Below are 144,179 nucleotides of genomic sequence, written 5' to 3'. Positions count from 1 at the left end.
GCGGTAATCCACTCTTGCTATCCAGCGACGGACGGTCATCTCTCCAGCGATGTCTCAACTCACCCAGCGCAGCGAATCCATCCTTCTTCTGTCTCCATGGAGGAGACACTGCAAGGATTCCGGCGGCCTGACGTTTCTTATATACGGAGGGCGGGGCCACCCGTCACCTGACCCCGCCCCCCTCTGACGCAAGGGGAAACCCGGGGTTCCCCGTGACGTATGGGGGCCCCCCCCTCTGATGTAACGGAAACCTGCCTGTGTTACATCAGAGGGGTGCGGGGTCACCCATACGTCACAGGGAACCCCGGGTTTCCCCTTGCGTCAGAGGGGGGCGGGGTCAGGTGACGGGTGGCCCCGCCCTTCGTATATAAGAAACGTCAGGCAGGCAATCCTTGCAGTGTCTCCTCCACGAAGACAGAAGAAGGATGGATTCGCTGTGCTGGATGAGATGAGACATCGCTGGAGAGATGATCGTCCGTCGCTGGATAGCAAGAGTGGATTACCACCGCTGGAATCTTTTTTTTATTTTTTTATTTTTAATAAAGGAATTTTTCAAAAGTGTGTTTGTTTTATTTAACCATTTTTTACACTTTTTTTGTGAAATGGTAGGGGTACTTTTGTACCCCCTTACCATTTCAAACAGGGGGGGGCCGGGATCTGGGGGTCCCCTTGTTAAAGGGGGCTTCCAGATTCTGATAAGCCCCCCGCCCGCAGACCCCCACAACCACCGGCCACGGTTGTGGGGATGAGGCCCTTGTCCTCATCAACATAGGGACAAGGTGCTTTGAGGGGTCACAGACCCCCAAAGCATCCTCCCAATGTTGAGGGCATGTGGCCTGGTACGGTTCAGGAGGGAGGGGGGGCGCTCTCTCGTCCCCCCCTCTTTTCCTGCGGCCTGCCAGGTTGCGTGCTCGGATAAAGGGTCTGGTATGGATTTTTAGGGGGACCCCACGTCAAATTTTTTTTTTAAATTTGACGCGGGGTTCCCCTTAATATCCATACCAGACCTGAAGGGTCTGGTTATGGATATTTAGGGGGAACCCCACGTCAAATTTTTTCTTAAATTTGAGGCAGGGTTCCCCTTAATATCCATACCAGACCTGAAGGGCCTGGTAATTGAATTTGGGGGACCCCCACGCTTTTTTATTTATTTATTTATTTATTTTTTTATCAATGACTTTCAATGAGTGTTCTCTGTATTACGGAGCCGACAATTCATAATAGCTGCGAGTAATTTTAAAAGACTTTTTTTCCTGCATAAATGACACTTTGTGCAGGGACTGTTCTAAGCACGGGAAACATGCGCCCCTTCACAGGCATACTATAGACAACCCCCCCCCTACGAAATTTAAAGGAATATTACACTTTTATTGTTTCACTTTAATCATTATTAAAATCACTGCTCCCGAAAAAACGGCCGTTTTTAAAACTTTTTTTTGCATTGATACATGTCCCCTGGGGCAGGACCCGGGTCCCCAAACACTTTTTAGGACAGTAACTTGCAGAATCTTTTCTCTCTGTCAAATCTTTTTTCTCTGTCGAATATTTTCTCTATATAATCTTGGACTAATAGAGGTAAGGTTAGGCACATTCGACCACAGGTTCTATAGACACAGATTGTTGTCAGAGTCATGTCGAATCTCCTATTCTATATCGAACTGTTGTAACAATGAAAACGAAAATAAAGCATTTATTTATGTCGGATCTTTCGTTTTTCGGATTTTGTGCTTTCGTTATCGTTTGTTAAAACGAAAACGAAAATAGCTGAAATTCGGACAAAAATGCATTCGGATGAAAACGAATGCACATGTCTAGTATTTTATGTGATGGACCAACACAGAGTGTCACATAATTGTGAAGTGGAAGGAAAATGATAAATGATACAAATAAATATGTGAAAAGTGTGGGGGAGGGGCATTTGTATGGCGCCCCCCGGAGTCAATACTTTGTAGAACCCCCTTTCTCTACAAGTCTTTTTGGGGGTCTCTCTACCAGCTTTGCACATCTAGAGAGGACATTTCTGCCCATTCTTCTTTGCTGATCACAGACGCTCTCCATCCAATCTGATAGAGCTTGAGATATTTTACAATTTTCGCAGTAATGAATGGTCACAAACAATAAACAATCAATAAATAATAAATAAATGTGCGGTGATGGTGCACCAAATAAAATCCAAATAATGTGAAAACAAATCAGTCCTTGGTGATATAGCTTCCTCTAATAACTATTATTCATTCCGTGCCTTCACACAACTGTTACGTGTTCTCAGAAACTCTCACCTCTAAACGGTGAAAATCAAAGAGTAATTGATTGAAGCCAAATGGATTCTTATATTAAAACAACATTAAAAGTGCAATTTGATAAAAAAAAAAAAAAAGCAGCGTCTGAACGCCTTCTCACGTCACTTCCGGTCCTTGACTCCCTCCGGCTACACCAACCTGGTTCCCTCCGATGAAGTCACGTGTCGTAACGTAACACGTAGGGTGTGGCCGGAGAGAGTCGCGGACCGGAAGTGACATGAGAAGGCATTCAAACGCCGTGGTTTTTTATCTATTTTTTTATTTTAATGTAAGTATCCATTTGGCTTCAATAAATTACTCTTTGGTAATCTACGTCACAGCACGTGACTTCATCAGGGGAACTGGATCGGCTGTTGGATGATCATATTTATACGCTAGAGAAAGGAAGTGATTCGATGGCCATTTTCTTGTAGCCCATGTCTGAATCAGACTTCGTGATCAAGAGTAATTTATTGAAGCCCAATGGATTCTTACATAAAAGCAACATTAAAAGTGCAATTTTATAAAAACCCGCCTTCTCACGTCAGTTCCGGTAAGCGACTCTCTCTGGCCACGCCCTACGCACTACGTAACAACACGTGACTTCATCAGAGGGAAAACTGGATTGGCTGTTGGATGATCATATTTATACACTAGTAACAGGAAGTGGTTTGGTGGCCATTTTCTTGTAGCTGATGTCTGAATCAGACATTTCCTAAGTGATTCTGCAAAGGTTTTGAAATAGAAGACCCTGAACACAAAAAGACAGCAAAGCAATTTTTTTGTGTTGTGTATTAAATTAATCGGCCATTTTAAAAAAAAATGTAGTAAGGCCAGTGTTAAAGGGATACTGTGCCCATTTTCCAAGAGATACATGAATAGATAAACGCAATGGGAAAACACAATATGGCCATTTTCTTGTAGTTTCTGTTAAATACGTCGGCCATTTTCTTGGAGATCAATGATGGATATACCAAAGTATTCCGCATCATAAGTATGTTGAAAATATATGAAATAAATCACCTCTTCAAACTCATATTCCACAGGGATCATGCTTAACTCGATATATAAAATATGAATTAATTAATGGAAATTAAGGGCAAGGCATGACAAATATAATATCAACAAAAAATGTGTAGCGCTGAGGCTTATATTAGCCATGAAGAAATAAATAAAGAACACAAAGTGAACAGTACAGTGCAGTGTGCAAGTTAAAGTCCAATGACTAATATAAAACTGGAAAATATAAGTCAATGTGAGGAATTAATACCAGATGTGAATCAACCGTGGTGTCTCAGAGGTGATGACTGCACAAGGGAGTGGTGCTTGTGACATGGAGAACATCAATAATATGGATACTCAATGAGGTACTCTTACCAGCAGAGGTGGACCCACATACCATCTGGCAGTGGGTCAAATGCGCATAAATGGTGGTCTTTTGCATGTGATACCAAGGTGCCGGATAGTTGTCTTTAAGTAAGATGACACAGTCCCGATCCCAGGGATACGTTCACGGCCACAGATGGTCTCTACACATGTCCAAAGCTTCAGAATCCAACCCGTCAGCTCTCACCAGTACCGAAAATATCATGAAAAAGGAGCACAAAAAGTGCTCCATATAGTGCAGATCAGCCAATAATGTTTTATTGGAAAATATCTCGCAGTCAAGGAGACATAAAAAAAGAACACAAAAGTATAATAAAAATAGCATAAAATCGTAAAAAAAAAAGAAAGCAGTATGGGACTCTCAGATAGCCATCCCTACGCGTTTCAACCCAAACGGTCATCAACAGGGGCCTCATGACAAATATAATATAACAAATCCAGTTAATAAAATTAATAGAACATAGGTGAATAAATTAAAAGTTATTTAAAAAAACAATTAAGGTCTAACTCTACGTTAGGTGTGAAAGTTCTCAATGTATGTATCCGTTTAGACCATCTCTGGCTGATGGTTCTCACCTTGTGGCTCCCTCTCAATTTGATTCTGTATTAATGTTGCTAATCGGGACCAGATTCAAGGATAAAGGGTACGCTCAATCATTAATACAAATTCAAATTGATTAGGGATTTTATTTGTTGTAATACTGAGGGAGAGGTCTATGTTCTCCAATGTAGCCGTCATTTACAGTATGTTGGAAGAACCAAAAGAACGTTAAAAACGGAACATATCCAAAACATATTAAATGGTTTACCTAAACACAATGTATCAAGACATTTTTCATTAGCTCATAATAAAGATCCCACACATTTCCAGTTCTGGGGCATAGAAAAGTACAATAGGTCATGGTGAGGGATCCACAAGGTGAGAACCATCAGCCAGAAAGAGTCTAAATGGATATATACATTGAGAACATTCACACCTGAAGGTTTGAATGTAGAGTTCGACCTTAATTGTTTTTTAAGTAACTTTTAATTTATTCACCTATGTAATATTAATCTTATTAACTGGATTTGTCATATTATATTTGTCTTGCACTTCGCACTTCATTTCCGGTGTATGATATTTTATATATAAACATGTCATGTGCAATATCAGTTTGATGTGATTTATTTGATATATTTTAAAAATACTTATGATGTGGAATACTTTGGTATATCCATCATTGATCTCCAAGAAAATGGCCGACTATCATGTACCTGGTGGAGACTGGAATGTGGTAGAGGCCTCTCTTACTCCCGAAGGTGGGAACAGAAAGTGTAAAGGCAAGGAGTGGCACGAGTGTCGGTTAGCTGGCTTGTGATGTCCCCTCTGAAGGTGGGTAGAGCTGGCAGTTACGGTCCTTGGAGCAGGAAGTAGAAGCAGCTGGGAACCAGAGCGTGGACAGAAGCGAAACCAGAAGAAGAGCAGTAGTCAGCAACAACCGGGCAGCAGGGTACCGAATCAGCAGGCAAAAGCAAGTCCAGAGGGCAGGCCAAGGTCGGGTAACAGCCGGGCAATGTGGTACCAAGTCAGCAGGCAGATCAAGTCCAATAAACAGGCCGAAAGTCAGGATACCAGGTAACAGAGTAAAGGAGCAAGCAGAGGGGAAGTCCAAAGGCGAGCCGGGTCATACACGAACAAACAGGAGCAACGGATCAGGACTTGGTGGGTCAGGAAGGATCTGAAGACCATCCAGCACTTGTTTGCAGTGACAGAGCAGTTTAAATAGGCCACTGGGGCGGCAAGTGCTAATTGTTGTGTGCACGCGCGCACGCGTGCACACATGCACACTCGTTCGCGCACCAACGTGCGCATATCCGTGCGCGATGAACTGGCATTGCGGGCATTATGTTGGTCCTTTGCTTATGAATATTAGCACGTGTGCAATGTGTACGAGCATGAGCGGGTATCCGCACTGGCCTTTTAGTGGTGGAGGTCCGGTTCACCTTACACTGACGTATTTAACCGAAACTACAAGAAAATGGCCATATTGTCTTTTCAGGTTGAGCTTATCTATTCATGTATCTCTTGGAAAATGGACGTAATAGCTCATTAACACTGGCGTTACTAAAAAAAATTTCAAAATGGCCGTTTAATTTAATACATTATATTATATTTGTCATGCCTTGCACTTAATTTCCATTAATTAATTAATATTTTATATATCGAGTTAAGCATGATCCCTGTGCAAAATCAGTTTGAAGAGGTGATTTTATTTTATATATTTTCAACATACTTATGATGTGGAATACTTTGGTATATCCATCATTGATCTCCAAGAAAATGGCCGACGTATTTAACTGAAACTACAAGAAAATGGCCATATTGTCTTTTCACGTTGAACTTATCTATTCATGTATCTCTTGGAAAATGGCCGCAATATCCCTTTAACACTGGCCTCACAAAATTTTTAAAAAATGGCCGATTAATTTAATACATTATATTATATTTGTCATGCCTTGCACTTCCATTAATTAATTCATATTTTATATATCGAGTTAAGCATGATCCCGATGCAATATCAGTTTGAAGAGGTGAATTATTTTATATATTTTCAAACATACATATGATGTGGAATACTTTGGTATATGCATCATTGATCTCCAAGAAAATGGCCGACGTATTTAATCGAAACTACAAGAAAATGGCCATATTGTCTTTTCAAGTTGAGCTTATCTATTCATGTATCTCTTGGAAAATGGCCGCAATATCCCTTTAACACTGGCCTCACATAATTTTAAAAAAATGGCCGATTAATTTAATACACAACACAAAAAAATAGCTTTGCTGTCTTTTTGTGTTCAGGGTCTTCTATTTCAAAACCTTGCCGAATCACTTAGAAAATGGCCGCAATGTCTGATTCAGACATCAGCTACAAGAAAATGGCCACCGAACCACTTCCTGTTACTAGTGTATAAATATGATCATCCAACAGCCAATACAGTTTTTTCCCCCCTGATGAAGTCACGTGTTGTGACGTAATGCGTAGGGCATGGCCAGAGAGAGTCGCTTACCGGAATTGATGTGAGAAAGGCGTCAAAACGCTGCAGGTTTTTTTTTTTATCAAATTGCACTTTTATTGTTGCTTTTATGTAAGAATCCATTTGGCTTCAATAAATTACTCTTTGGTTTTACCTTACTACACTACGGAGGGCATTTTTTTTTTTTCTATTTGATTCCTATGCAAACTGGAGCCCATAGCGTTATATTGGAAGCTTGAAGCCTTTAGTTTGGAGCTTGGATATCGGTATCCCCTTGAGTGTCTGAGAAGCCGTTCACACATCATGTAGAGGAGCCTGGGGCGAAGCATCATATCCTGTGGCTTGGAGCCTGAAGGCTGGATATTCCTATATCTTTGAGACTTGATATTCACCGTTTAGAGGTGAGAGTTTGCATAGGAATCAAATAGAAAAATGCCCTCCATAGCATAGTAAGTTAAAACCAAAGAGTAATTTATTGAAGCCAAATGGATTCTTACATAAAAGCAACATTAAAAGTGCAATTTGATTTAAAAAAAAACGCAGCGTTTTAACGCCTTTCTCACGTCAATTCCGGTAAGCGACTCTCTCCGGCCACGCCCTACGCATTACGTCACAACACGTGACTTCATCAGGGGGGAAAAACTCTCTGAGAGTCGTGTGATGGCACGGAGTGAATAATAATTATTAGAGGAAGCTATATATTTATTTGTATTTCTTCATTATTTACTGGTTGTGACCATTCATTAATGCGCAAGATCACCCCCCCCCCCTTATTTCCATTGATTATTATGTGTGTTGTGAACGCTTTCAATTTTGCAGCCAGTTCTAGTTATTGAGGGTCACTTGTTTTCGCATTACGTATTCACTTTGGTCCATTAGGTATCGCGAGGGATCCTCGCATTCAATTTTCAAGTCTTGCCACAGATTCTCGATGGGATTTAGGTCTGGGCTGTGACTGGGCCATTCTAACACATGAATATGCTTTGATGTAAACCATTCCATTGTAGCTCTGGCTGGATGTTTCGGGTCGTTGTCCTGCTGGAAGGTGAACCTCCGCCCCGGTCTCAACTCTTTTGGAGACTCTAACAGGTTTTCTTCTAAGATTGTCCTGTATTTGTCTCCATCCATCTTCCCATCAACTCTGACCAGCTTCCCTGTCCCTGCTGAAGAAAACCATCCCCACCACATGATGCTGCCACCACCATGTCTCACGGTGGGGATGGTGTGTATAGGGGGATGGGCAGTGTTAGTTTTCCCCCACACATAGCGTTTTTGCTTTTAGGCCATAAAGTAGAATTTTGGTCTCCTCTGACCAGATCACCTTCTTCCACATGTTTGCTGCCCCCTCCCCCACATGGCTTCTCACAAACTACAAACAGGACTTCTTATGACTTTCTTTCTCCAATGTCTTTCTTCTTGTCACTCTTCCATAAAGGGCAGATTTGTGGAGAGACGACTAATAGTTGTCCTGTGGACAGATTCTCCCCCCTGAGCTGTGGATCTCTGCAGCTCCTCCAGAGTTACCATGGCTTACCTCTTGGCTGCTTCTCTGATGAATGCTCTCCTTGCCCGGCCCGGTCAGTTTAGGTGGACGGCCATGTCTTGGTAGGTTTGCAGTATGGCACAACTGCAAACCTACCAAGACATGGCCACCCACCTAAACTGACCGGGCCGGGCAAGGAGAGCATTCATGAGAGAAGCAGCCAAGAGGTCCATGGTAACTCTTTCGATTTTCCGATGATGGATTGAACAGAGCTCCGTGAGATGTTCAAAGCTTGGGAGATTATTTTTTTTTTATATCCTAACCCTGCTTTATACTTCTCTACAACTTTATCCCTGACCTGTCTGGTGTGTTCCTTGGCCTTCGTGATGATGTTTGTTCACTAAGGTCCTCTAACAAACCTCTAAGGACTTCACAGAACAGCTGTATTTATACCGAGATCAAATGACACACATGTGGGCTCTATTTACTAATTAGGTGAGTTGTGAAGGCATTTGGTTGCTCTAGATTTTGGTTATGGGTATCAGAGTAAAGGGGGCGCCATAAAAATGCCCCCCCCCCCCCACCACACTTTTCACATATTTATTTGTATCATTTTCCTTCCACTTCACAATTATGTGACACTTTGTGTTGGCCTATCACATAAAATCCCAGTAAAATAAGTTTTTGGATGTAACATGACAACATGAGGGAAATTTCAAGGGGTATGAATACTTTTTCAAGGCACCGTAAAGTGTGAGTAGAGGGGGAGGGGTGTGGGTAAAGCTCACCCAAGCTCAACTGATGTATTAAGAGATATGAGAAGAGAAAGCCGGAGCTCAGACTGGTGCGTTCACTTTATGCGGTGATGTATGCACCTACTAGTTTTTAATAATACTTCTATAAATTTTTTCGATACATATTTTGATTTCTTTATCAAGTTGCCTCAAAAAGTCCCATATTTTTTGGGGGGTAATTTATCTTTGTATAAAGATATTAGCCAGCGACTCTTTGTATACATTCTTTAAAGGTTACAAAACAGTTGATTCACACCATCCCAGCGCGTTTCGGCTGCAGCCTTCCTGATAGCATACCATAGACGGAAGGGTGTGTCTTCTGGTGCTCCTCGGGGGCGGTACTATTTGCTTTGTCTGTAATGTAAGGGTGTATAACTTACCTGACATTCCAGCTTGTTTTACCCTCAGTGGGGGTATGGTGCTTCTGGGTGAGGGGCCTTTTGTGTGAGACGCTGTAAATGCCAAACAATAAAAAAAAAGAAATAAATAAATCATGTAGAGAATTTCATGCAACCTCTGTACTTTATTAACCACTTGACCTCCAGAAGATTTACCCCCCTTCATAGCCAGGCCATTTTTGCTATTCACCACTGCGCTACTTTAACTGGCGATTGCGCGGTCGTGCGACGCTGTACCCAAACAAAATTTATATTGTTTTTCTTCCCCACACAAGCAGAGCTTTCTTTTGGTGGCATAAACCGAACGCACCGACAGAAACGCACTGCTTCATTCCCATAGTGCACATCCGGCACATCTGCATAAGAACTTACCCATTTCACATTTTGTAAGGGTTCTACGCATAATGACAGAAACTAACAATTCGAGATAATGTATCAGACGTTTTTTTTTTTTGGAAGGTAGGTACCCTACTTGGGTGCTCAATCGTGCCCTTGCCAAAGCCTTATCTGATCGGCCTTGGTCCTCCAGGCCCTGTTGTTCGTCCGCTGTTAAATTGGGTGCTGAAAATGACCAACGGCTGGAAGCGACTGCAATCATGAGAAGGAAGGAAGCACACCAGGATCTCCAAAACTGGGTCCAAAATTTTAATCGGATAGTATCAAAAAATAAAAAGAAGCCACGTTTCGGTGCCACTCAGGACCCCTTCATCAGGCATGTGACCACAAGCATGTCACATGCCTGATGAAGGGGTCCTGCGTGGCTCCGAAACGTGGCTTCCATTTATTTTTTCTGATACTATGCGATTAAAATTTTGGACCCAGTTTTGCCACTCCTTGTCCTGCTGGAAGGTGAACCTCCGTCCCGGTCTCAAGTCTTTTGCAGACTCTAAACAGGTTTTTTTCTAAGATTGTTCTGTATTTGTCTCCATCCATTTTCCCATCAACTCTGACCAGCTTCCCTGTCCCTGCTGAAGAAAAGCATCCCCACCACATGATGCTGCCCCCACCATGTCTCACGGTGGGGATGGTGTGTTCAGGGCGATGGGCAGTGTTAGTTTCCCCCACACATAGCGTATTGTTTTTAAGCCGGACCCCTTCATCAGGCATGTGACATGCTTGTGGTCACATGCCTGATGAAGGGGCCCTGAGTGGCTCCGAAACGTGGCTTCCATTTATTTTTTTGATACTATGTGATTAAAATTTTGGACCCAGTTTTGGAGATCCTGGTGTGCTGGTGACACTCTTCCACCCACCTTCTTCCCCATGTTTGCTGTGTCCCCCACATGGCTTCTCACAAACTACAAACAGGACTTCTTATGACTTTCTTTCCTCAATGTCTTTCTTCTTGTCACTCTTCCATAAAGGGCAGATTTGTGGAGAGACGACTAATAGTTGTCTTGTGGACAGATTCTCCCCCCTGAGCTGTGGATCTCTGCAGCTCCTCCAGAGTTACCATGGACCTCTTGGCTGCTTCTCTGGTGAATGCTCTCCTTGCCCGGCCAGTTTAGGTGGACGGCCATGTCTTGGTAGGTTTGCGGTTGTGCCCTACTCTGTCCATTTTCCGATGATGGAATGAACAGAGCTGCAGAGTGTCACCAGCACACCAGGATCTCCAAAACTGGGTCCAAAATTTTAATCACATAGTATCAAAAAAATAAATGGAAGCCACGTTTCGGAGCCACTCAGGGCCCCTTCATCAGGCATGTGACCATAAGCAGGTCACATGCCTGATGAAGGGGTCTGGCTTAAAAACAAAACGCTATGTGTGGGGAAAACTAACACTGCCCATCCCCCTGAACACACCATCCCCACCGTGAGACATGGTGGGGGCAGCATCATGTGGTGGGGATGGTTTTCTTCAGCAGGGACAGGGAAGCTGGTCAGAGTTGATGGGAAAATGGATGGAGACAAATACAGGACAATCTTAGAAAAAAACCTGTTTAGAGTCTGCAAAAGACTTGAGACCGGGGCGGAGGTTCACCTTCCAGCAGGACAAGGAGTGGCAAAACTGGGTCCAAAATTTTAATCACATAGTATCAAAAAAAAAAGAAAGCCACATTTCGGAGCCACTCAGGGCCCCTTCATCAGGCATGTGACCACAAGCATGTCACATACCTGATGAAGGCGTCCTGCGTGGCTCCGAAACGTGGCTTCCATTTATTTTTTTGATACTATGCCATTAAAATTTTGGACTCAGTTTTGGAGATCCTGGTGTGCTGGTGACACTTCCTTCCCATGACAGCAGTCGCTTCCAGCCGTTGGTCATTTTCAGCACCCAATTAAAGATGCAGCCGCTTTGTGCAGGATCGGGTGCGTTGGGAACATTGCATTGGCTGCTGCCTGTTTAATTGCACCTGATTGTATGTGTGAATGAACAGTAGATGAACAACAGGACCGGAGGACCCGGGCCGATCAGATAAGGCTTTGGCAAGGGCACGATTGCACACCCAAGTAGGGTACCTACCTTCCAAAAAAAAAAAAAAACGTCTGATACATTATTTCGAATTGTTTGTTTCTGTCATTTTCGTCTGAACAGATACGTAGAACCCTTACAAATTGTGAAATGGGAATGTCAGGTAGAGAACGTAACTTAATAGGTAGGTCATTAGGACCTACCGTAAGGACCAAACCCACGATAGCTCATAAACGTGGTAGGACAATGCGTGGCCATCTGGTACAGGCAGATCCCAGACATAAATACGCCAAAGCTCCACCCAAGATATCCCAAAAAATAGGTTGTTGCAAATGTTATGTAAGACCCGGATGTGTAGGCAGGGTTGCTGCTAAATTTACCTGCCAGGTGTAGTTACCTTGGCTCATTGTTAAGGATCAATTGAGTTCAACCTAAGTCTGGAATTGCTGCACTTCTCTCTTCTGCCACTGGGTGGCCGGGTACCTTGTGACATTATATAAGAGAAGGGCAAAGCAAGGACGGGTTAGGAGTATATGGGCTATCTCTGACGTGGAGATTTCGCTATACGCTATGCGCAAATCATGTCTCATGTGCTACTAAGTGCCCTTTCAGCCTTTTGGTATAACGCATCTCACTAAACCCGTGTCTCCCGCATTTCCCCATGTAGACAGACATAGTCACCGTCCTTAAGTTCTTAGCTCCATCACTTGACTCCCTCTCCTGAGCACAGCCACTTGGCTTTTATTCATGGACAACAAAAGGAAAAGACAAACAGGAAGTCATGGCCCTAACAGCCAATCGCTTCCTCCATGCAAAATGACATCACAGGAAATGACTACACAGGAAATGACTACACTAAAGGGGAGGGCATCCACCATCCACCATCCACCATCTTGGTCAGCGTGGAGCCCACTCAATACTGCTCAGAGTAACTGGTATCTAGTAAGATCATTCTACTTGTTCTGCTGGGAGAACCTATATATTTAGGTGGAGTCAGTTGATCTGTCTTCTGTGCCAGCTGGACAACTGTCTGGGTGGGCGTGTGTTGTACTGCCCAGGCTGCTAGACCAGAGATTGGGCCTATCCTGGGCACATCTGGTTGTTAGGCTGTCTGAGGGCCTATCCAGAAGCAAGAGAGCAGCTGAGGGTTGGGATTGCAGTCCAACCAGAAGTGACAGTTCGGCTGGCCGGAGAACCTGTCGTGGTCGGAGGTAGAGGAGAAGCTGTTGCCAGTAAGGGACCGACTACCTTGTTACCGGGGACCACAGTGAGTAGCTGAAGCAAGTACCGGAGCAGAATTCTCACCAACCGGGGACTTCAGCAAGTACCAAGCCAGGTACCCAACCAGCGGAGGTGACCCTTGCAGAGTAGTCAAGCCAGGGGCCGAGCAAGCCAGTGGGGTGAAGCTTGAGAAGTATCTGGAGTGCTGAGCTAGGGACCCAGCAGAGACACTTGTGGAAGATACTTAAATGAATAAGAGACAAAAGACAAACCCCCCCCCCCTTGCAAGGTATGCCGAGGGCCTTTTCCCCACATTTTATGTATGAAGAGAAGGCGGAGGAGTGAAGACCATGTCCAGGAGGTATGAAAAAATGAAGGTCTGGGATGACCTTCCACACACCTCCATCCCTAAAATACATAAAAAAAAAAACACAGAATAGCCCCGGGGAAAGAGAAAGAGAAGGTAGAGATGTGAAGACCATGTCCAGGAGGAAGGGTCATAAGATCATTTACAGGAGGCAGGATGATGTTAACGGGGTTGTCATTTACAAAGAAAAGGCTGAGGAGAGAAGACCATGTCCAAGAGGAAGGGTGATGTGACTGGGGTTGTTATGTACAAAGAGAAGGCAGAGGTGTGAAGATCATTTCCAGGAGAAAGGTTGATGTGGCTGCAGTTGTTATATACAAAGTGAAGTTGGAGGAAAGTAGATGATATCCAGGAAGAATGATGATACTGGGGTTGTTATGTACAAAGAGAAGGCAGAGGAGAGAAAACCATGTCCAGGAGGAAGAGTGATGTGGATGAGATTGTTATATACAAAGAGAAGGTAGAGATGTGAAGACCATGTCCAGGAGGAAGGGTCATAAGACCATGTCCAGGGGGAAGGGTCATAAGATCATGTCCAGGGGGAAGGGTCATAAGATCATGTCCAGGGGGAAGGGTCATAAGATCATGTACAGGAGGCAGGATGATGTGACTGGGGTTGTCATTTACAAAGAGAAGGCGGAGGAGAGAAGACCATGTCCAGGAGGAAGGGTGATGTGACTGGGGTTGTTATGTACAAAGAGAAGGCGGAGGTATGAAGACTAGGGATGAGCTTCGTGTTCGAGTCAAACGTACGTTCGACTCGAACATTGCCTGTTCGTGCGTTCGGCGAATTCCGAACGTTTTGGCCGTTCGCGTCAAAATTCGAGTGACGCGCGCGCGGACCACAATGTACTGCGTTGGCGCAGTGCATTGCTGTCTGATGATTGGCCAAGCATGCACTGTGACCCCGCATGCTTGGCCAATCGCAGCGCCGGCAGCGAGGAGAGCCATGATTGGCCACAGGCATCCTGCCTGTGGCCAATCATAGCTCAGGCTGTGTAGTGCACGCCCCACACTATATAAGGCCGCCTTTAAGGCAGCCTCCTGTAGTGTGTTACTTAGCATCTGAAGCAGTGGGTGTTCTGTGTACCTTCAACACAGTACACACCAATCGTTTTTGGCTGATTTCCTATCTTGCTGCTGTGTAGTGGTTGTTGTCTGTGCCCTGACTGCAGTATACACCACTATATTCACCTCACCTGTATAGCTAGTGATCTAGCTTTAACCACTTAACAACTGCCCATTGCCGATTAACGGCTTCAGGGCGGTTGTTTAACTCAGAGAGGCCGTTAATTAACGGCCTCCCAGAATTCTGCTCTCGCGTGCCCCGAGGTGTGCGCACTCGAGAGCATCCGTGACCGCCGGGTCCACAGGACCCGGCGCATCACGGATCACGGTAAACGGCCGCTCATAGCGGCCGTTTACCACGTGATTGCTCCGTCAAATGATGGAGTGATCACTTGGAAACAAACCGGCGTCATGTTATGACGCCGGTTCCTCCCTCCCCTTTCTGTACCGATCGGTACAGCGGAGGGGAAGAGATCGGTGTCAGCAGCGATGTGGGCTGCATCTGCAGTGCCCACATCGCTGCTCACCGAATTTAACCCCTCAATTCCCTGCCAATACTCTGCAATACCAGTGCATACTCTGCAGTACCCTGCCATTACTCTGCAGTACCCCGCCATTACTCTGCAGTACCCCGCCATTACTCTGCAGTACCCTGCCATTACTCTGCAGTGCAGTACCCTGCCATTACTCTGCAGTGCAGTACCCTGCCATTACTCTGCAGTGCAGTACCCTGCCATTACTCTGCAGTACCCTGCCATTACTCTGCAGTAACCCCCATTACTCTGCAGTACCCCCCAATACTCTGCAGTACCCGCCATTACTCTGCAGTACCCACAATACTCTGCAGTACCCTGCCATTACTCTGTAGTACCCCCCAGTACTCTGCAGTACCCTGCTATTACTCTGTAGTACCCCGCCAATACCCCGCCAATACTCTGTAATACCCTGCCATAAATTGCCATACCCAGCCATACTCAGAGATACCCAGCCATACTCGGTGATACCCTGAAATACCCAGCCATAGACGCCCCCCACCCCTCACCGCCCTCCGGTGCTTCTACCAACTCGCCAGTACGATCAAAGCCATAATCTTTTTTTTATTTTTTATTTCAGGCTTCCCAGCCTAGAGGTGAGATGTGGGGTCATATTGACCCCCAGATTTCACTGTAAAGAGGACCTGTCACCCCATATTCCTATTACAAGGGATGTTTACATTTCTTGTAATAGGAATAAAAGTGATCAAAAATATATTTTTGGGGAAAAAAATGTCAAACTAACATAAATAAAGTAAAATGAACAATAAAAAAATAAAATAAAAATTAAAGCGCCCATGTCCCCATGTGCTCGCATGTGCCACACATGTGAGGTATCGCCGAGAATGTTAGAGCGAGAGCAATAATTCTAGTCCTAGACCTCCTCTCCAACTCAAAACATGTAACCAGTAAAAAAAAAAATTAAAGCGTCGCCTATGGGGATTTTTTAAGTAGCGACGTTTGGCGCCATTCCACGGGCATGTGCAATTTTGAAGAGTGACATGTTTGATATCTATTTACTCAGCATAACTTCATCTTTCACTTTATGCAAACATTGGGCTAACAAGTGGTTAATAATAGAGCTTGCAGTCAGTAGTGTTAGGAGATAGTGCGTGCTGTCTGCGTGCTCTGTACCCAGTACATACCGCTATAATATAGGGCAGGCCCCTACTTTCAAATATCCAACTTACAAACATCTCCTACTTGCAAACGCAAGGAGACAACAGCAAGTGAGATGAAAAAAGATGGACGACAAAACAAATTATACAGGGGTGATAACCCTTCCCTATGTTTTCCAAAAAGCTTAAAAATAGTTTTTTTGACTGGAGCTACACTTTAAAAATGTACCAGTTGAAAATGACAAACAGATTCAACTTAACACAACAAACCTACACAGTGCCTGTCTTGTTTGCACCGCCTGTATACTGCTGTTCTGAGTATATAGGGCCTGGGGGCCACACGCATTTCCTTTTTTTAATATGGGTACGGGGTTCCCCTTAATATGTGTACAAGACCCAAATAGGCTGGTAATGGGCAGGGAGGGCTACCCATGCCATTTTTCTCAATGATTTTCAACCATATTGCAGGAACCAGATATAACATTAAAACCACAAGCAGTTTTAAATGGTGTTATTTCCGTTTAATGTCATTTTGTGCAGGGACTGTTCTAAACACGGGAAACACGTGGCACTTCACAGGCATACTATAGACACCCCCCAGGCACCATATTTAAAGGAATATTTCACTTTTTTTTTTTCACTTTAATCGTCATTAAAATCAGTGCTCCCGCCAAAACGGTAGTTTTTAAAACTTTTTTTTGCAGTGACCCATGTCCCCTGAGGCAGGAGCCAGGTCCCCAAACCCTTTTTAGGACACTATCTTGCATATTAGCCGTTAAAATTAGCACTTTCCAATTCGAACGTTCGAGTCCCATAGACTTCAATGGGGTTCTAACGTTCGTACCGAACGCGGGGGTCGTTCGCAAGTTCTGGTGCGAACCGAACCGGGGGGTGTTCGGCTCATCCCTAATGAAGACCATGTCCAGGAGGAAGGGTGAGGGGACAAGCGTTTTTTGGTACCTGGATAATTAATAAAAGATGGGAACATATACAAGGGGAAGTGTGATATGTAGTTGGTATTGTCATGTACATAAAGAAGGTGTAGGAGAGAAGAACATGTAGAGGAGGAAGGATTGTTGTGTCCTTGGAAAAGTTGGAGAAAAGAAGAACATGAGTGAAAGGGTGACGTGATTGAAGATGATGTGTACATACAGAAGGTAGACAATAGAAGAACATGTACAAGAGGTAGGATGATGTGCCCGAGGTTGTCATGTACATAGGGAAGGTTAGGGAGAGAGGAACATGTATGAGAAGAAGAGTGATGTTTTCAGGGTTGTTCTGTACATGGAGAATATGAGATAGAGGAGAGCATGCAGAGGAGAAATGGTAATGTGACTGGGGTTGATGTGTACATACACAGACATGTCCACCAAAGATACTGGTACCTAGTGGGCTACTTAAACCTAGCCTCTGCATGACACCATTGCTGAATGGTCTTTTAGCTTGAGTTTGTGTTACCCCTGATTCTGAACCTGCTTGATCCTTTTATTGACCTGCTTCTGGACTGTGCTTGCCCGTCTATGTTTGCTGACGATCTTTGTCACCAACCTTGGCCTTTACTTCTGACCAAGATTTCGCCTATCGATTCTGTACTTTGCCGCCTGCATGTTGCCAACCTCGGTTTGTCCCTGAATTGATCCTGCACACAATTTGGTACCTTCCTACTTGACTATTCCCGAACTTGGATTGTGACCTGGCTCTGCTCCCTACTGAACTTGGTGTATTCTGGGTGCCCCCACTCTTGCACCTACTTGTTTTCAGTGATCCCAAGTTCAAGTCTTCGGTTCCAGCTTCCAGGCGCCTGTGGCCTTCCATTGCCCTGGCATCCCTGTCCCAAATTTCAAGGACTCTCGGATGGGAATTGTACATGAGCCCATCCTCATCATATCGGGTTTCCCATACAGGTACGTGACACCGGGTTAGTTGCGTTCATAGAGAGCTTAAGAGGGGCGATGAACATGTAGGGTAGGAAGGGTGATGTGTCCAGGATTCTTGTGTTCATTGAGAATGTGGAGGAGAGAAGACCATGTATGGTAGGAAGGGTGATGTGTCCAGGATTGTTGTGTTCATTGAGAAGATGGAGGAGAGAAGACCATGTATGGTAGGAAGGGTGATGTGTCCAGGATTGTTGTGTTCATTGAGAAGATGCAGGAGAGAAGACCATGTATGGTAGGAAGGGTGATGTTATTTGGATTGTTGTGTTAATTGAGAAGATGGAGGAGAGAAGACCATGTATGGTAGGAAGGGTGATGTGTCCAGGATTGTTGTGTTCATTGAGAAGGTGGAGGAGAGGAGACCATGTATGGTTGGAAGGGTGATGTGTCCAGGATTGTTGTGTTCATTGAGAAGTAGACATGTGCATTCGTTTTCGTCCGAATGCATTTTCGTCTGAATTCCAGCTATTTTCGTTTTCGTCTTGACAAACGATAACGAAAGCAAAAATCCGAAAAACGAAAGATCCGACATAAATAAATGCTTTATTTTCGTTTTCATTGTTACAACAGTTCGATATAGAATAGGAGATTCGACATGACTCTGACAATAACAATCTGTCTATAGAACCTGTGGTCGAATGTGCCTAACCTTACCTCTATTAGTCCAAGATTATATAGAGAAAATATTCGACAGAGAAAAAAGATTTGACAGAGAGAAAAGATTCTGCAAGTTACTGTCCTAAAAAGTGTTTGGGGACCCGGGTCCTGCCCCAGGGGACATGTATCAATGCAAAAAAAAGTTTTAAAAACGGCCGTTTTTTCGGGAGCAGTGATTTTAATAATGATTAAAGTGAAACAATAAAAGTGTAATATTCCTTTAAATTTCGTAGGGGGGGGGTTGTCTATAGTATGCCTGTGAAGGGGCGCATGTTTCCCGTGCTTAGAATTGTCCCTGCACAAAGTGTCATTTATGCAGGAAAAAAAGTCCTTTAAAATCACTCGCAGCTATTATGAATTGTCGGCTCCGTAATACAGAGAACACTCATTGAAAGTCATTGATAAAAAAATAAATAAATAAATAAAAAAAAAAGCGTGGGGGTCCCCCAAATTCAATTTCCAGGCCCTTCAGGTCTGGTATGGATATTAAGGGGAACCCCGCATCAAATTTAAAAAAAAATTGACATGGGGTTCCCCCTAAAAATCCATACCAGACCCTTTATCCGAGCACGCAACCTGGCAGGCCGCAGGAAAAGAGGGGGGGGCGAGAGAGCGGCCCCCCCTCCCTCCTGAACCGTACCAGGCCACATGCCCTCAACATTGGGAGGATGCTTTGGGGGTCCGTGACCCCTCAAAGCACCTTGTCCCCATGTTGATGAGGACAAGGGCCTCATCCCCACAACCCTGGCCGGTGGTTGTGGAGGTCTGCGGGCGGGGGGCTTATCAGAATCTGGAAGCCCCCTTTAACAAGGGGACCCCCAGATCCCGGCCCCCCCTGTTTGAAATGGTAAGGGGGTACAAAAGTACCCCTACCATTTCACAAAGAAAGTGTAAAAAATGTTTAAATAAAACAAACACACTTTTTAAAAATTCCTTTATTAAAAATAAAAAAAAGATTCCAGCGGCGGTAATCCACTCTTGCTATCCAGCGACGGACGGTCAGCTCTCCATCGATGTCTAATGTCATCCAGCGCAGCGCAGCATCCTTCTTCTGTCTCCTCCACGGAGACACTGGAGGCATTCCGGCGCTGACGTTTCTTATATACGGAGGGCGGGGCCACCCGTCACCTGACCCCGCCCCCCTCTGACGCAAGGGGAAACCCGGGGTTCCCTGTGACGTAGGGGTGACCCGCACCCCTCTGATGTAACACAGGCAGGTTTCCGTTACATCAGAGGGGGGCGGGGTCACCCATACGTCACGGGGAACCCCGGGTTTCCCCTTGCGTCAGAGGGGGGCGGGGTCAGGTGACGGGTGGCCCCGCCCTCCGTATATAAGAAACGTCAGCGCCGGAATGCCTCCAGTGTCTCCGTGGAGGAGACAGAAGAAGGATGCTGCGCTGCGCTGGATGACATTAGACATCGATGGAGAGATGATCGTCCGTCGCTGGATAGCAAGAGTGGATTACCGCCGCTGGAATCTTTTTTTTATTTTTAATAAAGGAATTTTTAAAAAGTGTGTTTGTTTTATTTAAACATTTTTTACACTTTCTTTGTGAAATGGTAGGGGTACTTTTGTACCCCCTTACCATTTCAAACAGGGGGGGGGCCGGGATCTGGGGGTCCCCTTGTTAAAGGGGGCTTCCAGATTCTGATAAGCCCCCCGCCCGCAGACCTCCACAACCACCGGCCAGGGTTGTGGGGATGAGGCCCTTGTCCTCATCAACATGGGGACAAGGTGCTTTGAGGGGTCACGGACCCCCAAAGCATCCTCCCAATGTTGAGGGCATGTGGCCTGGTACGGTTCAGGAGGGAGGGGGGGCCGCTCTCTCGTCCCCCCCTCTTTTCCTGCGGCCTGCCAGGTTGCGTGCTCGGATAAAGGGTCTGGTATGGATTTTTAGGGGGAACCCCACATCAATTTTTTTTTTAATTTGACGCGGGGTTCCCCTTAATATCCATACCAGACCTGAAGGGTCTGGTTATGGATATTTAGGGGGAACCCCACGTCAAATTTTTTCTTAAATTTGAGGCAGGGTTCTCCTTAATATCCATACCAGACCTGAAGGGCCTGGTAATTGAATTTGGGGGACCCCCACGCTTTTTTTTTTATTTATTTATTTTTTTATCAATGACTTTCAATGAGTGTTCTCTGTATTACGGGAGCCGACAATTCATTATAGCGGCGAGTGATTTTAAAGGACTTTTTTTCCTGCATAAATGACACTTTGTGCAGGGACAGTTCTAAGCACGGGAAACATGCGCCCCTTCACAGGCATACTATAGACAACCCCCCCCCCCCCCCCCCCTACGAAATTTAAAGGAATATTACACTTTTATTGTTTCACTTTAATCATTATTAAAATCACTGCTCCCGAAAAAACGGCCGTTTTTAAAACTTTTTTTTGCATTGATACATGTCCCCTGGGGCAGGACCCGGGTCCCCAAACACTTTTTAGGACAGTAACTTGCAAATTAGCCTTTAAAATTAGCACTTTAGATTTTGAACGTTGGAGTCCCATAGACTTTAATAGGGTTCTAAAGTATGCTATATACTAGCTCCGTCGAATCTTCTTTATACATTCGACAGACACCATAAGCCTTCAAAGACAGATTCGACTGTAATTCATGTGGATTTTCGGACGAATGCAATTTTTGAACGAAAAACGAAATAAATAAAAACGAATTTCGGGAGTAACTAAATAAATTAAGTTTTCAGACGAAAACGAAATTCCGAAACGAAATATTTTACTCTGCACATGTCTATTGAGAAGGTGGAGGAGAGGAGACCATGTATGGTAGGAAGGGTGATGTGTCCAGGATTGTTGTGTTCATTGAGAAGGTGGAGGAGAGGAGACCATGTATTGTAGGAAGGGTGATGTTACTTGGGTTGTTTGCGTAAAAAAGAGAAGGTGGAAGAGAGAAGACCATGTATAGGAGGAAGATGATGTGTTTCGGGATTGTTGTGTACATAGGGAAGGAGTGTCCACAGTCGGATTTTGGGTTGTTTCCCACTGTGTTCTCTGGGGGGGGGGGGGGGGATTATTTCTTTTGTTTATAGAATGTACAACTTACTTGTCACACTGCTGTTTGGTGGACCCATGCTGCTGGTGGATGTGAGTTTGACTTTCTCATCTGTGAAAACAGAACCATGAAAAAAAAAAAAATGAAACGCGGTGTTACAAATGACCTATCCTCCTAAACAATGGCAGACAATGGACTGGTGTTGGCTGTTGCTTTAGCAGTGTGACATTTTACCACTAGAATTTAAAATGCGAAGAGCCCCGAACTGCAGGAAGAGTGGCGTGATATGAAGAGGTGGAGGAGAAGAGCGGATAGGTTGAAGATTGATGTGATCTGGGTTCTTACATACATAGGGAAGGTGAATATGGCCGGGAAGGAAGGTGACGTGACTCATATTTCTATAGGTTTTCATGAGCCGCTGAATTATAAGATAGACCTGATGTACGATGGGCACCTTGTGGTGTCTTATCTGCACTGCCTGTGATGGTTCACATGAGTTCTTCCTTACTTTAGGTCTGTGTTGAACATCACAAATTGTAATGCAAAATGACGTTATACAAATAGGAGTGAATGGTTCATGAACAGTTGGCAACCACTTGGGCTCTGAATGGACAGTTGGATAAATGGTTCTATATTTAGGATGTATCCGGTCTATAAACCAGAGGTTCTGGATGGACAGTTGGATAAATGGTTCTATATTTAGGATGTATCCGGTCTATAAACCAGAGGCTCTGGATGGACAGTTGGATAAATGGTTCTATATTTAGGATGTATCCAGTCTATAAACCAGAGGCTCTGGATGGACAGTTGGATAAATGGTTCTATATTTAGGATGTATCCGGTCTATAAACCAGAGGCTCTGGATGGACAGTTGGATAAATGGTTCTATATTTAGGATGTATCTGGTCTATAAACCAGAGGCTCTGGATGGACATTTGGATAAATGGTTCTATATTTAGGATGTATCCGGTCTATAAACCAGAGGCTCTGGATGGACAGTTGGATAAATGGTTCTATATCTAGGATGTGTCTGGTCTATAAACCAGAGGCTCTGGATGGACAGTTGGATAAATGGTTCTATATTTAGGATGTATCTGGTCTATAAACCAGAGGCTCTGGATGGACAGTTGGATAAATGGTTCTATATTTAGGATGTATCCAGTCTATGAATTAGAGGCTCTGGATGGACAGTTGGATAAATGGCTCTATATTTAGGATGTATCCGGTCTATAAACCAGAGGCTCTGGGTGGATAGTTGGATAAATGGCTCTATATTTAGGATGTATCTGGTCTATAAACCAGAGGCTCTGGATGGACAGTTGGATAAATGGTTCTATATTTAGGATGCATCCGGTCTATAAACCAGAGGCTCTGGATGGACATTTAGATAAATGGCTCTATATTTAGGATGTATCCGGTCTATAAACCAGAGGCTCTGGATGGACATTTAGATAAATGGCTCTATATTTAGGATGTATCCGGTCTATAAACCAGAGGCTCTGGATGGACAGTTGGATAAATGGTTCTATATTTAGGATGTACCCAGTCTATAAACCAGAGGCTCTGGATGGACATTTAGATAAATGGCTCTATATTTAGGATGTATCCGGTCTATAAACCAGAGGTTCTGGATGGACAGTTGGATAAATGGTTCTATATTTAGGATGTATCCAGTCTATAAACCAGAGGCTCTGGATGGACAGTTGGATAAATGGTTCTATATTTAGGATGTATCTGGTCTATAAACCAGAGGCTCTGGATGGAGGAGGAGAGGAGACCATGTATGGTTGGAAGGGTGATGTGTTCAGGATTGTTGTGTTCATTGAGAAGGTGGAGGAGAGGAGACCATGTATGGTTGGAAGGGTGATGTTACTTGGGTTGTTTGTGTAAAAAAGAGAAGGTGGAAGAGAGAAGAAGGTGTACAGAAGGAAGATGATGTGTTTCGGGATTGTTGTGTACATAGGGAAGGGGTGTCCACAGTCGGATTTTGGGTTGTTTCCCACTGTGTTCTCTGGGGGGGGGGATTATTTCTTTTGTTTATAGAATGTACAACTTACTTGTCACACTGCTGTTTGGTGGACCCATGCTGCTGGTGGATGTGAGTTTGACTTTCTCATCTGTGAAAACAAAACCATGAAAAAAAATGAATGAAACGCGGTGTTACAAATGACCTATCCTCCTAAACAATGGCAGGCAATGGACTGGTGTTGGCTGTTGCTTTAGCAGTGTGACATTTTACCACTAGAATTTAAAATGCGAAGAGCCCCGAACTGCAGGAAGAGTGGCGTGATATGAGGAGGTGGAGGAGAAGAGCGCATAGGTTGAAGATTGATGTGATCTGGGTTCTTCCATACATAGGGAAGGTGAATATGGCCGGGAAGGAAGGTGACGTGACTCATATTTCTATAGGTTTTCATGAGCCGCTGAATTATAAGATAGACCTGATGTACAATGGGCACCTTGTGGTGTCTTATCTGCACTGCCTGTGATGGTTCACATGAGTTCTTCCTTACTTTAGGTCTGTGTTGAACATCACAAATTGTAATGCAAAATGACGTTATACAAATAGGGGTGAATGGTTCATGAACAGTTGGCAACCACTTGGGCTCTGGATGGACAGTTGGATAAATGGTTCTATATTTAGGATGTATCCAATCTATAAACCAGAGGCTCTGGATGGACAGTTGGATAAATGGTTCTATATTTAGGATGTATCCGATCTATAAACCAGAGGCTCTGGATGGACAGTTGTATAAATGGTTCTATATTTAGGATGTATCCGATCTATAAACCAGAGGCTCTCTCATAGCTGTCTGATTCATGACGGGGTTTCTTTAGACACACTTACCCCGAACAATGAGATTTATTTCTCTTCCTAGAATAACATTATTCACCAGCGCCTCCGCCTTGTAGAGCCCGGAGTCCCCTACAGTCAGGTCCTTTATGGTCAGCCTTCCATCGGTAGGACTGATAGTCGCTCTGTCCTGAAGATGGTAAAAAAAAATATCCAGCCGGGGCTTCAGCTCCATGTCCACCAGCTTGTTACCATTTATCTTCCAGTTTATCTCTGAGGGATCTCCGCTATATTGTGGCTCCAGAGTGACTTCTTCTCCCACCTCTGTATGCATTGTGAGAGGAACTGCAGAGAGATCAGAGAAAAGACGTCAATGAAATCCAGTGCAGAACACGAGGAATGGTCTTCACCCCACAGCACTGAGCAGAACCATACCGGAGAACCGAGGGGAGACATCTGAGAGATGGTCGGGTCAGAAAGTGGACTCCCCTCAATTCTGTGGTAGAGACCGTGATTGATCAGCAACGGTGAAGGAAGAAAGAGAAGAAGAGAATAGAGCTGCATCAAAATTCCCCTCCAAGAAAACCTGATCAATAAGAGTTCCTCCAAGAATTATTATGGCTACATTGTCCACTGTAATGGAGCCCCACACTGCTACCTCCCAGAGGCAAAGGCCAACATTATTGTTCCAGGAAAAACAGAGAGCACTCCACCCAACACCACTCTAAAGTTCCCGTCTACATCACAACCCCCCCCACTTTACACCCCCCCCCTTCACAGCATAGTGTCCCACTTTACACCCCCCCCTTCACAGCATAGTGTCCCACTTTACACCCCCCCCCCCTTCACAGCATAGTGTCTCACTTTACACCCCCCCTTCACAGCATAGTGTCCCTCTTTATATCCCCCCCCTTCACAGCGTAGTGTCCCACTTTACACCCCCCCTTCACAGCATAGTGTCCCACTTTACATCACATCCCCCCCCCTTCACAGCAAAGTGTATCACTTTACATCCCCCCCTTCACAGCATAGTGTCCCACTTTACATCACATCCCCCCCTTCACAGTATAGTGTCCCACTTTACATCACATCCCCCCCCCTTCACAGCAAAGTGTATCACTTTACATCCCCCCCCTTCACAGCATAGTGTCCCCCTTTACATCCCCCCCCTTCACAGTATAGTGTCCCACTGTACATCACATCCTCCCCTTCACAACATAGGGCCCCACTTTGCATCCCCCCCCCCTTCACAGCATAGTGTCCCACTTTACATTTCCCCCCCCCGGTCACAGCATAGTGTCCCACTTTACATCGCATCCCCCACTTCACAGTATAGTGTCCCACTTTACATCGCATCCACCCCCCTTCACAGCAAAGTGTATCACTTTACATCCCCCCCTTCACAGCATAGTGTGCCCCTTTACATCCCCCCCTTCACAGTATAGTGTCCCACTGTACATCACATCCTCCCCTTCACAGTACAGTGTCCCACTTTACATCACATCCCCCCCCCCCTTCACAGCATAGTGTCCCACTTTACATCGCCCCCTCCGTCACAGTATAGTGTCCCACTTTACATCACATCCCCCCCTTCACAGTATAGTGTCCCACTTTACATCACATCCCCCCTCCCTTCACAGCAAAGTGTATCACTTTACATCCCCCCCTTCACAGCATAGTGTCCCCCTTTACATCCCCCCTTCACAGTATAGTGTCCCACTGTACATCACATCCTCCCCTTCACAACATAGGGCCCCACTTTGCATCCCCCCCCTTCACAGCATAGTGTCCCACTTTACATACCCCCCGTCACAGCATATTGTCCCACTTTACATCACATCCCCCCATATCACAGCATAGTGTCCCACTTTACATCGCATCCCCCCCTTCACAGTATAGTGTCCCACTTTACATCGCATCCACCCCCCTTCACAGCAAAGTGTATCACTTTACATCCCCCCCTTCACAGCATAGTGTGCCCCTTTACATTCCCCCTTCACAGTATAGTGTCCCACTGTACATCACATCCTCCCCTTCACAACATAGGGCCCCACTTTGCATCCCCCCCCTTCACAGCATAGTGTCCCACTTTATATCCCCCCCCCCGGTTACAGCATATTGTCCCACTTTACATCACATCCCCCCCTTCACAGCATAGTGTCCCATTTCACATCGCCCCCCTATCACAGCATAGTGTCCCACTTTACATCGCATCCCCCCTTCACAGTATAGTGTCCCACTTTACATCGCATCCCCCCTTCACAGCATAGTGTCCCACTTTATATCCCCCCCCCCCCCCGGTTACAGCATATTGTCCCACTTTACATCAAATCCCCCCCTTCACAGCATAGTGTCCCATTTCACATCGCCCCCCTATCACAGCATAGTGTCCCACTTTACATCGCATCCCCCCTTCACAGTATAGTGTCCCACTTTACATCGCATCCCCCCTTCACAGTATAGTGTCCCACTGCACATCACATCCTCCCCTGTACAACATAGTGCCCCACTTTACATCCCCCCCTTCACAGTATAGTGTCCCACTTTACATCCCCTCCCCCAGTCACAGCATAGTGTCCCACTTTACATTCCCCCCCCTTCACAGCATAGTGTCCCACTTTACGGGAAAACCGTTCGTCTGTGTGCTGGTCCGCGGACCAAATACGAGGCAAGGGCAGCCATTGGCTACTGGCTATTGAACTTCCTTTTCTAGTGCCGTCGTACGTCATCACGTTCAAAACGAACTGACTTTCGAAAGGACTTCAGTCTGTTTGTGTGTGGGCAAGTCCGTTCGCTCGGAAGTCCGTCATAACTCCGTCGAAAGTCCATCGGGAAGACCGTCAGACCTTTTCTGCCGGAAAGTCCGGTCGTGTGTACGCGGCATTAGTGATACAGATAAACAATAAGGAATTATGCCCCGTACACACGAGAGGGATTAGGTCTGACAAACCTCCGACGGAGTTCCGCTGGAGTTCCGACGGAGTTCTGGCGGATTTTTCGACCGAACGGACTTGGACACACACCATCACACTAAACTCCGACGGAGTCGAATGTGATGACGTACGACTGGATTCGACGTAGGAAGTTCATAGACAGTAGCCAATAGCTGCCCTAGCGTCGGTTTTAGTCCGTCGGAGTAGCACACACACGAGCGAATTTTTCGAAGGGACCGGGTCCGACGGAGTTCCGTCGGGAAAATTTAAAGCATGCTTCATTTCTAAAGTCCGTTAGACTTTAGCGGAGCTAAAGTCCGTTGCAGCCCACACACGATCGAATAGTCTGACGGACTCAGTCCGTCAGACTTTGGATGTCGAAAAGTCCGCTCGTGTGTACGGGGCTTTAGGAATTCTAATGGTTGTAGGAGATAAAAAAAGGAAAAAGGACAGAATTAGACGAGGTGAGGATGTGGCACTAAGAGAGATAATCATGCGAAAATGATGAATAGGACCTCTCCAGGAATATGATGAGACATCAATAAAATATCACATAGAAGATATGTGTATCAGTAAAGTCTCCACTGGAGTTATAGAAGACCCTATCCATGCCGCCCCCCAGTCATGGAAATCTCCAATGGAGATGTAAGATGCTATTAAAAGGGTAAAACAAAGGGTTCCGGCCTTCCCTCACCGGGATAAATAAATTACCAGTGTCTACTGTTGGAGAGATTTCTCCAACAATTTCTGTCCCCATGACAAGATAAGATAATAAGACAAAAAGACATAAACTGCATCAAGTATGAGGACACTAAAATCCAACAGGGGATTCAATCTCCATCCAAATCTTAAAAAAAAATGTTTGGCTGTTGTCGGAAGAATATGTTGATGAAACCATCAAGAAAAGAATATCAAGCCAATTTAAAATAGTGCCACTCGTTAAATAAAAAAAAACAAAAATGCAAATTACAAACTTAAGAATACCATAGACCAGTGATGGCTAACCTTGGCACCCCAGATGTTTTGGAACTACATTTCCCATGATGCTCAAGTATACTGCTGCATGGATGAGCATCATGGGAAATGTAGTTTCAAAACATCTGGGGTGCCAAGGTTTGCCATCACTGCCGTAGACCCTACTCGTCTATGGAGGGTGGTGGAGGACAACATAGGCACTCTCACTGGAGGTTGTGGGAGGAGGAAGACATGGATCCTTTGAATTTGAATGGATGGTGGGGCAGGAGGACATTGACTCTCCATGGAAGGCCAGGGAGGAGAACATGGCCCTCTCAGTAAATGGAAGTGAGGCCACTGGCCCTTTCAGTGGAATATAAGGAAGGACATCGGTCCAATTAGTGGAGGGTGCTGGAGTAGGACATCGGTCCTCTCAGTGGAGTATTAGGAAGAAGAGCATTGGTCCTCCCAAGGTAGGGTGGAGGAGTAGGACAGTGCTTTCCACCAAAGGAAAGGATGATATGGACCTTCTCAGTGGGGGGTAGGGGAGGAGAACCTATGCTCTCTCAGTGGATGGTGTGGAAGAAGGACATGGCTCCATCCTTTTAAGGAATATGGAAGAGGATATTAATCCTCCCAGGAGAGGACCAGAGAGAAAGACAGGGTTTATCCCAGTGGAGGATTGAAGAGGAGGACATGGGTCCCTTGAGTAAAGGGGGGGCAGTTATATAGACTCTCTTCATGGAGGGCAGGGGAGGAAGACATGGGCCTCTCAGTGAATGGTGAGTGGGGACAATGGCCTTCTTAGTGAAGTATAAGGAAGAAAGACATCTGCCCTCTCAGTGGAGGGTGGAGGAGTAGGACAAGGCTTTCTCAGTGGGGAAGGAGGATATGAACCTTCACAGTGGAGGGTGGTGGAAGGCAATATATGCACTCTAACTGGATGGTGTGGAAGGAGGACATGGATCCACCCTTTCAAGGATTGTGGAAGAGGATATAAATCCTCCCAGGAGAGGATCAGAGAGAAAGACAGGGTGTATCCCAGTCGAGGATTGAAGAGGAGGACATGGGTCACTTGAGTGAAAGGCAGAGCGAGGATATAGACCAGTGATGGCGAACCTCGGCACCCCAGATGTTTTGGAACTACATTTCCCATGATGCCCAACTACACTGCAGAGTGCATGACCATCATGGGAAATGTAGTTCCAAAACATCTGGGGTGCCGAGGTTCGCCATCACTGGTATAGACTCTCTTCATGAAGGGCAGGGGAGGAAGACATGGCCCTCAAAGTGAATGGTGGGTGAGGACACTGACCTTCTTAGTGAAGTATAAGGAAGAAGGACATTGGCGCTCTCAGTGGATTGAGGAGGAGTAGGACTAGGCTTTCTTAATTGGGAAGGAGAATATGGCCCTTCACAGTGGAGGGTGGTGGAAGGGAGCATATGCACTCTGGCTGGATAGTGTGGAAGAAGGACATAGATCCACCCTTTGAAGGGTTGGGGATGAGGACATAAATTCTCCCAGCAAGGGACACGAGAGGAAGGCGTGTTTTTTCCCAGTAGAGGATAGAGTAGGAGGACATGGCTCCTTTGCATGGAGGGCAAGGTAGGAAGACATGGCATTCTCAGTGAATAGTAGGACTAGATATAGATGATAATTTAAAAGTAATGAGTAAACACGGGGTAATGGTGTGTGTAGACAGAAGGTTTGGATCTCATGCTCACAAGGGGAGACTGAGAAGGGATGACACTAGGAAGTATAAAAGATTGTATAACTTTATCAAAGTACTCACTAAGTGGGATTGCACTTTCCTTTTTACATCCCCCCTTGCATTCTCCTCCTCGACATGAACTATAGAGGGAGAAGCAGGGATTATTTCTGCTCAACGTCAGGGAATTCAAATGTTAATTTTGAGCCCCCAGGTTTTATTCTTTTTTCGCTCTTCTTTTTTCTTTTTCCGCATTTCCTAGAGTTATGCAGTCTAGAGTTTTGAATATTGGCTCTTGGAATGTCCGAGGGCTGGGAGCCTCTGTAAAAAGAGCAGTAGTGTTTGACACCCTGGAAAAGTGTAGGGTAGGATTGATCTGCCTACAGGAGACACACCTAATTAAAGAAACCATATTAAAAAGTCAGAGTAGGAAATTTCAAGTCCAGTACCATTCAGTCCACACCTCCTATTCGAGGGGAGTGGCTGTGCTGGTAAGGAGAGAGGTGGCGTTCTCCTGTCGGCAGATCAATATAGACAAAGAAGGGCGGTTTATTTTTCTACACTGTGTAATTGAAAATCAGAAGTATGTTTTTGCAAATGTTTATATTCCTCCCCCATTTAAAATGGAAGTTTTATATTGTTTGATGGAATTTATAGCGGATAAATCGGGGATTCCTCTTATAGTAATGGGAGACTTTAATGAGGTTATAAATAAAAGCCAGGATAGGTTTCCGCCAGGAATATATATGCAAACGGAGGCTGAGATCCGGCTGTCTCGATTTTTGCTGGAGGGGGGCCTGTCTGATATATGGAGAATGCGTAACCCGGACCAGTTGCAATACTCATGTTTCTCAAGCTCATACTCCTCACTCTCAAGGATAGATTTAGTCCTTGGGAATAAGGAGGCAAGCCGTGTAGTAAGGGAAATAGTTTATCAACCTAGAGGGGTGTCAGATCACTCGCTAGTGACAGTATCGGTAAATCTAGGGGGGATAAAGCCCCCAAGAGTATGGAATATGAATCCAGTGTGGTTTGAGTTAATTGGAGACCACGAGAGGGTGCTGTGTAGAGTGGCAGAGTTCATGGAGTTTAACAGTGGGTTTGCAGAAGTAGGAGTAATATGGGACGCATTGAAGGCCTATCTTAGGGGTATTCTTATTCAACAGGTAGCGAATGTTAAGAAAACATCTAATGAATGGGAGAATAGGGTTAAAAGGGATCTAGTAATAGCAGAGAGAGCATATATAGAAAACCCCACCCCAGAGAAAAAAAAATATGGTTAGAGAAACAACTGGAACACAAGGTAGTGGTTACTAGGAAAATAGAGAATAAAAGATTGTTCCAGAAACAAGTGGAATATGGGGAAGGGGAAAAAGTAGGAAAGATGCTGGCACAGATTGTAAGAAGTAACTCCTCGCCATCCACTGTCCCAGTGATAAGGACTGAGAAAGGAGAAATATCAGCACAGAGCTCAGTGATTACTGATACCTTTAGGGTATGCCAAACTGTATTCCTCACGGGGGACAGAGGTTGGCGAGGATATGGATAGGTTCTTTTCGAATATCAAAATGCCTTCCCTAACAAAGGAGGAGAGTGAGATAATGGAAGCCCCATTAACAATTGAGGAAATCCAGTGCGCAGTAGCAGAAATGGCCAATAAGAAATCCCCAGGGCCAGATGATCTTCCTGTGGAAACCTATAAATATTACAGTAAAATATTGCTTCCAGAGCTCCTTAAAGTAATTATTTGGGCAAAAAAGGAGGGGAGATTGCCGACTTCAATTACTGAGGCAACAATAATAGTCTTACACAAGGAGGGGAAGGACCCATTGGAAACACAATCCTATTGACCCATTTCCCTTCTCTGTGCGGATGCTAAAATATTAGCCAAAGTATTAGCCATTAGATTGAATAAAATTATTTCCAGGCTGATACACCCCGACCAAACAGGTTTTATCCCAGGCAGAACTACAAGCACGAACATAAGAAGATTATATCTTAATATGCAGGTACCTATAGAGAATGATGGCGATAAGGCGGTAATGGCTTTGGATGTAATCAAAGCCTTCGATAGTTTAGAATGGCCCTATAACTGGCGGGTACTGAGGGAATTTGGGTTTGGCCCTAATCTTATTGCATGGGTAAAAACCCTGTATAACAGCCCTAGTGCTAGAATTAGGGTTAATAATGAATATTCAGGTAGGATTTTCCTAGAGAGGGGGACAAGACAGGGGTGCCCTTTGTCACCCCTGATCTTTGCCCTGGCAATAGAACCATTAGCTATTGCAATTAGATCTAGTAGGAATATGGTCGGTTTCCAAAGGAGGACGAGGGAAGAGAGGATAGCGCTATATGCGGACCATATTCTCCTCTTTCTGGGGGACACAGAGCAGTCCCTCAGACAAGGGATGAAACTTATTACAGATTTCGGGAGGTTCTCAGGCCTGGAGATAAACTGGGAAAAATCAGCTCTTATGCCATTGGATAAAAGTAGGGCCCAAAGCCCAGGGACAGGTGCGCAGCTGGAAGTAGTGGAGCGCATGAAATACCTGGGGATACACATACAAAGAGATCCTAATAAATACATAAGTGATAATTTGGCTCAATTAATAGCTAAATTTAAAAAGAAAATCGAAATCTGGAAAAGACTCCCATTATTGAATGCAGGGAGATGCAATTTGATTAAAATGGTATGGATGCCTCAGTTATTGTATGTGTTACATAATTCCCCGATTTGGGTAGATATAATGTGGTTTAGGAAAATAGAGGTATTATTTCGAGAACTTATATGGAAAGGGGGAGTATCTAGGATTGCTCTACAAACTTTGCAATCACCCACAAGAAAAGGAGGAATGGCAGTTCCACATCCAAGGAGCTACTTTTTAGCTGCTCAATTACAACACTTTGAAATGAGTGAAGAGATGGGTGGAGGAACTAACAGGGCCCTAATATTAATGGAGACACCCCATAAGAATATGGTAGAAGCTCTGGAGGCAAATTCATTTCCTAAAAAAAAAATACCTACAATAAAATTAGTAGTAAAGTTGTGGAAGGCAGTCAAGGCGATTAAAGGCCTGGGAGGCTTAACTCAGTACACCCCATTGTGGGATAACCGGAACCTGCAGGAAATGGAAGAAATAGGGGTATATAAAGAATGGGAAGTTAAAGGGATAGATAAGTTGGCCCAGTTATACACAGGGAAAATATTAAAAACATTTAGCGCTTTAAGATCAGAGTTTGATATATCAAAACAATCATTTTATAAATATCTTCAAATTAGACACGCTCTAGGGAAACAATTTAATAGGCAAGGTCCTGTGTGGAATAACCCCCCTATTTTTAGCAGATTAAATGCCCCAGTAAGGACAAAAGGATTTATAGCGGATGTATATCCAGTCATATGTGAAGGAAGTATAGGAAGCCCAGAAAGGTTTAAATGTAGAAGGAAATGGGAGGAGGAGTTGGGAATATTTACGGACGAACAATGGAGGAAAATACTGGAGGATGGTTATTCAGTCTCAGTCTCGCCTGCCCAGAAGATGCCACACTTAATGTTGCTACATAGAGCCTATTATACACCAAAAAGACTGTTTAGTTTTGGATGCAGAGCAGATGACAAATGCCCTAGATGTCAAGAGTCCGGAGACCTGGCTCACATGTTCTGGCGATGCCCAAAATTGTTTCGCTACTGGTCAGAGATTGTTATCACCTTGAATGAAACATTTGGTGTAGCGATCAGAGGGGATCCCAGGATATGTGTGCTGGGCCTGGGTGAAGCAATAGGAAGATCGCGACATACAAATAAAGTAATACTGAGATGTCTGTTTCAGGCAAGAAAATTGTTAGCTCAAAGGTGGCAAGCAAAAAATGCCCCCTCAGTAGCAGACTGGCAGTTAGTAATCACGGAGACAATATGGAAGGAGAGGGTGATATATTTGAGGAGAGGAAATTTTAAAGAATTTAAAAAGATGTGGAAACCCCGGCTGGATAGAATGAGATATCCAGAATGAGGCCATGGGAGAGGAGGAAGTCGGGTAGAGAGAGAGGAAGTAGGAGGGGAAGGAGGAATATCTGAGCAATGAGTGAAAAGAGGGGTTAGATAGACGAATTATTGACACATCATGGATAGGAACGTTTTCCAAAGGTTTTATTATTCACAATAGTATTACTGTATTTGTAAAGATGTAATAAGTGTTACACGTGCTATAGAGAATGTTGCTCTTGCTTTTATTATGTAAAAGAATGTTGAAAATGAATAAAGATTATGAAATTAAAAAAGAATAGTAGGACTAGGCTTTCTTAATTGGGAAGGAGAATATGGACCTTCACAGTGGAGGGTGGCGGAATGGAACACATATGCACTCTAACTGGATGGTGTGGAAGAAGGACATAGATCCACCCTTTGAAGGGTTGGGGATGAGGACATGAATTCTCCCAGCAAGGGACCAGAGAGGAAGACGTGCTTTTTCCCAGTAGAGGATGGAGTAGGAGGACATGGCTCCTTTGCATGGGGGGCAGGGCAGGAAGACATGGCCCTCTTAGTGAATGGTAGGTGAGGACATTGACCCTCTCAGTGGAGTGTGACAGACCTAGACAGGACAGAGGCTATTGGAGGGGACTGAATGCCAGCCACTTGCCTTGTGATTATGGGCCCTGGCATTTGGGGAACTGTGCTCTTTGTGAGCTGTATGCCTGGGGACCCCTGAGGTAGTTTTACTTGGATTCAGGTCCATGCCGCCCCCCAAGACAGACAGACTCTGGATATGTAAATGCCATGTTAGCAATAGACTGAATCACACTATTGGGACACAAACTCTTAGATGCTAATATCATCACCTCCAGCCACCTGTCTGTTGTCTTGTATAATGTAAATGAGTCTAGTCTGGCTTGACACAGATTCCAAAGAGTATTTCACCTATTGTTGTTTTGTTGTTTGTACTAATTACCCCTGCAATTGAATGAAGGAGTCCAGTGCTGATTAGATAATTAGCTCATGCTAATTAGGTTAGGTTTTAGTCACTCCGCTGTATATATTTTGTGTGAGATCTCAAATAAAGGTGATTCCTGATGTACTCCAAGACTGCTGTTGTCTAGTTCTTGGGGGTTCCTATAGCCAGAGCCATTGGACTTGTGTTCCAGGACTTAGGATGCGGTATTACTGATGGAAAAACTCAAGCGGAGTGTGGGGGACATTCCGTCACATGGAGTATAAGGAAGAAGGACATTGGCCCTCTCAGTGGAGTGTAAGGAAGAAGGACATTGGCCCTCTCAGTGGGGGTGGAGGAGTAGGACTAGGCTTTATCAGTGGGGAAGGAGGCTATGGACCTTCACAGTGGAGGGTGGTGGAAGGGAACATATGCACTCTGGCTGGATGGTGTGGAAGAAGGACATGGATCCACCCTTCAAAAGGTTGCAGATGGGGACATGAATCCTCACAGCAAGGGACCAGAGAGGAAGACGTGTTTTTTTCCCAGTAGAGGATAGAGTAGGAGGACATGGCTCATTTGCATGGAGGGAAGGGCAGGAAGACATTGCCCTCTCAGTGAATGGTGGGTGAGGACACTGACCCTCTCAGTGGACTATAAGGAAGAAGGACATCTGCCCTCTCAGTGGAGGGTGGAGGAGTAGGACTAGGCTTTCTCAGTGGGGAAGGAGAATATGGACCTTCACAGTGGAGGGTGGCAGAATGGAACATATGCACTCTAACTGGATGGTGTGGAAGAAGGACATAGATCCACCCTTTAAAAGGTTGAGGATGAGGACATGAATCCTCACAGCAAGGGACCTAAGAGGAAGACGTGCTTTTTCCCAGTAGAGGATGGAGTAGGAGGACATGGCTCCTTGGCATGGAGGGCAGGGCACTGACCTTCTTAGTGAAGTATAAGGAAGGACATTGGCCCTCTCAGTGGAGTGTAAGGAAGAAGGACATTGGCCCTCTCAGTGGGGGTGGAGGAGTAGGACTAGGCTTTCTCAGTGGGGAAGGAGGCTATGGACCTTCACAGTGGAGGGTGGTGGAATGGAACATATGCACTTTGGCTGGATGGTGTGGAAGGAGGACATAGATCCACCCTTTAAAAGGTTGAGGATGAGGACATGAATCCTCACACCAAGGGACCTGAGAGGAAGACGTGTTTTTTTCCCAGTAGAGGATGGAGTAGGAGGACATGGCTCCTTTGCATGGAGGGTAGGTGAGGAAGACATGGGCCCTTTTAATGAATAGAGAGGGACAGGGAAGTGGAGTTTCAGAGGAGAGGGGGGTTGGAGGACATTCTGTTGTGTAGAGATGGATATTTTTCATGATTCCCTCTTCTATACGCCATTCACCCCATTTATTTATTTTGTGTACTTTTGCCCTGCTGTTATGCACTTATCTTGGGATTGCTGGTGGCGTGTTTATACACAATGTGCAGAATATGCTATTTTGTTGCTTTTCAGCATTTCCTGATCTGCTTTCCTTTCTTTTTATTAAACAAGACTGTTGAACACTTCCCCATCCGTCTGTCCTCCTCTGCCCCTCATTGCTTCACCACCCCCGCCATCCCCGCCCTCCCCGCTCAGTTATTTTATCATCGATTCCCATAATGCACTTATATTATAGAATGTTTGGTGGCTTCTGTTGCGGTTTCCTGTTTTCACATTACACTTCCCCTTTATTGATGGCACTCAGCAGTCTTCTCTACCATCGTAGTGTATATGAAGGGCTCATAGCGCTGCCAGTCAATGTACATACATAATAAATTATACACAGTACAGTCACCCAGTACAGGGTCGGGACAGAAGGGGGGGGGGGGGCAGGTGTAGGGCTGCCACCTGTCCGGGATTCCCCCGGACAGTTCGGTTTTTGAAACTCTTGTCCGGGTTTCAGGCAGACTGGAACCCTGGACACGTTATTCAGACCGGCTCTGGCTCTCCTATATATATAGCTATATTGGGTCTGTTGCACTCTATATATGTACGCTGTGTATATACAGTTATATATTCCTCTATATATATGTACGCTGTGTATACAGTTATATATTCCTCTATATATATGTACGCTGTGTATATACAGCTATATATTCCTCTCTATATATGTACTCAGTGTATATACAGTTATATATTCCTCTATATATATATATATATGTACGCTGTGTATACAGTTATATATTCCTCTCTATATATGTACGCTGTGTATATACAGTTATATATTCCTCTCTATATATGTACGCTGTGTATATACAGTTATATATTCCTCTATATATATATATATATATATATATATATATATATATATATGTACGCTGTGTATACAGTTATATATTCCTCTCTATATATGTACACTGTGTATATACAGTTATATATTCCTCTCTATATATGTACGCTGTGTATATACAGTTATATATTCCTCTCTATATATGTACGCTGTGTATACAGTTATATATTCCTCTCTATATATGTACGCTGTGTATACAGTTATATATTCCTCTCTATATATGTACGCTGTGTATATACAGCTATATATTCCTCTCTATATATGTACGCTGTGTATACAGTTATATATTCCTCTGTATATATGTACGCTGTGTATACAGTTATATATTCCTCTCTATATATGTACGCTGTGTATACAGTTATATATTCCTCTATATATATGTACGCTGTGTATATACAGCTATATATTCCTCTCTATATATGTACGCTGTGTATATATAGTTATATATTCCTCTCTATATATGTACGCTGTGTATATACAGTTATATATTCCTCTATATATATATGTACGCTGTGTATATACAGTTATATATTCCTCTATATATATATGTACGCTGTGTATATATAGTTATATATTCCTCTGTATATATGTACACTGTGTATATACAGCTATATATTCCTCTCTATATATGTACGCTGTGTATATACAGTTATATATTCCTCTGTATATATGTACGCTGTGTATATACAGTTATATATTCCTCTCTATATATGTACGCTGTGTATACAATTATATATTCCTCTGTATATATGTACGCTGTGTATATACAGCTATATATTCCTCTCTATATATGTACGCTGTGTATATACAATTATATATTCCTCTGTATATATGTACACTGTGTATATACAGTTATATATTCCTCTCTATATATGTACGCTGTGTATATACAATTATATATTCCTCTGTATATATGTACACTGTGTATATACAGTTATATATTCCTCTCTATATATGTACGCTGTGTATATTCCCTATTCCTGTCTGTCATGCAATGCCTGTTGTTGTACCGTCTTCCTATATATAAAGAGGAAGTGTACAATATACAGTATACGGTGTGGCTGGTGGTGGCGTATAGAGAAGTTCTTCATCACTCCCCCCCCCCCCCCCCCCCCCCAGGACACTCACCTGGGCACACCCAGCTCCAGAGTCCGCAGAGCAGCAGGAGGACACAGGACATGGAGCGCTCCATCTCTACTCAACAACGACTAGTTAAATGCGCGCCCCCCCACCCCCACCCTTCCTGTGTTGCTCTCTTACGAAAGCGAAAGAGCAGAGCCAACAGAAAAATCACAGGCAATATATTTTCTGATGTTTCATAGTTAAAAAAAAAAAAAAAGGAAGCACGTTTGACACTATTTTGGGACCAGTGACATTTATACAGCGATCAGTGCTATAAAAATGTACTGATTACTGTGTAAATGACACTGGCAGTGAAGGGGTTAACACTATGTGGGCGAGGAAAGGGTGAAGTGTGTCCTAGGGAGTGATACTAACTGTGGGGGGGGGGCTACCGCTAACATGACAGCGATCTCTGCTCCTGATGACAGGGGGCGCTGATCTCTGTCATGTCACAAGGCAGAACGGGGAACTGCCTTGCTTACATTTCCCCGTTCTGCTGCTCCGATTGCGGGCACCCGCCGGTCGTTCAGTCCGCGTGACCCGCGGTCACGGAGCACACGGTGGGCGTTGCTTGCGCACAATGCCGCATCTTAAAGGGGACATACCCGTACGCCCATTTGCCCAGCCGTGCCATTGTGCTGGCGTATATCGCCGTGCGCTGGTCGGCAAGGGGTTGATGTCCTTTTGCATTACATAACAGAACATCTTCCTAAATGCTGGTAGCTCCCTCAGATGCCGGGCCCATAGTCCACAGGCAGGAGGCCGGCATTCGGTCCTCTCCAAAGGCCTCCGTCCCGGGTGAGTCTGTCACAAGAGGCAGTTGTGTGGAGGAAAATGCCTTGTTGAGGTCAGAGGAGAATGGGCAGACTGGTTCCAGATGATAGAAAGACAACAGGAACGCCAATAACCTCTCGTTGCACCCAAGGTATGCAGAATACCGTCACACATCCAACCTTGAAGCAGATGGGCTACAGCAGCAGAAGACCACATCAGGCGCCACTCCCATCAGATAAGAACAGGAATCTGAGGCTACAATTGGCACAGATCACCAAAACTGGACAATAGAAGATTGGAAAAACGTTGCCCGGTCTGAGGAGTCTGCATTTCATCTCTGACATTCAGATGGTGGGATCAGAATTTGGCGCATGGATCCATCCTGCCTTGTATCACCGGTTCAGGCTGGTGGTGGGGGTGTAATGGTGTGGGGGATGGGGTATCACCGGTTCAGGCTGGTGGTGGGGGTGTAATGGTGTGGGGGATGGGGTATCACAGGTTCAGGCTGGTGGTGGGGGTGTAATGGTGTTGGGGATGGGGTATCACCGGTTCAGGCTGGTGGTGGGGGTGTAATGGTGTGGGGGGTGGGATATCACCGGTTCAGGCTGGTGGTGGGGTGTAATGATGTGGATGATGGGGTATCACCGATTCAGGCTGGTGGTGGAGGTGTAATGATGTGGAGGATGGGATATGACCGGTTCAGGCTGGTGGTGGGGGTGTAATGGTGTGGGGGATGGGGTATCACCGGTTCAGGCTGGTGGTGGGGGTGTAATGGTGTGGGGGATGGGATATCACCGGTTCAGGCTGGTGGTGGGGGTGTAATGGTGTGGGGGATGGGATATCACCGGTTCAGGCTGGTGGTGGGGGTGTAATGGTGTGGGGGATGGGATATCACCGGTTCAGGCTGGTGGTGGGGGTGTAATGGTGTGGGGGATGGGGTATCACCGGTTCAGGCTGGTGGCCAGTGACGTGGCATGTGACAATCCGCATCTGGTGGCAGGCGACATGGCAAGTGACAATCCACATCTGGTGGCCGGTGACAATCCGCATCTGGTGGCCGGCAACGGGGCAAGTGACAATCCACATCTGGTGGCCAGTGACGTGGCAAGTGACAATCCACATCTGGTGGCCGGTGATGTGGCAAGTGACAATCCACATCTGGTGGCCAGTGACGTGGCAAGTGACAATCCACATCTGGTGGCCGGTGACGTGGCAATCCACATCTGGTGGCCAGTGACGTGACAATCCACATCTGGTGGCCAGTGACATGGCATGTGACAATCCACATCTGGTGGCCGGTGACGTGGCAAGTGACAATCCGCATCTGGTGGCAGGCGACATGGCAAGTGACAATCCACATCTGGTGGCCGGTGACAATCCACATCTGGTGGCCGGTGACAATCCACATCTGGTGGCCGGCAACGGGGCAAGTGACAATCCACATCTGGTGGCCAGTGACGTGGCAAGTGACAATCCACATCTGGTGGCCAGTGACGTGGCAAGTGACAATCCGCATCTGGTGGCAGGCAACATGGCAAGTGACAATCCGCATCTGGTCACAGGCGACATGGCAAGTGACAATCCACATCTGGTGGCCGGTGACAATCCGCATCTGGTGGCCGGGAACGGGGCAAGTGACAATCCACATCTGGTGGCCAGTGACGTGGCAAGTGACAATCCACATCTGGTGGCCGGTGACGTGGCAATCCACATCTGGTGGCCGGTGACGTGGCAATCCACATCTGGTGGCCGGTGACGTGGCAAGTGACAATCCGCATCTGGTGGCCGGTGACGTGGCAAGTGACAATCCACATCTGGTGGCCGGTGACGGGGCAAGTGACAATCCACATCTGGTGGCCGGTGACGTGGCAAGTGACAATCCGCATCTGGTGGCCGGTGACGTGGCAAGTGACAATCCGCATCTGGTGACCGGCGACGGGGCAAGTGACAATCCACATCTGGTGGCCGGTGACGTGGCAATCCACATCTGGTGGCCGGTGACGTGGCAAGTGACAATCCACATCTGGTGGCCGGTGACGTGGCAAGTGACAATCCACATCTGGTGGCCAGTGATGTGACAATCCACATCTGGTGGCAGGCGACGTGGCAAGTGACAATCCACATCTGCTGGCCGTTGACATGACAATCCACATCTGCTGGCCGGTGACGTGACAATCCACATCTGCTGGCCGGTGACGTGACAATCCACATCTGCTGGCCGGTGATGTGACAATCCACATCTGCTAGCCGATGACGTGGCAAGTGATCCGCTGCATCCGGTGGCAAGTGACTGACTCTGCAGTATGGTGAGTTGAACCACTTCATTATATATTAGAATGTAACAATAGAAATAATGCACTAAAAATCACCCCGACACCATATTAACCACTATGCCATGATGATTGAAGCGCCAACACAAGCCATGGCCCGTGAAAAATTGCTTACCACCGCCCCCCCCCCGTGGGCATGCAAAAAGGTTGGTAACCACTGCCATGGGCTCCAGCCCCAGATCTTTCGCAGACCTAGCAATGCTCCTGGATGACAGTAATTCCCAACAACCAATTATATTTTATTCTACTGTAAGACCAGTAGGGGGAGCTCTAGCTGTCTGCAATTGAGTATTGCACTCTGTATTGCCCCCTAGGACAGTGATGGAGAACCTCGGCACCCCCCAGATGTTTTGGAACTACATTTCCCAAGATGCTCCACTACACTGCAGAGTGCAGGAGGATCATGGGAAATGTAGTTCCAAAACCTCCTGGGTGCCGAGGTTCTCGGTCCCTGCCCTGGGATCTTGTGTGGATGGGGTGGACGGGTTTCCATCTCAGATCTGTCTGTATTGTATGTCAGATCCGGTATTAGTCTGATAAGTGAGCGAATCCATCGCACATCCTGTGCAGCAGCCGCAGCGTTTCCTGTGACACTCCCGGGGGAGGGGGGAGGGGAGGCGGAGGCGACAATGCTCAGAGAAAAGTTACATTTTTGCCTTTACAGCAAAAAAACATTTATAAAATGTAACAACCTATCAGAATTCTTCCTGGAAGTCTTCCAGTTATTTGGCTTCATTATAATCAGATGTGATTGGCTGCCGTGCACTTCCTTATCATTTGTTATATTTTTATTGTCTGTTATTCTGTAGGAAGTGGAGGGTCAGCCTGCAGAGCACTGAGCATGGAGCATTTCTCAGTCACTTACCGTCTCAGCTTCCACCAGCAGGGTGTGCTACATGCAAATGAAAACTTTTACCCACTCCGTGCCATAAACCGATTCCTCCATCCCAATCCGATTCCTCCATCCCAATCCGATTCCTCCATCCCAATCCGATTCCTCCATCTCAATCCAATTCCTCCATCCCAATCCGAATCCTCTATCGCAATCCGATTCCTCCATCCCAAACCGATTCCTCCATCCCAATCCGATTCCTCCATCCCAATCCGATTCCTCCATCCCAAACCGATTCCTCCATCCCAAACCGATTCCTCCATCCCAATCCGATTCCTCCATCCCAAACCAATTCCTCTATCCCAATCCGATTCCTCCATCCCAAACCGATTCCTCCATCCCAATCCGATTCCTCCATCCCAAACCAATTCCTCTATCCCAAACCAATTCCTCCATCCCAAACCAATTCCTCCATCCCAAACCAATTCCTCTATCCCAAACCAATTCCTCCATCCCAAAACTGATTCCTCCATCCCAATCCGATTCCTCCATCCCAATCCAGTTCCTTCATCCCAATCCAATTCCTCTATCCCAAACCAATTCCTCCATCCCAAACCAATTCCTGTATCCCAAACCAATTCCTGTATCCCAAACCAATTCCTGTATCCCAAACCAATTCCTCCATCCCAAACTAATTCCTGTATCCCAAACCAATTCCTCTATCAAAAACCTCCTCCTCGTGCCCAAAGCCCGGTATAAATCCAAGGGTGATCGGAGATTCGCTGTCCAAGGGCCTCAGCTATGGAATGCTCTACCAATCAACATCCGCCTGGAAGAAAATCACCTGGCTTTTAGGAAAAAACTCAAGACCTTCCTCTTTTAGCAGATGATCAAAGCTCGCCACAGCGCCTAGAGGCAATTCAGTTCGCATTGTGCGCTATACAAGTATTTCATTCATTCATTCATTCATCCCAAACTAATTCCTGTATCCCAAACCAATTCCTCCATCCCAAACCAATTCCTCCATCCCAAACCAATTCCTCCATCCCAAACCAATTCCTCCATCCCAAACCAATTCCTCCATCCCAAACCAATTCCTCCATCCCAAACCAATTCCTGTATCCCAAACCAATTCCTCCATCCCAAACCAGTTCCTCCATCCCAATCCGATTCCTCTATCCCAATCCGATTCCTCCATCCCAAACCGATTCCTCCATCCCAAACCAGTTCCTCCATCTCAATTCGATTCCTCCATCCCAATCCGATTCCTCCATCCCAATCCGATTCCTCCATCCCAAACCAGTTCCTCCATCCCAATCTGATTCCTCCATCCCAATCCAATTCCTCCATCCCAATCCAATTCCTCCATCCCAATCCGATTCCTCCATCCCAATCCGATTCCTCCATCCCAATCCGATTCCTCCATCCCAAACCAATTCCTCTATCCCAAACCAATTCCTCCATCCCAAACCAATTCCTGTATCCCAAACCAATTCCTCTATCCCAAACCAATTCCTCCATCCCAAAACTGATTCCTCCATCCCAAAACTGATTCCTCCATCCCAATCCGATTCCTCCATCCCAATCCGATTCCTTCATCCCAATCCAATTCCTCTATCCCAAACCAATTCCTCCATCCCAAACCAATTCCTGTATCCCAAACCAATTCCTCTATCCCAAACCAATTCCTGTATCCCAAACCAATTCCTGTATCCCAAACTGATTCCTCCATCCCAATCCGATTCCTCTATCGCAATCCGATTCCTCCATCCCAAACCAATTCCTCTATCCCAAATCGATTCCTCTAACCTAATCAGATTCCTCTATCCCAAACCAATCCCTCTATCCCAATCCCATTCCTCCATCCCAAACCAATCCCTCTATCCCAATCCAATCCCTCTATCCCAATCCAATTCCTCTACCCCAATCCAATTCCTCTATCCCAAATCAATTCCTCTATCCCAATCCAATCCTCCATCCCAAACCGATTCCTCTATCCCAAACCGATTATTTTATCCCAAACCAATTCCTCCATTCCAATCAAATTCCTTTATCCCAAACCAAATCATCCATCCCAAACCAATTCCTCTATCCAAAACCAATTCCTTTATCACAAATGTGCGGATAATCACACCAAAACATGGTGCTAATAATAAATGGTCAGCTGGTGTGCGTAAAGTAGAACTATAGTCAAAAGGTTTTTCATTTTGGGTAGAGTAAGGGAGGCTTATAACCCCTGAAAGGTTTATTTTTTTACATCTCTGTCCCATTGGGGAGATTTACCTTCACTTCCTGTCCCCATAGGCAAACAGGAAGTGAGAGAAAATCTCTGTAAAATAACCACTTGCCTCCCAAGCCAATTCTGACACTTCTCTCCTACATGTATGACCCCTCCCATGATCAGCCAAAAAATTATGACCCCTCCCATGATCAGCCAAAACATTATGACCCCCATGATCAGCCAAAACATTATGACCCCCCCATGATCAGACAAAATATTATGACCCCCATGTTCAGCCAAAATATTATGACCCCCCCCATGATCAGACAAAACATTATGACCCCCCCATGATCAGCCAAAATATTATGACCCCCCCATGATCAGCCAAAATATTATGACCCCCATGTTCAGCCAAAACATTATGACCGCCCCCCCCATGATCAGCCAAAATATTATGACCCCCATGTTCAGCCAAAACATTATGTCCACCCCATGATCAGCCAAAACATTATGACCCCCCCCCCCCCGCTCCCCCATGATCAGCCAAAATATTATGATCCCCATGTTCAGCCAAAACATTATGACTCCCCATGATCAGTCAAAAAATTATGTCTACAACATGATCAGCCAAATAATTTATGACCCTCCTCCCCATGAACAGCCAAAACTTTATGACCACCCTATGAACAAAAAAAAAAAATAATATTTGAAAAAAAAAACATTTTTGAAAAAAATGTTCAGCTCTTTCAGCTAATGATGGGACTTCTTCAACTTTTTTACTACTATTTATACTTTAAATTTAAAATATTAAGCTTTTAACACTTTTCACAATTACTCCAGCCACTCCAACCACACAACAGTTACTCAAGCCACTCCACCCACTTACTCCGCCCACTCCAGTAGGTTGAAGCAGGAACACTTCACACAATTTCCCCAGAAATTGTCGACTTTTCTAGTTATTATTATTTTTACTGGTAATGGCGGTGATCCGCGATTTTTATCGGGACTGAGACCTTGCGGCGGACAGATCGGACACTTTTCACACTTTTTTGTGACCAGTGACATTTATACAGCAATCAGTGCTATATAAAAATGCATTGATTACTGTATAAATGACACTGACAGTGAAGGGGTTATCACTAGGGAGGCAATTAAGGGGCTAATTGTGTTCCCTGGGAGGTGTTTCTAACTGGGGGGGGGGGGACGCTTGCCTGAGAGGGGAGAGATGACTGTCTGCTGTCTATGAAATCCCATGCAGGGAGGGGAACAGCTGAGCAAGTGAACAGAAAGGTAATGAGCTCACCCAGCAGCTCCAAAGGGAGTCGTGCGCTACATGGAGGTGCCACCGAGGTTTATCTTTCTGTTAACCCGTTACCCCTAGCAACACACAGACAGACCCCTGCTACATGTGTAATAATAATAAAATAATAATAAAAACCAGTGATGATAAAATACCATAAAAAACAAAACAAAACAAAAGAAGCTCTGTGTGTGGGGAATTGATTTTTTTTTTATAAATGTCATTTGGGTAGAGCGTGGCATGACAGCGCAATTACAGGATAAAATAGCACAATGCTGAATGGCAAAAAAATGGCCTGGTCGTGAAGGGGGGTAAAACCTTTCCGGAGGTCAAGTGGTTAAAATTTGCTTAACCGTACTGCACATGCGCGTCGCCACCGGTCATTATAGCGTTGCCATAGCAAGTAAAGAGTCAGCGAGGGTGCATAATTGGTACAAAGCGGAAATCTTGAATGCCCACATAGTGAAGATCACTGAATTGGGGGTGGGGAGCAGGTAGCACTCCGGGGGGAGGGAAGGTGGGGGGGTAATTAAAGAAGAAGTAGAGTTCTCCTTCATACATCATATGGGGGGGGGAGATTTACTAAAACTGGCGAATATAAAATCTTGTGCAGGTGTTCATGGGAGCCAATCAGCTTCCAGGTTTTATTGCCAAAGCTTCACTGAAGAGAAGCTGAAGCTAGAAGCTGATTGGCTGCCATGCCCAGTTTTAGTATGGGGTGAATATAAACTGTACACAGAGGGGCCCATTTTATGGGTGTTTTCACACAACATTCACTTTTTTCTTGGGGGGGGGGGGGTGAATAATGTGTGAATGTTCAGTGAATGAATCTCAGGCCGTGATTGGTGAGTATTGGGAGGATGGTGATTCTTATCCCCGCACTCCAGTCACAGAGCCGTTCATTCACTGGAAAGAATGAAAAACCAGGGCTAATCCACAGAGAAGAACAACTGTGACGCCATTTTGTCGTAGTCCCGCAGTCTCGGACTCCGAGGAAAATCAGAAGGCGCGCGCGCGCTGCATCTACCCTGCGGGGAGACAAATATGTAAGGTGTGATCGCGCTCTATGCCAATCTGTAAAGTCAGTCCTCGGACAGACTGTGTGTGGTGGGCTATTCCTTCTTCCATTGGCTGGAGTCGTCTGCGATCTGTTATTGGTCAGTAGTGATTCGGACGCTCCGCCCTCTACATCTGACAGGTTCGCTTTTTGAAAACAGTGACGAGGGTGTGTGCGGGTCTGTGATAGGCTGATGGGGGGCGTGACGTAGAAGGATAGGAGATTTTACGGCCTCTTATTGGTGGAGAAGTTTTTAGCTGACGGTGGTCAGGAGTAGGTGAGTGAGGGGACAGGGAATGAGGGGGTCCGGGGAGACAGAGAAGAGAGGATAATCAGGGGGGGGGAGAGGAGAGCCCCGGGGGAGAGCACGGGGGAAGAGAGAGAGGAGAGCCCCGGGGGAGAGCACGGGGGAAGAGAGAGAGGAGAGCCCCGGGGGAGAGGGGATCATCGGGGGGAGCACCGGGGGGAGAGGAGAGCACAGGGGGAAGAGAGAGGGGAGAGCCCCGGGGGAGAGCACGGGGGAATAGAGGGGCCCACCGGGAGAGCCGAGTCCATGTTGTGTCCCAGTGAGGATATCCTATCCCCCAACTGATATCATCGGTCATACATTGTACAATCTCCATTATATGAGGACAGACCATCCAATAGAAGTTCAGGCTGGAAGGAGATTGTACAACCAGATTGTACGATCAATGATCTCAGTGTACAATCTGTGTGAGCAACCAACCAGAGTACGAGCATCAAATCTGACAGTTAAATGATGTCATTGTGGTGAACTCAAGGGCGGGGCTTGGGGGCTCCACAGTAAGTCATGTGACCCAACGCAGTCCCTCCCCCTCTCCGACTTCCCGGACGTTCCCCTCTCCGACTTCCCGGACGTTCCCCCTCTCCGACTTCCCGGACGTTCCCCCTCTCCGACTTCCCGGACGTTCCCCCTCTCCGACTTCCCGGACGTTCCCCTCTCCGACTTCCGGGACGTTCCCCCCCCTCTCCGACTTCCGGGACGTTCCCCCCCCTCTCCGACTTCCGGGACGTTCCCCCCCCCCCCCTCTCCGACTTCTGGGACGTTCCCCCCCCCCCCCTCTCCGACTTCCGGGACGTTCCCCCCCCCCCCCCCGACTTCCGGCACGTTCCCCCCCCTCTCCAACTTCCGGGACGTTCCCCCCCTCCCCGACTTCCGGGACGTTCCCCCCCCCTCTCCGACTTCCGGGACGTTCCCCCCCCCCCTCCGACTTCCGGGACGTTCCCCCCCCCCTCTCCCGACTTCCGGGACGTTCCCCCCCCCTCTCTGACTTCCGGGACGTTCCCCCCCCTCCGACTTCTGGGACGTTCCCCCCCCCTCCGACTTCCGGGACGTTCCCCCCCCCCCCTCCGACTTCCGGGACGTTCCCCCCCCCCCTCCGACTTCCGGGACGTTCCCCCCCCCCCTCTCCGACTTCCGGGACTTCGGGACCTTCCCCCCCCCTCCGACTTCCGGGACCTTCCCCCCCCTCTCCGACTTCCGGACCTTCCCCCCCCCCCTCCGACGTCCGGGACCTCCCCCCCCTCTCCGACTTCCGGGACCTTCCCCCCCCCCTCTCCGACTTCCGGGACCTTCCCCCCCCTCTCCGACTTCCGGGACCTTCCCCCCCCTCTCCGACTTCCGGATCCGACTTCCGGGACGTCCCCCGGACGTTCCCCCCCCCCCCTCCGACTCCGTGAGTTCCCCCTCTCCGACTTCCGGGACGTTCCCCCCCTCTCCGACTTCCGGGACCTTCCCCCCCTCTCCGACTTCCGGGACGCTCCCCCCTCTCCGACTTCGGGACCTTCCCCCCCCCCCCTCTCCGACTTCCGGGACGTCCCCCCCTCTCCGACTTCGGGACGTCCCCCCCCTCCCTCCGACTTCGGGACCAGCCTCCTCGTCTGTGACTTGCGGGACGTTCTCCCTCCTCGTCTGTGACTTGCGGGACGTTCTCCTGGTGAATGATATTTGTACAAAACACGAATGATCGATAACGGAGTTCTGTGATCTTGTCTCCTGCAGGGTGTCTATTCCGTATACCTCTAGCCGTATCTGAGCCCTTCCCCCGCCCCCCACACAATGGAGAAGGTGCGCTGCCCAGACCATGGTGAGTAGGACCCGAGTCTCCTCTACAGACACCGATTACATCATGGAAACTGTCCAATGGAGACGTCACATCCACCTTCTGATCTCCTTCCTTTCTCCTCATAGGCTGCCTGTGCTTCCTGAAAACCGGAACCCGGGATGGACCCAGCAAGGGCAAAAGCTTTTATATTTGCTCAGCCAATCGCACCACACCCTGCGCGTTCACCCTGCCCGCCGAGTACGTATTGCATCTCCGCTAATACATTTCTTCATTGTACGTTTTAAGGGACACAGGGCAGATCTAGTAATCCTTACCATCTGGTTATACGCCACCTACAGGTGATTGGACACTGGCAAGAAAAGACAGGAAGTCCTCTCGCAGGCATAACCCCTCCCATACGGGAAGTCCTCTCGCAGGCATAACCCCTCCCATACAGGAAGTCCTCTCGCAGGCATAACCCCTCCCATACAGGAAGTCCTCTCGCAGGCATAACCCCTCCCATACAGGAAGTCCTCTCGCAGGCATAACCCCTCCCATACAGGAAGTCCTCTCGCAGGCATAACCCCTCCCATACAGGAAGTCCTCTCGCAGGCATAACCCCTCCCATACAGGAAGTCCTCTCGCAGGCATAACCCCTCCCATACAGAAGTCCTCTCGCAGGCATAACCCCTCCCATACAGGAAGTCCTCTCGCAGGCATAACCCCTCCCATACAGGAAGTCCTCTCGCAGGCATAACCCCTCCCATACAGGAAGTCCTCTCGCAGGCATAACCCCTCCCATACAGGAAGTCCTCTCGCAGGCATAACCCCTCCCATACAGGAAGTCCTCTCGCAGGCATAACCCCTCCCATACAGGAAGTCCTCTCGCAGGCATAACCCCTTCCCATACAGGAAGTCCTCTCGCAGGCATAACCCCTCCCATACAGGAAGTCCTCTCGCAGGCATAACCCCTCCCATACAGGAAGTCCTCTTGCAGGCATAACCCCTCCCATACAGGAAGTCCTCTTGCAGGCATAACCCCTCCCATACAGGAAGTCCTCTCGCAGGCATAACCCCTCCCATACAGGAAGTCCTCTCGCAGGCATAACCCCTCTCCCATGCAGGAAGTCTCCTGCTGTATGACCCCCCCCCCCCTCCCATGCAGGAAGTCTCCTGCTGTATGACCCCCCCCCCCCCCTCCCATGCAGGAAGTCTCCTGCTGTATGACCCCCCCCCCCCCCTCCCATGCAGGAAGTCTCCTGCTGTATGACCCCCCCCCCCTCCCATGCAGGAAGTCTCCTGCTGTATGACCCCCCCAGGAAGTCTCCTGCTGTATGACCCTCCCCCTCCCATGCAGGAAGTCTCCTGCTGTATGACCCCCCCCCCCTCTCCCATGCAGGAAGTCTCCTGCTGTATGACCCCCCCCCAGGAAGTCTCCTGCTGTATGACCCTCCCCCTCCCATGCAGGAAGTCTCCTGCTGTATGACCCCCCCTCCCATGCAGGAAGTCTCCTGCTGTATGACCCCCCCTCCCATGCAGGAAGTCTCCTGCTGTATGACGACCCCCACCCTCCCACGCAGGAAGCCCTCTGCTGTATGACCCCCCCCCCCCCCTCCTCCCATGCAGGAAGCCCTCTGCTGTATGACCCCCCCCCCCCCCTCCTCCCATGCAGGAAGTCCCCTGCTGTATGACCCCCCCCCCTCCCATGCAGGAAGTCCCCTGCTGTATGACCCCCCCCCCTCCCATGCAGGAAGTCCCCCCCCCCCCCCCCCCAACTCTGTCTTTTTGTTGGTCACCTGTAGATGGCGCATGACCTACTAGTAAGGATTCTAAAGCTGCTCTGTGTCCTGTGATGTACTCCAAGAAATAGATTTCAGAGAGAAGACAACAATCCCGTTACTTGAGGTCATCTCTGAGTAAAAGATGTGTTGTGCCGCAGAAGGAACCCTCTTGCATTTCAGTGCGTCTACCATCCAGGGCTGACCGGCTCCGTCTGAGAGCTTGAAGAAAAATCATCCAGTGGGGACACCTGTAACAGGGACAAGTGCCTTAGAGGGATATTTTCTTGGGGTCACACCAGCCCTTCCATGTGTTGCTGACTCTGGCTGGATGAGGAAGGCTCTGATCCCTTGCTGGTGACTTACATTGAGCAGGGGGAGTGGCGCTGTTCTCAGCCAGCGAGGGGGTGGCGCTGTTCTCAGCCAGCGAGGGGGTGGCGCTGTTTTCAGCCAGCGAGGGGGTGGCGCTGTTTTCAGCCAGCGAGGGGGTGGCGCTGTTTTCAGCCAGCGAGGGGGTGGCGCTGTTTTCAGCCAGCGAGGGGGTGGCGCTGTTTTCAGCCAGCGAGGGGGTGGCGCTGTTTTCAGCCAGCGAGGGGGTGGCGCTGTTTTCAGCCAGCGAGGGGGTGGCGCTGTTTTCAGCCAGCGAGGGGGTGGCGCTGTTTTCAGCCAGCGAGGGGGTGGCGCTGTTTTCAGCCAGCGAGGGAGTGGCACATGGAAGCGGGGGAGTATTGTCTCTGTAGGCTTTATGGATCCTGACATTGGCACAAGGATTGGTGTCCTGCACTGGGATCCATATCCCCTGTGACATGGACAGTCCAAGTCCTTGCAGGAAAGTACTAGAGGTTGTGTGAAGACTCGGGTGTCACAGGGGCGCACTTGGAGACACCGCAGCTCTGAGAGCACTGGGGCACCCTTAGAGACGTAGGGGTGTTGTGGGGCGTGTGTGGAGACACAAGGAAGGGTGCTCTGGGGTGCAATTGAAGATGCACAGGTACACTTTGAGTGCACCTGGAGACACAGGGATGCACTGGGACACACTTGGAGACTCAAGAATTGGTTTTCTGGGGTTGCAGTTGGGGGCACACGGCTGCATTTGGAGACGCAGGGATTATCTGGGGCACACTTGCAGAGACACACGGGTGCATTTGGAGACACAGGTTCTCTGGGGCACAATTCAAGATGTGGGGGTGTTCTGGAGCATACTTGGAGATACAGGGGAATAATTGGAAAGACAAAGGTGTTTTGTGCTGCACCTGGAAACGTAGGGGTGCTCTGGAAGGGCACTACATAGGGGGGCGATGCCTTTGGGTGAAATTGGAGGCACAGGGGTAAATTGGGCACACTTAGAGACTAAAGGTGGTTCTGGGGCGCACTAGAGGACACAAGGAAGTTCACATATATTTTATTTTTTGGGTGCAGTGGGAGACAGAGGTCAACTTGAGGCACACTTAGGTACTTAGAGGTGTTTTAAGGCACACTTGGAGACACAAGAAATGTTTTTCTGGGTGCATTTGGTGAGACGGGTTCTCTGGGGAACAGTTGGAGATTTAGGGGTGTTCTGGGGCACACTTGGAGACTCACACGTTTGCACTTGGAGACATAAGGGTTTTCTGGGGCAGCTTGAAGACACTGGGTTTTTCTGGGGCACATTTGGAGATACAGAGGAATACTTGGAAAGACTTGGGTGCTTTGGAGTACACCTAGAGACACAGGGGTGCTCTGGCAGTGCACTTGGAGACACACGGGCATACTTGTAGACACGAGAGGGTTTTTTTTGGGGTGCAATTGGAGACACATGAGTACACTGATTTTCTGGGGTGGAGTTGGGCATACATGGCTGCATTTGGAGACAAAGAGGATCTCTGGGGCACAATTAGTCTTAGGGGTGTTCTGGGGTACACTTGGGGACACACACGGGTGTACTTGGAAACACTGGGGTCTTACTGGGGCACATCTAGGCATATGGGGGCACACGGGGTCACATCTAGAGACATGGGGGCGCGCTTGGGCACATCTAGGGACATGGGGGCGCGCTTGGGCACATCTAGGGACATGGGGGTGCGCTTGGGCACATCTAGGGACATGGGGGTGCACTTGGGCACATCTAGAGAGATGGGGGCGCACTGGGGCACATCTAGGGACATGGGGGCACATCTAGAGAGATGGGGGGACATGGGGGCGCACTTGGGCACATCTAGAGAGATGGGTGCACACTGGGGCACATCTAGGGACATGGGGGGGGGGGGGGGGGGGAATGGGCACATCTAGAGAGATGGGGACGCACTGGGGCACATCTAGGGACATGGGGGAGTACTGGGGCACATCTAAGGACATGGGGGCACATCTAGAGAGATGGGGGAGCACTTGGGCACATCTAGAGAGATGGGGGCACACTGGGGAAAATCTAGGGACATGGGGGCGCACTTGGGCACATCTAGAGAGATGGGGGCACATCTAGTGACATGGGGGTGCACTGGGGCACATCTAGAGAGATGGGGGGGCACATCTAGGGACATGGGGGCATACTGAGGCACATCTAGAGACATGGGGGAGCACTTGGTGACACACGCAGTGTATTTGGATGCACCTAGAGACACGGGGGTGCACTGGCAGTGCACTTGGAGACATGGGGAGAATTGGAGACACATGGGCATACTTGTAGACATGGGGGGTGCACTGGGGTAGAGACTTGGGGTTGATCTGGGGCACACTTGGAGACACAAGGAAGGTTTTTTTGGGGGGGTGCAACTTTGAGGCACATGAGTACACTGATTTTCTGGGGTGCAGTTTGGGGCACATGCCTGCATTTGGAGACATCGGGGTTCTCTAGGGCACAATTAGTCTTGCGGTTGTTCTGGGGCACACTTGGAGACACACACTACAAGTGTATTTGGAGACCTAGGAGTGCACTGGGGCACAATTTGAGACACAGGGGTGTTCTGGGGCACAATTAGAGTCTTAGGGTGTTCTGGGGCAGACTCGGCAGGCGCAGGGCTCGTCCTCGCAACGCTGGCTGGCAGTGGTAGTGTTGTGGTGGGCGGAGGAGGAGTCCTACGTCACGACTCCGCCCACCGAGCGCCAAAAAAAAATGCCCACAGATTAGAGGATGCTGAGGGAGTAACTTTTAGAATAGAAGGATACACGCAGGAGGCATGTGTAGCATTATTGATTTTAATTGTGTTATTGGTTTAAATTTGATGACTGTGGGTTTACATCCACTCTAAGCTGACACCAATAAGAGGTCCTGATTGGCCGTGGCGCAGATCAGGAGGACCGTCTCCTGATTGGCCTGTGGTATCTCCAGGACAAGTAATTGCAGAAAATCTGTCCGATGGGATTAATACGGGAAAATAACCTTCCGAATTCAAAATAAACATTTGGCTTTCGATGCACTTTGAGTTTAGTATTTAAGCTTTGATAAAGGTGTTTTATGTTTTTATGTTTTATTTCTTTTCTTGGTGATGACTTGTATAACGTTCCTCTGTTGTCTCTGTATTCAGCCTTCCGCCTTCTCACTGTCTGCTGCATGAAGAACATCAGGTGGAGCTGCAGACGATGGTAAAGCAGGACTCCGGAGGTTACAGGTCAGACCCCCGTTTTGCCTCTGCTGGTTGTAAAAGATATTTATTTTCCCTTTTAGTAAAAGCCCCACAGAGTACACACTTTACACATTACTGGGCACACGGCTCACTACTTGCCGCCAAATTACGTACCCGGTACGTCATTCTGCTTCAAGGGGTTGTAGCGGGATGATCTGCAGCTGCAGACGTCACCCCGGCACCGTTATTTAGAGCCGATTGGTCGGCCCTCTTCTAATAATAACCAATGTGGCTAATCATCCGATTGGCTGTTATTACAAGCAGCTGGAGGGCACTTCCCAACCAGCGAGCCTGTCCCACCCTGGAGGCCCTAAGCGTCCAACTGGCATGTCCGCCGGCTGGCCGGAGACCCGAACAAAGCCAAAAGCGGCTCTCGGATCTAGTAACCCGGAAGCGATGACGTGACATCACTTCTGATTTACCACATGACCTCACTTCCCAGATTACCACGTGACCTCCCTTCCCAGATTACCACGTGACCTCCCTTCCCAGATTACCACGTGACCTCCCTTCCCAGATTACCACGTGACCTCCCTTCCCAGATTACCACGTGACCTCCCTTCCCAGATTACCACGTGACCTCCCTTCCCAGATTACCACGTGACCTCCCTTCCCAGATTACCACGTGACCTCCCTTCCCAGATTACCACGTGACCTCCCTTCCCAGATTACCACGTGACCTCCCTTCCCAGATTACCACGTGACCTCCCTTCCCAGATTACCACGTGACCTCCCTTCCCAGATTACCACGTGACCTCCCTTCCCAGATTACCACGTGACCTCCCTTCCCAGATTACCACGTGACCTCCCTTCCCAGATTACCACGTGACCTCCCTTCCCAGATTACCACGTGACCTCCCTTCCCAGATTACCACGTGACCTCGCTTCCCAGATTACCACGTGACCTCGCTTCCCAGATTACCACGTGACCTCGCTTCCCAGATTACCACGTGACCTCGCTTCCCAGATTACTGGAGCCTTAAGACCCCTTTCACACCAGGGCGTTTTGCAGGCGCTATAGCGTTAGAAATAGCGTCTGCAATCCACCTTAAAACTGCTGCACCATTGTCTGTAGTGTGAAAGCCCGAGGGCTTTCACACTGCAGCGGTGCGCTGTCAGGAAAAGTCCTGCCAGCAGTTTCTTTGGAGCAGTGTGTTTACCACTCCTCCGCCGCTGCTCCCCATTGAAATCAATGGGCAGCGCTGCAATGCCGCTGGCAAAATGCTGCTATTGCCGGCGGTTTGAACCCTTTCTCGGCCGCTAGCGAGGGCTAAAAGCGCCCCGCTAGCGGGCGAAATGTGCCGCAAATCCGGCGGTAACACGCCGCTAAAAATGGCGGTGTTTTACTGCCGACGCTATGGGCAGTGTGGTGTGAAAGGGGTCTGAAGGCGCCATATTTACAAAAAAAAAAAAAAAAAGGTCAGTACTCAAAACAGCCAAACTTGGCAATTTTAATGCTTTTAAGTGCAGAGGAGGGGTTTGGGGGTCTTCTAGAACCCTCTATAAAGAGGAAGAGGACCTGTCACCACCCCTAGTGCTGTCACATGGGACGATTACATTCCTTCTGACAGCAATAAAAGTGACTCAAACATTTTAAAGTAACTGTAAAAAAATTAAAATAAGAAAAACATTTTTAAAGAGCCTCCGAGCTCGTGTGCAGAAGCGAAGCCATACGCAAGAAGACAAAACTGTGTTCAAATCCCAACATGTGAGGTATCGCCACAATTGGAGAGAGTGCGATAATTCTATCGCCAGACCTCCTCTGTAACGCTAAACTGGTAACCTGGAAACATTTTTAACTTCTTGAGATCCGCGCTATAGCCGAATGACGGCTACAGCGCGGACCTGCTATGCCGGGACTACGTCTATTGACGTCATCCTGTGTACGAGCGGCCTGAGGGGCGCGCTCTGTGATCAGCGAGTCTATGAGACTCGCCTGATCACAGATCGGAGCAAGGGATCGATCCCGACCCTCTTACCACGTGATCAGCTGTCAGCCAATGACAGCTGATCATGTGATCACAACACAGCCGGTAATCGGCTATTTTTCCTCCTCACGCTGACAGCGCGAGGAGAAAAAAAAAAAGCCGATCACCGGCGGCCGTGAGAGGGACATCAGTCCCGATCACGGTGAGCTGGGGACAGCTCATCAGTGCCCACCTGCCCCCTGCCAGTGCCACCTAAAATATGCCAAAAAGTGCCACCCATCAGTGCCCACAATCTGCCTCACACACACAGTGCTGCACCTCAGTGCTACATATCTGTGCCCATCAGTCCCATCTATCAGTGGTACCTATCTTTGCCCATCAGTGCCGCCTTATCTGTGCCTATTAGTGCCCACCAGCGCTGCCTCATCAGCGCATTTCAATGAAGGAGAAAAATTATCTGTTTGCAAAATTTTATAACAAACTATTAAACATGATTTTTTTTTATTTTTTTTTATTTAACATTTTTTTTGTTTAGCAAAAAATAAAACTCCGAGCTGTAATTAAATACCACCAAAAGAAAGCTCTATTTGTGGGGAAAAAATGATAAAAATGTCATTTGGGTACAGTGTTGTATGACCGCGTAATTGTCATTCAAAGTGCGACATCGCTGAAAATTGGTCTGGGCAGGAGGGGGGTTTAAGTGCCCAGTAAGCAAGTGGTTAAATCGTCGCCTATGGAGATTTTTAAGTACCGTAGTTTTTGTTGCCATTCCACGAGTGTGCGCAATTTTAAAGCGTGACATGTTGGGTATCTATTTACTTAGTGTAACATCATCTTTCAAATTATACAAAAAAAATTGGGCTAACTTTTTACTGCGTGGTGTTTTTTTTTTAATTCATGAAAGTGTATGTCTTAAAAAAATAAAAAGAAACAAAATTTGCATTTGAAAGACCACTGCACAAATACCATGTGACATAAAATATTGCAACAATCTCCAGATATATATTATTATATTCAAAGTAATTTTCTAGCAAACAATATTGATTGTAACTTGAAAACATCGAGTGTCAGAAAAAGTTTTAGGCATGAAGGACTTGAATTTGAAAAACCACAGCATATATATATATATAATATAAAGAAAAATGTATATAATTCATTCGTTTGTTACCCTTTTGAACATTTACCACAATCTTTTTGTAAAATTCAGATAGTTCTCCTCCTTTTTTGTTTTTATTCAAAACCATAAACAAATTTTGAAAAGGAATTTGAAAAACAACTGCACAATTACGGTGTGACATTAACCACTTCAGCCCCGGGAGGGATTTGCCCCCTTAATGACCGGGCCATTGTTTAGCGATTCGGCGCTGCTTTAACTGACAATTGCGCGGTCGTGCGACGCTGTACCCAAAAAAATTGACATCCATTTTCTTTTCCCCACAAATAAAACTTTTTTTTTTTCTTTTCACCTTTCAGTTCTGTCGCACTTTGACAATTACGCGGTCAGACAACACTGAACTCAAACTACATTTTTACCATTTGCTTCCCACAAATAGAGCTTTCTTTTGGTGGTATTTGATCACCTCTGTGGGGTTTATATTTTTTGCTAAACAAACTAAATAAGACTGAAATTAAAAAAAAAAAATATATATATATATATATATATATATATGTTTTTTTTCAAAAATTTGTCCAGGGCAGGAAGGGGGTAAAGTGCCTGGTACTGAAGGGGTTAATCAGTGCTCTGAAGGGGTTATAAAATTGCACTGATCAATGTAGGAATGACACTGACAGGGAAGGGGATAACACTAGGGGGCGATCAAGGGGTTAAGTGTTCCCTCAGCGTGTTCCAACTGTAGTGGGGGGGGGGTGGGTGGGTTTCCAGGAGCATAATACAGATCACTGGGAACAGGTCTCCGACATGTCACTGGGCAGAACAGGGAATCTCCTTATTTACATAGGCAGCTCCCCGTTCTGCCTGTGTACAAGGCGTTCGTGGGCCGCCGGCGGACATCGGGCCTGTGGCACCCGTGGGCACGCTCCCAGGGCGCCCGCTATCCTCCTTTTTGTACGGACTGACGTACAGGTATGTCAGTTCGCGCATTAGAGATGACCTGCCTCAGTATAAACTGGCGGCCCTCCAGCTGTAGCGGAACTATAAGGTCCCATGAGGCACTGGAGGGCTGATCGTTACAAGTATGACGTGTGTGTGTATATATATATATATAATTATTTTTTTTATCAGGTCGGCAAGTGGTTAAAAAAAAAAAATATTAAAATGGTCGCTATTTTATTCTCTAGGGTCTTTGCTATAAATAAAAATAATTTTTTTATATATTATATAAATTTTATTTATTTTTATAGCAGAGACCCTAGAGAATAAAATGGCTATCATTTTAATCTTCCTTTTTTTTTTTTTTTCCTTTTTATATATGAGAGAAGTGTCAGAATTCGGCTGGTATTGAAGGGGTTAATGTATACTTTGGGAGGGGTGTCTTTGGGAGGGGTGTCTTTGGGAGGGGTGTCTTTGGGAGGGGTGTCTTTGGGAGGGGTGTCTTTGGGAGGGGTGTCTTTGGGAGGGGTGTCTGTGGGTAGGGTGTCTTTGGGGTAAAGCGTTTATAAAGATGCTCTCGGGGGCTCCAAGCAGAGTTCTGCGATGTTATCGGCTGTATTGTAGGATGACGTTCTCCTCACTGGTGTAATCGATCGCTCTCTCTGCAGGTTGTATTATCGCTGCACCAAGAGTAAGAATGACGGCAAGAAGTATTGTGGGAATATTCCATGGCAGGTAATGTAGATATCGCTGGGGGGGGATGGGCGCTGTAACTGACCCTGTATATGACTATTACTGAGGCTGGACATGCATATATACTTAGTCCGGGTTCACACACTGAACGCGTCTTTTGAAATTGTGCGACTTTACTTGAAATCGCACATTTTCAAAGCCACATGGTGGAGTGACCGATATCTATGCAAGTCGCACCTGAAAAGCAGTGCAGGAGCTTTTGTCAAATCCATGCGGCACCACAAAGTCTGTCGCACCGATTATTTTTGCCGATAATAGGGTGTGACTTCTCATGCGATTTTATTTATTTGGACCTGTCAAATCACATGAGAAGTCTGACAAATGTGAACGGGGGGGCTTAGCTTGTCTCTATATAATCTATTGATTGCCCCATCCATGCTCCTGTCAGGGGTTTCACACTCCTTTCACACTGGTTTTTTTTTTTTTTTAGGAGTTTTAGCATTACAAATAGCGCCTGAAAACGGCCTCCCCTGCAGCCCCAGTGTGAGGTCAACTTTCAAACCGGAGCGGTGCGCTTGCAGGACAGGGGGGGAAAAAAAAAACCTCCTGCAAGCAGCGTCTTTGGGGGCGGTGAGGGAGCCGTGTGTACACCGCTTCTAAACCACCCCTGCCCATTGAAATGAATGGGCAGCGATTCGGAAGCGCCGCACCACGGGCGTTTTTTAAAGCTGATTTCGGATGGGAAATGACATTTAAAATAAGGATACTTATTTTGTCCAGGGTGCCCACGATGTCCTCGCCTGAAGCCAACCTGTCCCTTGGTTCCCGGGTGGAGGTGCCGGCGTCTTCAGGAAGTGAAGCCTTTGCGGCTTCGCTGGCTGGTTCCCTACTGCGGGGGTCACGCTGCGCATTCTGAATGGGCCATGCTGTCTTCTGGGACCTGTGTGTCTCCCAGAAGATGGGGGGGGGGAGGGGGGTTTAGGAGGGGCCGGACATGGCGTAGTTCGCCGCAGATTCTGGGAAGTGGGAGCAAATGCCTGTATTATACAGGTATCCAAAGCCCCCCCCCCCCCCCCCCTCCGAAAGGTGCCAAATGTGACACCGGAGGGGGGGAACAGGATCAGCGGAAGTTCTATTTGTGGGTGGAACTCCGCTTTAATCCCCTCTTGGGGGTTAAAAACGTCCAATTGGCGACCAAAAAGCACTGCTATAACAGCGGTAAAGCAACACTAGCTTTACCGCTGTTATAGCAGTGCTACACCATGTCCGGCCCCTCCTAAACCCCCCCCCCCATCTTCTGGGAGACACACAGGTCTCAGAAGACAGCAGGGCCTATTCAGAATACGCAGCGTGACCCCCGCGGTAGGGAACCAGCCAGCGAAGCCACAAGGCTTCACTTCCTGAAGACGCCGGCACATCCGCCCGCACCGCCCCAGTGTGAAAGGGTTTTTGTTGTATTTTGACAGCCGGGTCTAGTGGCTGTCGGAATACGCGAAGAGTAGCTGCTTGTGATTGGCTGCAGTCATTGTTGGCGATTTTTTTTTATTTTTATTTTTTTTTATGGCTGGATTTTTCCGATTGGGTCTCGGTTCACACTGATGCGGTGCGATTCTAATGCGATTTCACAGGTGTGATTCTAATGAGTGGATTTGGTATAGTTGGAGATAAAATTCACACCGAACCCGCACTAAAACTCGCACAGCACCCTTTTTCGACAGGTTCAGAATCGCATAGCCTACGATGACTGACCTGCGAATCTATGGTTTTCAGATCGCATCTGATCCACATAGATTTGGCGTAAGTGTGAACCGGCACTAAAGAAAGTTGGGCGAGTATGGTGACAGCAGGGCAGTCCCACGGCGTGAATTTTGGATTCCTCATATTTGCTCTGTGTATGGCCAGTCCAAAGACTTGGTCCTTTTTGTAAATGACCCGGCACTGGGGCTTGCTCGCCTTCAGAAAAAGATTCAATAGGTAAAGTGTTTCCACTCCGTACCGTCGCTATGGCGTGCGTTCCAAGCCTTCAGACCGACAACCAGGTAACCGGATATGGCGTCGGGACAAAAAAAAAAAACGTGACCCGGTACCGCTTCGACGTACGTTTCGTCCATTGACGTCTTCAGGAAGCGTGATATAGTATATATTTTTTTTAATTAATCAGAGCGCCCCAAAATTATTATCATTTCATCACTGAGGAGTTCACACTTCACTTGTATAGGGTGCAGCTTTTTTCTATTAAGTGTACAGAAAGTGTTGCGCTAAAGAAAAATGTGTTAAATAATGACTAAATATCACACTCATTTACATATAAAGATAACCAACATCCAAAACAAAATGAAATATGAAAAAATACAAAGAAAAAATGTGAAAAACTCCTTTTGTTAAAAGGTCATAATAATTGTGCTCGCCCTTGGTGCAGACAAAAGAATATTGAAATGTTCATTTTATCCGTGGTATATTTGATCCAAAGAAGAACACCCTGGTGCTGACACCACACACAAAAGAAGGATGTAAGCTTACCGACTCCCAATGACCCTTATAAGCATACGCTCCAGGGGTCGGAAACGCTTTTCAATTGTATCTATAGAAGATCATCCAATCAGGGAAGATGAGCTTTAGATATTGATGCTAACTCTTCTCTCGTTCAAGCTGAGTTGGACACGGAAGCAATACTCCCAGAAAGATCGCACCCTCGTTCATGGGATCATATTGGACAAGAAAAAAATGGGGCCACATAGCATAATTCCATATAATGAAAAAATTTAATAAAGTAAAATCACACTTACATTAGAGAAGTGAGAAAAGCGCTTTACAGATAATAAGCAGCAGTAGAGTCCTCCCGACGCGTTTCGTCTCATTTAGACGTCGTTTGGGGTGTCACTCCATTGCTGCACAACTTACTTTTATAGTTATGATGATTTGAAATCCCCTCCCGGTGTCACTACAGGCCACTTCCGGTTTCAGTCCCAAAATGGCCGCCCCGCGTGCGTTCCAAGCCTCTTATTCGAACCCAGGAAGTGAATAACCCGATTGGTGACAGAATCTAATTGTAGGCTTGAACGCAAGAAAAGGAGAAATATAAAAAGGGGGGCCGTTGGTGGCTAAGTGACCTATATTTTGGAGAAGCCACATTCGTAATCTAGCTAACATATTGAACTTGCTGCACACAGTAAAGAGCAGCTTTTTTCTATTAACAATTTTTTATTATATAACTTTTTTACATGTTTTTTGCATGGCGCGGAGTTTGTACAATTGGTTTTTAATTGGTTTTTCCCAAAAAGTAGACATGGCCAAGAGTAATTTTCTAATATATAATGAAATGTTGTCTCTGCCCCTTCCTCCTCCATCTCATATCTTGTTTTCTCTCTCTCTCTGTTCTCCTACAGGAAGTGAGGCAGAAGCCGGTTCTCAGGCCTGAGCTCCTGTTGGAATATTCAGATAAACCTCAGAGGAATCCCTTTAGAGTCCTCAATGAGGGACCCAAACATACAATGTGGAAAGAGATCAGTGAGGACAAAAATCACAAGAGGGAGGAAGTGAGACCTCAAGATCAGGACAGGAGGCCGAGTGATGATCGGAGGAGGAAGAATGAAGATGGGAGAGCAGATCAGGAGGAGAAGCCGCATGGCGATAACAAGGATCGGGACAAAGGTCATAGCGATCGAAAGTCTGAGAAGGAAAAGAACAGAGAGGGCAAGAGACAGGATGAGAACAAAGATGGTCCAGAGAGGAGGACCAGCGATGGTCAGGAGAAGGTCAACAGGGGTGGGGAAGAGAGACCGAGAGGTGAGAGCAAATCTGATCAGGAGAAGATCGGTGCCAATAGAAAGTCTGATCAGAAGCATAACGCCAATATTGATCAGAAGATTGGTACTGATAGGAAATCTGATCAGAAGAGTCACATCGAGAGGACGTCCGAGCAGAAGATCATCGATACTGATCAAAAGATTAGTACTGATAGGAAGTCTGATCAGAAGAGTCACGTCGAGAGGAAGTCCGAGCAGAAGATTATCAATACTGATCAAAAGGGTCATACCGAGAGGAAGTCTGAGCAGAAGATTATCACCAATATTGATCAGAAGATTGGTACTGATAGGAATTCTGATCAGAAGGGTCATACCGAGAGGAAGTCTGATCAGAAGAAGGCTTGTTCCAATAAGAAGCCAGATCCAGGGAGGCAGACGAATAAATTCCAGGCTCTACCCATGTGGCAGAACTCCAATCCTGAAGGAAATCCCGAGACTTTGGTGAACGGGAGCCTGGATGAGGAACCGGCCTGCTTTCAGGGATGGAGGGAGAAGGCGCTACCATCTGGCCTCAAAATCAAGAAATCGCCTTCAGACGTGAGAGGGACTGACCTTCAGGACAGACCAGAAGGGGCCCATCGGCCAGAGTCTGGAAATAAAGTACAGAAGCCTACACCGGGTGATGACACGAAGAAACCGGATGGCCAGAGGAAGCCCGGCCACCAGGAACCCGTGTTTGGTAAAGACCGGGGTTCTCTGCCTCGTGATGAAAAGGAGCGGTCACCGGGTGATGGTAACGCTGAGCCGCCCAGGTTGGGTTCCAGTGACGGGAAGGGCGGTGAGGAACAGAAGGTCGGTACGGGGAACGATGAGGATGATCTGGTCTTTGTGAGCTCTCAGCCTGGAAAGACTAAAGCTACAATCCAGAAGACAATCACTTCCTTCCCGGGATTCCTCCCGCAGAGCGAGACTCAGAACTCCGCCGGCCTCCGCTCGCTCTTCACAGCTCAGCTCCAGCAGAAGAAGGTGAGAGACACCCTCACTGGAAGCCCCTTTTCTAGAGGATGGGGTGGGAGGGGTGGATCTTCCAAAACTGGAAAGTACAAAGTGGTGCAGCTGTGCATGGGAGCCAATCGGCTTCTTACTTCAGCTGTTCAATTAAACTTTTACCTAAACATCCTGAGAGCTGATTGGTTTCTATGCAGAGCTGCACCAGATTTTGCACTCTCCAGTTTTGGAAGTTCCACCCCCATAGTGTTGTCCCTTCTTAAAGATGAACTTTTATTTTTTAATTATTGAATAGTTGTTGGTCTAGCTTGGCCCAATGTAAGCATGCATATCTCACATCTGAGCGATCGATGCTGAGGCTGTAAATCGCTGTAGTAGTTGGTGCTACTACAATCATGGTGGCAATTGTTCTACCTAAAGGTAGTTCGCTCGCTGGAGCTCCCACCACTCACAGGACACTTTTTAAAGAGAAGCTCTGTATTGCCACAGCGTTTTTGACCAATACTTCTCTTGTGGGTCGTAGGAATGCACTTACGTCTGTTCTCCTGTGACCCAGAGCCAGCTAATAGTGGGGTACTGCCTGCTATCTGCTGATGTCACAGAGCCGCTCCAAGGATTCTGACAGTAATGTCGGGATACACCCAGCTGCCTGATTGACACCTGGCTCTCAGAGCCGTAGGCAGCTGCATCGGCGAACACTTTTTTTACTTTTTTGCTATAATATCCCCCCCAAAAAATATATATAAAAAAAAAAGCAAATTTCTTCATCGGATCGCCTCCATTTTACTAGTAATGGAGGCGATCTGTCATTTTTAGTGGGACTGCGGCATTGCGGCGGAGGGACCGGACACTTTTGAGACCATTGACATTTATACAGAGAGATATAGATATACAGATAGATTATATATAATATAATAATATAAATATATTATATCTCTCGCTGTATAAATGTCAATGGTCTCAAAAGTGTCCGGTCCCGTCCGCCGCAATGACGCAGTCCCACTAAAAATGACAGATCGCCTCCATTACTAGTAAAAAAATAAAAATTTATGTATGTGTGTATATATATATATATATATATATATATAAATTACCGGAATATCCTCATTTCTCCTCGCCCTTCCCTAATTTCAGGCTGTTTTGGCGTCTGTAAATCTGAAGGCGCTCCCGGACAAGGGGGAGAGGCTGAAGAAACAGGTCCAGGAGCTGGAGGACGCTCTGGAGTCTCTGTCCTTGTCTGCTCTGACCACACAGGAACCACCAGGTAAGGCTCTTTATTGGGTTTTGGTGGGATCGGTAGAGGCCCATTGGTGAGATCGGTAGGCCAGCGGTGTAATCGGTAGGCCCGTTGAGGGGCTCAGTAAGCCTATTGGTGGGCTTGGTAGGCCTGTATGCATTAGGTCTCTGCCAGCAATGCCTGTGATATGGGGCATCTGGCATTCCATGTAGACAGTGACCTCAGACCAGAACATGTGACTAGTCGCATGACCTCATAGTATGTGAAGTCCTCTATGGCCCCACAACCTTTTAAAGGAAAAGGTTGAGGTTTTATGTTTCAGCTTATGAGGTTTATCTGGTGTATAGTAGGCTTGGTGTGGAGTTGCACTTTAAGCTCGCTTCTAAATCATAAAGATCCCGGGTCAGAGGCCTGCCTAGAGGTTGGGTATAATCCGGTAGGTTGGGTATATATACTGGTAGAGCATTATTGGTCACTTTGCTCGCTCCTTGTCATTTTTTTATTTTATTTTTTTCAGGCGTCATCCAAGAGACCAGACCCCAGATTCAGTCAGATCCTGGAAACCCATTTAGCAGACCGGGCCCTGTGGAGGTGACAGGGGGTGTGAAGCCGCTGTCTTTCCATGACCTGCCCCCGAGTTCCCTGGGTGTGCACGCCTCAGGACCAAGCTCCAGTCAGAGCTACAAGAGTTTGTATGGGGGTGAGTGCCGGGGGCCCATATAACTGTATGGGTGTGAATGCCGGGGCCCATATAACTGTATGGGTGTGAGTGCCGGGGGCCCATATAACTGTATGGGTGTGAATGCCGGGGGCCCATATAACTGTATGGGGGTGAGTGCCGGGGGCCCATATAACTGTATGGGGGTGAGTGCCGGGGGCCCATATAACTGTATGGGGGTGATCTGATTGGATAATTAACTATTGGAATACTCCTATGAGAGCTCACACGTCATTCATTCTTGTATTTCCTCCTCTGGCCTCTCTCCACAGACCCTCAGTGGCAGAGTCTGTACGGGGGCCGTATGACCGAAGATCGTCTCTTTGCTATTCGAAACGCCACAAGTGAGACCATCGACCATCTACACAAGAGTCTGGAGTCCTGTCCTGGCCCCGAGACTGCCTCCGAGGATCCACGAGGTCTGAAGGTATCGGATGAGAGTGCCGTGTCCTGTGCTGCCTACTGGTCCCCTCCATTATACTCTGCCTACTGCTCCCCCCCCCCCCCCCCCAATTATACTCTGCCTACCGGTCGTCCCCCCAATTATACTCTGCCTACCGGTCCCCCCCTCCCCCAATTATACTCTGCCTACCGGTCGTCCCCGCCATTTATACTCTGCCTACCGGTCGTCCCCGCCATTTATACTCTGCCTACCGGTCGTCCCCGCCATTTATACTCTGCCTACCGGTCGTCCCCGCCATTTATACTCTGCCTACCGGTCGTCCCCGCCATTTATACTCTGCCTACCGGTCGTCCCCGCCATTTATACTCTGCCTACCGGTCGTCCCCGCCATTATACTCTGCCTACCGGTCGTCCCCGCCATTATACTCTGCCTACCGGTCGTCGTCCCCCCCGCGCCATTATACTCTGCCTACCGGTCCCCCTCATTTATACTTTGCCTACCGGTACCTCTCATTATCCACTTCAGCCCCGGACCATTTTGCTGGTCAAAGACCAGACCACTTTTTGTGATTCGGCACTGCGTCGCTTTAACTGACAATTGCGCGGTCGTGCGACGTGACTCCCAAACAAAATTGACGTCCTTTTTTTCCCCACAAATAGAACTTTCTTTTGGTGGTATTTGATCACCTCCGCGGTTTTTTATTTTTTGTGCTATAAACAAAAATAGAACGACAATTTTGAAAGAAACGCATTTTTTTTAACTTTTTGTTATAATAAATATCCCCCGAAAATTTATAAAAAAACATTTTTTCCCCTCAGTTTAGGCCGATGCGTATTCTACATATTTTTGATAAAAAAATCCCAATAAGCGATTGATTGGTTTGCGCAAAAGTTATAGCGTTTACAAAATAGGGGATAGTTTTATGGCATTTTTATTAATAATTTTTTTTTTTTACTAGTAATGGCGGCGATCAGCGATTTTTATTGTGACTGCGACATTGTGGCGGACACATCGCACATTTTTGACACATTTTTGGGACCATTGTCATTTATACAGCAATCAGTGCTATATAAATGCAGTGATTCCTGTGTAAATGACACTGGCAGTGAAGGGGTTAACCAGGGGGTGGCAGTGTAGGGGTTAAGTGTTCCTAGGGGTGTGTTACTAACTGTTGGGGGCTGGGATTTAATTTAGTGAACACTGATCTCTGCTCCAATCACATGGAGCAGAGATCAGCGTCGCTAGTTGCTAGGTAGAACGGAGAAATGTTGTTTACAGCGGCATTTCCTCGTTCAGCCGCCCCGTGAGACGATCGCGAGTATGCCCGCGGCGATAGAGTCCGAGACCCGTGACTGGACTCACGGGGGTCCCAACCAGCACGCAAGCGTGCCTGCGCACTCGCAATGGCATGGCGGCATTAAAGATTGGACGTACCTGTACACCAATATGCCTGCCCGTGCCATTCTGCCGACGTACATCGGCGTGCGCCGGTCGGGAACCGGTTATACTCTGCCTACTGGCCCCCCTCATTCTACTCTGCCTACCGGTCCCCCCTTATACTATGCCTATTCCCCCCCATTATACTCTGCATTCTGCCCCCCCCCCCAATTATACTCTGCCTACTGGTCCCCCATTATAATCTGCCCCCCCTTATACTATGCCTATTGGTTTCCCCTCCCCCCCCCCCCCCCCCCCATTATACTCTGCCTACTGGTCCCCCATTATACTCTGCCTACTGGTCCCCCATTATACTCTGCCTACTGGTCCCCATTACATTATACATAGCAGTGTTTCTCTGTCCTCTGTAATGATTTATACCCTCTTCTGTGTCTCCCAGGTTCCTCTGCTCCCACACCAGAAACATGCCCTCGCCTGGCTGCTATGGCGGGAGAACCAGAAACCGCAGGGGGGAATTCTGGGTAAGTATCAGGATCTGTCAGCTGCCTGTGATCTGTGCCATTGTTATTTGTTGTTGGAAATTAAAATGCAGCAATGTTTAAACTGCTACATGTACAGGTCACCATCCGCCAGTTCCTGGCCTGTGCCTGGCTTTAAACTTCTCCTCTGCAGCCAGTTCTTACCCTGTGCCTGACATTGGACTCCCCCCCCACATCCAGTGCTTGACATCAAACGTCTCCCCTGCAGCCAGTTCCTGCCATGTGCCTGGCATCAGATTTCTCCATTGCAGCCAGTTCCTGCCTTGTGCCTGGCATCAGACTTTTTTTCCTTGTAGGCAGTTCCTGCCCTGTGCCTGGCATCAGACTTCTCCCGTGCAGCCAGCTCCTGCCCTGTGCCTGGCATCAGACTTCTCCCCTGCAGCCAGCTCCTGCCCTGTGCCTGGCATCAGACTTCTCCCCTGCAGCCAGTTGCTGCCCTGTGCCTGGCATCAGACTTCTCCCCTGCAGCTAGTCCTTGCTCTGTGCCTGGCATCAGACTTCTCCCATGCAGCCAGTTTCTGGCTCATGTTCTTGGAAGTATTCACAATTAAAAACAGATGACAGCAGTGATTTCACAGTAACAACTGAAGTGTTACGTTTAGTCACAGGAACCAAGCTTTGGCCCTAGGGGGTGCAAATAATGGGGGGGGGGGGGGCACACTGCCCTAGTTATACATGCCTACATATATATTTGGGGATGTTTCCTGAGTAGATGTGTAGAAGGCTCAGCGTGTTCCTGATATGGACAGTGCAGTCACCGGTATGGTTGTGTGTTGGCAGCGGATGACATGGGTCTGGGGAAGACGCTGACTATGATCGCCCTCATCTTGGCCCAGAAGAGGAAACAAAAGTTGGAGAAGAGCGAGGAGAAGAAACTGGAGACCTGGATTTCCAAAACAGGTAGAGATGGAGGAGGGGGCGGGGCGGTGTGACACGCCATGGAGGGGGGAGTGGCCTTGAAAAGGGATATAAAAAGGATTGGTGTATTTATATTGACCTTTTCTGCAGAACATACAGTCTGACTGCATGCTGAAAAATTCATGAGTTCACACTCCCAGCAAAGCACCCGATGGAGGCCAGAGACTCTGAATCCGTCTCCGGGATTTGTATGCAGCACACGGCCCGGATCTCCGAGCTCCTGGGTTACATGGAGCACATGGACCGGATCTCCGAGCTCCTGGGTTACATGGAACACACGGCTTGGATTTCCGAGCTCCTGGGTTACATGGAGCACATGGACCGGATCTCGGAGCTCCTGGGTTACATGGAACACACGGCTTGGATTTCCGAGCTCCTGGGTTACATGGAGCACATGGACCGGATCTCGGAGCTCCTGGGTTACATGGAGCACATGGACCGGATCTCGGAGCTCCTGGGTTACATGGAGCACATGGACCGGATCTCGGAGCTCCTGGGTTACATGGAACACATGGCTCGGAGCTCCTGGGTTACATGGAGCACATGGACCGGATCTCGGAGCTCCTGGGTTACATGGAACACACGGCCCGGATCTCGGAGCTCCTGGGTTACATGGAACACACGGCCCGGATCTCGGAGCTCCTGGGTTACATGGAACACACGGCCCGGATCTCCGAGCTCCTGGGTTACATGGAACACACGGCCCGGATCTCCGAGCTCCTGGGTTACATGGAACACACGGCCCGGATCTCGGAGCTCCTGGGTTACATGGAGCACATGGACCGGATCTCCGAGCTCCTGGGTTACATGGAGCACATGGACCGAATCTCCGAGCTCCTGGGTTACATGGAGCACATGGACCGGATCTCCGAGCTCCTGGGTTACATGTAGCACATGGACCGGATCTCGGAGCTCCTGGGTTACATGGAACACACGGCTTGGATCTCAGAGCTCCTGGGTTACATTGAGCACACGGCCCGGATCTCCGAGCTCCTGGGTTACATGGAACACACGGCTTGGATTTCCGAGCTCCTGGGTTACATGGAGCACATGGACCGGATCTCGGAGCTCCTGGGTTACATGGAACACACGGCTTGGATTTCCGAGCTCCTGGGTTACATGGAGCACATGGACCGGATCTCGGAGCTCCTGGGTTACATGGAGCACATGGACCGGATCTCGGAGCTCCTGGGTTACATGGAGCACATGGACCGGATCTCGGAGCTCCTGGGTTACATGGAACACACGGCTCGGAGCTCCTGGGTTACATGGAGCACATGGACCGGATCTCGGAGCTCCTGGGTTACATGGAACACACGGCCCGGATCTCGGAGCTCCTGGGTTACATGGAACACACGGCTTGGATCTCCGAGCTCCTGGGTTACATGGAGCACATGGACCGGATCTCCGAGCTCCTGGGTTACATGGAGCACATGGACCGGATCTCGGAGCTCCTGGGTTACATGGAACACACGGCTTGGATCTCAGAGCTCCTGGGTTACATGGAGCACACGGCTTGGATCTCCGAGCTCCTGGGTTACATGGAGCACACGGCCCGGATCTCGGAGCTCCTGGGTTACATGGAACACACGGCTTGGATCTCAGAGCTCCTGGGTTACATGGAACACACGGCTCGGAGCTCCTGGGTTACATGGAGCACATGGACCGGATCTCGGAGCTCCTGGGTTACATGGAACACACGGCCCGGATCTCGGAGCTCCTGGGTTACATGGAACACACGGCTTGGATCTCCGAGCTCCTGGGTTACATGGAGCACATGGACCGGATCTCCGAGCTCCTGGGTTACATGGAGCACATGGACCGGATCTCGGAGCTCCTGGGTTACATGGAACACACGGCTTGGATCTCAGAGCTCCTGGGTTACATGGAGCACACGGCCCGGATCTCCGAGCTCCTGGGTTACATGGAGCACACGGCCCGGATCTCCGAGCTCCTGGGTTACATGGAGCACACGGCCCGGATCTCCGAGCTCCTGGGTTACATGGAGCACACGGCTTGGATCTCCGAGCTCCTGGGTTACATGGAGCACACGGCCCGGATCTCCGAGCTCCTGGGTTACATGGAACACACGGCTTGGATTTCCGAGCTCCTGGGTTACATGTAGCACAGGGACCGGATCTCGGAGCTCCTGGGTTACATGGAACACACGGCTTGGATCTCAGAGCTCCTGGGTTACATGTAGCACATGGACCGGATCTCGGAGCTCCTGGGTTACATGGAGCACACGGCCCGGATCTCGGAGCTCCTGGGTTACATGGAGCACACGGCCCGGATCTCGGAGCTCCTGGGTTACATGGAGCACACGGCCCGGATCTCGGAGCTCCTGGGTTACATGGAGCACACGGCCCGGATCTCGGAGCTCCTGGGTTACATGGAGCACACGGCCCGGATCTCGGAGCTCCTGGGTTACATGGAGCACATGGACCGGATCTCCGAGCTCCTGGGTTACAGGGAGCACATGGACCGGATCTCGGAGCTCCTGGGTTACATGGAACACACGGCCCGGATCTCGGAGCTCCTGGGTTACATGGAGCACACGGCCCGGATCTCGGAGCTCCTGGGTTACATGGAGCACACGGCCCGGATCTCGGAGCTCCTGGGTTACATGGAGCACACGGACCGGATCTCGGAGCTCCTGGGTTACATGGAGCACACGGACCGGATCTCGAAGCTCCTGGGTTACATGGAACACACGGACCGGATCTCGGAGCTCCTGGGTTACATGGAGCACACGGACCGGATCTCAGAGCTCCTGGGTTACATGGAACACACGGCTCGGATCTCCGAGCTCCTGGGTTACATGTAGCACACATGTATCCTCACTTTACGGCGCTTCATGTCACCCAGTTTCTGCCACTCAGACAGGTTCTCTTAAAGAAAATAAGAATTCTGCAGACGTGTGGGCAAAATTCCTCACTGATATCTTATTTCTCCTCTGTTCTCAGACTCCACCCTGACAGTCTCCCGTGGTACTCTGATCATCTGTCCGGCCTCCCTCATCCACCATTGGAAGAAGGAAGTGGAGAGGAGAGTATCGGATGGTAAAATACGGGTTTACTTGTACCACGGCCCCAACCGGGAAAGTGACACCAGACTGTGAGTACCTCAGAAGACCTCCCCCTGGTATCTCTATATATCGGAGCCGTGCCATGGCTGCTCCTCTCCATCCCACAGTCCAGTGCAGGCGCCTCCATGTAGGGTGGCGATATGCTGCCAGTCCATTGTAAGACATCAGAGCGCACCGCAGTGTAATTTCTTCAGTGTTGTCACATGAAAAGATTTACACAAATGTGAGGGGTGTACTTACTTTTATCAGATACTGTATATAAAAATGTCCTGCTCTGAGTGTTAATCCTTCACATACCTATACTGTATATAACCAATGGATGTGTTTATTGTTGTCAGGTTGGCGCAGTATGACATTGTTGTCACCACCTACTCTCTGGTGTCCAAAGAGATTCCTGCCAAGAAGGAGGAGGGGGAGAGTCCGGCCCAGGATCAGGATCTGGAGGTGAGTTCTGCCGCATGTCACCTGACGTAATGGGGAGTACAAGAATGTCCTCAATCAGGGACTATGGGTTGGAGGACCATGAAATAGAGGACCATGGAGTAGAGAGCGATGGTAAACTTACCATACACTGACACTGAAACGTGCCACAGGATTGATGGGTTCACACTATACTATAAGATTGACATCATCCACCCTCTATTCCACCGTCTTCAATTCCATGGGCCTCCATCCCATGGCGCTCCATTCCATAGTCCCGCGTCCCGTATTCCGTTCCATGGTCCTGCGTCCCGTATTCCGTTCCATGGTCCCGCGTCCCGTATTCCGTTCCATGGTCCCGCGTCCCGTATTCCGTTCCATGGTCCCGCGTCCCGTATTCCGTTCCATGGTCCCGCGTCCCGTATTCCGTTCCATGGTCCCGCGTCCCGTATTCCGTTCCATGGTCCCGCGTCCCGTATTCCGTTCCATGGTCCCGCGTCCCGTATTCCGTTCCATGGTCCCGCGTCCCGTATTCCGTTCCATGGTCCCGCGTCCCGTATTCCGTTCCATGGTCCCGCGTCCCGTATTCCGTTCCATGGTCCCGCGTCCCGTATTCCGTTCCATGGTCCCGCGTCCCGTATTCCGTTCCATGGTCCCGCGTCCCGTATTCCGTTCCATGGTCCCGCGTCCCGTATTCCGTTCCATGGTCCCGCGTCCCGTATTCCGTTCCATGGTCCCGCGTCCCGTATTCCGTTCCATGGTCCCGCGTCCCGTATTCCGTTCCATGGTCCCGCGTCCCGTAGCGCTCCGTTTCATGGTCCCGCGTCCCGTATTCCGTTCCATGGTCCCGCTCCCCGTAGCGCTCCGTTTCATGGTCCTGCGTCCCGTATTCCGTTCCATGGTCCCGCGTCCCGTATTCCGTTCCATGGTCCCGCGTCCCGTATTCCGTTCCATGGTCCCGCGTCCCGTATTCCGTTCCATGGTCCCGCGTCCCGTATTCCGTTCCATGGTCCCGCGTCCCGTATTCCGTTCCATGGTCCCGCGTCCCGTATTCCGTTCCATGGTCCCGCGTCCCGTATTCCGTTCCATGGTCCCGCGTCCCGTATTCCGTTCCATGGTCCCGCGTCCCGTATTCCGTTCCATGGTCCCGCGTCCCGTAGCGCTCCGTTTCATGGTCCCGTAGCGTTCCGTTTCATGGTCCCGTAGCGTTCCGTTTCATGGTCCCGCGTCCCGTAGCGCTCCGTTTCATGGTCCCGCGTCCCGTAGCGCTCCGTTTCATGGTCCCGCGTCCCGTAGCGCTCCGTTTCATGGTCCCGCGTCCCGTAGCGCTCCGTTTCATGGTAGCGCTCCGTTTCATGGCCCCGCGTCCCGTAGCGGTCACATTGCAGACATCGGCCACAATCTCCTTAGGTTGGAATATTTAGGCATTTGGCACGTTTCAGCACTGGAATGGCCAGTCTCAGAATCTACAGGAGAGGAGCGGGTGAGAGTCCACAATAAATGTGGAGCTATACTGGAGGCGATTGTTGGGAGTAGTAGTTGGCGTATAATCAGCTCATGTCCTCCACTCTGTGATGCACAATTCCCCTTCCCACAATCCATCTCTCTCTCTTTTCCCTCTTATCAGGACAAGATGGCCTCCTCTCCTCTCCTCCGCATTGCCTGGGCGCGGATCATCCTGGATGAGGCTCACAACATCAAAAACCCCAAAGTCCAAACCTCCATAGCGGTGTGCAAGCTGAGATCCGGGGCCCGCTGGGCGGTAACTGGGACCCCCATACAGAATAATCTGCTGGACCTCTACTCATTGCTACGGTGAGGGGTGTGGCCTCTTCTGTACTGCTGTGTGATAGTGGGTGTGGCCTGTTCTGTACTGCTGTATGATGGTGGGTGTGGCCTGTTCTGCACTGCTGTGATAGTGGGTGTGGCCTGGTGTGTAATGTGTGTTCTGTGATACTGGGGGAGGGGTGTGGCCTGCAGTGTTTATACTGGAGAGGGGTGTGGCCTGCAGTGTTTATACTCAAGAGGGGTGTGGCCTGCTGTGTGCTCTGTAATATTGGGGAAGCGTTTAGTCTGTTCTGTGAAGCTGCATGATAATGGGGGAGAGGTGTGGCCTGCTGTTTATGCTGGAGTTGGATGTGGCCTGCTTTGTTTATACTGAAGAGGGGTGTGGCCTGTTGTGTAATGCTGTGTGCTCTGTAATATGGAGCGTGGTGTGGCATGTTCTGTAAAACTGCATGATACTGGAGAGTGGTGTGGCCTTCTGTGTTTGTACTGGGGAGGGGTGTGGCCTTCTGTGTTTGTGCTGGGGAGGGGCGTGGCCTTCTGTGTTTGTGCTGGAGTGGGGCGTGGCCTGCTGTTTGTGCTGGAGAGGGGCGTGGCCTGTTTGTGCTGTAGAGGGGCGTGGCCTGCTGTTTGTACAGGGGGTGGGCGTAGCCTGCTGTGTTTATACTTGGGAGGGGAGTGGCCTGCTGTTTTTACACAAGGGAGGGGTGTGGCCTGCTGTTACACAGGGGAGGGGTGTGGCCTGCTGTGTTACACAGGGGGAGGGGTGTGGCCTGCTGTGTAATGTGTTGCATTATTATTGGGTCCAGGTTCCTGCGTTGCTCGCCGTTCGATGAATACAAGCTGTGGAAGAATCAGGTGGATAACGGCAGCAGGAAGGGAGGAGAGAGACTGAATATCCTCACCAAGAGTCTTCTTCTCCGGAGGACCAAAGACCAGCTGGACCACACCGGGAAGCCCCTGGTGACTGGAGGGGGAAGGGGTGGGGCCTAGCCAGATCTATTTCCATTGGGTCTTGATGATTTATTCTGCCTGGGGTGCTAACACATGGGGGGGAACCTTTCCTTGAGGTTGGCCCATTGTCTTTGCTTTAGGTAAACACTTTAGGATTTATTTTAATTTCTTTGCCCACCCTGTCCGGGTGTACCTAAACATCCGGGTGAGAGACGTGTTTGCCCACACAGGATGCTCCAGTATATACCGTATACAGGAGCACAGGGGTGTACACACACACACACACAGTATATACCGTATACAGGAGCACAGGGGTGTACACACACAGTATATACTGTATACAGGAGCACAGGGGTGTACACACACAGTATATACCATATACAGGAGCACAGGGGGGGTGTACACACACACAGTATATACAGGAGCACAGGGGTGTACACACGCACAGTATATACTGTATACAGAAGCACAGGGGTGTACACACACAGTATATACTGTATACAGGAGCACGGGGTGTACACACACACAGTATAATACCGTATACAGGAGCACAGGGGCCGTGTACACACGCACAGTATATACCGTATACAGGAGCACAGGGGTGTACACACATTATATACCGTATACAGGAGCACAGGGGTGTACACACACACAGTATATACCGTATACAGGAGCACGGGGGGGTGTACACACACACACACAGTATATACTGTATACAGAAGCACGGGGGGGTGTACACACACACAAGTATATACCGTATACAGGAGCACAGGGGTGTATATACTGTATACAGGAGCACAGGGGGTGAACACACACAGTATATACCGTATACAGGAGCACAGGGGTGTATATACTGTATACAGGAGCACAGGGGTGTACACACACACACAGTATATACTGTATACAGGAGCACAGGGGTGTACACACACACACAGTATATACTGTATACAGGAGCACAGGGGTGTACACATGCACAGTATATACCGTACGGGGGGGTGTACACACAGTATATACCGTATACAGGAGCACGGGGGGGTGTACACACACACACATTGTATAACATTGCCGCTTCCATACTGACAGGTGGATCTCCCCCAGAGGACATGCCGGGTGCACCAGCTGAAGCTGTCGGACGAGGAGCAGGCCGTGTATGACGTCATCTTCACCAGATCCAGGTGTGGGGGTGGAGTCTGCTCTCTGTATGGTCAGAATTACTGTGGGAGGGGCTCCAGGAAATCTTTGCATTGGGCGGCTGTCTAATGAGTCAGAGGGCGGATCCAGTGCCAGAGTTTTAGTTCTCGGAGTTGGTGCGCTGGGTGTGGGAACTGGTGAATGAGTGACAGATGGCGGCGTTGGGGGGGGGGGGGGGATACAGAAGCTGGTGATTGGCAGATTGTAGTCTTCATGTTCATTGATGGAAATTGAAGGGGGGGAGGGGTTATTAGCATGTTATAGAGTCGTTGAATGTTATCATAGTGGAGGGTTTTGGGCATCAGTGGTTGGCAGATGGGTGTGGTGGGTAAGGGAGCCAGTTATTGACAGACAGTGGTGTGGTGGGTACAGGAAGTGATGGTTGGAAGACGGTGTGGTGGGTAAAGGAGTCGGGTATTGTGAGACGGTGGTGTGGTAGGTAAAGGGTCTAGTTCTTGTCACCCAGTGGTGGGGTGGGTAGAGGAGTTGGGTATTGTGAGACGGTGGTGTGGTAGGTAAAGGGTCTAGTTCTCGTCACCCAGTGGTGGGGTGGGTAGAGGAGTCAGTTATTGTCAGACGGTGGTGTGGTGGGTACAGGAAGTGAGGGTTGGAAGATAGTGGGGTGGGTAGAGGAGTCGGTATTGTGAGACGGTGGTGTGGTGGGTACAGGAGGTGAGGGTTGGAAGGTGGTGTGGTGGGTAAAGTGATGGGACGAACAGTTCAGAAGTTTCCGGCTCTAACGTCCCCCCCCCCCCCCCCCCCTTCTATAGATCTACTCTGCAGAATTACTTGAAGAGACATGAAGGGGGGTCACAGACCCCACCAAAAGGGGCAGATAATCCCTTCGAGAGAGGTAAGTCTGGAATCTCCCCCACCCCGGCTCTCAGCGCCTCCTTCACACCCGTATTCTGGGTGTGTCTGGTTGTGTTTGGGGCGCCGTCTCTCTCACCGCCTCTCCTCTCCTTCCTTACAGTTGCTCGGGAATTTGGCTCCACCCAGAATGCCTTCTCCTCGGCTCCGCCCTCTCAGGGGTCCAGCACAGTGCACATTCTGTCCCTCCTCCTCCGCCTGCGTCAGTGCTGCTGCCACCCGTCCCTGCTGAAGACGGTAAGTGCCCCCTGTATGCAGCACCCAGGACCCTTCCCCCTCCCAAAATGTATGAGCAATGTGTGTCAGCAAAAATCCCCCCCCCCCCCCCCCCCAAAAAAATACTCCTCTTAACAGCCCCCGAGCATAAATTCTCTTTGCAATCTAAAATTCCTCCTTTGTAACAGCAAAAATCTATCTCCAAGTACTAATTCCCCCCCCTCAAAGTTCCCCACCTAGCACATGTTGTCATAGTTTCTTCCCCCCCCACCCAATCATCCCAACTAGCACAAATTACCCCCACCTCAAAGTTCCCCACCTAGCACATGTAACAAGCCTCCCCCCCCCCAAAAAAAATCCTCCTTCGTAACAAAAAATTTAGATCTCCAAACTCGAATCCACCCCCAAAGTTCCCCACCTAGCACATAGCACCCCCCCCCCCCAAATCCTCCTTCGTAACAAAAAATTAGATCTCCAAGCCCTAATCCACCCCCAAAGTTTCCCACCTAGCACATGTAACAACCCCCCCCAAAAAATTACTCCTTCGTAACAAAAAATTGAATCTCCAAGCTCTAATCACCCCCCCCCCAAAAAAAATCCTCCTTCGTAACAAAAAATTATATCTCCAAGCTCTAATCCATCCCCCAAAGTTACCCACCCAGCACATAGCACCCCCCCCCCCCCCCACCAAATCCTTTGTAACAGAAATTCTATCTCCAAGCTCTAATACTCCCCACCCCCCCCTCCAAAGTTCCCCACCTAGCACATGTTGTCGTTTCTTCCCCCCAATCATCCCAACTAGCACAAATTACCCCCCACCCCAAAGTTCCCCACCTAGCACATGTAACACCCCCCCAAATCCTTTGTGACAGAAATTCTATCTCCAAGCTCTAATGCACCTCATCCCCCCCGCAAAGATCCCCTCCTAGCACAACTCCCCCAATCATCCCTACTAGCACAAATACCCCCCCCCCCCCCCCGTAATGTGCTAGTATGCAATTTACCATGCAGGGTAAGAAAGGCCAGCTGTATACACCCGCTTTTAAAGCTGGAGTTCGGCTTTGAAGGGTCCGGCTTTATATTGCTGATTAGGTATATGGGGGGGGGGTTGTTTATAGGGGGTTAGGTTGTCATAGGATAGTCATTCTCTGCGCTCTTACCCTCCGAGCCCTCGTCCTCTCCAGCAATTCTCTAACCTGCCATTTATTGGTTGTATATCTTCTCTGTCCGGATTTCTCCTGCAGACTTTGGACCAGATGGAGATGAAGAGTGAAGGACTCAACCTGACCCTGGAGGAGCAACTCAGCGCCCTGACCCTGTGTGACCTCCAGACCCCGGACCCCAAATCCATCGTCTCCCTGAACGGAACCAACTTCAGCGCCAAGCTGTTCGAGAGCGACTGCAAAAGCACAAAGGTGGTGGGAATGAGCTGCGTGATGTGTGGGATCCCCCTGCCAGACATAACACACAGGGCGCCTTTTCATCATCAGGAATGGGGGATTCCAGGGGCTGCAGTGTAACCACCTCCTGCCCAGCCTATTGCCACATGACGGCCTGGGTGGGACATTCATCGTTCCGGGTGGATGTCATATGATGTCTTGCACATGCCCCACGGGCCACGCTGCGTTGTGATCTGCCATGACTGATCTGGGTACTGGCCTGCTGCCGGTACCATGTGATTGCTGTGACCAATCACGGCAGATCACATGACAATTGTAAACATTGTATGGCTTCCTTCCATGCCTATTCATTGTGTAAAATTGTGTTGCTAGCTGTGATTGGTCACAGTGATCACATGGTATAGACAGGGCCAATCGCAGCCCATCTGTACCATGTGACTACTTCTTGCCAATCGCCACTAATCACAACAAAACACACCAAGTCAGTGTAATTCGGTAAAAAATGGTTGCTTATACCAATGAAATTCACTAGTATAATCAATCGTATAAAAAAAAAAAAAAGTGTTACTATGGTGTCACTGTGTGTGTGTGTGTGTGTGTGTGTGTGTGTGTGTGTATATATATATATATATATATTATTATTATATATATTTTTTTTTTTTTTACATACGGTCAGTGTCCCCGATCACTGACGCACCATTTCTTATCATGGTTAGGCACTCTCGGCCCTCCAGTTGTGGTGACACTACAAGTCCCATGAGACATTGCAGGGCCTTGACCATCACAGGCAATGATGCCTTGGGGCAGAGGCATGATGGGATTTGTAGTTTCACCGCAGCTGGAGGGCCGAAGTTGCCTTCCCCTGATTTACATGATAGCCCTATACTGCACTGGTGCGAGAATTTTTAAAATTTTTTATTTCTTAATTTTCCAAATAATTGTGACAAAGTTTCAACCTCAAAAAAAAACTCGCCATGCCTCTTACTAAATACCTTGGACTGTCAGGAGAGGGGAGCCGGTAACTGGCTTGTGTGAAAGGAATCTGATAATTGGCCCTGATCTTCAGTATCCTGATTATCAGTGCCTACAAGTCCTGCCTCATCACTGCCCATCAGTGCTGCCAATCAGTGCCCATCAGAAAAATCACCTGTTTGCAAAATTTTATAAAAAAAAACTATTATTAAACACTTTGTTTTTTGTTTTGTTTTCTACATTTTTGGCCTTTTTCTTGTTTAGCAAAGTATTAAAAAAAAAAAAAAAAAAACCCCAGAGGTGATTAAATACCACCAAAAGAAAGCTGTGTTTTTGTGAACAAACTGATAACAATTTTATTTGGGTACAGTGTAGCACGACCGTGCAATTGTCATTCAAAGTGCGACAGAGCTGAAAATTGTCCTGGGCAGGAAGGGGGGGAAAGTCCCCAGTAGGCAAAGTGGTTAAGACCTCCTCCCCCCAGCATGTCCCCTCCGGAGTATGACCCATGTCTTGCGCCCAGCTGAATGGAGAGCTCTGGCTGTGAATCAGTAGGGGGCGTGTCATACCATTGATTTCAGTTACTTTCCAAGGTGGTGGCTCAGCATTACATGTGGTCGTTGCCTAGGGTGGTCTGCATGCAAATACACGCCCACTCCTCCTGACTGACACCCACCCAAAGACAACTCCTCCCAAGATCCCTCCCACTGCTTACATCAGAGCTGGGGGCTCCTCAGATGAGTACTGTGAAGTTTTCATTAAGCTATGTGCAGCACTCTGCCGGCCCCTCCCACCAGACAGGCATTGTATGGAGAAGTATAGAGGCCCAGTGATGACATCACAGAGTCTAAAATAGAAATATCACTAGTGACACAATCTGCTTTTTGTACACAATGTCTGACCCCCTCCTTCTTCTCTCCTCCTTCTTCTTCTCTCCTTTCTTCCTTCTTCTTTCTTCCTCTTCCATCTTCTTCTTTCTTCCTCTTCCATCTTCTTCCTCTTCCATCTTCTTCTTTTTTCCTCTTCCATCTTCTTCTTTCTTCCACTTTCATCTTCCTCTTCCATCTTCTTCTTTTTTCCTCTTCCATCTTCTTCTTTTTTCCTCTTCCATCTTCTTCTTTCTTCCACTTTCATCTTCCATCTTCCTCCTTCCATCTTCCTCTTCCATCTTCTTCTTCTTTCATCTTCCTCTTCCATCTTCTTCTTTTTTCCTCTTCCATCTTCCATCTTCCTCTTCCATCTTCTTCTTCTTTGTTCCTCTTCCATCTTCTTCTTCTTTGTTCCTCTTCCATCTTCTTCTTCTTTGTTCCTCTTCCATCTTCTTCTTCTTTCTTCCTCTTCCATCTTCTTCTTTCTTCCTCTTCCATCTTCCTCTTCCATCTTCTTCTTCTTTCTTCCTCTTCCATCTTCTTCTTTCTTCCTCTTCCATCTTCTTCTTTCTTCCTCTTCCATCTTCCTCTTCCATCTTCTTCTTCTTCTTTCTTCCTCTTCCATCTTCTTCTTTCTTCCTCTTCCATCTTCTTCTTTCTTCCTCTTCCATCTTCTTCTTTCTTCCTCTTCCATATTCTTCTTTCTTCCACTTTCTTCTTCTTTCTTCCATCTTCTTCTTTTTTCCATCTTCTTCTTCTTCTTCTTTCTTCCTCTTCCATCTTCTTCTTTCTTCTTTCTTCTTCTTTCTTCCTCTTCCATCTTCTTCTTCTTCTTCTTCTTCTTCTTCTTCTTCTTCTTCTTTCTTCCTCTTCCATCTTCTTCTTTCTTCCTCTTCCATCTTCTTCTTCTTCTTCTTCTTCTTCTTCTTCTTTCTTCCTCTTCCATCTTCCTCTTCCATCTTCTTTTTTCCTCTTCCATATTCTTCTTTCTTCTTCCATATTCTTCTTTCTTCCACTTTCTTCTTCTTCTTTCTTCCATCTTCTTCTTTTTTCCACTTTCATGTTCCATCTTCTTCTTCTTTCTTCCTCTTCCATCTTCTTCTTCTTTCTTCCTCTTCCATCTTCTTCTTCTTTCTTCCTCTTCCATCTTCTTCTTCTTTCTTCCTCTTCCATCTTCTTCTTCTTTCTTCCTCTTCCATCTTCTTCTTCTTTCTTCCTCTTCCATCTTCTTCTTCTTTCTTCCTCTTCCACTTTCTTCTTCTTTCTTCCATCTTCTTCTTTCTTCCACTTTCATCTTCCATCTTCTTCTTTTTTCCTCTTCCATCTTCTTCTTCTTCCTCTTCCATCTTTATCTTCTCTCCTCCAGATCGGTTCTCTGATGTCACAGCTGAAATCGATAAGCTCCAGCGCTGAGCCCCAGAAGAGGTGAGAGGAGCTCCATGGTGTTTATCACAGAGGATTCTGGGTAATGTGTGAGCGGTGTTCCCAGCTGTTGGACTCGGTGTCTGATTCTCACCGCTGGGGGGATATAATGGTGAATATTGGTGTCTGTCCTCTGTCACCCCCCTCACCTTGTTGCCCCTCTCCCCTCCCCCCCAGCGTCATCGTGTCTCAGTGGACCAGCATGCTGAGGATCGTGGCCGTTCACTTGAAGCGGATCGGACTTTCTTACGCCACTATTGACGGTTCTGTCAACCCCAAACAGCGCATGGATGTGGTGGAGGAGTTCAATGTAAACCCCCGGGGGCCCCAGGTATGAGATTACTTCCGGGACACCGACCTCCCTTCATCCACTGTCCTACTGGACACGTCTCTCCTGTATGTGGAAATCTCTGGGGTCTTACTAGAAAATTACTTACAACCCCCCAAATAGTATATATGTGTGTCTATATATAGATTAGATAGAGAGATATTATTATTGTGTATAATAAATATATATATATATATATATATATATATATATATAATATTTGAACCTCCGATTGCGTGTAACGCGGTTAACCAGCGTTTCACGATGCAAGCGCTGTATTTCTAAAACTCGTAACTTGGTTTGCGAGTGTTGTCTTGCAAAACGAGTATGATTCAGGCCAAAGCAGTGTGCAGTACCACGTTTTGGCCTGAGGTGGGGGGGGGGGGGGGCGCCAGCACTGATTGCCGCCGTTTGGAAAGGCCTGAGGTCAGCTCGGCTGATCTTGCCAAACCTTGGGAATGGAGTCTTTCCGAGGTTTTCAGAGGTGTCCTTGGGCCTTTCTGGCCGTTTACAAGGCTCTCCGGTGCCCCCCCGCCCACTCTGGCTGCATGCGGTATTGCATGCCATTGAAGTCAATGCGGAACTTCATGAAGTCCCTCTGCTGGCCAGCAGGGCGGAGCATTCATCCAGACATGAGGGAGAATGGTGTACAGACACCTCCATTCCTTCTCTAAGGGGATGTATTTATGGTCTGTCTTTCTCCTGTGTAGGTGATGTTGGTGTCTCTGTGTGCTGGAGGAGTCGGATTAAACCTGATTGGTGGGAACCACCTCTTCCTATTGGACATGCACTGGTAACGCCCCATTTCCTCTGATCCCCCCCAACTGCACCACCTACTGGTGCTGACCGCAGTCTCCTCCTATTCCATCCCCCTACTGACCGCACTCTCCTCCTATTCCATCCCCCTACTGACCGCACTCTCCTCCTATTCCATCCCCCTACTGACCGCACTCTCCTCCTATTCCATCCCCCTACTGACCGCACTCTCCTCCTATTCCCTCCCTCTACTGACCGCACTCTCCTCCTATTCCATCCCCCTACTGACCGCACTCTCCTCCTATTCCATCCCCCTACTGACCGCACTCTCCTCCTATTCCCTCCCTCTACTGACCGCACTCTCCTCCTATTCCATCCCCCTACTGACCGCACTCTCCTCCTATTCCATCCCTCTACTGACCGCACTCTCCTCCTATTCCATCCCCCTACTGACCGCACTCTCCTCCTATTCCATCCCCCTACTGACCGCACTCTCCTCCTATTCCATCCCTCTACTGACCGCACTCTCCTCCTACTCCCTCCCTCTACTGACCGCACTCTCCTCCTATTCCATCCCCCTACTGACCGCAGTCTCCTCCTATTCCATCCCCCTACTGACCGCAGTCTCCTCCTATTCCATCCCCCTACTGACCGCACTCTCCTCCTATTCCATCCCTCTACTGACCGCACTCTCCTCCTATTCCATCCCTCTACTGACCGCACTCTCCTCCTATTCCATCCCTCTACTGACAGCAGTCTCCTCCTATTCCATCCCTCTACTGACCGCACTCTCCTCCTATTCCATCCCCCTACTGACAGCAGTCTCCTCCTATTCCCTCCCTCTACTGACCGCACTCTCCTCCTATTCCATCCCTCTACTGACCGCAGTCTCCTCCTATTCCATCCCCCTACTGACCGCACTCTCCTCCTATTCCCTCCCTCTACTGACCGCACTCTCCTCCTATTCCATCCCTCTACTGACCGCACTCTCCTCCTATTCCATCCCTCTACTGACCGCACTCTCCTCCTATTCCCTCCCTCTACTGACCGCACTCTCCTCCTATTCCCTCCCTCTACTGACCGCACTCTCCTCCTATTCCATCCCCCTACTGACCGCACTCTCCTCCTATTCCATCCCCCTACTGACCGCACTCTCCTCCTATTCCCTCCCTCTACTGACCGCACTCTCCTCCTATTCTCTCCCTCTACTGACCGCACTCTCCTCCTATTCCATCCCTCTACTGACCGCACTCTCTTCCTATTCCATCCCCCTACTGACCGCACTCTCCTCCTATTCCATCCCCCTACTGACCGCACTCTCCTCCTATTCCATCCCCCTACTGACCGCACTCTCCTCCTATTCCATCCCTCTACCGACCGCACTCTCCTCCTATTCCATCCCCCTACTGACCGCACTCTCCTCCTATTCCCTCCCTCTACTGACCGCACTCTCCTCCTATTCCATCCCTCTACTGACCGCACTCTCCTCCTATTCCATCCCCCTACCGACCGCACTCTCCTCCTATTCCATCCCCCTACTGACCGCAGTCTCCTCCTATTCCATCCCTCTACTGACCGCACTCTCCTCCTATTCCATCCCCCTACCGACCGCACTCTCCTCCTATTCCATCCCCCTACCGACCGCAGTCTCCTCCTATTTCATCCCCCTACTGACCGCAGTCTCCTCCTATTCCATCCCTCTACTGACCGCACTCTCCTCCTATTCCATCCCTCTACTGACCGCAGTCTCCTCCTATTCCATCCCTCTACTGACCGCACTCTCCTCCTATTCCATCCCCCTACTGACCGCACTCTCCTCCTATTCCATCCCTCTACTGACCGCACTCTCCTCCTATTCCCTCCCTCTACTGACCGCACTCTCCTCCTATTCCATCCCCCTACTGACCGCACTCTCCTCCTATTCCACCCCCCTACTGACCGCACTCTCCTCCTATTCCACCCCCCTAATCTGTCTCTCCCTCCCCCTCAGGAATCCGGCGCTGGAGGACCAGGCGTGTGACCGCATATACCGTGTAGGACAACGCAAGGACGTGGTGATACACAGGTCAGAGGAGTCCTCCACTGCGATCATCGCAAAGGAATCGCACAGACCATGCATGACTGACATACACAGGGGCCACATCCTATTATCATAGCTCCACCCCCCATTAACATCCTATTATAGCTCCACCCCTCCCTCCACATCCACTTATCATAGCTTCACCCCTCAATTCACATCCTATTATAGCTCCACCCCTCCTTCCACATCCTATTATCATAGCCCCACCCCTCCTTCCACATCCTATTATAGCTCCACCCCTCCCTCCACATCCTATTATAGCTCCACCCCTCAAATCACATCCTATTATAGCTCCACCCCTCCCTCTACATCCTATTATTATAGCTCCACCCCTCAATTCACATCCTATCATAGCTCCACCCCTCCGTCCACATCTACTTATCATAGCTCCACCCCTTAATTCACATGCTATATAACTCCACCCCTCCCTCCACATCCTATTATCATAGCTCCACCCTCCCTCCACATCCTATTATCATAGCTCCACCCCTCCCTCCACATCCTATTATCATAGCTCCACCCCTCCCTCCACATCCTATTATAGCTCCACCCCTTCCTCAACATCCTATTATCATAGCTCCACCCCTCCCTCCACATCCTATTATCATAGCTCCACCCCTCCCTCCACATCCTATTATCATAGCTCCACCCCTCCCTCCACATCCTATTATCATAGCTCCACCCCTCCCTCCACATCCTATTATCATAGCTCCACCCCTCCCTCCACATCCTATTATCATAGCTCCACCCCTCCCTCCACATCCTATTATCATAGCTCCACCCCTCCCCCCACATCCTATTATCATAGCTCCACCCCTCCCTCCACATCCTATTATCATAGCTCCACCCCTCCCCCCACATCCTATTATCATAGCTCCACCCCTCCCCCCACATCCTATTATCATAGCTCCACCCCTCCCTCCACATCCTATCACCATAGTGCCACCCCTCCTCCGTGTCCTATCCTAGTGCCCCTCATGCACTCATCATTTCCACGGCCAGAAGCCTGCAGAGTTTGAAATCAAATGACAGACATCCCCTGAAGTGCCCTTGGACCCCTTTCACACTGAGACAGTTTTCAGGCACGTTGGCGCTGGAAATGGCCCCTGCTAAGCTCCTCCCGATCATCCCAGTGTGCCTTTTCACACGGGGGCGGTGCGATTTTGGGACGGGAATATAAGTCCTGCAAGCAGCATCTTTTGGGGTGGTTTTGGAGCGCTGAATACACCCCTCCTTCACCGCTCCTCCCCCGCCCTGACCATTGACATGAATGGGCAGCTCTTTCAAAGCGAAGCAGAACGGGAGTTTTTAACCCCTTTTTTTGTGGGTTTAAAAGCACCCTACTAGTGGCTGAAAAGCAGCGCTTAAACAGCGGAAAAACGAGCAGCACTTTAGGATTCAGGGAGTCCTTTGGCTTTGCCTATCACAATATCTACAGAACAGAAGCCGGTAAGAACCTGCATTAAAGCTGACAGTTATCCCCCGCAGTGTATAGAGCCGACCTGCAGGAGATTGTTCTATTCTGGAAGCTCTCTCTGCATTTGTAGATGTAGCGCTTCTTCCTGTCTGGTGTCACCTGTAATCGCTCTGTGCTGCCCCCTGCAGGTTTGTGTGCGAGGGGACGGTGGAGGAGAAGATCTCCCAACTTCAGGAGAAGAAGAAGGAATTGGCAAAGAAAGTCCTGACCGGAAACGGCACCACCTTCACCAAACTCACCCTGGCCGATCTGCGGCTGCTGTTTGGGGTGTAACCTGAGTAAGTCGCTCTATCGCCGGTGTAGTGTGGTGATCGGAGCGCTGGGCGCGCTGGTCTGCCCCTCCCCCCCACACTACATCTGGGGTGGGCTCCGGACTTAAGTTGGATAACCTGTTATTTATCTGTTTGGGTGCCTCTTCTATGAGTGTTCCTGAAAACACTACGTGGCCTGTGAATGTCGCCGTCTGTGTTATTTATTTTATTATTTCTGTTATGCGTAATAAAACTCAACTTTTACAATGTTGGTGTGTTTTCTGTAGTATTATAATTCGGTGGCTGGGGGGGTGAGGATATACACTACTACATGGGTGGCTTAGTGGTTGGCACTTTTGCCTTTGCAGCACTGGGGTCCTCAGTTCAGATCCCAGCCAGGACAACATCTGCATGGAGTATGCATGTTCTCCCTGTGCTTGTGTGGGTTTCCTTCTGCACTCAATAGGTTCATTGGTGTCAGAAACCATGAAATCAGGCCGAGACACAAGTACAGGTAAATCACACTTGTTTAATAATAAAAGTAAAAAGAACAAACGTAGTTAAAACATAGCCAGAGTTCAGTAACCGGAACAGACAGTCAGACAAGCCAGAAAGTCAGGGATCAATGTAGTGGAACAGCAAGCAGGATCTGGAGCCATGAGGGATGTCAGTCAAGCAAGTCTTTAACGGGAACGCAGGAGATCGCCTTGGTCAACATCACAGAGACTAAGGCAGAGATCCTCTGGGCTGGACGGCTTAAAGAGGAAGTAAACCCTGATGAGTTTACTTCCTCTTTCATTCCCTGCAAAGGCAAAGCATAATGGATTACTGTGCATCGCATATTAGTCCATTATGTGTCACTTACCTGACACAGGAGCCAGTGAAGTCACCGCTGTCCCCCGTAGTCCGCCGCATCCATCTTCTTGGTGGGGTTTCACAGCTCCGCCGCTGTCATTCGGCGAAGTCGCGATGATGTCACTCCCGCGCATGTGCACAGGAGCCGACACGCGCGGCAGCTCCGTCGCTGAGAATGCCGCGCTCAGTGCGCCTGTGCCGTAGACAGCAGTGCCTGTTTTAGGGCAAATATCTCCTAAACCAGTGATGGCGAACCTTGGCACTCCAGATGTTTTGGAACTTCATTTCCCATGATGCTCATGCACTCTGCAGTGTAGTTGAGCATCATGGGAAATGTAGTTCCAAAACATCTGGGGTGCCAAGGTTCACCATCACTGTCCTAAACCATATAGGTTTAGGAGATATTGCTTGGACCTACAGGTAAGCCTTAATCTAGGCCTTAATCTAGGCTTACCTGTAGGTCAAAGTGGTTTGTAAGGGTTTACAACCACTTTAAGTAGGCAGGACTGACGAGCAGGATCATCAACAGGTGAGTCAGAGCTGTGGAGAGATAGGAGCTGGCAATTAGCTGACAGATGAGCGGCCAGCTCTGAGAAGGAAGGGCTGAGCCCGGTCCTGACAATTGGCTGCTGTCTAAGTTGGATGTAGTGTGTGTTTGTGTACAAGTGGGGAGGGGAGATACTGATTGGCTCCCCTGCAGATTTTATAAGTTTAAATTTTTTATCATAGGTGTATTTTTTTTTTATTATTATTTATTTATATCAGGAAATGGGTCCACACAGACCAACAGAATACAAACTTTCCACATAGTTTACAGATAGCGAGGCAGTATCTAAAGTATAACATCAATACCCTGCTAGCATTATTGCCCAGAAGAATAAACAGCAGTACGTGGAGTTGGGGCTTCACATCATCTTGTGGTCTCACTTCCCAGTTTCTTTTTAACCAACTAGGTATCCATATCGATACCACTTCCAGTGTACAGGGGGGGATAGGTAAAGCGATGGAGAAGGAAGAACAGAGGAGCGAGGAGAAAAAGGGGGGGGTAAATAGAGTATGGGGTATAAAGGGGGGGGGGTAAATCGAGTATGGGGTATAAAGGGGGGGGGGGGTAAATCGAGTATGGGGTATAAAGGGGGGGGGGGGTAAATTGAGTATGGGGTATAAGGGGGGGGGGGGTAAATTGAGTATGGGGTATAAAGGGGGGGGGTAAATCGAGTATGGGGTATAAAGGGGGGGGGGGTAAATCGAGTATGGGGTATAAAGGGGGGAGGGAATATAAGAAGGGGGGGGGAGCAAGGTGTGCTACCCAATCATAGAGTGCGCATATGACCATTCTGAATTACAGATACGGGGCCCATCTCTATGGCCCCCCAGGCTCAGCGGATCCTGGATGCTGCATACGGTATCACCCGTCCCAGGGCCTGGCCCTCAGCCGAGTATATGAACGCAGTCCAACCTTGCCAGGTTTTAGTGAAAGTCTCCTCTCTCTTTTGCGCTGCGAGGATAAGATCCTCCATTTTCCTAATGTCCTCCACTTTACGCAGCCAGAGGGTCAATGGTCGGCGGGAGGGACGATTTCCAATGGAGCGGTATGCAGGCCTTAGCCGCGTCAAGTAGGTGGCGGATCACCGATTTCTGGTATTTCCTGTCGGGTACGTCGGAGGCATGCAAGAGATAAAGAGCTGGGTCGTCTGTGAGAGGCAGGGCCCGTGAATTGTTGAATCGTCTCCCGCACCACTTTCCAAAAGTGTGTAAGTTTCGGGCATGACCAAAAGATATGCAGCATGGTCCCTTTGTCTGCGAGGCATCGCCAACACAGGTCTGATGTATGCGGGTAGAGCTGATGGGAGTAATGAAGGGGTCCTATACCAACGTGAGATCATTTTATAATTTTGTTTCCTGGATCTTGGCACAGATCGAAGATTTGTGGGCAAATCTGAGCATACGCTGTCTCTTGGTGCTGTTGAATTGGCAGTCTAACTCTTTCTCCCATTTAAGTAGGCCCGGGGGGGGGATAAAGTCTGCTGAGGGAGAATTTAGAAGATTATAAGTCAGTGAAAGTGTGTGTGACAGGACACCCGCGTCAGCGCAGAGCACCTCCAGGGCTGTGAGCGTCTCTGGGGGGGGGGGGGTGGGATCATAGAGAGGAAATGTGTGAGTTGGAGCGTTCTCAGAAAGTCTAGTCGGAACGGGCCCGCAGGGTCTAGAAAAATCCGCCGTCGTTTTCCAGCGCCCCCCCCCCCCCCCCCTGAACTAAAGTGTGATGCTTGATGTAGTCCTGCCTCCCCCAGGTTCCCGAAGACTCCCATCGTAAAGCCCTGGAGTAAATAAGGGGTTGCCTATGACGGGGTACAGGGGCGAGTTCGGGGAGGAGAGGGGCGTTTGCGAAACTATGCGTGCGCAGACCTTCGCCGAGGTACCAATCAGTGGGTGACGTTTGATCACACCCGGCAAAGCCAAGTAGCACCATGGCACCCTCCGGAGTGGGATCACACTTTGTGCCTGTTCCAGCTGGGCCCACAGCTTGGTATCCCGATGGCGGTCATAGGTGTATTTTAGATCATAGAGACGGAATATCAATCAAAATTCCACAAAAATAAACCTAGGATACAAATGTTATAAAACGGAGTCGCAGATCAGTGAGTAAAATAACTATTTTGATCTCCTACCAACCAGCAATAATTCTGCCCCCCTACAGACTGGCTACAGTAGGTGCTCATGTGGTACACAGATTAGTCCTGTCAATGTAAGAAGGCTCTCCTAAAAGCCTCGTACACACGATCGGACTTCAAACAAACTTTTCTATGGATTTCTGTCCAAAGGGCGTTGGCCGTGAACTTGTATTGCATACACGCGGCAGGACTTTTTCAGCCAACTTTCACCAAATCACGTGGCTTTTCTGCTCTTTACCGCCACCCTTTGGTCAACTTCTGTTGATGTAAACATCCCTTGTAAAAGAAATAAGCACGACAGGTCCTCCTTTATGGAGAGATCTGGGGGGTCAACCTCAGATGTCGCATTTTACCTTTTTTTTTTTTTTTTTTTTTTTTTAAAAAAGCAATAAAATAAAATTTGGACACTGACTTTAAAGTGATTTGTAAAGGTAAATAAAATAACAAACATGTCATACTTACCTCCGCTGTGCAGCTCATTTTGCACAGAGTGGCCCCTGATCCTCCTCTGGGGTCCCCCCCCGAGACTCCTCCCCCACATCCGATAACCCCCTCCCACAGGGGGTTACCTTGCAGGCGCTCTCCCGAGTCCAGCATTCAGCGTCCATAGAGGCCGAACTCCTGACTCGGGGCTGCCCCCCCCCCCCCCCCCCCAGCGCTCGCGTCATTGGATTTGATTGACGGCAGCGGGAGCCAATGGCTGCGCTGGTATCAATTTATCCAATCAAGAACCCCTGGGCAGAGAGGCATCACGTCCCTGCTGGGTCAAGTTTGAGGGTTCAGGTAAGTAAAACGTGGGGGGGGGGGAGGGGTCACTTCCAGGTGTTTTTTCACCTTGATGCAGAGGAGGCACGAAGGTTTACAACCCCTTTTAAAAAGAAAAAAATAATAATTTCTTTATGCCCAAGTACCGGAAGTGACGTCAGAGGTCGCTCCGGTCCTCCAAGGGCATAGAGCGGGGAGCGGGGGGCCATCTTGGCCTCACTCGACTTCCTGTGATCGCTTCCGGGTTTACCGACGACTCCCGGTAAAACCCAAAAAAACGATCGGGAAGCGGCAAATCACTTTTATCAATCGCAGAATCGCCCGTAGGAAAAAAAAATAATTATACCCCGCCTATGGCAGCGAGCTGTACTGGCGCTACTTTGAACTACTGTATGGTTATTGCTTTTGCCTTGTGCGTCCCGCTGTGGGCTGAGTGCCTCAGAATTGGAATGTTTTGTAGTTGTGTATACATTTATGTATGTTTTGTACTTTTATTATAAAACCAATTAAAAAAAAAAATGTTCATGGCTCATGGAAGGATGGGCACACGTTGGCCTTGGATGCCAAGTGCCCTTGTCCCGGCATTGAGATTCCTATTCTCCGTATCCAGCCAGGCTCAGATGTACCCCCACCTGGGGCTGTGTTTTGCTTGTTTGTGTCTTTTTGACTATTTTGTGGTAAAGGAAGGAAAGGAAAGGTTTTCTTTGTGTATCTGCTGCCTTCCCCTTTCTACACACTTTTTGAAAAGTGCAGATGGTGGTAGAAATCTTTCTTTCTTCTTTAGCAGCACATACAGGTTGGGTGGGGAGTCTGGGCTTACACTGTGTGAGAGCTGATTGGAGGAAAGACACACACACACACACACACACACACACACACACACACACACGCGCGCGAAGGAAGAAAGTGGCAGAGCTGTAGTCTGAATAGACAAGCTCTCTGCTAAGCTCCCTCCCCGACACAAATTTTCAGCTACTGTTATATCACGTGTCGGAGAGCTTGTTAGATGGGACTCTGCTGATAATAAGAGGAATGGAGCACCTGAGAGAAACGACACTCAGAGCTTTGGAGAGAGATAAGTAAACGCTACTGATATACAGTATCCTCACAAAAGTAAGTACACCCCTCACATTTTTGTAACTATTATCTTTTCATGTGACAACACTGAAGAAATGACACTTGTCTACAATGTAAAGTAGTGAGTGTACAGCTTGTATAAGTTCCGGTTCACACTACAGCAGTGTTTCTCAAATCCAGTCCTCAGGCCCCCCCAACAGGTCATGTTTTCAGGATTTCCCTCAGATGAAACGGCTGTGGTAATTGCTAAGGCAGTGAAACTGATCCAATCACCTGTGAAAAATAATGGAAAACCTGAAAACATGACCTGTTGGGGGGGCCTGAGGACTGGATTTTGAGAAACACTGCACTACCGCAACTTGGCATCCGACTTGTCAGACCTGACATTGCCCCAAGTTGCTGGACATAAGAAATTCCATTGAAGTGAATGAGATCCGTCTTAATGTACACTACTAAAGTCACTCCGACTTCAGAAAAGGTTCCTGTACTACTTCTATCCGACTTCTAGGCAACTTGTACCCATTGATTTCAATAGAAGTTGCCTCCAAGTCGCATCTCCATCTATATAATTCACACAGGTACTTCCCTCATTTACCCAGGCAACCCCCCTCCCTCGCACAGAGCTGATTATTCTGTGATTGGCCACAACCAAAGTCGCCTGTCCTGGAGGCAACTTTAAGTCGCGTTGTAAGTTGCGCAAAGTCGCGCTGAGGTCACCTCCAAATCGCCTTGCAAAGTCGCGCTGTAAGTCGGGTTGCCCCTGTGTGAACCTAACTGTGTAAATTTCCTGTCCCCTCAAAATAACTCAACACACGGCCATTAATGTCTAAACCGCTGGGAACAAAAGTCAGTACACCCCTAAGTGAAAATGTCCAAATTGGGCCCAATTAGCCATTTTCCCTCCCCGGGTGTCATGTGACTCGTTAGTGTTACAAGGTCTCAGGTGTGAATGGGGAGCAGGTGTGTTAAATTTGGTGTTATCACTCTCACTCTCTCATGCTGGTCACTGGAGGTTCAACATGGCACCTCATGGCAAAGAACTCTCTGAGGATCTGAAAAAAAAAAAAAAAGAATTGTTGCTCTACATAAAGATGTCCTAGACCAGTGATGGTGAACCTTGGCACCCCAGATGTTTTGGAACTACATTTCCCATGATGCTCCACTATACTGCAGAGTGCTAGAGCATCATGGGAAATGTAGTTCCAAAACATCTGGGGTGCCAAGGTTCACCATCACTGACCTAGGCTATAAGAAGACCCTGAAACTGATCTGCAGCATGGTGGCCAAGACCATACAGCGGTATAACAGGACAGGCTCCGCTCAGAACAGGCCTCGCCATGGTCCACCAAAGAAGTTGAGGTCATGTGCTCAGCGTCATATAGAGGTTATCTTTGGGAAATAGACGTGTGAGTGCTGCCAGCATTGCTGCAGAGGTTGTAGGGGTGGGGGGGGGGGGGTCAGCCTGTCAGTGCCCAGACCATACGCCGCACACTGCATCAAATTGGTCAGCATGGCTGTTGTCCCAGAAGGAAGCCTCTTCTAAAGATGATGCACAAGAAAGACCACAAACAGTTTTCTGAAGACTAAGGAAAGTGGTATGGCAGTCTGGTCCTCTGGTTCTCTTGTATAAATTTGGTGTGGCCCCCAAACTGAAGTCGCTCTCGCAATTTCTGCTGCTGGCTTCTTATTTAGAAATGTTGTTTCACACGGGCACAACCCTTTCTACCTCCATCGTCTACTTACACTTGTTTCTCTGAGTGAAACCATTTATATATCCAAACCCTAGATGGCACTATAATATCATACATGCCACGGGTCATAGATTTCAGAAGGTCAGGCTGTACTGGATGTATGCAAGAAATCGCTAAACTAGAATTGGGATTTCCTCATTACCTGCCCGGTCGTTGCTTCACCTTCGGTCTCGCAAGCCACTGCAGTGAGTCAATGTTGTCCTCCTGCAAGGTGTCAGCACAGAGAGGGGTTTCCTTTCCCAATACGGGAGTGATAAAGACATGAGTGATAGAGATGAGCGAGTGTTGGGTGGAGGAACTTGACTGGCCCGCACCTCAACCCGATAGAACACCTTTAGGAGGAATAAGAGTGGAGACTGCGAGCCAGGACTTCTCATCCAACATCAGTGCCTGACCTCACAAATGGAAGAATGGCCAAGCATTCCCATAGACACCCTCCTAAACCTTGTAGACGGGCTTCCCAGAAGAGCTGAAGCTGTTGTAGCTGCAAAGGGCCAACTCAATATTGAACCCTCCGGACTAAAGCCCCATACACACGATCAGACTTTTTGACAACAAACATGCAAATTAGCTGTTTTGGAGCAACATCCGACCCGTGTGTACGCTCCATCAGACAAACTTTTTTGGTTTTCATCGGACTTTTGTTGGCTGTGCGAACGGACAAACTTTCTGGCAACAAAAGTCCGATGGAGCAAAGTCCGATCGTGTGTACAGAAAACCATAGGACTTTTGTACAAAGTACAAACACGCATGCTCAGAACCAATGCAAAAGATCAGACAACAATACAGAAGTTGACCAAAGGTGGCGGTAAAGAGCAGAAAAAACACATGATTTGGTGAAAGTTTGCTGAAAAAGTCCTGCTGTGTGTATGCAATACAAGTTCACGGCCGACGCCCTTTGTACAAAAATCCAAGGGAAAGTTTGTAAAAAGTCCTATCGTGTGTATGAGGCTTTAGACTGGAATGCCATGTGTAAAGGCAGATGTCCCATTACTTTTGACAATAAAGCATATACAGTTCTGTGAAAAAGTATTTGCCCCCTTTCTGATTTTTTTTTTATTTCTTTGCATACATGTCACACTTAAATGATTCAGATCATCAAACAAATGTTAATATGACACACAGATAACCCGAGTGAATACAAAATGCAGTTTTTAAATGATGGTTTTCCATTTATTAAGGGAAAAAAAGATGTCCAAACCTGCCTGACTCTGTGAAAAAGTAATTACCCCCCTCAACCTAATGACTGCAGTTGTTGCCGCCAAGGGTGGCACAACCAATCAAGTGTTGCGATAACCGGCAATGAGTCTTTCACATGGCTGTGGAGGGATTTTGGCCGACTCTTCTTTGCAGAATTGTTTTCATTCAGCCACATTGGGGGGATTTCCAGCATGAAGGGCCCGTGTGAGGTCATCATAAAGCATCTCTATCAGATTTAAGTCCGGACTTTGACTAGGCCACTCCAAAACCTACATTTTTCTTTGTTTGAACCATTCAGAGGAGGACTTGCTGGTGTTTCGGATTGTTGTCCTGCTGCATAACCTAAATGCACTTAAGCTTGAGGTCAGGAATTGATGGCCGGACGTTCTCCTTCAGGATTTTCTGGTAGAGATCAGAATTCATGGTTCCATCAATGATGGGAAGTCCTCCAGGTCCTGAAGCTGCAAAGCAGCCCCAGACCATCCCCCGACCACCACCATGTCTCACTGTTGGGATGACGTTCTTGTTATGAAACGCTGTGTTCGTTTCATCCACATATAACGGGACGCACACTTCTGGCTTTGGCTTTGGAACTCTCCCATGGACGCCATTTTTGCCCGGTCTCTTTCTTATTGTTCAATAATGAACACGGATCTTCCCTGAGGGAAGGGAGGCCTGCAGATATTTGGGTTATTTTATGACCTCCTGGATGAGTCTTCGTTGTGCTCTTGGAGTCATTTTGGTCGGCGAGCCACTCCTGGGAAGATTTACCACTGTTCTAAGTTTTCTCCATCTGTGAATAATGGCGCTCAGCAATTGGGTGAAGTCCCAAAGTCTTAGAAATGGCTTATTAACCCTTTCCAGACTGATACATGGCAATTTCTTTGTTTCTCATCTGTTCTTGAATTTGTTTCGATCACGGCATGGTGTGTGGCTTTTTTAGATGTTTTAGCGTGCTCGTGCTTTAGCGTGTAAACACTTGAAGGACCGATCTCCATCTTCTGTGTGCTCTGCTTGTTTGTCACCACACAAATGGATTGGGGACCATGTTCTTCATCCAGGCAGATCCCCCATCTGTTGTGTCCGGCCTTTCACCACACAAATGATTTGGGGACCAGGTTCTTCATCCAGGCAGAACCCCAACCTTTGTGTCTTGCCTTTGGCCATAAAAATTAAGTGGCCACCATGTTCTTCATCCAGGCAGAACCCCAACCTCTGTGTCCTCTGTGTCCTGCCTTTGACCACACAAATGAAGTGGCCACCATGTTCTTCATCCAGGTAGAACCCCAACCTCTGTGTCCTGCCTTTGACCACACAAATGGAGTGGGGACCATGTTCTTTATCCAGGTAGAACCCTGTCCTTTATGTCCTACCTTTGACCACACAAATGAATTGGGGAGCATGTGCTTCAACCAGGCACAACCCCTTCATCTGTGACCTGCTTTTGACCACACAAATGGAGTGGGAACCATGTTTTTAATCTAGGCAGAACCCCACCCTCTGTGTCCTATGCGTCCTGCCTTTGACCACACAAATGAAGTGGCCACCATGTTCTTTATCCAGGTAGAACCCCAACCTCTGTGTCCTCCGTGTCCTGCCTTTGACCACACAAATGAAGTGGGGACCATGTTCTTTATCCAGATAGAACCCTGTTTTCTATGTCCTACCTTTGACCACACAAATGAATTGGGGAGCATGTGCTTCAACCAGGCACAACCCCATCCTCTGTGTCCTGCCTTTGACCACACAGATGGAGTGAGGACTTTTTGCCTCATTGAGGCATAACCGTGTCCTCTGTGACCTGCTTTTGACCACACAAATGAAGTGGGGACCATGTTCTTTATCCAGGCAGAACCCCAACCTCTGTGTGCTGCCTTTGACCACACAAATGGAGTGGGGACCATGTTTTTAATCTAGGCAGAACCCCACCCTCTGTGTCCTATATGTCCTTCTTTTGACCACACAAATGGGGTAGGGACCATGTTCTTCATTGAGGCAGAACCCTGTTCTCTGTGTCCTCTACCTGTTGGAATGGGGACCACAAGCTGCATCACTACCCAGAAGAGCTGACGCTCTACGTGACTTTTGCTGTGCTCCTTTCCTGATTCAGCTTGATGGGCCCAGCAAGTGTCAGAAGGTGACAACATCTTCTCTCATAGAGCGACAGTCCTGAGTAAGTTTCGGGGGGCCGAGTCCTTCACACCGCTACACTCTGACTTCTCCGATATGGACCCACAACATGACCAATGGGAATGTCCAGGGTGACCCTTGTGGCCGTGTCCGCAGCCCTGATACCCCCCTAGGGAAAAGAGACAGAGATGTGAGAAATCACGTGACATGGGGAGGAGGGACACACTGGGGAGACCCCCCCCCCCTCCATCCACTTACCTGGCATTGTGCCTCCACATCCACAGCGAGCGTCCTTCTGACCTCCACTGGAGCAGAACGTACAGCAGTGGTAGATGCCGGGGTGGGAGCGCGGGGTGCCTTTCACTGTCACATTAAAGGGGGATCCCTGGGGGGAAGATAATAACAGGTATTAACCCCTTCAACTCTCTTTAGCTGTACACCCCACACGGAATAGAGCAAAAAAATAAGTAGTTTTACTGTAAATAGAAAGTATACATTTTGTTCTGTATGTTTAGAATTACTCGGATGCTTCCTTTTATTATTTTTTTTCCACATTTTTTTGTTATGTGAAAAAAAAAAACACATGAAAGCAAAAACAAAAAGAATAATGGTAAAAAAAATTGAAATAAACAGGACACCAATGAAGCAACACCCCAAATAATCAATACCCTAATCCACCAATCCAATACATAGGCAGACTGAGTAAACCACACGATAACTTTCTCAGTGGAAAAGACTCCTGAATATACCCAAGGGGCTGCGCATAACTTACCTCCAGCCAATGAATCCCCTAATCACAGCTCACTTACTAGACAAGAACAACGGGACATAGGTAACACTGCGGATCCATAGTCCTAATAGGCCCGAAGAAGGTACGAATGATAGGTCTGAGTAAGTGCATGCAACTCGTCCTGGTCTATGGGGACGTAATGTGGCACGGAATTTGAGAATACCTGTTCTTTCTGTTACAACCATTAAAGTGGTTGTAAACCCTTACAAACCACCTTGACCTACAGGTAAGCCTAGATTAAGGTTTACCTGTAGGTCCAAGAAATATCTCCTAAACCTACACGGTTTAGGAGATATTTGCCAAAACACAGGCACCGCTGTCTACGGCGCATGCACTGGGCACGCCGCTGTCAACGGTGATATGCCGCGAGTGGCGGGTCCCGTGTGCATGCGTGGGAGTGACGTCATCGCGGCTTCGCCGAATGACAGCGGCGGAGCGGCGAGACCCACCGAGAAGATGGATGCTCCGGACTACATGGGACAGCGGTGACTTCGGTTGGCTCCTGTGTCAGGTAAGTGACACATAATGGACTACTATGTGATGCGATGCGATGCATAGTAGTCCATTATGCTTTACCTTTGCAGGGAATGAAAGAGGAAGTAAACCCATCAGGGTTTACTTCCTCTTTAACCACTTCCCGACCAGCGCACGACCATGTACGTCGACAGAATGGCACGGGCAGGCATATTGGCGTACAGGTACGTCCAATATTCAATGCCGCCCTGCCATCGGGAGCGCGCTGCCGGCGGCGTGCTCCCGCGCTGCCGGCAGCGCGCTCCCGCGCTGGTCGGGACCCCCGTGAGTCCGGTCGCGGGACCCGCGGACTCGATCGCCGCGGGCATCCCCGCGATCATCTCACGGAGCGGCCGAATGGAGGAAATGCAGAGTAAACAACATTTCTCCATTCTGCCTAGCAACTAGTGACGCTGATCTCTGCTCCATGTGATTGGAGCAGAGATCAGTGTTCACTAAATGAAAGCCCAGCCCCCCCACAGTTAGTAACACACCCCTAGGAACACTTAACCCCTACACTGCCACCCACTGGTTAACCCCTTCACTGCCAGTGCCATTTACACAGGAATCACTGCATTTATATAGCACTGGTTGCTGTATAAATGACAATGGTCCCAAAAATGTGTCAAAAATGTCCGATGGGTCCCCCACAATGTCGCAGTCACAATAAAAATCGCTGATTGCCGCCATTACTTGTAAAAAAAAAAAAATTATAAAAAATTATTAATAAAAATGCTATAAAACTATCCCTATTTTGTAAACGCTATAACTTTTGCGCAAACCAAACAATAATCGCTTATTGCGATTTTTTTTTTACCAAAAATATGTAGAAGAATACGTATCGGCCTAAACTGAGGGAAAAAAATGTTTTTTTATATATTTTTGGGGGATATTTATTATAACAAAAAGTAAAAAATAATGCGTTTTTTTCAAAATTGTCGCTCTATTTTTGGTTATAGCACAAAAAATAAAAACCGCAGAGGTGATCGAATACCACCAAAAGAAAGCTCTATTTGTGGGGAAAAAAGGACGTCAATTTTGTTTGGGAGCCACGTCGCACGACCGCGCAATTGTCAGTTAAAGCGACGCAGTGCCGAATCGCAAAAAGGGCTCTGGTCTTTGACCAGCAAATTGGTCCGGTCTGCAAGTGGTTAATGTTTCTGTGCAATGTGTATGTTCAATGTGCATTGTCATTTTCTCTATGTAAACAATAAAAACTTTATTGGGAAAAAAAAAAAATTGTTATAATTTATTTCACATAAAATAGAGACTTATTTTGGTGATATTTAACTAGCTGCCGACCACCCGCCGCAGTTGTACTGTGGCAATTTGGCTCCCCTTCGCGAATCGCCGTCATTGTACGCCGGGCGCATACACAGCGACTTGTGGGGGCACGTATCTATTCACAAGCTTGGGGAGCCAACCAGCGGGTCCGGCAGCCACCCGCAATCGCTAAAGAAACAAATCCCCGTTCTGTCAGGGGGAGGAGAGACAGATCGTCTGTTCCTAGTGATTAGGAACAGTGATCTCTCACCTCCCCCAGTCAGTTTCCTTCTGCCCACAGTTAGAAACACCTCCCAGGGAACACTTAACCCCTTGATCGCCCCCCTAGTGTTAATCCCTTCCCTGCCAGTGACATTTATACAGTAATCGGTGGCCATTTATAGCTCTGATCTCTGTATAAAAGTCACTGGTCCCAAAAATAAAAAAGGATCTGATCTGTCCGCCACAATGTCGCAGTAACGCGAAAAATTGCAGATCACCGCCATTACTAGTAAAAAAAAGAATAATAATAATAAAAATGCCATAAAAGTATTCCCTATTTCGTAGACGTTATACATTTTGCGCAAACCAATCAATATTCGCTTATTGCAATTTTTTTTTACCAAAAATATGTAGAAGAATACATATCAACCTAAACTGATGAAGACTTTTTAATAAATATATTTTTTGGATATGTTTTATGGCAAAAAGTAAAGTTTTTTTATTTATTTTTTTTTTTTTTAATTGTCGATCATTTTTTTGTTGAAAGCGCAAAAAATTAAAACCGCAGAGGTGATCAAATACCACCAGAAGAAAGCTCTATTTGTGGGGGAAAAGGACGCACATTTTGTTTGGGTGCAACGTCGCACGACCGCGCAATGGTCAGTTAAAGTAACGCAGTGCCGTATAGCAAAAAATGGTCATGAAGGGGGTAAATCCTTCCGGGACTAAAGTGGTTAATGATGTATTAATGATTACAGAGCTGCATTCATTTGAGTCTTTTATATCTGCCCGGAGTTCAGCTTTAGGTTCTGTGATGGTTGGAGACATATATGACTGTGGAGGAGGGGTGATCAGAGAGAATCGGAGGTCATGTGACAAAGAACACCGTTGTCTCACCTTGATGTGACGGCCTTTTACACACACGCTGACCGACAGCTGTCCCACCTCTGTGGGGGTGTAGGAGATCTGGAAGGTTCCGTCATGGTTATCCTGGATGGAGGGTTGGAGAGATCTGCCAGACAGAAAACATAAAACATTTACAAGTGTAGGGATTGGGGTCCTCCCAGTAGGAGGAGGGTCTTCATTGTAGGGATTGGGTTCCTTACAGTAGGAGGAGGGTTTTCATTGTAGGGATTGGGGTCTTAACAGTAGGAGGAGGGTCTTCATTGTAGGGGTTGGGGTCCTCACAGTAGGAGGAGGGTCTTCATTGTAGGGATTGAGGTCCTCACAGTAGGAATAGGGTCTTCAATGTAGGGGTTGGGGTCCGAACAGTAGAAGGAGTGTTTTAATTGTAGGGGTTGGGGTCCTCACAGTAGGAGGAGGGTCTTCATTGTAGGGGTTGGGGTCCTCACAGTAGGAGGAGGGTCTTCATTGTAGGGGTTGGGGTCCTCACAGTAGGAGGAGGGTCTTCATTGTAGGGGTTGGGGTCCTCACAGTAGGAGGAGGGTCTTCATAGTAGGGATTAGGGTCCTCACAGTAGGAGGAGGGTCTTCATTGTAAGGATTGGGGTCCTCACAGTAGGAGGAGGGTCTTCATTGTAAGGAGTGGGGTCCCCATAGTAGGAGGAGGGTCTTCATTGTAGGGATTGGGGTCCTCACAGTAGGAGGAGGGTCTTCATTGTAGGGATTGGGGTCCTCACAGTAGGAGGAGGGTCTTCAATGTAGGGGTTGGGGTCCGAACAGTAGAAGGAGTGTTTTAATTGTATGGATTGGGGTCCTCACAGTAGGAGGAGGGTCTTCAATGTAGGGGTTGGGGTCCGAACAGTAGAAGGAGTGTTTTAATTGTATGGATTGGGGTCCTCACAGTAGGAGGAGGGTCTTCAATGTAGGGGTTGGGGTCAGAACAGTAGGAGGAGAGTCTTCATTGTATGGATTGGGGTCCTCACAGTAGGAGGTGGGTCTTCATTGTAGGGATTGGGGTCCGAACAGTAGAAGGAGTGTTTTAATTGTATGGATTGGGGTCCTCACAGTAGGAGGAGGGTCTTCATTGTAGGGGTTGGGGTCCTCACAGTAGGAGGAGGGTCTTCATTGTAGGGGTTGGGGTCCTCACAGTAGGAGGAGGGTCTTCATTGTAAGGATTGGGGTCCTCATAGTAGGAGGAGGGTCTTCATTGTAAGGAGTGGGGTCCCCATAGTAGGAGGAGGGTCTTTATTGTAGGGATTGGGGTCAGAATAATAGGTGGTGGGTCTACACAGAGAAGAGAGCAAATAACTGGCTGCTGTAAAAGGCTCATACCAGTGTCCTGATTATCAGTGCTGCCAATCAGTGCCCACAAGTGCTACCAATCAGTGCCTCCTCATCATTATCCCCAATCAGTGCCTCCTCATCATTATCCCCAATCAGTGCCTCCTCATCATTATCCCCAATCAGTACCCGCCAGCGTCAATCATCAGTGCAGCCTCATCAGTGAGGGAGAAATATTACCTGTTTGCAAAATTTTAGAGCAAACTATGAAAAAGTTTTTTGTTTTTGCTTTTTTCAACATTTTTGGACTTTTTTTAAATTTATTGAGCAAAAAATAACCCGCAGTGATTACATACCACCAAAAGAAAGCTCTATTTGTGTGAAAAAAAAAAAAAAAGATAAAAGATGTAGTTTGGGTACAGCGTCACATGACCGCACAATTGTCATTCAAAGTGTGAGAGAGCTGAAAGCTGAAAATTGTCCTGGGCAGGAAAGGGGTAAAAGTGCCCGGGAAGCAAGTGGTTAAAGAAATGGTCTAATGACACGGTCCCATTAAGGATGGTCCCCGTTGGCAATGCCTCTCTTATATCGTCTCATCTGGCCATCACTGGACCTGCAATGATGTAATCTGATCTCCCTGGACCTCCTAAACTGGCATCTCATCTCCCTGGACCTCCAATACTCATCTCCCTGGACCTCCAATACTCATCTCCCTGGACCTCCAATACTCATCTCCCTGGTTGGGTTGTATGTATACGTCAGTATAACCAGGACAGAGCTGACCTAGGTGTCTTCTCACCTGCCGGACTCTTTGTGTAGAACGGTGACTCTCGGCTCTTCCCGCGGCTCTTCCACTTTGTTCTTAGAGATGAGGGTGAAGCTACATAGAGCCCCCAATGACCCGGAGTGAAGCCCTGGAGATACAGATAATGTACATTGAGCAGTGCAATATATGAGGATAATAAACTGTATCTCTGGGTCTAAGCGAGGAGTAATGTCCAGGTATGAAGCTGTGCTCCTTAAAGGGCTGGACCTCTAGGAGACTGGTAGGAGGTTGAAGTGATTGTGTATCTCAGTGGTCATCATCCCCGTCCTCAGGACCCACTAACAGGCCAGGTTTGCAAGATAACTGAAATCCATCCCAGGTGATATCATTTGCTGATCAGTGATTGCCGTATTCTAGTCTGCATCTCCCCCCCCCAGGGTAATACATAAAACCTGGCCTGTTAGTGGGCCCTGAGGACAGGGGTGATGACCACTGGTGTATCTTAGAAGATATAAAATCACCAGGACTCCGAATTGATGTGCATCACATATTCATTGTGGAAAAAAAAAGTGTCATATGGGTCAAAAGGCTACCAAAATGCAATAAAAACATATTAATTGTGGGAAGCAAAAAAAAACATGCTAATAATGTAAGTGCTGGATCAGCCGGTGTGGCCTCCGCCCAGAGGGTGGGTTCAGGAGTCCTACATAGCCTGACCATTGTCCAGCCACGGTGAAACTGGTAAAATTTGGTTTCTGCATACCGGCTGGATATGCTTATATGGGGGAACTGAAAGGGTATTTTTGAGGCACTTTTGCTCTTAGATTATTTCTGTTTGTTGCCTCACACATGTAGCACCCTCCTAGTTAAGTTGCTAGTTAGGTTAGGAAAATTTAGTTAGCTCTACAGTGATCAGTTGGGCATCTTGTGATTATTTTAGGCTGTTCCTTGTCTCGCTGGTTGCAGATAGACACCATGAATGTTGTCCCAGCCAATCCCTGGGGGAGGGTTCCAGTAGGTGGCTGGGAGGGGGCATAAATCGTTTGAGGCTGTCAGGAGCATCTAGTGCCCCTGCTCCTCATTCTAGAATCCTGGTTTTGGCTGTGGCATTCTCCTTGTCTGTCTCCCCACCTGCAAGGTGATTAATGTGGCCAATCTCTGGGTGGAGACCAAACCTTATTTAACCACCTCCCGCCCGGCCTAAAGCAAAATGAGAGCCGGGTGGTGGTTCAGTTATCCTGACTGAACATCATATAACGTCCAGCAGGATAACAGCCGCCGCGCCCCCATCGTGGCGATCGGTGGTGCCGTGTGTCCGTCTGATACACCGCTACACCGATCTCAGTAAAGAGCCTCTGACGGAGGCTCTTTACCACGTGATCAGCCATGTCCAATCACGGCTGATCACAATGTAAACTGTATTGATCGGCTTTTCCTGACTCGCGTCTGTCAGACATGAGTAGAGGAGAGATGATCGGCGGCTCTCCTGACAGGGGGGGGTCTGTGCTGATTGTTTATCAATGCTGCCCCACTGTGGATAACCACATTGGACCACCAGGGAAGCTGCCAGGACCACCAGGGAAGACCCTAACATGTGGATGGCCAGGTATGTCCCCCATGGCCATTCACATATGCCAATATATGTGCAATATATGCCAATCAGTGCCCACAATTGGGCACTGACTGACACCATTATGAATCAGATCAGAGATGCCCAGCAATGCCACCCATCAGTGTCATTAGTGCCACCCATCAGTGTCCATCAGTGCCCACCTATCAGTGACCATTAGTGCCCATCCATGCCACCATAAGTACCCATCAGTGCCACCTATGCGTGCCCATCAGTGCTGCCTAAAAGTGCCCATCAGTGCTGCCTATAAGTGCCCATCAGCACTGCCTATCAGTGCCCATCATCAGTGCCCATCAGTTCCACCTCATTGCTGCCATCTCGTCGGTGCCCCCGTATTAGTGCTCGTCAGTGCAGCCATATCAGTGCCCGTCATTGAAGAAGAAAACGTACTTATTTACAAAAAATTTAACAGAAATAAAAAGGTTTTTTTTTTTTTTCTGTCTTTTTTTTTTTTTTGCGCAAAAAAAAAAAAAAATCGCAGAGGTGATCAAATACCACCAAAAGAAAGCTCTATTTGTGGGAACAAAATTATAAAAAAAAATTGTTTGGGTACAGTGAAGCATGACCGCTCGATTGTCATTCAAAATTGTGACAGAGCTGAAAGCTGAAAATTGGTCTGGGCAGGAAGGGGGTGTAAGTGCCCGGCATTGAAGTGGTTAAAGCGGTAGGAGTCCGCCGTTTTTTTTTTTTAAAAGCCAGCAGCTACAAATACTGCAGCTGCTGACTTTTAAAATAATGACACTTACCCGCCCAGCGCGCCCGCGATGTCGGCACCCGAAGCCGATCTCTCGATCATCTCTCGGGTGCTGCCGCCGCCATCTTGGGTATGGGAATCAGGAAGTGGAGCCTTTCGGCTTCATTTCCCGTTCCCTACTGCGCATGCGCGAGTCGCGCTGCGCAATAAGGATGGTCCCCGCTGCCTCTGGGATCCGTGTGTTTCCCAGCAGACAGCGGGGGACCTTCGGAAAGGGGCGTAGATTCTGCAGAATCTACGCTGGAAGTGGGTGCAGATATCTGTACTGTACAGGTACCTGCACCCCCCTCCCCCCTGAAAGGTGCCAATTGTGGCGCCGGAGGGGGGGAGGATTCCAATGAGCGGAAGGCCCACTTTAGGGTGGACCTCCGCTTTAAGCTAGCCAAGCCTGCAGTCTCATGCTTGTGATATTGTGTGTGTTACGTGTTCCTGGCTCCCCGTTTTCCCTGCTCTGTTAGATTGGATTCCCTCATTGACGACCTCAGATCAGATATAAACTATTCTCTGAACTCTGCCTGCCTTTGACTTCGGACATTAACATTTCTGAAACTTCCCCGTCTGCCAACTGCTAGTACCCGTTTGCTTTGCTCAGTTTGCGCATGCCCTGGCTTCGTAGCCAGGCTCTATAGCATTGTGTATAAGTCCTGGGGGCAACCGAGTACTGGTAGGCCTGCTTCCCTTATGGGAAAGAGGGCTGCTATGGGTGAAGATTACAGAAGCTAGTTATAGCGTCTGACCACCTGCGTTAGGGGTAAGCGTGACAGAGGCCTGCTCTTGTCCAGGAGGAGAAGACCCCAGTCTGAAGGCCTGCTACCCTTCTGGGCCGCCCAGATATGCTTTTCTTCTGCTCATCAAGGTTCCAGTTGGGTTAGCTGTTGGCCTATTCTACTGATTTTTTTCTGGGGTTGATCAAGGGATTTCTTTTGGAGATCTGGTTTGGAGAGTTCACGAGAGGCATGTGTGGCTGATATTGGAAGGAAGCATCCAAATATCTAAAGGACATTCTTGAGTAGAGACTGAAGTGTGAGATCCCAGTGACTGGTTACTACTGCTGTCCCTCCACAACCAGTGTCAGCCTATGCTCCAGGCTAGATATTGCCTATGGTTTCCCTGGGCAGTTCAGTCCGTCCATTGCTGTAAGGACTATGCTAGGAAGTTCTGAGGAAATGAGAAGTGGCCTCAAGTACTTACTTTGCCTTACAGGAGTGCCCCACATTTACAACGCACCCATCCAGGCTCAAGTTTAATAAAGCATCAGAAGAAGGATACCCCTGGACTGTTTGCTGAGCCTGAAGAGCAACTGCGGCTATGTGTCTGGCCTACTAGTACACCAACTGGGGAAGGAACCTTGGAAACAAAACTGGACCTTTTTATGGGGATGACTGCTACACATAATTCATTCGTTTTTAATTAGACATACCCTCCCCCCAACCTTCTCTACTATACAAGAACATTGTGCTGAGTTGTGTGGCTGTGAAGAGGGGAGTGGCTGTTACTCAGCTCTGCCAGCACAGAGCGTTGGAGTGGGAGGGCGGGGAACAGTATTTCTACCAATGGTTTCCACCAATGGTAACAGTTATTGTAAGGCACTTCCATGCAAAATTCAGCCATAAATCCTACCATGCCGGGGACTACAAAGGTTTAAGAAAAGGTTTTAAGACTTCAAGTGGGGTTTAAACCAATAATCTGATTGGTTGATAACTTCTCTTTTCCACACTTTTTGCAGCATAGTCCCTGAAATCTCACCTTGCCCTTTGACCTCGCACCTCTTGGGGTCGACCCCTCCTCTCTGCACAGCACCGTACACTTGGTAACCTTGGCACAGCCCCGCTTCTTCCAGCGGACTGAATCGGATACCGACGGGCTCCACTTGCTCCGGCTTGCTGTGATCCCCATGGCTGAGATCTTTGAGGCGGCTCAGTGCCAGGACCTTGGCGCGCACAATATGGTGGTCGGGCCCACAGTGTAGAAGGCCTCGGGTAAAGCTGGTGGCGGTACGGAGGTCTGAGAGTTGCTGATGGACCCGAGCTTTCTGTAGGTTCAAGGCCTGCTCCTTCCGACGAACTTCCTCATCAATGTCACGCAGGAGGCGGAGCCTGTGCTCTTGGACCGCCTGTATATACCCCTCAGTGAAGACCTCTACCTCCTCCCGCAGCATACCCGCCCTCTGCCTCAGGTCTTCCCCCGCCCTGTAGACAGCATTCAGAGTCTTCTCCAGGCCCTCCAGCTGTGGATCCCACTTTATTAAGGCTCCTCGGAGCTGCTCCTTGTGCTTCACCGCCACCTCCACCACGGGGCGCAGCTCATGTCCATGGTGCTTGAGGAGAGCGCAATCCCGACACGAGGGAACCGCACAGACTTCACAGAATAAGCCCAGCTCCTCCAAAGGATGGAGAGAACAGTACGGCGCCGGAGAGAGCGAGGAGCCGGGAGGAAGGTCCCTGAGGAGCAACAAGCAATGAGCCGCTGTTCTCTTCTGCCGCCTGTGTGGAGGGAGAATAAAATGACCATTAATGTCCTTCTACCACTCAACCCCTCACCTCACATCAAATAGCGAAGTGTGAAAAACTATGAAAAATACATTTTTAAGGAACAAGTCCGTCATACAATATTTCTACAATGATGGGTTTATATATATAATACAACCATTAGTCCCTCCCCTCATGCCAAGGTGCTGGTGTACTGGGTGTAATCCTAGACTCTGACCTGTCCTTTTAGCCTCAAATCCAATCACCGTCCAAATCGTCCAGACTTCACCTCCGAAACATCTCCAAAATACGCCCCTTTCTAACCGACCAACTTTTTCACTCCCTTGACTAACTCCCTCCACATCGGCCTACCTCTCCGCAAGTTATCCCCTCTCCAGTCTATCATGAATGCCACTGCCAGACTCATCTACTATACCAACCGTTCAGTGTCCGCCACTCCTCTCTGCCAATCCCTCCACTGGCGTCCCATTGCCCAAAGAATAAAATTCAAAACACTAACAATAAACATACAAAGCCTTCACAATTCAGCCCCGAGCTACATTGCCAATCTTTTTTCCCCGAATATCACCTAAACCGTCCTCTCCACTGCTCCCAAGATCTTCTGCTCTCAAGCTCCCTTGTCTCCTCCTCCCATGCTCATCTCCAGGACTTCTCCAGAGCCTCTCCTATCCTCTGGAATGCACTACCCCAATCTTTCCTGTTATCTTCTACTCTGTCTACTTTTAGGCCATCCCTGAAAACTCATCTCTTCAGGGGGGGCCTATCCTGCCTCCAGCTAACAACCAAATCTTCTACTCCCCTCATCCGTTCATCCCTCACAGTCAGGCATGTACTGGCCATAGGGACTATATGGAGTTTCCCGGTGGGCCGATGGCTCAGTGGGACGGTTTCAGTGACAGCCAGTGGCATCACTGGGGGGGACTTTTGGGGCTATAGCCCTGAATCTGGGGCCCATAGCCCAGAGTCAGTCCAGGAGTCCCCAACCACAGGGTCCCAGCCCACTACCTGCCCTCTTTCTGGTGTCCCTGATGTAAGGAGGGGCTCTCTGGGGACCCGGATGTAAGCCGGAGGCTCTCTGGGGAACCTGATGTAAGCCCCTGTACACACGGTCGGAGATTTCCACAACCAAATCCGTCGGATTTTGCCCGTCGGATTTAGTCTGACGGATTGTGTCCGAAACTGTTGCATACACACGGTCGGACAAAGTTGGCGAAAAATCCGATCTTTCAGAACGTGATGACGTAATTTCGTTACGATGGGACTACGTTCAGGCTAGTAGCCAATAGCTTTGATGTAGGAATTTGATCTGAGCATGCGTGGCACTTGGTCCGATCAAAATTCTCTACACATGATCGGAGTATGTCCAATCAAACCAGTTGGTGGGAAATATTTCCAACATGTTGGAAAATTGAATCAGTCCGATGCATACCACACACAGTCGGATTATCCGACAACATGGTCCGATAGGACACATCCCGACGGATTCTCTGACCGTGTGTACAAGGGCTAAGAGAGAGTCTCTCTGTGGACCCGGATGTAAGGGGGGGCTCTGCGGGGGCCCGCATATAAGGGGTTGGCTCTCTAGGGACCCTGATGTAAGGCGAATGATCTCTGGGGACTCTGATGTAAGAGGGGCTCTCTGGGGACCCTGATGTATGGGGAAGGCTATATGGGGACCCTGATGTAAGGGGAGCCTCTCTGGGGACCCTGATGTAAGGGGAAGGCTATATGGGGACCCTGATGTAAGTGGGGGGCTCTCTGGGGACCCAGATGTAAGGGGGGCTCTCTAGGGGCTTTTTTGCCCAATTGCGTACAGTTTATATACTGTTTTTTGCGTGTTTGCAAAATTAAAGTGGGCCGGTCTGGATGAAGTCCAGGGCCAAATTTTTGTCCCAGTCCAGCCCTGCTCACAGTCTCTACCTTTTGTTTCACCAGCCGCTTCCCGCTTAGATTGTAAGCTCCCAGGAGCAGGGCTCCTCTGACCCTCTTGTTTTGAATTGTACTGTCTCCCTACATTGTAAAGCGCTGCGCAAACTGTTGGCGCTATATAAATCCTGTATAATAATAATAATACACAGTTCACAGTTCACTCAGGCACTATTTTATGTATATTTTTCAGAGACAGTTGTAATAATTATTACCCTCTCTGCGGGTCTCCCTGGCCATATATGAGGGCAGACCGGCATTGTCTGCGATGTGGATCAATGGAAAACATTGTGTGAGAAAGATCAATCCCATTTGGTGTAGATGTTTCCTTTTCCCCCTTTTTTTGGAGGTAAGGGGAGGTTTTAATATCTGGGCCTTGGAAAGGGATGGGGTTTGGCCTTTTTTTTTTCTCTCTCTCTCTCTCTCCCCCACTTCATGCACTTGCAATCTTTTATACTATATCATTGTTTTTCATGGTTGTTGTTCTGTTATTTATTAATAATTTGTAACTTTGATGTGTTTTTCTTGTGCATTGATTTTTCTTTTTATGTATAGTTTAAAGAGTAACATATTTGCTGTTCTGTGATATGAATATCTCTACTCCCTTGTTCCTGAAGAAGCCGATTATGGCGAAACATGTTGAACGTACTGGGATGGAACCTCTTTTGGTCTTTAAAGAGAATGTCACCTGCGTTTAGGCAATAGGTGTCAATTATAGACCATAGGGAATTGTATTAAAATGTTTGACTATTTTTTATATTTTGTGTAATGTATATGAAATAAATTTGTATATTTTTTTAGAACACCTTTTCTTATTTTTCTTTCAATATTTGGTGCCGCAAAAGTCCCTTACCTCCAAACTTTTTGTGTCAATAATAATAATAAGTTTTATAGCTATAAAAATATGCAAAAAATAAAAATAAAAATCTATATGCTTTCCGGTAAGGCTACTATTTTTGTTACAAAGTTACAGTTTTGTACAATTTCCTGTAATTATTCGGTGCCGTATTATTGATAATGAAGCAGAAATTGGTATGTGTGTGAGAAAAGGGGAAGTGTCTATTCTGTGTAGTCGGGTTTGCATTCAATGGGTACCGCGCTGTCACTGTGCAGAGACCACCGCAACCGCAGACACCCAGCACTTCGCAGTGTACAGATATAACCCTTCGTGGTATTAGCCTCACACCCCCCCCCCCCCTTCTTTGTATACAATTGAGGCTTTGGGTAAAAAAAGGCTCTTTTTTTTTAAGTTCATATTTGTCTTCCCTGGTAACCCCCTCCCCCATCCCCATCAACAAATGAATATCAACTTTAAGTACAAGCTTTCCATTTTAATCACATACTTTATTTTAGTCCCAGTGATGTCACCACTGGGTCTCTATAGTTCTCTATGGAAAACAGAGGACAGAATAAGACTTGGGAAACTTAACATTAATAATCACCGGGACCAGATGGCTTGCACCCGAGGGCACTTAGGGAACTCAGTCAGGTAATTGCCAGACCATTGTTACTAATTTTTACTGACAGTCTACTGACTGGAATGGTACCAGCTGATTGGAGAAAATCCAGTGTAGAATCAATATTTAAAAAGGGCCAAAAATACATCCCTGGGAATTACAGACCAGTTAACCTAACATCAATAGTATGTAAACTCTTGTAGGGGATGATAAGGGACTATATACAAGATTTTAGTAATGAGAACGGTATTATTAGCAGTAATCAGCATGGATTCATGAAGAATCGTTCTTGCCAAACCAATCTATTAACCTTCTATGATGAGGTGAGTTGCCAGCTAGATAAAGGAAGGCCCATAGACGTGGTGTATCTAGATAAAGGAAGGCCCGTAGACGTGGTGTATCTAGATAAAGGAAGGCCCGTAGACGTGGTGTATCTAGATAAAGGAAGGCCCGTAGACGTGGTGTATCTGGATAAAGGAAGGCCCGTAGATGTGGTGTATCTAGATAAAGGAAGGCCCGTAGACGTGGTGTATCTGGATGAAGGAAGGACCGTAGATGTGGTGTATCTAGATAAAGGAAGGTCTGTAGACGTGGTGTATCTAGATAAAGGAAGGCCCGTAGACGTGGTGTATCTGGATAAAGGAAGGCCTGTAGACGTGGTGTATCTGGATAAAGGAAGGCCCGTAGATGTGGTGTATCTAGATAAAGGAAGGCCTGTAGACGTGGTGTATCTGGATAAAGGAAGGCCCATAGATGTGGTGTATCTAGATAAAGGGAGGCCCGTAGACGTGGTGTATCTGGATAAAGGAAGGCCCGTAGACATGGTGTATCTAGATAAAGGAAGGCCCGTAGACGTGGTGTATCTGGATAAAGGAAGACCCGTAGATGTGGTGTATCTAGATAAAGGAAGGCCTGTAGACGTGGTGTATCTAGATAAAGGAAGGCTCGTAGACGTGGTGTATCTAGATAAAGGAAGGCCCGTAGATGTGGTGTATCTAGATAAAGGAAGGCCAGTAGATGTGGTGTATCTAGATAAAGGAAGGCCAGTAGATGTGGTGTATCTAGATAAAGGAAGGCCCGTAGACGTGGTGTATCTAGATAAAGGAAGGCCCGTAGATGCGGTGTATCTAGATAAAGGAAGGCCCGTAGATGTGGTGTATCTAGATAAAGGAAGGCCAGTAGACGTGGTGTATCTAGATAAAGGAAGGCCCGTAGACGTGGTGTATCTAGATAAAGGAAGGCCCGTAGACATGGTGTGTCTAGATAAAGGAAGGCCCGTAGACGTGGTGTATCTAGATAAAGGAAAGCCCGTAGACGTGGTGTATCTAGATAAAGGAAGGCCCGTAGACGTGGTGTATCTAGATAAAGGAAGGCCCGTAGATGTGGTGTATCTAGATAAAGGAAGGTCCATAGATGTGGTGTATCTAGATAAAGGAAGGTCCGTAGACGTGGTGTATCTAGATAAAGGAAGGCCCGTAGATGTGGTGTATCTGGATAAAGGAAGGCCCGTAGATGTGGTGTATCTGGATAAAGGAAGGCCCGTAGATGTGGTGTATCTAGATAAAGGAAGGCCCGTAGACGTGGTGTATCTAGATAAAGGAAGGCCCGTAGACGTGGTGTATCTAGATAAAGGAAGGCCCGTAGATGTGGTGTATCTGGAGTTTGAAAAAGCATTTGACACAGTTCCCCATAAACGTTTACTGTACAAAGTAATGTCGGTTGGCATGGACCATAGGGTGAGTACATGGATTGAAAACTGGCTACAAGGGCGAGTTCAGAGGGTGGTGATAAATGGGGAGTACTCGGAATGGTCGGGGGTGGGAAGGAGGTCCCCCAGGGTTCTGTGTTGGGACCAGTCCTATTTAATTTCTTCATAGATGACCTGGAGGATGGGGATGGGGGAAACAGTTCAATCTCTGTATTTGCGGATGATACTAAGCTAAGCAGGGCAATAACTTCTCTGCAGGATGTGGAAACCTTTCAAAAAGATCTGAACAAATGAACGGGGGGAGGGGAAACTAGATGACAAATGAGGTTCAATGTAGAAAAATGTAAAATAATGCATTTGGGTGGCAAAAATCTGAATGCAATCTATAGACTGGGGGGAGGGGAACCTCTGGGAGGGGGGGAGTCTAGGATGGAGAAGGACCTGGGGGTCCTAGTAGATGATGGGCTCAGCAATGCCAAGCTGCTGCTAACAAAGCAAACAGAATATTGGCATTAAAAATGGATCAACTCCAGAGATAAAATGATAATTCTCCCCTCTACAAGACTCTGGTCCCGCCGCACCTGGAGTATACTGTCCAGTTCTGGGCACCAGTCCTCAGGAAGGATGTACTGGAAATGGAGCGACTACAAAGAAGGGCAACAAAGCTGATAAAGGGTCTGGAGGATATTAGATATGAGGAAAGGTTGTGAGCTCTGAACTTATTCTCTCTGGAGAAAAGACGCCTGAGAGGGGATATGATTTCATTATATAAATACCGGACTGGTGACCCCACAATATATAAATACCGGACTGGTGACCCCACAATATACAAATACCGGACTGGTGACCCCACAATATATAAATACTGGACTGGTGACCCCACAATATATAAATACCGGACTGGTGACCCCACAACAGGGAGAAAACTTTTTTGCAGAAGGGAGTTTATTTAACAAGACTTGTGGCCACTCATTAAAATTAGAAGAAAAGAGGTTTAACCTTAAACTACGTAGAGGGTTCTTTACTGTAAGAGCGGCAAGGATGTGGAATTCCCTTCCACGGGGTAGGATAGGTTTTTATTTTTACAGTGATATTATTATATTTTTCTTCAAACCTTACTTACTGTTCAATGGGGCCTTATTACTATTATACAGGATATATATATATATATATAGGGCCATTGTGTATAATATATACAATCGTGTATACTATAGCGCCAACAGTTTGCGCAGTGCTTTACAAAATGAAGTCAGACAGTACAGTTACAATACAGTTTGGTAGAAGAGGAATCCGAGGAGCTCTACTCAGTTATCTGCTTAAAAGAATGTCCTGAACTCTTCTCTACATTGTATCTGTCGGGATCTCCAGTCCTTCCCACGCATGTTATCCGTGTCATACACACAACACTCTTTAGCGGATACAATATTGAGCCTCTGAGTATCAGATGTCCACCAGCTCAAGGCCTCCACCTCCTTCATTATATATAGACAGAGGGAGTCTGCACTGCCTGGCCTCCATCCCAGAACACCCCCCTCCCCCCTCCCATGGAAATCTCAGCAAATATTATCAGATACAATTCTGGGTGTGATGGATGTGCGAAGTCATCGTATTATATATTCCACATCTCCGTCTATGCGACACTTCCCCGAATGATACAATCTGTACACACATATACAGTATATATATATATTGTATCTCCTTCCCCTGTATTACTGATCTGATTCCTTCTAGCACAATGAAAACATATAATTATGGACCCGCGCTACTGAAATAAAAAAAGGTGAATACTAGGGCTGCTGCTGTAGTGCAAGGTAAGTACCCCAAAAAAGTGACAAAAGGATTTTAAACTCAGCGCTGCCCCTGTAAACTACGAATGTGCCTATATGCATACATCAACGTGTAGTATAATAACAAGTATAACAAAATAAAGTGTTTAGTGCCAATATAAATAAAGTGCAATCAATAAAGTTCATCGGTTGTGAAATCCAAAAAAGGATTCATTCTGGTGACACATTGGAATGTGTTTCCGGTGACTTCCTGTGTTGGTACAGTGCAAATAAAGTTCATCAAATGTGGAATATTTGAGTTGATAACACATTAGGATATAATTCTAGTGACTTCCTGAGCTCCCCTCCTGGGTCTCCACTCACCAGATGCAGTAGATATAAAAGCCTGTATATCAAGATGCCTTCTGTCCACCGAGTGGGTTTGGTGTGCCGGGCCTTTAGGGGTAGGCTCTCCTATCCTCTTCCACTAGGTTAGGGTACTACACCACTTTACACGATCAACGGCCGTTTCAGCGGTGGACGGAAGTCATCTTGATATACAGGCTTTTATATCTAATGCATCTGGTGAGTGGGGACCCAGGAGGGGATCACAGGAAGTCACTAGAATTCTAGCACAATACTTCAATGCAGGGGCAGACTGACAACTCATGGGGCCCCCAGGCAATAGGAGCTTATGGGGCCCCTAGGCAATCAAAGATTATGGGGCCACACAGTATACACAAACACACACAGTATACAATCACACAGTATACACAAACACACACAGTATACAATCACACATTATACACAGACATGTTTCTATTGGCTGAGAAGGTACTGGAGAGGTGGGGCAGCTATAATCTCAGGATTTTTAGACCAAAAGGATGTCGGTAAGGGACATTTCAGTGACAGATGTAAATAAAACACAGATTTTTACATACTGTCCCTGGTCTTACTGAGGCTGGCAACCCTGATGCAGTCCCCTAGTGGCCCGGGGCCCTCGAGCAATGCCCGAGTGGCCGAATGGTCAGTCCGCCCCTGCTTCAATGATATGTCCATCTAAAACTCTTCTTTCTAGTTTTTAGAGGAGTGGGGAAGTATTCGAACCCTTCTCAAGGTTTTATTGCTACCCGAGTCTCCATTAGAGTGATTTCCCCTCAATTGTCATCCTGGTGACAACATTTTAGCAAACAGGAAGTGAGGGGAATTCTCCAACATCAACACCGACCGTGAGAATTAAAGTTTTTATTTTTAAAGGAGTCGAGGAAGGACTGAGCTCCTGGAATAGTTCGATTTTTGTCCCTATTGCAACAACAACACAGACTTCTGTACAAAGACTTCTCTTTATTGGAGTAGGAAGTAAATCTCTCTAATGGAAGCCCTGGGGTTACAGTAAAAACCTGACAGGGGTTCTTATCCTTCCCAATCCCAACCAGAACTAGAAAAAACTTTTGGTTGGACTTAACCATTTGCCGACCGCGCTGAAGCCGAATGACGGCTACATTGCGGCTGTCCAGTTCTGGGACACTGTCATACATCATCCTCTCGTGATCATGCCCACAGGATGCCCGCTGAAACACGTGGGCAGCGCGCTCTGTGATCGCAATGTCCTTCGGTTACTGCTGATCACAAACTGAGGTCGGTGGCTCTTTACCATGTGATCAGCTGTGGCCAATCACAGCTGATCATGATGTAAACATAAGCCGGTTATCGGCATTCCTTTCCTTGCACTGACAGTATGAGGAGAAGAGAGACAATAACCGGCTTGTGTAAAAGGGACATCTACACTGATAATCAGGACAGTGACTATCAGTGCCCTGATTATTAGTGCAGTCCCAACAGTGCCAACCAGTACTGCCAATTAGTGCTCACCAGTGCTGCCAATCAGTGGCCCCTCATCAGTCTCTCCTATCAGTGCCACCTACTGGTACCCATCAGTGCTACCTATAAGTACCCATCTGTGCCTCCTCATCAATGCCCCCCAATGCCACCTCATCAGTGCTCATCCATGCCACCTCATCAGCGCACATCAGTGAAGGAGAAAAATTACCTGTTTGCAAAATTGTATAACAAAGTCTTAGATAATCTGAATATCTGATTGGTTCTTGTGGCTGATGTGCCCATGTGCTCCCCTTTCCCCACTCACCTGTGCGCCTGGCAGCAGAACTCGCACATGTTGATCTTGCACTCCTGGCAGCGTCTCTCGCCCTTTCCATCCACGCAGAGGTCACATGGCATCTGGTGCCCTCCGCTCCTCAGCCGCTCGCGCAGCACCTCTGTCTGCGCCAGCATGTCGGGTAAGAAATCCTTCACTCCCCCCGCTGGCAGCGCCACCTCTGAATCGCACACCGGACACAGGAGGCTCCTCCGTTTCTGCCCCTTCTCCAAGGTGGTGAAGGGCTCCAGCTTGCTCAGGCAGCCCATGCAGAGGGTATGCAGGCAGGGCAGCACCCGGGGGTCTGAGAACATCTCCTGGCACTGTGGGCAGTGTGCCCGCAGCTCCGCCGAAATATCATCCAGAGCACCGGACTTCGCCATCTTATCAAAGTCAAAATTCTGTAAAATTCTCCAGAAAAAAAAGAAGAAGAAGAAGATGAGGCCAGAGAGACAGAAACTAACAAAACAATCCAAAATCTCCCATCCAGGGAGCACAGATCCTTTCCAGGGTGCCCAACGAGAATGAAATGGTACAACAGAAAAATAAGATCATTAGAGAGGTCACCAAATCCAGCAGAAGGTGCCAAGAGAGATCACTAGATACCACACACTCTAAGAGAAGTCATCAGGTCCAACGGGAGATCCTAAGGGAGGTCACTAGGTCCAATAGTAGATCCAAAGAGTGGTTAATAGGTCCAACGGGAGATCCTAAGGGGTGGTCACTAGGTCCAATAGGAGATCCAAAGAGTGGTTAAAAGGTCCAATGGGAGATCCTAAGGGATGGCCACTAGGTCCAATAGGAGATCCAAAAGAGAGGTTAATAGGTCCAACGGGAGATCCTAAGAGATGGTCACTAGGTCCAATAGGAGATCCAAAGAGTGGTTAATAGGTCCAATGGGAGATCCTAAGGGATGGTCACTAGGTCCAATAGGAGATCCAAAAGTGTGGTTAATAGGTCCAACGGGAGATCCTAAGGGATGGTTATTAGGTCCAACAGGAGATCCTAAGAGAGGTCACTAAGTCCAGCAGGCGATCTTGAGAGGTCACTAGGTCCAACAGGAGATCCAAAAAGTGGTTACTAGGTCCAGCAGAGTATCTAAAGATTGGTTACTAGATGCCACACGTGGTTCTAAGAGAGGAGTCACTAGATCCAGCAGAGTATCCTAGGAGTAGTCAATAGATCCCGCACAACCTCAGATCAGGATTTTATCATTCAGTGTGGAGTGTGGCTCAGCAACAGAAAAGGTTTAAGAAGACCCCGGTACGGAGGTCCCTGGTTTTAGTGGTGGAGTCCCTGGTTTTAGTGGTGGAGTCCCTGGTTTTAGCGGTGAAGTCCCTGGTTTTAGTGGTGAAGTCCCAGGTTTTAGTGGTGGAGTCCCTGGTTTTAGCGGTGAAGTCCCTGGTTTTAGCGGTGAAGTCCCTGGTTTTAGTGGTGAAGTCCCAGGTTTTAGTGGTGGAGTCCCTGGTTTTAGCGGTGAAGTCCCTGGTTTTAGCGGTGAAGTCCCTGGTTTTAGTGGTGAAGTCCCTGGTTTTAGTGGTGAAGTCCCTGGTTTTAGTGGTGGAGTCCCTGGTTTCAGTGGTGAAGTCCCTGGTTTTAGTGGTGAAGTCCCTGGTTTTAGTGGTGGAGTCCCTGGTTTTAGTGGTGAAGTCCCTGGTTTTAGTGGTGGAGTCCCTGGTTTCAGTGGTGAAGTCCCTGGTTTCAGTGGTGGAGTCCCTGGTTTTAGTGGTGAAGTCCCTGGTTTTAGTGGTGGAGTCCCTGGTTTCAGTGGTGAAGTCCCTGGTTTCAGTGGTGGAGTCCCTGGTTTTGGTGGTGGAGTCCCTGGTTTTAGTGGTGAAGTCCCTGGTTTTAGTGGTGAAGTCCCTGGTTTTAGTGGTGAAGTCCCTGGTTTTAGTGGTGGAGTCCCTGGTTTCAGTGGTGAAGTCCCTGGTTTTGGTGGTGGAGTCCCTGGTTTTAGTGGTGAAGTCCCTGGTTTTAGTGGTGGAGTCCCTGGTTTCAGTGGTGAAGTCCCTGGTTTCAGTGGTGGAGTCCCTGGTTTTAGTGGTGGAGTCCCTGGTTTCAGTGGTGAAGTCCCTGGTTTTAGTGGTGAAGTCCCTGGTTTTAGTGGTGAAGTCCCTGGTTCCCTGGTTTTGGTCTCCTGTGACTTTTCCTGCAGTAACATTCCTGGGCCGGTCTGTACAGGATCCTCATGCAGGCCTCACACCGCCTGCCCTCCCCCTCCCTCTCCCAGGAGTCTGAGAGTCACTCTGGACAGGAGCAAGGTGCAGCTGTGTCAGCGATGACGGGGTTAATCCTGGGCACATTCCCAGAATTCCAGCCCCCCTCCCCCCCACTCTTCTGATCCTGGAGGACTGGACACACCTTACAACCCTCCCACCATAAGTATAGAAAGAGTACAAACTTTAATCAGAACTTGTGTCTGTGTCCCCGCTGGGGAGATTCACCCTCTTCTCACCCCGTGGCCATTGTCACCGAGACAGAAAGTGTGCGGATGTATTATGTGTAATAGAAGGATGTTTTCATTTCAGTAAATAAACAACATGTGATCTGTGTGATGTGGTGATTGGTGGAGGTGTGACGGATATTCCATGTACGTTACATTGTATCCATTCACCCCGTCACAGCATTAGATTGGATACTTTATTATCATTGTATTCAATACATCAATATTTTACATTGTAGCTCTCTGACCTCAGCACTACCTACCTACTGTACCCTCACCGGACACTTTATTAGGTGAACCTTGCTAGTAGTGGGTTAGACCCCCTTTAATAGGTCCCCCTTGCTAGTAGCGGGTTGGACCCCCTTGGCCTTCATTCTTGGTGGCATAGATACAACAAGGTGTTGGAAACGTTCCTCAGAGATTTTGCTCCATAGTGACATCACACAGTCGCTGCAGATTTGTCGGCTGCACATCCATGATGCCAATCTCCCGTTCCACCACATCCCAAGGGTGCTCTATTGGATGAGATGTGGGGAGTGTGGAGGCCATTGGAGGACAGGGACCTCATTGTCCAGTGGTGAGATGATTGGAACTTTGTGACATGGTGCATTATCCTGCTGGGAGGAGCCATCAGAAGATGGGGACACTGTAGTCATAAAGGCATGGACATGGTCAGCAACAATACTCAGGTACCTCATCCCCCACACCATTACACCCCCCACCACCAGCCTGAACCGGGGATAGCCCATCCCCCACACCATTACACCCCCACCACCAGCCTGAACCGGTGATATCCCATCCCCCCACACTATTACACCCCCACCACCAGCCTGAACTGGTGATAGCCAATCCCCCGCACCATTACACCCCCAACACCAGCCTGAACCAGTGATAGCCCATCCCCCGCACCATTACACCCCCGCCACCAGCCTGAACCGGTGATACCCCATCCCCCGCACCATTACACCCCCACCATCAGCCTGAACCAGTGATAGCCCATCCCCCGCACCATTACACCCCCACCACCAGCCTGAACTGGTGATAGCCAATCCCCCGCACCATTACACTCCCACCACCAGCCTGAACCAGTGATAGCCCATCCCCCGCACCATTATACCCCCCACCACCAGCCTGAACCGGTGATACCCCATCCCCCACACTATTACACCCCCACCACCAGCCTGAACCGGTGATAGCCCATCCCCGCACCATAACACCCCCACCACCAACCTGAATCAGTGATAGCCCATCCCCCGCACCATTACACCCCCACCACCAGCCTGAACCAGTGATAGCCCATCCCCTGCACCATTATACCCCCCACCACCAGCCTGAACCGGTGATACCCCATCCCCCACACCATTACACCCCCACCATCAGCCTGAACCGGTGATAGCCCATCCCCCACACCATTACACCCCCCACCACCAGCCTGAACCGGTGATACCCCATCCCCCATACCATTACACCCCCACCACCAGCCTGAACCGGTGATATCCCATCCCCCGCACCATTACACCCCCCACCACCAGCCTGAACCAGTGATAGCCCATCCCCTGCACCATTATACCCCCCACCACCAGCCTGAACCGGTGATACCCCATCCCCCACACCATTACACCCCCACCATCAGCCTGAACCGGTGATAGCCCATCCCCCGCACCATTACACCCCCCACCACCAGCCTGAACCGGTGATACCCCATCCCCCACACTATTACACCCCCACCACCAGCCTGAACCGGTGATAGCCCATCCCCCGCACCATTACACCCCCCACCACCAGCCTGAACCGGTGATACCCCATCCCCCATACCATTACACCCCCACCACCAGCCTGAACCGGTGATATCCCATCCCCCGCACCATTACACCCCCCACCACCAGCCTGAACCAGTGATACCCCATCCCCCATACCATTACACCCCCACCACCAGCCTGAACCGGTGATATCCCATCCCCCACATCATTACACCCCCACCACCAGCCTGAACCGGTGATATCCCATCCCCCGCACCATTACACCCCCCACCCCCAGCCTGAACCAGTGATACCCCATACCATTACACCCCCACCACCAGCCTGAACCGGTGATATCCCATCCCCCACATCATTACACCCCACCACTAGGGATGAGCTTCGTGTTTGAGTCAAACCCATGTTCGGCTCGAACATCAGCTGTTTGTCGAATTTCAAACATTATGGGCCGTTCACGCCAAATTATACTGGCGCTTCATGGCCCATAATTCACTGCAGCATCGCAGTGCATTGCTGGCTGATGATTGGCCAAGTATGCACTATGACCCGCATGCTTGGCGAATCACAGCGCAGTCTGTCTAGCGAGCTATAATTGGCCAAAGCCAGGGTAGCTTTGGCCAATTGTGGCTCAGGGGGTTTAGTACATGGCCCGCACTATATAAGGCCGCCTGCGTGATGGCCTTGTGTAGTGTGTTGCGGCAGTAGAAACAGATAGACAGAGAGACAGTGTGATTTCATTTCATTTGAGTTAGATAGGCGAGCAGGAAGGAGGCTAGTCAGTTAGCTGCAGTCAGTGTATTGTATATATATATATATATATATATATATATATATATACATCCTAGGTTTTGAATATATATATATACACTGTATTCAGTTTAACTAGATTTGTTCCTGTGTACTATGTCCTTTGCACAGTGTGCACCTAAAGCTACCTGAATTACTGGTGTCCTTTTGATCCTATCCACAGGCAGGCAGCTGCAGAAATTACAGTTGGTGTATTGTGTCATCTGCACAGTGTGCACCTAAAGCTACCCCAATTGCTGGTGTTCTTCTGATCCTATACCGCAGGCAGCTGCTGCAGTAATTACAGTTGGTGTACTGTTACATCTGCACAGTGTGCACCTAAAGCTACCCCAATTGCTGGTGTTCTTCTGATTCTATACCTCAGGCAGCTGCTGCAGTAATTACTTGGTGTATTGTGTCGTCTGCACAGTGTGCACCTAAACCTACCCCAATTGCTGGTGTTCTTCTGATCCTATACCGCAGGCAGGTGCTGTGGTAATTACAGTTGGTGTATTGTGTTATCTGCACAGTGTGCACCTAAAGCTACCCCAATCGCTGGTATTCTTCTGATCCTAAACCGCAGGCAGCTGCAGTAATTACAGTTGGTATACTGTGTACTCTGCACAGTGTGCACCTAAAGCTACCCCGATTGCTGGTGTTCTTCTGATCCTATACCACAGGCAGGCACCTGCAGTAATTACAGTTGGTGTATTGTGTCATCTGCACAGTGTGCACCTAAAGCTACCCCGATTGCTGGTGTTCTTCTGATCCTATACCACAGGCAGGCACCTGCAGTAATTACAGTTGGTGCATTGTGTCATCCGGACAGGGTGCACCTAAAGCTACCCCAATTGCTGGTGCTCTTCTGATCCTATATCACAGGCAGCTGCTGCAGAAATTACAGTTGGTGCATTGTGTCATCTGCACAGTGTGCACCTAAAGCTACCCCAATTGCTGGTGTTCTTCTGATCCTATACCATAGGCAGGCAGCTGCAATAATTACAGTTGGTGTACTGTGTACTCTGCAAGTGTGCATGTAAACCTACCCCAATTGCTGATGTTCTTCTGATCCTATCAGCAGGCAGGCAGCTGCAGAAATTACAGTTGGTGTATTGTGTCATCTGCACAGTGTGCACCTAAAGCTACCCCAATTGCTGGTGTTCTTCTGATCCTATCCAGAGGCATCTTTAGCAATTACAGTTAGTGTATTGTGTCATCTGCACAGTGTGCACCTAAAGCTAACCCAATTGCTGGTGTTCTGCTGATCCTATACCGCAGGCAGCTGTAGTAATTATAGTTGGTGTACTGTGTACTCTGCACAGTGTGCACTTGAACCTACCCCAATTGCTGGTGTTCTTCTGATCCTATACCACAGGCAGGCACCTGCAATAATTACAGTTGGTGTACTGTGTACTCTGCACAGTGTGCATGTAAAGCTACCCCAATTGCTGGTGTTCTTCTGATCCTATCAGCAGGCAGGCAGCTGCAGAAATTACAGTTGGTGTATTGTGTCATCTGCACAGTGTGCACCTAAAGCTACCCCAATTGCTGGTGTTCTGCTGATCCTATACCGCAGGCAGCTGTAGTAATTATAGTTGGTGTACTGTGTACTCTGCACAGTGTGCACTTGAAGCTACCCCAATTGCTGGTGTTCTTCTGATCCTATACCACAGGCAGGCACCTGCAATAATTACAGTTGGTGTACTGTGTACTCTGCACAGTGTGCATGTAAAGCTACCCCAATTGCTGGTGTTCTTCTGATCCTATCAGCAGGCAGGCAGCTGCAGAAATTACAGTTGGTGTATTGTGTCATCTGCACAGTGTGCACCTAAAGCTACCCCAATTGCTGGTGTTCTGATCCTATCCGGAGGCAGCTTTAGCAATTACAGTTGGTGTATTGTGTCATCTGCACAGTGTGCACCTAAAGCTACCGCACTTGCTGGTGTTCTTCTGATCCTATACCGCAGGCAGCTGCAGTAATTACAGTTGGTATACTGTGTACTCTGCCCAGTGTGCACCTGACGCTACCCCAATTGCTGGTGTTCTTCTGATCCTATACCGCAGGCAGGCAGCTGCAATAATTACAGTTGGTGTACTGTGTACTCTGCACAGTGTGCATGTAAAGCTACCCCAATTGCTGGTGCTCTTCTGATCCTATATCACAGGCAGCTGCTGCAGAAATTACAGTTGGTGCATTGTGTCATCTGCACAGTGTGCACCTAAATCTACACCAATTGGTGGTGTTCTTCTGATCCTATACCACAGGCAGGCAGCTGCAATAATTACAGTTGGTGTACTGTGTACTCTGCAAGTGTGCATGTAAACCTACCCAAATTGCTGGTGTTCTTCTGATCCTATCAGCAGGCAGGCAGCTGCAGAAATTACAGTTGGTGTATTGTGTCATCTGCACAGTGTGCACCTAAAGCTACCCCAATTGCTGGTGTTCTGCTGATCCTATACCGCAGGCAGCTGTAGTAATTATAGTTGGTGTACTGTGTACTCTGCACAGTGTGCACTTGAACCTACCCCAATTGCTGGTGTTCTTCTGATCCTATACCACAGGCAGGCACCTGCAATAATTACAGTTGGTGTACTGTGTACTCTGCACAGTGTGCATGTAAAGCTACCCCAATTGCTGGTGTTCTTCTGATCCTATCAGCAGGCAGGCAGCTGCAGAAATTACAGTTGGTGTATTGTGTCATCTGCACAGTGTGCACCTAAAGCTACCCCAATTGCTGGTGTTCTGCTGATCCTATACCGCAGGCAGCTGTAGTAATTATAGTTGGTGTACTGTGTACTCTGCACAGTGTGCACTTGAAGCTACCCCAATTGCTGGTGTTCTTCTGATCCTATACCACAGGCAGGCACCTGCAATAATTACAGTTGGTGTACTGTGTACTCTGCACAGTGTGCATGTAAAGCTACCCCAATTGCTGGTGTTCTTCTGATCCTATCAGCAGGCAGGCAGCTGCAGAAATTACAGTTGGTGTATTGTGTCATCTGCACAGTGTGCACCTAAAGCTACCCCAATTGCTGGTGTTCTGATCCTATCCGGAGGCAGCTTTAGCAATTACAGTTGGTGTATTGTGTCATCTGCACAGTGTGCACCTAAAGCTACCGCACTTGCTGGTGTTCTTCTGATCCTATACCGCAGGCAGCTGCAGTAATTACAGTTGGTATACTGTGTACTCTGCCCAGTGTGCACCTGACGCTACCCCAATTGCTGGTGTTCTTCTGATCCTATACCGCAGGCAGGCAGCTGCAATAATTACAGTTGGTGTACTGTGTACTCTGCACAGTGTGCATGTAAAGCTACTCCAATTGCTGGTGCTCTTCTGATCCTATATCACAGGCAGCTGCTGCAGAAATTACAGTTGGTGCATTGTGTCATCTGCACAGTGTGCACCTAAAGCTACACCAATTGGTGGTGTTCTTCTGATCCTATACCACAGGCAGGCAGCTGCAATAATTACAGTTGGTGTACTGTGTACTCTGCAAGTGTGCATGTAAACCTACCCAAATTGCTGGTGTTCTTCTGATCCTATCAGCAGGCAGGCAGCTGCAGAAATTACAGTTGGTGTATTGTGTCATCTGCACAGTGTGCACCTAAAGCTACCCCAATTGCTGGTGTTCTTCTGATCCTATCCAGAGGCATCTTTAGCAATTACAGTTGGTGTATTGTGTCATCTGCATAGTGTGCACCTAAAGCTACCCCAATTGCTGGTGTTCTGCTGATCCTATACCGCAGGCAGCTGTAGTAATTATAGTTGGTGTACTGTTTACTCTGCACAGTGTGCACTTAAAGCTACCCCAATTGCTGGTGTTCTTCTGATCCTATACCACAGGCAGGCACCTGCAATAATTACAGTTGGTGTACTATGTACTCTGCACAGTGTGCATGTAAAGCTACCCCAATTGCTGGTGTTCTTCTGATCCTATCAGCAGGCAGGCAGCTGCAGAAATTACAGTTGGTGTATTGTGTCATCTGCACAGTGTGCACCTAAAGCTACCCCAATTGCTGGTGTTCTGATCTCATCCTGAGGCAGCTTTAGCAATTACAGTTGGTGTATTGTGTCATCTGCACAGAGTGCACCTAAAGCTACCGCACATGCTGGTGTTCTTCTGATCCTATACCGCAGGCAGCTGTAGTAATTATAGTTGGTGTACTGTGTACTCTGCACAGTGTGCACCTGACGCTACCCCAATTGCTGGTGTTCTTCTGATCCTATACCACAGGCAGGCAGCTGCAATAATTACAGTTGGTGTACTGTGTTCTCTGCACAGTGTGCATGTAAAGCTACCCCAATTTCTGGTGTTCTTCTGATCCTATCAGCAGGCAGGCAGCTGCAGAAATTACAGTTGTTGTATTGTGTCATCTGCACAGTTTGCACCTAAAGCTACCCCAATTGTTGGTGTTCTTCTGATCCTATCCGGAGGCAGCTTTAGCAATTACAGTTGGTGTATTGTATCATCTGCACAGTGTGCACCTAAAGCTACCCCAATTGCTTGTGTTCTGCTGATCCTATCCGCAGGCAGCTGTAGTAATTATAGTTGGTGTACTGTGTAGTCTGCACAGTGTGCACGTAAAGCTACCCCAATTGCTGGTGTTCTTCTGATCCTATACCACAGGCAGGCAGCTGCAATAATTAAAGTTGGTGTACTGTGTACTCTGTACAGTGTGCATGTAAAGCTACCCCAATTGCTGGTGTTCTTCTGATCCTATCAGCAGGCAGGCAGCTGCAGAAATTACAGTTGGTATACTGTGTACTCTGCACAGTGTGCACCTGAAGCTACCCCAATTGCTGGTGTTCTTCTGATCCTATACCACAGGCAGGCAACTGCATTATTTACAGTTGGTGTACTGTGTCATCCGTACAGTGTGCACCTAAAGCTATGCCAATTGCTGGTGCTCTTCTGATCCTATATCGCAGGCAGCTGCTGCAGAAATTACAGTTGGTGCATTGTCTCATCTGCACAGTGTGCACTTAAAGCTACCCCAATTGTTGGTGTTCTGCTGATCCTATCCCCAGGGAGCTGTTGTAATAACAGTTGGTGTATTGTCTCATCTGCACAGTGTGCACCAACAGCTACCCCAATTGCTGGTGTTCTTCTGATCCTATCCGCAGGCAAACAGCTGCATAAATTACAGCTAGTGTATTGTGTCATCTGCACAGTGTGCACCTAAAGCTACCCCAATTGCTGGTGTTCTTCTGATCCTATGCCACAGGCAGGCAGCTGCAGTAATTACAGTTGGTGCACGGTGTCATCTGCACAGTTTGCACCTAAAGCTACCCCAATTGCTGGTGTTCTTCTGATCATACACAGGCAGCTTTAGCAATTACAGTTGGTGTATTGTGTTATCTGCACAGTGTGCACCTGAAGCTACCCCAATTGCTGGTGTTCTTCTGATCCTATACCACAAGCAGGCAACTGCATTAATTACAGTTGGTGTACTGTGTCATCCGCACAGTTTGCACCTAAAGCTACCCCAATTGCTGGTGTTCTTCTGATCATACACAGGCAGCTTTAGCAATTACAGTTGGTGTATTGTTTCATCTGCACAGTGTGCACCTAAAGCTACCCCAATTGCTGGTGTTCTTCTGATCCTATACCACAGGCAGCTGCAGTAATTACAGTTGGTATACTGTGTACTCTGCACATTGTGCACCTGAAGCTACCCCAATTGCTGGTGTTCTTCTGATCCTATAACACAGGCAAGCAACTGCATTATTTACAGTTGGTATACTGTGTCATCCGCACAGTGTGCACCTAAAGCTACGCCAATTGCTGGTGCTCTTCTGATCCTATATCGCAGGCAGCTGCTGCAGAAATTACAGTTGGTGCATTGTCTCATCTGCACAGTGTGCACTTAAAGCTACCCCAATTGTTGGTGTTCTGCTGATCCTATCCCCAGGGAGCTGTTGTAATTACAGTTGGTGTACAATGTATACTGCACAGTGTGCATCAACAGCTACCCCAATTGCTGGTGTTCTTCTGATCCTATCCGCAGGCAAGCAGCTGCATAAATTACAGTTAGTGTATTGTGTCATCTGCACAGTGTGCACCTAAAGCTACCCCAATTGCTGGTGTTCTTCTGATCCTATGCCACAGGCAGGCAGCTGCAGTAATTACAGTTGGTGCACGGTGTCATCTGCACAGTTTGCACCTAAAGCTACCCCAATTGCTGGTGTTCTTCTGATCATACACAGGCAGCTTTAGCAATTACAGTTGGTGTATTGTGTCATCTGCACAGTGTGCACCTAAAGCTACCCCAATTGCTGGTGTCCTTCTGATCCTATACCGCAGGCAGCTGCAGTAATTACCGTTGGTATACTGTGTACTCTGCACAGTGTGCACCTCAAGCTACCCCAATTGCTGGTGTTCTTCTGATCCTATACCACAGGCAGGCAACTGCATTAATTACAGTTGGTGTACTGTGTCATCCGCACAGTGTGCACCTAAAGGTACGCCAATTGCTGGTGCTCTTCTGATCCTATATCGCAGGCAGCTGCTGCAGAAATTACAGTTGGTGCATTGTTTCATCTGCACAGTGTGCACTTAAAGCTACCCCAATTGTTGGTGTTCTGCAGATCCTATCCGCAGGGAGCTGTTGTAATTACAGTTGGTGTACTGTGTATACTGCACAGTGTGCACCAACAGCTACCCCAATTGCTGGTGTTCTTCTGATCCTATCCGCAGGCAAGCAGCTGCATAAATTACAGTTAGTGTATTGTGTCATCTGCACCTAAAGCTACCCCAATTGCTGGTGTTCTTCTGATCCTTTGCCACAGGCAGGCAGCTGCAGTAATTATAGTTGATGTACGGTGTCATCTGCACAGTTTGCATCTAAAGCTACCCCAATTGCTGGTGTTCTTCTGATCCTATACCACAGGCAGCTTTAGCAATTGCAGTTGGTGTATTGTGTCAGCTGCACAGTGTGCACCTAAAGCTACCCCAATTGCTGGTGTTCTTCTGATCCAACCGCAGGCAGCTTTAGCTTTAGCAATTACAGTTGGTGTATTGTGTCATCTGCACAGTCCCAACTATTTTTTTGAGTTTTTTTGGGTTTTCCCCTTCTCCGTCTTTTTCTTGCTTTATCTCAAGTTGGTTTATTGTGTCATCTGCACAGTATGCACCTAAAGCTACCCCAATTTCTGGTGTTCTTCTGATCCTATACCGCAAGCAGCTGCTACAGTAATTACAGTTGGTGTACTGTGTCATCTGCACACTGTGCACCTAAAGCTACCCCAATTGCTGGTGTTCTTCTGATCCTATACCACAGGCAGGCAGCTGCATTAATTACAGTTGGTGTATTGTGTCATCTGCACAGTGTGCACCTAAAGCTACCCCAATTGCTGGTGTTCTTCTGATCCTATATCACAGGCAGCTGCTGCAGTAATTACAGTTGGTGTATTGTGTCATCTGCACAGTGTGCACCTAAAGCTACCCCAATTGTTAGTGTTCTGCTGATTCTATCCACGGGCAGCTTTAGCAACTACCGTTGGTGTATTGTGTCATCTGCACAGTGTGCACCTAAAGCTACCCAAATTGCTGGTGTTCTTCTGATCCTATACCAGAGGCAGCTGCAGTAATTACAGTTGGTGTATTGTGTCATCTGCACAGTGTGCACCTAAAGTTCCCCCAATTGCTGGTGTTCTTCTGATCCTATACCGCAGGCAGCTGCTGCAGTAATTACAGTTGGTGTATTGTGTCTTCTGCACAGTGTGCACCTAAAGCTACCCCAATTGCTGGTGTTCTGATCATATACCACAGAAAGGCAGCTGCAGTAATTAGAGTTGGTGTATTGTGTCATCTGCACAGTGTGCACCTAAAGCTACCCCAATTGCTGGTGTTCTTCTGATCCTATAAAGTAAGTTACATCAGCATCCATGGTGCTTCTCTGAGGTCCCAGAATGTCTGTCACAGTGCTTCTTCCCCTCCAGTGGCGGTGCATCCATAAAGAGCGCAGGATCGCCGCCCCCCTCTCCTGTAACTCGCTCTCTGACAGATAGATTCATCCATTGCCATGCCTCTCAGCCAGTCAGGTTGCCCAGGTCTGGTTACCTGTCACCTGATTGGCTGAAACAGCAGGCACCGCTATTGGACGCCTGACGGGAGGAGAGGACGGGAGAAATGCAGGAGACACATGAAGGACCCCGCCATCGTCACCATCACCCGCTGCCTCACAAGACAGGGTAAGTGCCAGGCAGAAGGTGAGCGGGGGGGGGGCATACTGTCACACTGGCAGCATTGGGCACACTGGCAGCATTTGACACAGTGACAGCGTTTGATGGGCACAGTGGCAGCATTTGATGGGCACAGTGGCAGCATTTGATGGGCACAGAGGCAGCATTTGATGGGCACAGCGGCTGCGTTTGATGGGGGGGGGGGGGTTTCAGCACCAGCTGCCGCTGTTCCCCTCTCAGGTGCAGGGATGAGTGGTCTTTTAGCAGTCTGATATTCGGTCCTCTCAGAAGAGCCTCCATACTTCTTCTCAGCCAGAACAAAACAGCAAGGAACCACTTCTTCTCATTGCACCAGTGCCTTGTGGGATTTGCAGTTAACTCTTTCCAGCTCACTAAGCCAGCCCATTCCATCAGAACTACACCTCCCCACAGTCCTTGCAGTCCACATCTTGTGTGCCATCCTATTGGGTAGAGGGTGGGCTCAACACTGGCTGTACACAGGTGTACAATAAGAGTGTCCTCCTGTAGCTGTGTCTGTAAAAGTCTTCTCTGCTGGCCCAAGTCTAGGGTACAATATTGGGGTCACTCTGCTCTGTCTCTTCCAGGGATGAGCAGTCTTGAATCTCACCATGAGACACTTCCTGGGCAGAGCTTGCTTGAAAATACACAGTATCTCACAAAAGTAAGTACACCCCTCACATTTCTGTAAATCTTTTCTTCTCTCTTTTCATGTGACAACACTGAAGAAATGACACTTGTCTACAATGTAAAGTAGTGAGTGTACAGCTTGTATAACAGTGTAAATTTCCTGTCCCCTCAAAATAACTCAACACACAGCCATTAATGTCTAAATCCCTTGACTAAGCTCTGGGGGGCATAGTGAAACATGTTTTGGGGGGGGGGGGTGGCTTGGTTGTAGTCCAGGCTGAGGTTACCACTCTACACACCACTCCAGGACATCTAGATGTGCGGCTCTTAGGGGCCACCCCATTGTTCTCTGAAGAATTAATTTCTAAATTGCTGGCAACAAAAGTGAGTACACCCCTAAGTGAAAATTACCAAATTGGGCCCAAAGTGTCAATATTTTGTGTGGCTACCATTATTTTCAAGCACTGCCTTAACCCTCTTGGGCATGGAGGTCACCAGAGCTTCACAAGTTGGCACTGGAGTCCTCTTCCCCTCCTCCATGACGACATCACTGTGCTGGTGGATGTTGGAGACCTTGCGCTGCTCCACCTTCCGTTTGAGGATGTCCCACAGATGATCAATAGGGTTTAGGTCTGGAGACATGCTTGGCCAGTCCATCACCTTTACCCTCAGCTTCTTTAGCAAGGCAGTGGTGGTGTTGGAGGAGTGTTTGGGGTGGTTATCATGTTGGAATACTGCCCTGCGGCCCAGTCTCTGAAGGGAGGGGATCATGTTCTGCTTCAGTATGTCACAGTACATGTTGGCATTCATGGTCCCCTCAATGATCTGTAGCCCCCCCCCAGTGCCGGCAGCACTCATACAGCCCCAGACCATGACACCCCCACCACCATGCTTGACTGTAGACAAGACACACTTGTCTTTGTCCTCCTCACCTGGTTGCCCCCACACACGCTTGTCACCATCTGACACCAAATACCTTTATCTTGGTCTCATCAGACCACAGGACATGGTTCCAGTAATCCATGTCCTTAGTCTGCTTGTCTTCAGCAAACTGTTTGTGGTCTTTCTTGTGCATCATCTTTAGAAGAGGCTTCCTTCTGGGACGACAGCCATGCAGACCAATGTGCGGTGTATGGTCTGATCGCTGACAGGCTGACCCCCAACCCCCCCCCCCACCCCTACAACCTCTGCAGCAATGCTGGCAGCACTCATACATCTATTTCCCAAAGACAACCTCTGGATATGACGCTGAGCATGTGACCTCAACTTCTTTGGTGGACCATGGCGAGGCCTGTTCTGAGTGGAACCTGTCCTGTTATACCGCTGTATGGTCTTGGCCACCGTGCTGCAGATCAGTTTCAGGGTCTTGGCAATCTTCTTATAGCCTAGGCCATCTTTATGTAGAGCAACAATTCTTTTTTTTCAGATCCTCAGAGAATTCTTTGCCATGAGGTGCCATGTTGTACTTCCAGTGACCAGTATGAGAGAGTGAGAGCGATAACACCAAATGTAACACACCTGCTCCCCATTCTCACCTGAGACCTTGTAACACTAACGAGTCACATGACACCGGGGAGGAATAATGGCTAATTGGGCCCAATATGGACCTTTTCACTTAGGGGGTGTACTCACTTTTGTTGCCAGTGGTTTAGACATTAATGGCTGTGTGTTGAGTTATTTTGAGGGGACAGGAAATTTACACTGTTATACAAGCTGTACACTCACTACTTTACATTGTAGACAAGTGTCATTTCTTCAGTGTTGTCACATGAAAAGAGAGAAGAAAAGATTTACACAAATGTGACTGAGGGGTGTACTTACTTTTGTGAGATACTGTATATCCCATAATTTGTGGACTCTATAACTTTCCTACAGAATAAATAATATACACTAATTTGGGGTATTTTCACCAAAGAAATGGAGCAGAATACATTCTGGCCTAAATTTATAAGGAAAGTTTTTTTTATTTGTAGACTTTTGTAATAGAAACAAAGAAAAACGTGTTTGTTTTCAAAATGTCTTTTTTCATTTATTGGGAAAAAATAACCCAGTGGTGATTAAATTCCACTAAAAGAATTCTCTATCTGTCTCAAAAAAAGATAAATATTTTGTTTGGGTACAGTGTTGCTTAACTGAGTAATTGTCATTCAAAGAGTGACAGCGCTGAAAGCTGAAAATTGGCCTGGGCAGGAAGGGGGTAAAAGTGTCTGGTACTGAAGCAGTTAAATTGTTGATCCTGCCAAGAAAATCTTCCTTCAGGCTCTTCCTGTTACAGGGTGACAACGCTCTGTATCTGTTTCCCAAATGTGCTTCTGCGTTGTCACCCTGTCAAACCGGCTTCCAATAGAGACTACAAGTGGTCTTTTCCACACAAACATTGCACGGACGTGGTCCACTGTGGTCATCATCAGGAATTCTCACAAATGCCATGCAGCCATTGCTGGAGGGCATGTAGAAAAGAAGTGGCTGCAAATAGACTGAGACGATCAGCAGCACAGTAGCAAAGAGTTAAAAAAGGAAAAACTAAGATTTTACTCAAAAAGGGCAATCGGCTATCATACACACGTCATCCAGTTTGGTTCTTCTGGTTTCCTGTAAGAGATCCATTTTTAGCAGCCATATATTTGTTGCATATTTGGTGTAGAAAGAGGAAGTGTAAGTCCTGCAAAAAATAACTTCTCCAAAGATGGAGGGGATGAGTATAACACCTTTCAAATAGAGGTGGAGCCTTGGTCAGAGGGGCCCCTGGTATACTAAAGAGGAGGAGCCAGTGACACTCCGGGCAGATGCCACTGATATCCTGAGCAGAGGTCCACTGATACCCCGAGCAGACGTCCATTGATACCCCGAGCAGACGTCCATTGATACCCCGAGCAGACGTCCATTGATACCCCGAGCAGACATTCATTTATACCCCAAGCAGACGTCCATTTATACCCCGAGCAGACGTCCATTGATACCCCGAGCAGACGTCCATTGATACCCCAAGAAGACGTCCATTGATACCCCGAGCAGAAGTCCATTGATACCCCGAGCAGACGTCCACTGATATCCTGAGCAGACGTCCACTGATATCCTGAGCAGATGTCCACTGATATCCTCAGTAGACGTCCACTGATATCCTGAGCAGACGTTCCACTGATATCCTGAGCAGACGTTCCACTGATATCCTGAGCAGACGTCCACTGATATCCTGAGCAGACGTCCCACTGATATCCTGAGCAGACGTCCCACTGATATCCTGAGCAGACGTCCACTGATATCCTGAGCAGACGTCCCACTGATATCCTGAGCAGACGTCCCACTGATATCCTGAGCAGACGTCCCACTGATATCCTGAGCAGACGTCCCACTGATATCCTGAGCAGACGTCCACTGATATCCTGAGCAGACGTCCCACTGATATCCTGAGCAGACGTTCCACCGATATCCTGAGAAGACGTCCACTGATATCCTGAGCAGACGTTCCACTGATATCCTGAGCAGACGTCCACTGATATCCTGAGCAGACGTCCACTGATATCCTGAGCAGACGTTCCACTGATATCCTGAGCAGACGTTCCACTGATATCCTGAGCAGACGTTCCACTGATATCCTGAGCAGACGTCCACTGATATCCTGAGCAGACGTCCCACTGATATCCTGAGCAGACGTCCACTGATATCCTGAGCAGACGTCCACTGATATCCTGAGCAGACGTTCCACTGATATCCTGAGCAGACGTTCCACTGATATCCTGAGCAGACGTTCCACTGATATCCCGAGCAGACGTCCACTGATATCCCGAGCAGACGTCCACTGATATCCTGAGCAGACGTCCCACTGATATCCTGAGCAGACGTCCCACTGATATCCTGAGCAGACGTCCACTGATATCCTGAGCAGACGTTCCACTGATATCCTGAGCAGACGTTCCACTGATATCCTGAGCAGACGTCCACTGATATCCCGAGCAGACGTCCACTGATATCCTGAGCAGACGTCCCACTGATATCCTGAGCAGACGTCCCACTGATATCCTGAGCAGACGTCCACTGATATCCTGAGCAGACGTCCCACTGATATCCTGAGCAGACGTCCACTGATATCCTGAGCAGACGTCCACTGATATCCTGACATTCAGGACTAGTGATGGCCGAACGGTTCGCCCGGCGGTCGTTTCGCGGCGAATTTCCGACATTCGCGGTCCGCACGTTCGAACGCCTTTTTCCGTCGTTCGCCGCGGCGGACTTACGTGTTTAATGTATACAAGAACTTTAACCTTTGGTGACACGTTTATCATGTGATACAGGACAGCCAATTGAGACATGACAGCACATGGACACTTGTACATTCCCCCTAACCTATAAATACACCCGATCCGGTGGCCATTTTACATTCTTTCTTCTGTTAAGATAGGGACAGGTTCCTGTGTGGAGTAGGGAGAGATAAACCACTAGCTATTTGGTACACAAAAGTTCTTTTCAGGACTGGTATAGGTGTTAGGTGTTGATAGGTTTGCTGTGCTGCTGATTCTTGCAGCAGCCTGAGTGTCTTTTGTTAGTTTAGAGAAAGGGAAAGGACGGTGTATGCTACAGGGACAGCCAGATTAGTCTTTCATCATCATCATCATCATCATCATCATTAGCTGTTACTATCAAGGTCCACAAAAGAGCTGTTCCAGTAACCACTAATCGTTCTCTTTTTTTGCCAATTTGTATAGGGACAGGAAGGAAGCAGTGTTGTCAGGCAGTGAGGGTAATTTTAAAGACTTGCTGTTATTATTAGTTCCACAAAGGTTCTTTTCAGGACTGGTATCAGTGGTACAGTAATAGGCTTGTACATGTATAATATTCTTTCTTCCAAATATAGAAAGGATATTATACTTGACTGCTGCCCTTCTGCTGCAGTCTGCTAAACATTCACAACTCACTTGTTCCACAAAAGTTCTTATAAGGACTGGTAACTTGGTATAGGGTGCTACGGTACATAGGCTTGAGTGCGGTACAGTCTGCTGTTCTGTAAGGACCGCTATCGGTCCACAATAGATAGGGTTGACGTGCACCACTGCTGACCGCTGCCCTATACTGCAGCAGTCCTTCAGCGGTATAGGGACTGACGTACAGTCTGCTAATCACTAACACACAACCTGCTTGTTCCACAAAAGTTCTTATAAGGACTGGTAACTTGGTATAGGGTGCTACGGTACATAGGCTTGAGTGCGGTACAGTCTGCTGTTCTGTAAGGACCGCTATCGGTCCACAATAGATAGGGTTGACGTGCACCACTGCTGACCGCTGCCCTATACTGCAGCAGTCCTTCAGCGGTATAGGGACTGACGTACAGTCTGCTAAACACTAATACACAACCTGCTTGGTCCACAAAAGTTCTTATAAGGACTGGTAACTTGGTATAGGGTGCTACGGTACATAGGCTTGAGTGCGGTACAGTCTGCTGTTCTGTAAGGACCGCTATCGGTCCACAATAGATAGGGTTGACGTGCACCACTGCTGACCGCTCACCTATACTGCAGCAGTCCTTCAGCGGTATAGGGACTGACGTACAGTCTGCTAATCACTAACACACAACCTGCTTGTTCCACAAAAGTTCTTATAAGGACTGGTAACTTGGTATAGGGTGCTACGGTACATAGGCTTGAGTGCGGTACAGTCTGCTGTTCTGTAAGGACCGCTATCGGTCCACAATAGATAGGGTTGACGTGCACCACTGCTGACCGCTCACCTATACTGCAGCAGTCCTTCAGCGGTATAGGGACTGACGTACAGTCTGCTAAACACTAATACACAACCTGCTTGGTCCACAAAAGTTCTTATAAGGACTGGTAACTTGGTATAGGGTGCTACGGTACATAGGCTTGAGTGCGGTACAGTCTGCTGTTCTGTAAGGACCGCTATCGGTCCACAATAGATAGGGTTGACGTGCACCACTGCTGACCGCTCACCTATACTGCAGCAGTCCTTCAGCGGTATAGGGACTGACGTACAGTCTGCTAATCACTAACACACAACCTGCTTGTTCCACAAAAGTTCTTATAAGGACTGGTAACTTGGTATAGGGTGCTACGGTACATAGGCTTGAGTGCGGTACAGTCTGCTGTTCTGTAAGGACCGCTATCGGTCCACAATAGATAGGGTTGACGTGCACCACTGCTGACCGCTCACCTATACTGCAGCAGTCCTTCAGCGGTATAGGGACTGACGTACAGTCTGCTAATCACTAACACACAACCTGCTTGTTCCACAAAAGTTCTTATAAGGACTGGTAACTTGGTATAGGGTGCTACGGTACATAGGCTTGAGTGCGGTACAGTCTGCTGTTCTGTAAGGACCGCTATCGGTCCACAATAGATAGGGTTGACGTGCACCACTGCTGACCGCTCACCTATACTGCAGCAGTCCTTCAGCGGTATAGGGACTAAGAGTTTTGTCACAGGGTCATTTAAAAAATGACAGGCAGAGGAAGAGGCAGGCCCTTCCGCAGGGGTGGTAGGGGTAGGGCAGGAGCAACAGGCTTGAGCCAAAGTGGGAAGTTGCAGAAGGTGCGTTCAATTACTTTAAAGGATGCACCAGACTTGGTTGAGTGGCTCGCTCAGCCTTACTCTTCTGCACCCTCCTCATCCTCTCGATCTGCACCCTCTTCTTCACTCTCTGCTATGTGCACCCCCAAAGACACTACCACCAACAACACGACCACCACCACCACCACCACATACCTTCCGCTTGAGTCACTGGAATTATTTTCCGATCCATATCAAGAGGACATTTCTGATGCGCAGCCACTCTTGGTATTGGATCAGGAAGAGGAGGTAGCAACAAGCGCTACTCAGCAGTCTGACGCCAGTACCCAGATCAGCCCAAGGAGGAGGTTGGTCCCCGGTGTTGCTGCCTACTCCGAGATCTCTACTTATAGCGGTGGGGAAGGTGACGTTGATGATGACGTGTCTAGTGATGTCACGTGGGTGCCCACAAGAGAGGAAGAGGAGGGGAGTTCAGAGGGAGATATGGACCAGCAGATAGGGAGGAGAAGCAGCAATGACTTACATTGCACAGCAGGGACAAAGCAGACTGCAAATGTATCAGGAGCGAGTCATCGACCATGTACGGTCACATCTGGCGCTCCCAGGACACCGGCACATGGCTCCGCAGTGTGGGCTTTTTTTAACGTGTCCGCTGCTGACAATAGCGTTGCCATCTGCAATCTTTGCAGTCAACGCGTTAGTCGCGGTAAGCCCAATACTCACCTAGGGACGACCGCCTTAAGAAGGCACATGAGCAGCCATCACCGAGCCCAGTGGGAGCAACGGAACACACAAAGCCACACTGCAGGCTCTCACCGTCCAGCCTCGTCTTCTACTTCTCCTTCTCCTCTCTCCTCACAATTGTCCTCCACTCCACCTTCCATCACGCCAAGCTCACATTTTTCTGCAAAAAGGCAGGCTTCCGTGGGCCTAATGTTTGAGCGTAAAAAAATGATGATGCCGGATAACCCTCTTGCCCAACGGTTGGCGGCTGGCTTGTCAGAACTCATAGCCCGCCAACTACTGCCATATAAACTGGTGGACTCGGAGGCCTTTCGCAAATTTGTGGCCATTGGAACACCACAATGGAAGGTCCCAGGAAGGAAGTATTTCTCAGAGAAGGGCATCCCAGAGCTATATGGCCATGTTCAGCGGCAAGTGAATGTATCTCTGGCACACAGTGTCGGTGCCAAGATACATCTGACCACAGACACGTGGTCTAGCAAACACGGGCAGGGAAGGTATATCAGTTTTACTGCCCACTGGGTGAACCTTCTGACGGCCGTCAAGCATGTAACCCGTGGCACCCGTGTAGATTTGGTTTTACCGCCACGGATTGCATGCAGGCCTGACTCTTCTTCTCCTCCTCCTACTCCATCCTCCTCCCTCTCCTCCTCAGCTGCCTCCTCCTTTTCCGCTGCTAGCGTCTCTTCCACTGCACCGCCCAAGCTCCCCAGAACCTATTCCACATGCCAGGTGAGACGTTGCCATGCCGTGCTGCGTCTGTTGTGCCTGGAAGCAAAGAGCCACACTGGCCCGGCACTCCTTTCAGCTTTGCGTTCACAGGCAGATGAGTGGCTAACACCGCTCAATTTGACAGTTGGTAAAGTGGTGTGTGACAACGGTGCCAATCTGCTTAGCGCATTGAAACAGGGCAAAATCACGCACGTGCCGTGCATGGCACACGTCTTAAACTTGGTCGTGCAGCGATTCCTTGTCAAATACCCTGGGGTCCAGGACATCTTGCGGCAGGCAAGGAAAATCTCGGCCCATTTCAGAAGATCTTACACGGCCATGGCTCGCCTTGCTGACATTCAGCGGCGACACCATCTGCCGGTCAGACGTCTTATTTGCGATTGCCCGACGCGATGGAACTCAACCTTCTATATGCTTGATAGGCTGCTCCAGCAGAAACGTGCAGTTAACGTCTACCTGTATGAACTCTGCGAAAGAAACGGTTCTGGGGAGCTGGGTTTTTTTTCACCGCGCCAGTGGCTGCTCATGCGCGACACATGCAGACTTCTGCGGCCATTTGAGGAGATCACCAAACTGGTCAGTCGCAGCCATGGCGCCATCAGTGACATGGTACCTTATGCCTTCTTTCTGGAGCGTGCATTGCGTCGTGTCATTGATCAGGCTGTGGAGGAGCAGGAGCGGGAAGATGAGGAAGTCGCAATGCTGGATGAATTCCCAGGGGGGGCTACTCTATCTGAGACAAGTCAACAACAGGAGTCTGATGAGGAGTCAGAGGAGGATGGTGCCGGGGCGGATGAGCAGGAGCAAGAAGAGCATGCTTTAAACCTTTCTGGGATCCCTGTTGTGCGAGGATGGGGAGAGGAGAATGAAGAGGACGACATTATCCTGGATGATGAGCAGGAGCCAGGCCACCACACCGCTTCCACTTTAGTGCAAATGGGGGCCTTCATGCTCCAGTGTTTTAATAGGGACCCCCGTATAAAAAGCATGAGGGTCAAGGACCAGTACTGGGTGGCAACGTACTTAGACCCCCGGTACAAACACAAAATGGCGGAAATGTTACCGCCGTCGCAGAGGGCTGTCAGAATGCAGCACTTCCAGGCCTTGCTTCGAGAAATGCTGCATTCTGCTTTTGCGTGCGCTGGCAGAGGAGCAATTCCCACTCCCAGAGAAGGATTTGCGGGTACCAATCCAACAGCGCCTGCAAGAAGAGGCCGGTTTGAAGATGTGTTGGTGACTTCGGATATGAGGTCATTCTTTCAGCCGACCCATCGACAGGTGTCATCCGGATCCAGCATCAGGGAACGCCTAGACCATCAGGTGTCCGACTACATTGGGTTAACGGCCGATGTGGACGCTCTGAGGAGTGATGAACCCCTAGACTACTGGGTGGGCAGGCTTGACCTCTGGCCAGAGCTTGCCCAATTTGCAATCGAACTGTTGGCTTGCCCCTCATCCAGTGTCCTGTCCGAAAGGACGTTCAGCGCAGCAGGGGGGATTGTGACCGATAAGCGTACTCGCCTAGCTCACCACAGTGTTAACTACCTCACATTTCTAAAAATGAATGAGGCATGGATCTCGGAGGAATTCAACACATGTGACCAGTAGACCATGTATATGTCTATAAACTATTTTTTTAATCAAGCACACAGACCTTCTTAATTCATTTGGCTCACTTCCTTGACCCAAAAAAGCACACCGTACTATATGCCCCTACCCTCCTCTTTGAAGAGGTTGAGCGGTGTCATATTTCTACTGGGGCTGCTTATGATATCCCTGTGCTGTGCTGACTTCCTCCTGGGGGTTCTTATTATGAAGGGATCACACTATCCCTGTGCTGTGCTGACTTCCTCCTGGGGGTTCTTATTATGAGGGGATCACACCATCCCTGTGCTGTGCTGACTTCCTCCTGGGGCTGCTTACGGTGCTGCTGTCAGTGCTGTATGTCACGGTGCTGCTGTCAGCGCTGTATGTCACGGTGCTGCTGTCAGCGCTGTATGTCACGGTGCTGCTGTCAGCGCTGTATGTCACGGTGCTGCTGTCAGCGCTGTATGTCACGGTGCTGCTGTCAGCGCTGTATGTCACGGTGCTGCTGTCAGCGCTGTATGTCACGGTGCTGCTGTCAGCGCTGTATGTCACGGTGCTGCTGTCAGCGCTGTATGTCACGGTGCTGCTGTCAGCGCTGTATGTCACGGTGCTGCTGTCAGCGCTGTATGTCACGGTGCTGCTGTCAGCGCTGTATGTCACGGTGCTGCTGTCAGTGCTCTGTATTACGGTGCTGCTGTCAGATGCCTCTATCACGGTGCATGTGTCATTCCGGTATGTCACGCTGCTGGTGATCATCTCCTGCACCCTCTTCTTTGCCTACCCTGGTCCCTGACCTTCCCTCTCCTCCATTGCCTTCATTAGCTCCATAGTCCTGAATTGTTAGAACAATTTCCCAAATAAAATAAAAATGCTTGTAGTTATCGATCCCAAATTCACCTCATACATGTATTATGTCATTGTCCAGATGGTGGGACTACGTTTTACCCCCTAATAATTACCACGTGGCCGCAAATTCGACATGAAGGTTTGCAAAGTTCGCCTCCCATTGAAGTCAATGGGGCCCGCGGCGAACGGTCGGTTTCGCGAACGTTTGGGTCCGTTCGCATTTCGCGTTCGCGAAACGTCCCGTCGGAAGTTCGTCCATCACTATTCAGGACCAAAAGTCTACAACATTGTATGTGAGTTTATCAGGCCCGTGTGTGTTTATGTGTGTGTGGATGTATTTTATACAGTATACACTGATCAGGGGTAACATTATGACCAACCACCGTACATGACCACCCACCTAATATAGATGTATCTGCCACCAAGCAGTCAGTAGCAGATCCTTTAAGTCCTGTAAGTTGAAAGCTGGAGCCTCCATGGATTGTTTTCCCAGCACATTTGGAGGCCAAGTCAAAACATTTTGAACTTCTTGCTGTGTTCCTCAAACCATTCTTGAGTTCACCAGACCAGGCCACCTTCTTCCACTGCTCCGTGGCCCAGTGCTGATGCTCATGTGCCCACTGCAATGCCCCATGCACACGATAGGATTTTCCAACGGAAAATGTTTGATAGGAGCTTGTTGTCAGGAAATTCCATCAGACATTTTCCATCGGAATTTCGTCACACAAAATTTAAAAGCCGGTTCTCAAATTTTCCAACAACAAAATCCGTTGTCAGAAATTCCGATCGTGTTTACACAATTCCAATGCACAAATTTCCACGCATGCCCGGAATTAAGCAGAAGAGTAGCACTGGCTATAGAATTGTTCTTGACGTTTGGAATTTTTTCTGACCAACTTTGTGTGACTGTGTGTATACAAGACAAGTTTGAGCCGACATCCGTTGGAAAAAAACATGGATTTTGTTATCGGAAAATCCTATTGTGTGTACAGGGCATTAGAACTTGGACAAGGATCAGCATGGGCACCCTGACCGGTCTGTGGCTACACATACACAACAAACTACAATGCTCCGCGTGTAGGCATGTACTGGCCATTGGGACTAACCGGGAGTTTCCCGGTGGGCTGATGGCTCAGTGGGCCACTCTGATGTAAGGGGGCTGGTGATGGGACACTCTGATGTAAGGTGTGCTGATGGGACACTCTGATGTAAGGGGCTGCTGATGGGACACTCTGATGTAAGGGGGTGCTGATGGGACACTCTGATGTAAGGGGGTTGCTGATGGGACACTCTGATGTAAGGGGGTTGCTGATGGGACACTCTGATGTAAGGGGGTGCTGATGGGACACTCTGATGTTAGGGGGTACTGATGGGACACTCTGATGTAAGGTGGTTGCTGATGGGACACTCTGATGTAAGAGGGTGCTGATGGGACACTGTGATGTAAGGGGGTGCTGATGGGACACTCTGATGTAATGGGGGTGCTGATGGGACACTCTGATGTAAGGGGGTGCTGATGGGACACTCTGATGTAAGAGGGTGCTGATGGGACACTCTGATGTAAGGGGGTGCTGATGGGACACTCTGATGTAAGAGGGTGCTGATGGGACACTGTGATGTAAGGGGGTGCTGATGGGACACTCTGATGTAATGGGGGTGCTGATGGGACACTCTGATGTAAGGGGGTGCTGATGGGACACTCTGATGTAAGGGGGTTGCTGATGGGACACTCTGATGTAAGGGGTTGCTGATGGGACACTCTGATGTAAGGGGGTGCTGATGGGACACTCTGATGTTAGGGGGTACTGATGGGACACTCTGATGTAAGGTGGTTGCTGATGGGACACTCTGATGTAAGAGGGTGCTGATGGGACACTGTGATGTAAGGGGGTGCTGATGGGACACTCTGATGTAATGGGGGTGCTGATGGGACACTCTGATGTAAGGGGGTGCTGATGGGACACTCTGATGTAAGAGGGTGCTGATGGGACACTCTGATGTAAGGGGGTGCTGATGGGACACTCTGATGTAAGAGGGTGCTGATGGGACACTGTGATGTAAGGGGGTGCTGATGGGACACTCTGATGTAATGGGGGTGCTGATGGGACACTATGATGTAAGGGGGTGCTGATGGGACACTCTGATGTAAGGGGGTTGCTGATGGGACACTCTGATGTAAGGGGGTGCTGATGGGACACTCTGATGTTAGGGGGTGCTGATGGGACACTCTGATGTAAGGGGGTTGCTGATGGGACACTCTGATGTAAGGGGGTGCTGATGGGACACTCTGATGTTAGGGGGTACTGATGGGACACTCTGAAGTAAGGGGGTTGCTGATGGGACACTCTAATGTAAGAGGGTGCTGATGGGACACTCTGATGTAAGGGGGTGCTGATGGGACACTCTGATGTAAGGGGGTTGCTGATGGGACACTCTGATGTAAGGGGGTTGCTGATGGGACACTCTGATGTAAGGGGGTTGCTGATGGGACACTCTGATGTAAGGGGGCTGGTGATGGGACACTCTGATGTAAGGGGGTTGCTGATGGGACACTCTGATGTAAGGGGGTTGCTGATGGGACACTCTGATGTAAGGGGGTTGCTGATGGGACACTCTGATGTAAGGGGGTGCTGATGGGACACTCTGATGTTAGGGGGTACTGATGGGACACTCTGATGTAAGGGGGTTGCTGATGGGACACTCTGATGTAAGGGGCTGCTGATGGGACACT

At 48.2% G+C, this 144,179-nt stretch overlaps 3 protein-coding genes across 6 annotated transcripts in view; 1 reads left to right on the top strand and 2 right to left on the bottom strand.

Annotated features, from left to right (window-relative positions):
• Window positions 1-38,588, bottom strand: part of LOC143981565 (uncharacterized) — a 93,932-nt gene extending 55,344 nt beyond the window's left edge. For all 3 annotated transcript variants that reach the window (XR_013274321.1, XR_013274322.1, XM_077479517.1), the window contains exons 1-5: window positions 38,458-38,588; window positions 24,536-24,826; window positions 23,745-23,804; window positions 21,739-21,798; window positions 9,341-9,412 (exon numbers count right to left, since the gene is read on the bottom strand). Coding sequence is in view for 1 of the 3 variants with exons in the window: in XM_077479517.1 (XP_077335643.1) it covers window positions 9,341-9,412; window positions 21,739-21,798; window positions 23,745-23,804; window positions 24,536-24,826; window positions 38,458-38,521 (547 nt within the window). In the remaining 2 variants the exon portion in view is untranslated. The remainder of the gene's footprint in view (window positions 1-9,340; window positions 9,413-21,738; window positions 21,799-23,744; window positions 23,805-24,535; window positions 24,827-38,457) is intronic.
• Window positions 38,589-47,113: 8,525 nt separating this feature from the next.
• TTF2 (transcription termination factor 2) lies at window positions 47,114-87,395 on the top strand. Of its 2 annotated transcripts, none has more exons than XM_077479510.1 (24): window positions 47,114-47,242; window positions 48,989-49,073; window positions 49,178-49,289; window positions 54,310-54,393; window positions 59,055-59,121; window positions 62,466-63,851; window positions 64,968-65,097; window positions 65,588-65,770; window positions 66,061-66,215; window positions 68,030-68,111; window positions 68,910-69,029; window positions 72,014-72,164; window positions 72,474-72,579; window positions 74,183-74,370; window positions 75,150-75,303; window positions 76,378-76,469; window positions 77,256-77,338; window positions 77,459-77,592; window positions 78,816-78,986; window positions 82,179-82,237; window positions 82,412-82,565; window positions 83,273-83,355; window positions 85,309-85,383; window positions 87,004-87,395. In XM_077479510.1, exons 2-24 carry the CDS (start codon window positions 49,046-49,048, stop codon window positions 87,146-87,148), a joined length of 3,942 nt encoding a protein of 1,313 aa, XP_077335636.1. In that variant the 5' UTR covers window positions 47,114-47,242; window positions 48,989-49,045; the 3' UTR covers window positions 87,149-87,395. The 2 variants fall into 2 exon arrangements, with proteins under 2 accessions (XP_077335636.1, XP_077335637.1); XM_077479511.1 differs by lacking the exon at window positions 47,114-47,242 and adding an exon at window positions 47,511-47,769.
• Window positions 87,396-95,400: 8,005 nt separating this feature from the next.
• On the bottom strand, window positions 95,401-118,598 carry TRIM45 (tripartite motif containing 45). The gene is made up of 6 exons (XM_077479509.1): window positions 117,193-118,598; window positions 107,447-108,183; window positions 103,350-103,464; window positions 101,265-101,379; window positions 97,838-97,964; window positions 95,401-97,748 (listed from the first exon to the last, which is right to left on the bottom strand). The coding sequence occupies exons 1-6, from the start codon at window positions 117,582-117,584 to the stop codon at window positions 97,603-97,605; spliced, it is 1,632 nt and encodes a 543-aa protein (XP_077335635.1). The 5' UTR covers window positions 117,585-118,598; the 3' UTR covers window positions 95,401-97,602.
• Between the last annotated feature and the right edge of the window lie 25,581 nt (window positions 118,599-144,179).

This window comes from Lithobates pipiens, unplaced genomic scaffold (genome assembly GCF_037356315.1).
Source record: "Lithobates pipiens isolate NorthernLeopardFrog02 unplaced genomic scaffold, aLitPip1_a1.2 Scaffold_16, whole genome shotgun sequence".
NCBI lineage: Eukaryota > Metazoa > Chordata > Amphibia > Anura > Ranidae > Lithobates > Lithobates pipiens.
The sequence above is the reverse complement of the archived record's forward strand: the minus strand, read 5'-3'. Positions and strand labels throughout refer to the sequence as shown.

Coding starts and splice junctions, on each gene's coding strand:
- TRIM45 (XM_077479509.1), bottom strand. CDS start 117,584: ATGGCGAAGTCCGGTGCTCTGGATGATATTTCGGCGGAGCTGCGGGCA. Junction 108,184..117,192: donor TTCTGCTGCCAGGCGCACAG/GTGAGTGGGGAA, acceptor CCCTCCACACAG/GCGGCAGAAGAGAACAGCGG. Junction 101,380..103,349: donor CTACACAAAGAGTCCGGCAG/GTGAGAAGACAC, acceptor TCTGTCTGGCAG/ATCTCTCCAACCCTCCATCC.
- TTF2 (XM_077479510.1), top strand. CDS start 49,046: ATGGAGAAGGTGCGCTGCCCAGACCATG. Junction 82,238..82,411: donor AGCGCTGAGCCCCAGAAGAG/GTGAGAGGAGCT, acceptor CCTCCCCCCCAG/CGTCATCGTGTCTCAGTGGA. Junction 83,356..85,308: donor TTCCTATTGGACATGCACTG/GTAACGCCCCAT, acceptor CCTCCCCCTCAG/GAATCCGGCGCTGGAGGACC.